At 44.6% G+C, this 142,005-nt stretch overlaps 4 protein-coding genes and 1 long non-coding RNA gene across 8 annotated transcripts; 4 read left to right on the forward strand and 1 right to left on the reverse strand.

The window, feature by feature from the left end:
- Nucleotides 1-15,730: 15,730 nt before the first annotated feature.
- LOC118891019 lies at nt 15,731-19,043 on the forward strand. Its single transcript, XR_005018878.1, has 3 exons — nt 15,731-15,800; nt 18,591-18,708; nt 18,954-19,043. It is a non-coding gene; the product is annotated as an uncharacterized LOC118891019 (long non-coding RNA).
- Nucleotides 19,044-19,409: 366 nt separating this feature from the next.
- On the forward strand, nt 19,410-23,638 carry GPR61 (G protein-coupled receptor 61). 2 transcript variants are annotated; one of them, XM_036844511.1, is made up of 2 exons: nt 19,410-21,303; nt 21,799-23,638. In XM_036844511.1, exon 1 carries the CDS (start codon nt 19,521-19,523, stop codon nt 20,874-20,876), a length of 1,356 nt encoding a protein of 451 aa, XP_036700406.1. In that variant the 5' UTR covers nt 19,410-19,520; the 3' UTR covers nt 20,877-21,303; nt 21,799-23,638. The 2 variants fall into 2 exon arrangements, with proteins under 2 accessions (XP_036700406.1, XP_036700412.1); XM_036844517.1 differs by having other exon boundaries at nt 19,410-21,127.
- A 1,438-nt stretch (nt 23,639-25,076) lies between these two features.
- GNAI3 (G protein subunit alpha i3) lies at nt 25,077-62,232 on the forward strand. The gene is made up of 9 exons (XM_036844530.1): nt 25,077-25,329; nt 46,132-46,174; nt 46,290-46,431; nt 50,716-50,873; nt 52,688-52,816; nt 55,973-56,102; nt 56,666-56,819; nt 60,710-60,923; nt 61,014-62,232. Exons 1-8 carry the CDS (start codon nt 25,212-25,214, stop codon nt 60,898-60,900), a joined length of 1,065 nt encoding a protein of 354 aa, XP_036700425.1. The 5' UTR covers nt 25,077-25,211; the 3' UTR covers nt 60,901-60,923; nt 61,014-62,232.
- An 8,555-nt stretch (nt 62,233-70,787) lies between these two features.
- On the reverse strand, nt 70,788-79,820 carry GNAT2 (G protein subunit alpha transducin 2). The gene is made up of 8 exons (XM_036844544.1): nt 79,302-79,820; nt 77,533-77,575; nt 77,089-77,230; nt 76,195-76,352; nt 74,139-74,267; nt 73,781-73,910; nt 71,936-72,089; nt 70,788-71,396 (listed from the first exon to the last, which is right to left on the reverse strand). The coding sequence occupies exons 1-8, from the start codon at nt 79,417-79,419 to the stop codon at nt 71,206-71,208; spliced, it is 1,065 nt and encodes a 354-aa protein (XP_036700439.1). The 5' UTR covers nt 79,420-79,820; the 3' UTR covers nt 70,788-71,205.
- Nucleotides 79,821-85,866: 6,046 nt separating this feature from the next.
- Nucleotides 85,867-98,114, forward strand: AMPD2 (adenosine monophosphate deaminase 2). 3 transcript variants are annotated; one of them, XM_036870440.1, is made up of 18 exons: nt 85,867-86,328; nt 91,325-91,455; nt 91,673-91,803; nt 92,552-92,620; nt 92,710-92,821; nt 93,065-93,251; nt 93,484-93,625; nt 93,737-93,826; nt 94,081-94,210; nt 94,377-94,571; nt 94,660-94,791; nt 95,001-95,164; nt 95,401-95,527; nt 95,617-95,780; nt 96,080-96,200; nt 96,471-96,644; nt 96,828-96,938; nt 97,054-98,114. In XM_036870440.1, the coding sequence occupies exons 1-18, from the start codon at nt 86,319-86,321 to the stop codon at nt 97,261-97,263; spliced, it is 2,400 nt and encodes a 799-aa protein (XP_036726335.1). In that variant the 5' UTR covers nt 85,867-86,318; the 3' UTR covers nt 97,264-98,114. The 3 variants fall into 3 exon arrangements, with proteins under 3 accessions (XP_036726335.1, XP_036726317.1, XP_036726327.1); XM_036870432.1 differs by lacking the exon at nt 85,867-86,328 and adding an exon at nt 87,023-87,348; XM_036870422.1 differs by lacking the exons at nt 85,867-86,328; nt 91,325-91,455 and adding an exon at nt 87,021-87,348.
- The last annotated feature ends 43,891 nt before the right edge of the window (nt 98,115-142,005 follow it).

Consider the following 142,005-nt stretch of genomic DNA (forward strand, 5'->3'; position numbering starts at 1 on the left):
GGGGCAAGAGGCAGTGCAGTTGAGCATGGCCTCAAACCCAGAGCCGTCTCCCCATGGCTTAAAAGCATTTCCAACAACTTTGAGGTTTGAAAGCGTTTCCTTCCCTCCAAGGTTTTCCTCATTTTCTTTGCCTGCTTCCATAGACAGTACACCCGCCCTCTCTCCCTTCCCACCAAGGTCACCACTCAGCAGGCTTTGATAAATGTCATCTTTTTTTGAAAGTCGCCTTGGAAAAAGGCAATTTGACTGCAGTGAGGCAGAACAGGGAGGTGAACGCCAGCCGCCCTTTATTGACCAGAGCCCAACCCCAAGAACAAAACGAAGTGGAGCGTGGTGCTGCCGGGGCTCCTGGTGATCCTCAGCCGCCTCTCCCCAGGGATCTGTGCACTGTGCACCCAGCAGCGCCTGGGTCCTGTAGTCGGGGCTCTTCCTCCCTCTTTTCATCTCCACAGCCCTTTGTCTTCTGCTGCTTGTTTCCTGGCTGGTAACTAAAGGTCCCTGAGGACCCCTCCGCCCACTGCTCTGGGGGCGGGAGCCCTCTCCACTGTGCAAACAGTGGACTGCTGATTAGCGCAGGGAATAAATAACAGCAAGCTAATTATCTCCTGATTGCAGTTTGCCTCACTAACAAGGCCAGGCTGGAGCGGTGATGCAGAGGTTGCTACTATTCCAGGCGTGCTTCTGGGTTCAGGGAAATTTCCATGCCTTTCCAGTCTGGAGACACTTTCCCTTCCCAGATGCTCTGGAGTTCTAAGTGGAGATGTTTCCACTCCTGCTTCACCTTGGAATTGAGCGACTCACCCCAGACCGATTGTGACAGACCCTGGTGGGTGATGGGAGCTGGCTTCTCAAAGAAGCAGGGAAAGGCTTTCAGGGAGGCTTGGGGGTTGGCCAAGGTCATGGAGAGATGTGTCCTCAGAGACCACACTCTCCAGCACTTAGTATCCTAATTACATCTGCTTCTCCTACTGCTTGAACTGAGTGGTTCCCATCAGACCTGCAAACATAGTAGAAAAGTGCTAAGAGCACTGTTCTGGGGTCCAGTCCTAGCCCTGACTACCTCTGTGACCTTGGATATGCTCCTTAATTACTCAGGTCCTCAATTTCCTCTCTATGAAATGACAGTTAGTCATTTCTCTATGAAATGAAGGCTAGGCAAACCTTGGGGCTTTGCCCAACTCTAGAAATATGACTTTGTGACTTTACTCGGAAATTTAGACTGAGATATTGAGAAAGCTCCCAAGGCTTCTCATGTCCACACCTCCAGCCTGAGTTTTCCTTTCGCCCATATTATTGCATTGTTCCCCACTTTCCCCACCTTCTTGATCTGATTTCTCTAACTCTCTTGGTCTTGAAAAATTGTCTTGCCTGGAGGCAGGAAGGTGAGGAACATCCTCTTCAGGAAGATGTAAGTTTCTGAAAGTCTGGACTGCGCTGACATGCTGAACAGCTATTCATAGCTGTCAGCCTATGAATAGCCAGGATGTAGAGGTGACCAGGAACTGCTGCTGGCCTCCTGTGTCAGAGGAAGAAATCAACTTGTCCCCAAGCCTTTTGGACCATCCCCAGACTTCGGGCCCTGTCACCACTGCCACACCAACCAGAGTCCACTTGTGGGAAATTGAAGGGCTGTCCCCTTTCACCGGGGAGACTCACCTCTACAGGGTGGGCAAGTCCCCTGCCAGAGGTCAGGTGTTAGGCAAACCAGGTGTTTTCATCTGATGAAGATGAATCCATGAAACAGCAAATGTGGGCCACGGTCCCCTTGGGAAAGGGGAAGGGATAAAATGTTGGTCTAGTGTCATGCTTGCGCTAAAGAGGAAAATGTTATTTAACTTGCTCTGATCTGATGGGAAGAACCCCCAGGTAGGGATCAGAAGGTCGTATTCAACATGATGCTTCATCACTTCTAAAGGGTAAACTTTGGCAATTAATTTACTTTCTGTATTAGTTAGGGTGAGCTAATCGACGTGACTAATAACCTCCAAGTCTCAGTTTCTTATCACAATACAAGTCAACCGCACATTCACACAAGAGTTTAATGCAGATGTTCAGCTGATGGCCTTCCACAGGGTGATACAGGGACCTAGAACTGTCCATCTTGTGGCTCAGCCAACTGCTACAGGCTTTGGAATCCTCTACTGGATTCTCTGCATTCAGTCAGCAGATGGGGAAGAGACTTGGAGCCTGCAGAATTGTGTGGAAGGTGTTATGGGTCTAGAAGTGGCATTCATCACTTCTGCCCACATTCCACTGGCCAGAACTCAGTCATATGACCACACCTGATTGCAGGGGAGGCTGGGAAATGTAGTCAGGCTTGAACCCAGGAGGTAAAAGGAAATGGTTTGGTAAACAACTAGTCTCTGACATACCTTCTTTGAAATTTTTTTCCTGAATTTATCAGTAGGGCAAAGGATCTCTACTTCGTCATCTTTACAAAGTTAGAATGAATATAAAATAAGAAAACAGATTATGAGAGAGCTTTAAAAATGCAGAATGGGGACTTCCCTGGTGCCTCTGTGGTTAAGAATCCGCCTGCCAATGCAGGGGACATGGGTTTGATCCCTGGTCTGGGAAGATCCCACATGCCATGGAGCAACTAAGCCCATGTGCCACAACTACTGAGCCTGCGCTCTAGAGCCCGCGTGCCACAACTACTGAGCCTGCACGCCTAGAGCCCGTGCTCCACAGCAAGAGAAGCCCGTGCACCACAATGAAGAGCAGTCCCCACTCAGTGCAACTAGAGAAAGCCTGCACGCAGCAACAAAGACCCCATGCAGGCAATAAATAAATAAACAAATAAATAGAGAGTAACTTTAAAAAAAATGCAGAATGAAGAACACACATGTTATAATCTGTTTTTCAGATTAATCTAGAAATAACTTCATAAATACTGGCTCTATTACTCTATTAGAAACATTAAAGGTGCTCTGTTATTGGAACAGATATCTTTAGGTTATATGATGTGTCTGAATGACTGTGTAATTGATTTCAATATGTGATGAAGACAAACTTAAATAAATCCAATACTTCAAAAAATTATAGAATGTGCCCTTCCTCTCCTCTTTCCCTTTGATATAGATGGAGGATTCAGTCAGCATAGCTAGTGTGGTCAGTGAGACTGGGGTCAAAATTTGGCCAGTGCAACCAGTATATTTGGTGAGCCTGGGGCAGAGAAGATGGCTCATATGATTAGGAGATTGATTGCAAGTAGAAGACTTGAGAAAACAGGTAACATATTGAGGATAATGGGAGCTATATTTCTCACGGTTAGTGAAAGGAGTTACATTTATGGAAAGGAAGTAAACCATCAGAATTGGGGCAATTAGTTTGAACCCATGTTTTAAACATAGATAAATAGATGTAAGGGGGTGTGTGTGTGTGTGTGTGTGTGTGTACATATATATTTCTAGTTCCGTCTATTTAGAGGTCCTATAAGCAATGATACCCGAATAGCAGTGAACACACCAATCACTCTGATCTTTGTTTCTAAATTTTCCACTAAAAAGAGCCAGGACTGACCAGCCTAGAAATTACTAGATGAACCTAGAGCATCTTGTTGTGCTAGAAAGTAAGGAATTGCTCAAAGAATGATGGGAACAAAAGGATACATAATCCAGATTGAAGGGATACCCACAGGCCAAGTCTGGAACAATTTAGGCATCAAAATAAATAATTTTGGTATTAGTATTCAGTGTAGTAACCCATTGAATAAAATAGGAATGGACGAGTGAATACAGATATGAATAAATACGTGGTGAGAAGGGAAGGCACTACCTTACGTTAGAATGCCAATTGATAAATACAGAAAAGAGATAAAATTAGAAAATTACCATTTGGCAACCATCATAGTAATAAATGACTTAGGTAAGAAGCATCAGTGAGTGCTAAATCCTGTGGGTGAAAATTTGATGAGGAACCCAGTGTTTACACGGTTTCAGTGTATCTCCCCACAAATGCTTATTAATTGATAAGTACACAATACTTATAATTGAATTTACAGTGGAAAAACTTGTCTGACATGATCCTAACCAACTGATAAAAGTTAACATCCTTGAAACAGGATGAATCAACGTTGTTTGTCTCTTAGGATATGAACCGAGAACACAGCATCATTTCTGTAGCATTCCTGACAAAAATGCATAACCTGAATCCACTCATAAGGCAACATCAGCCAAACCCAAATTGAGGAACAAAACAACTGGACTATATTCTTCAAAAACATCAAGATCACGAAATATGAAGACAAGGAAAGGCCCTTCACCTCTCTGAGCCTGAGATAATAAATAGTATGTGTCTCCTAAGAGTGCCACGTGGCTTAAATAGTAATGTATGTGACAGTCTTTTGTAAGTCATAAAATATGATACCAAATATAAATCATTAGTAGTATCTTTCTCCCAGAAAACTACAACTAATGAATGCAAAATTGTCCCTTCAGTCCAGACATTTCTCTTAGTTCTTCAACCAGTTATCATCGCAACGTTGTTATTCTCAGAGAGATTACTCTCTTAATGGACTGAGAACTGAGGAGGCCCAGCACCTAGGAAGGGGGACAGTTGATGGCAAAGCCACGGATTGCCGTGGTGCGTCTGCCTGTGTCCTTGTGTGCTCATGCTTGTGCATGCACTCGTATCCTGGATGCTTCGATGTTAGGCGCCTTCTCTGTGAGCAAAGGGACCCTGTGGGGACTAATGGATGCTGTTATAGATTCATAAACATCTGCTGGTGGGGTCTGGGTAATCCCTTCTAGAAGACAAGGCCCTTTGCTTCTGTCATTCCCGACAAAACCTATGTACACAACGTTGTGATACAATCCACTCTCTGGCAACTTAGGAATCAGGGTCCTAATGCCACCCACTGTAGAGGTGCCGACAGACAGCAGTGCGGGGTAATGAAAATTATCATTCCTGTTTTGTACATTTTCCGAAGCCTCTCACAGACATTCCCCCCGTGAGCCTTAAAGCTGCAGCAACCTGTGAAGCAAATATTGCTCTCTGCGTCTTGTCACAGATCAGGAAAGTCTAATGATCAGAGAGACCAGGCCTTGCCCCAGTCTACAAGGCTAGTAAAGGGCACCCATGTGACACCCAGCCAGGACTCTCCTCATCATGGACACTCTGACAGGAGATGGTTCAGCGTTGGTGCCTCTCTACCTCCCTTTCCAGCCTCGGGGGGCTGATTCCTGTGCCCTTGGCTTCTCAGAGCTCTTCTGCCACAAGATCCCCACCTGAAGCACCCTATGCTAGGGTTCTCTCTCCAGGCTGTCTTGCCACCACATCCTGGCTAGAACCACAGGGGTTCAGCATCTTAGCCCCTGCTGCTTAAGGCTGTCACTCCCTGTTCCGGAGTCAAAGGAGAAGACAATGAGCCTGAGGCCACCCTGACAATGGCCCCGGGGAAGCTGGCCCCAGGAGCTCATCTGTGTGCCCTTTCGATTCTGGGGCCAGGTGCTGTGTCATCTTCAAGTGCATGTAGACATTTCTTTCCTCACAATGCCAGCAGAAGGAGCAATACTTAATTTCTTCCAGTTCGCTCTATCCCTGTGAGTCAGGCTGGAGGAAGTTCAGCAAGGCCAGGTTACCACCAGACGCCCTCTGCCCTCAGCACCTCTTGGACCCAGACAGACAGATGGATCAACATCAGACACAGCAGAGCCCAGCCGGTCTGCGCTTGATCAGATCCCTTGGTAGCAGCTGCTCCCGACCTGATGGAGGCTCACGGGAGAAGGGGCTGCTTCTGGCAGCAGTGGTGACCAACCTGCATTCTGATTGGTTCTGAGAGGCCTGAGAAAGAGGGTGCCCTCTGGGTTTGCTAGGGATCGATTTGTTGGATTTGTTGGGACGTGCTGGATGGGTCAAGGGTGATCCGCTAGACACTGATCATTGGCTTTTGGAACTTACAGCCAAGGCCCCGTGGTGGAATAGAACCAACACTGATCACCTGGGAGTTGGCAAACCCAGTCTCAGATCTGCTCTCACCAGCTGGGCGTCCTTGAGCAAATCGCTTCTGCTCATTGAGACACAGTTTCCTCATCCATGATGCGAGGAGTACATTTTAGGGGCCCTCTGTCCTTTGTGCCCTTCTAGTTAAACCAGTCTGCCGGCTCTTCAGGGCTGGAGGCAAGCCTAGCAGGAACTCAAGTCTGGAGTTCAGGCCTTCTGACTCCCCCGCTCAATTCACTGCTGACTCTGGAAGCAGAGGCTACGGCAGGATGTTTGGGGAGCAGAGGGCATGGCACATCCTGGCCTCTGTTCAGCGGAGTAGGGGAACTGCCCAGGAAACCAGCAGCTGGACCCATCGTGGCGCTGGAGGCGGGGTGGCGTACAGGCAGGATGGAGGGGAGCCTGGCGGTTCCCACAACTCTACTGGTGGCCTGAGGACGTATGACTGAGAGTCCCCGGGGCTGCATTAGAACTCATACAGAACAAACAGGAAAGGAGCAGAGAGAACCAAAGTGAAGCCCTGATAGTAGTCGGCCAGGCAGAGAGCGCTTAAGGCATGTTAGAGTTTGCTTTCTCTCTCTGTAAACTGAGAAGTGTGGCTTGGGGTATTCTGGAGGTCTTGACACTTCCTAACTCCATAAGTAAAAAGCCAGTTCATGAAATAAAGCTGAACTCCCTTCTGACAGTGGGCCTCCAGGGGTCAGGCCGTGTGGGCAGTTTTCCTCCTGTCTTAGGTCCCGCCCAGCTGACCTGCTTCCCTCCCTCCTTTTACCATCTGCTGTTCCCCAAGTTTTGGAGCATCCCCTCCCATCTCCCCACCCCGCAGGAAACCAAACCCGGCCAAGCGCAGGGGCACAGACAGGTGGGCCCGGGGGCCAGCAGAAACAGCTGCTTTAGGTGTCATCTTGCTGCGGGGGTGGGAGGAGCTGGACTTTTAAGGTCTCCTCGGAGACCAGCGGGGGTAACCTGAACCTCTCTCTTGCCCTTCTAATCCCCTGAGAGAGAAGACTCAGAGGGTCCCTGCAGGCCAGATCAAAGTCAGGTCAGAGTCTGTCTCTCCAGCCTCCAGGCTGGAAGGAGCTGAGCTTTGTGTATGAATTCCAAGGAGCTCGGCTCACAGGCAGGCAGCCCTGGAGAGAAGCACAGCCTGCAGCACGGAAGGAGGCAGCCACTAGGCGCTTCCCCCCACAGACAGACGGGGTATTGATCCTGCTCGCACGCCCCCTCCCTCTCTCCGCTTCATGGTGCAGCTAATGGCCTGGAAAAAACTGGCCAGCTGTTCCCCAGCTGTGACATAATGAGCTCAGGGACGATCAATGCCCATTCCAGTCTCTAATTAGGCCAGGGAGCTGGCTGGGGTGAGAGTGTGGCCTGTTTCCTGAGGGCACCACTTCCACTCCAGTCCGCAGCTGCTGTCTGCTGGCAGACACCTGTGCCCACGCATCTGTGCCCTGGAGGAGGGGGCAGGGCCATCGAGTGGCCCTGGGGAGTCGTCTGACCCAGAGCTCCTTCTCTAGCAGCAGAAGTAGGGACTCCATAACCAGTAGGGGTGGATAGGCTGGTGGGGAGGACCTGGCCTACACGTGAAGCTCCAGACCCCCAGCTTCCTGTCACATCCTCTCTGTCTGGGTCTGCCACTCTGTACAGTGGCCTTCAATCCCAACTCTCTAACTCCCTTCCCCGGGGATCCTACCCAGGACCCTCCCCACTACTGGTCCTGGTTGCCTAAGCCTGTGGCTGCAAAGAAGAGGCTGGTAGCAAGTTTGGCTCCTAGCCCGGCCTCCCTCTGCTATTTATACCCTCCGTCCAGAGAGGGATGGATCAGATTCTCAATGTACTCACTGCAGAGGAGGAAGTGAGGGTGGAGAGAGAGATGGGAAAGGAAAGGTGTACACTGAGGCAAAGAAACAGAGAGGCGGGGGAGCAGAGGCCCAGGGCAAAGAGGCTCTGAGACTTGGAGAGTTCTGAGAACAGGCTAGGGAGAGCAGATGAGAGAGATAAAACGAGGGAAGCCAAATAAGAGACAGAAAAGTTAGAAATGGGGCCATCAGGGAAGAAAGAGAAGCTGGGATACAAGAAGCAGGACACACCCTGTGCTGAGTAGGGTCAGGCCCCAGGTGCCCGATCAGATGCCCCATCAGGAAGCTGAGATGCTTGGGCAGAGTGTGTCCAGGGGCCTGGTGTGAAATGACAGGAGTCAGGAGACACTGCCTGGGGACAAAGAGGCACAGGGAACAGAGCTGGTCTGGAGGGATAGGGGGTGGGCCGGGAGTCCAGAGACAGGAAGGTCAGGCAGGGACCCTCTCTTAGATTCAAGCCTTGAGCTCTGCTTTTTGGGGATGAGGGTATGGGCTGGAAGCAGGAGTCCGAGCAATGTGGGGAGAAGGGCAGAAGGTGACTGTTGGGGGGTTTGAAGTGAAAAGGCCAAGGGCAGGGGTCTAGGCTTTCTGCAGCCTCCACGTTGGGGCTGTCCAATCTGGCCCCGTGGTTTTTGGGTAGCCTGGGTCTGGGAGGGGACCCTGTTCAGCCAGCCTCCAGCCCTCCTACCATTCACACAGTCACACACAAACCATTCAGATGGAGCCCTTTAGAGAGGTCTTTCTGGGGCCCAGCTGATGCTGGTTATCCCTTCTTGGGTCCCTTCCCAGTCCTAGGACTGAATCTCTTTCTGACTGTAATTCCCATAGGAATGACTTGGTTTGTGGAGAGCAGAAGTGCCCACTGCTATTTCCTGCACCCAGCCCCTTACCCCCAGGCCCTGAATGTCTCAAGCTGCCAGGGCCCTGGAGAGAGAAGCCACTTGAGGACAGCAGCTGTGAGACTCAAAATCGAGAGCTGCAAAGGACCTTAGAGAGCATCTACACGTCTAGTCCAATCCTCATTTGGAGCTTGGGCTCAGAGAAGTGAGGAGAGTAGCCCCAAGTGCACTGCTCACTTATGCAGGTGCAGCCTCTGTACTCTGAGTTCAGTGCTCCTTCCAGGATGCCAGCCTGCTCATCTCTTCCTACCCAATTCCTAGGAGTAGGAGGGATTTTCTCTCGGGAGTCTTGGCCCTCTTGCCTGGTCCTCCAAGCTGAGATTGTGGGAGGTCAAAAAGGTGAAAATTCGGGGCCCGCAGGACAGCAAGTGCCCCAGGAGGGATAAAGTCGGTGAGGTTTGGAGGTGAGAAGCCTCTACCTGGAAACTGCAATCGACTCTTTGCAGCTCTGTGGCCAACACTGCCCCCTTGTGGTTTCTGACTGTCAGGGCGGCCTAGAGGCCCTGAAATGTAGCAGTTGGTGTCTTCTCTCCAGCCCAGGTCCTCACCATCCAGGGTCCCCTGACCCCAGGGCTGATTTAGATCCTCCAGGCCTACCCTTCCAGGCTAGGCCATCTGAGAGACCAAGCTTTCACACACCATTCTGCAGCAGAGTCCTCAGGTAGGTGGTCGAGGGCTGACCATCGGCCCCACCCCCACCCCAAGGGGCCACTCAGAGTCCATCTCTCCATCCCTAAGGAGCCCTGGGTCTGGGAATCTGGCCCTTCCTTGGCCGTGGGGGCATGAGAGTTGAATGGAGGCGGGTGGCGGGGGGGAATCCTGTGGGTCATGAATGCAGGGAGAGGACTTTGGAGGAAAGAACACTGTCTGGGAAAGAGGCCATAGGGCCCGTATCCCTGTGCCCAGCTGTGCCCAGCCTGGAGAAGGAAGGGTCAGGTTACCCTAGGGCTCAGTTAGGCTGGCGGGGCGGAGTACATGTTGCTTAGGGGGACTGTCCCAGAGATGTAGAGCAGGGGCGCCCCCTAGAGTCAGAGACCGGGCACTGCTGGGAGTGCTCTGTGGACCCCAGGTTGGGAAACCCAGCTCAACTCTTTGTTCTTAGGTCAGAGCCCAGGACCTGACAGTGAGCTGGGCAGCTGGGCAGCCCGCTCTGGAATGAGCAGCTGGGTGGTCCAGGGTGCCCTGTCCCTGCAGATCAGGCTGGGAAGCTTCTTATGACACCATGAATCTAGAAGGGAGAATTTCCAGGCACTCAAGTTACCACTCCACCCTTCACCTCCCCCACAGAATGGACATGCAGGTCATGAGTGAGAGCCCCACCAGGGACTCATGGGTATCATTTGGTTTCTACATCACTTCATCTCTGATGGCCCTGAGTTCACTCTGTCGTATGTTCACAGGCACTATCTCCTTGATGACCTATGTGTTTTTTCTCCTCTCTCTAGGCCTGAATGATAAGGAAAATTCCCACCCTTGAGTTCATCCCCTCACTCTGGAACTTGTGGATTCAGTACTTATCAACTGACTCACTAAAAGACCAGAGATGGGCACATCTGTGGCCCTATGTTTCCCCTGATTATTTTTCAGTCAAACTGGACAACTTATCGTGCCCTGTCTTCATAAACCTGCCTGTCTCCATGTTTTTGCTAGACCTGCTCCTTCCACCTGAACTACTCTCCTCCTCTCCTCTTTCAACTACTCACAGTTTAAATCCTACCCCTCCTTTAAGACCCATGCCACTTCCTTCAGGAAGCCTTCCCAGATTTCCTGAGGGAGTGGGTTCACTTTTTCCTTTGAATCTGCATGGCACTTTGACTCTCCTTTGAAGGTTATAACCTACTTCATCTCCATTCTAGATTGTAAGCACCAAGAGGGCAATGTTTATATTTGTTTCACCTTCGTACCTTTTCTCTTACCCCCTAAACAGAGCTTTGCATATAGTAGGTGCTCAGTAAACATTCTTGAATAGAGTGACATGAAGCCTGCAGTTTGGGCCTCTGGGAGCTGCAGGAGGTGGGACCGGGATGCTCTGAGGCTTCAGGCGATGATGGGATTGTGCTCAGAACAGGGAGGCAAGGACTGTACAGGGAGGTGAGTGGGGAGTCCTTAGACCCTTGCCTGGGGAGGAGGAGCACTTTACTGAAGAGAACAGGCAGGTGGGAGGGCCTTGGAGATGTGGTAGGTTGAGGAAGGGAGCCTGGTATTGGGGAAAGTTCAGGTTTGCCCCAGCGCCAGGTATGACGGACCCCCAGCTATCCTGAGTGACAAGCAAAGAAAAGGGGGGATAAAAATCTGGAGGCTTAGATTCTGGTCATTTCTCCTTCACTTTCTAGCTGTGCAGCCTTGGGCAAGTTACTTCCTGTCTCTGGGCCTAATCATCTGTAAAATAGTTACCTGACCTCCTATGACCCTTGCAGCTCTGCTCTTCTGACTCCAGCTGGGGGTTCTGAAGTAGAGGGGGTAATGATTAGTGGGAATTTGTACATGACCCTCCTCAGGCCTAAACACCATCTAGGTCCTGGACCAGAGAAGGTGACAGAGTGCAAAGCCATGAAGAAGGAGGCATGTGGGCTGAGTCAGCTGTGGCCTGACTCAGAGGATGTGGAGGAGGGCAGCAGGGAGAGACAACACTCCCAACTCAGGGTAAGTAAAGTGTCTGGTTATCAGGCTCCAGGGGAGGGTTTTCAGGGACCCCCATTTTCCATTGCTGTGCTTCCCTGTCCTCTTCCTTGTCCCAACCCCGGACTCAGTAAATAGAGATCTGGGATTTAAATCCTAGCTGCTCAGCTGTGTGGCTCTGAGAAAGTCACTTAACCTCTCTGAGCCTCAGTTTCCACATGTATAAATGGAGTTATTAAAACTAACTCAGAAAATTGTTGTGAAATTTCTCCTGTGAAAGTGCCTAGTTCTAGGGCTACTGCTAGATCTCCCTCCCTCCCCAAGTCTGGAAAAGGGCAACTGGTACAGATCGGCCCTCAAGCCACAGGGCAAACCGTTAATGGTGCTTTTTAGGTACACCGGGGGCGGGGTGGGGCATGTGGAGGAGCAGGCTGATGCTGAGGAGGTTGGATGGTAAGAACAGGCAGAGGGGTATTGCCCAAGCAGCCCCTGATGCTAGTGAGGAAGGGCCACTCTCCCTGGAGACCTATTTATTGTGCAATTATCAAAGGCCCAGCAGCTCTCTGGGAATTTTTCTTTGGGGATCCAGCATTGAGCCCCAGCTGATGGATGGGGGGGTGGGCAGCATGGGGAAGGCTCCCCGGTCTCATAGCAGGCCTGGCCTGCACATGCACTGTGGGTGTTCCTGTCACTCTTTTGAGCCTGGTTCATCCAAGGCCCCCAGTTTCTAATCTGGTTGGGAAAGATTTATTTTTGGGTCCCTGTAACCTAGCAATGGGCTCACATGACCAGTGGCAGCTGCAGGCTGAATATACTGTTGGATCTTGGCTCCTGGCAGGGGGTGTAGGCCAGACTGTGGGGGAATAAAGGGAATGGAAAGGCTTTCACCTCTGCTTTCCTCCGACTCCCTCCTCAGCCCCTCAGCTTGGCCACAGATGGTGGGCAGGGGGGTGGCTGCCTGGGGAGCAGGCGTGGCTGGAGCTGGCACAGGGGGCTCTGGACGGCCGGGTGCTGAGCTGCGGTGGGGAGGTCCCAGATGTGAGCCTGCTCTCCGCGTGGGGAGGGTTGGGTGTCCATGGGGATGGCGGTGGGTGCAGGGAGGGCGCCATGTTGGCGTCCTGGGGGGCGAGGCCAGTCTTCGTTGTGGGATCTCAGGGACACCCCTGGTCGATGCTGGAATCCCAACATCCGGCTTCTTTCCTTTGTTCCCTGTTAAATTGTTAATATTCCTGGGAGAGAGAACACATTAAGCTGCTATCAGTGTGAATGGATTTGTCAGCCTCTTTCCTGAGAGCAGGCTTTGACAGATGCAGAGAGAGCAGAGGAGGAGGGCAGTGGGTGCCACTGAGCAGGCGAGGGGCTACCGGGAGAAGGCTGTGGGCACATAAAGAGCATTCGAGAGACTATTGAATACATGGATGGACGAATGAAAGATAAACTTGGTCCCCTTCAAGGTCTCATCTTGAGGGGGCAGGAAAGAGTGGGAGGGGGTGGACATAGCCTGTCAAGAGGTGGGCAAGGGTGGGGCAGGGCTGCACCAAGGAGAAAGTTTGGGATGGAGAAATCAGACCTCAACACCAAGGGCTCCACCATGATCCTGAGGAGAGGGGTACCCCTGCCCCCAACCTGTAACAGGAGCCCACTCCTGGGTATGCATGCAGTATGGTGGGCCATGGATTTCTGACGTGGCTTGTGGGACCACCCCCAGTTTCTCCGCCTTGGCCTTCCCACCTCCTCCACTGTGCTAAGCTCTAAAGGGAGGGATTGGCAGGGTGGGGTGGGACGATGTAATGTCAATAGCTACTCCAAACCCTGAGTTCATTTAATGAGATATTGCATAAAAAGGCCTCCCCAGATTGGGCCCTCAAGAACTAGTATCATCATCATCTTTGTTGTTCTTGTTATTATTGTTATCAGCTGCCTCCAAGCCAGGATAGGCAGTTTTTCCTCTCCTTCTGCCTCTCCTGAGCCAAGATGACCTCCAGCAACTGAGAAGATGCTCTAGGATCCACTGCCTCCTTGCAACCACCTTTCCCAAAGGCTCTCTGGGAGGGGCCTCAGGACCTGGAGACTGCCTGCTGGCCACCACACACACCAGCTGTTTGACCAGCCAGGGTACTAGCTCCCCCGAGCCTGAGAAGCAGGCTATGTATTATAGGCTTCCTATCCCTGTTAGATAAGCTAGGAAGTGAAGAATGTTTGTCCATTTTATAGATAGAAAGATTAAGGCACAGATGGCCAACTCACAGGCTAAGGTCTTACTATCAACCAATAGAGTAGAGCCCAATTAGAACCAAGGATTCCTGACCAATCCAGTGCTTTTTCCCCCCTGTTTTTCCTTTGGCCACGCTGCGCAGCTTGCGGGATCTTATTTCCCCGACCAGGGATCAAACCCAGGCCCCAGCCATGAGAGTGCCGAGTCCTAACCACTGGACTGCCTGGGAATTCCCTCCAGTGCTCTTTCTATAATCCTGTTCTGATGAGCCCGAATTCTCTCTGGTTCTTTGTGGATCTTTGGAAGGGGGCCATGTCAGTCTGAGCTAGGCTTCTGCAGGAATGATGTGGGTGCTGATCAGGGACAGGCTTTACCTGATCCCAGAGGGTTTGACTGATGCCAAGATGATCTTGCTGACATGATAACACAAGGTTTGATAAAAATCACTTTGCTGTCTTCAGGTTCTAATTTGACATTTTAATTAGATTTCCCTGTATTCAGGTATATCTAATTTTGTTTTAGGCTGTTTCCTAGAAGGTAGTGGCCGTTTCTATGGAATTGGCTTTAGGGCCTCAGCCCAGAGTCTCATGTCAGGCCTCCAGGGAAGCCATGGGGGCAGGGGGAAAGGAGTAAATGCTTTGGCTTCAAACAAACGTGGTTTCAAATATTGGCTCTGGTATTTACTAGCTATGTGACCTGGGCAAAGTCACTTCACCTGGGGTACCCATTTCCTCATCTGTAAAATAAGGTGAGTAATGGCTGCCTCATAGAACTGGTGTGAGGATTGAAGGTGTCGTATGTAAAGGGGCTGGCACTTGTAAGAGCTCAAGAAAGGGTGGCTGGGATATTGGAGATCGCAGGGTTGGGTCTGGGCTGGTCAGTGGCCTCTTTGTTGTTGACCTGGGGCAGCCACCTTGCCCCCTCTAAGTTTCCTGGGTGATTCATTGTTCTTATGGCTCTTTGGGTTGGGTCTGGTAAACAATTCCAGAATTCCCTTTCTTCCCTTTTAGAGACAGAGGGAGTTCCCGTATAGGTGAGTCTCAGGGAAGAGGGCTCTGGAGTAGATATCGTGCCTGAATTCCTTGTCTAGGCTCATGGCTCTGCCATGCGTGGCTTTGGGCAATCTCTTCACCTCTCTGGGCCTCACAAATATGGATGCCTTGGCCTGTAGGATGTCTTACAGCTCTACAATGTTAGGATCCTATCCTTGGGTGTCAGTCCTAATCCTGGGGGAGCTGTTTTCTTCATAGTTGGTGGGAAGCCATGCCCCTTCATCTCACCTCCAAAGGCTCATCACCTGGCCTTGGACCTTCTGCCGATAATGTTCCCCAGCTCTTCTCAGTCCCGCAGATCCCACAGATACAGACCAATCAGAGCCTTCCTGAGTACCTGCCTCCCATTCTGCCTTCAGGGAGCAGTGCTGTGCTGGTACCACAAGGTGGCTTATGAGTATGTTGGATTCCCCCATCTCTACCAGCTCTCTCAGCCCCACACCACATAAACATACACTCTAAGAAGACAATAGGAAGGCACTTTTTGAGGGGCAAGTGCAGCGTTAGGACAAGGCCCTTAGCTCCTCTTCAAACCCGAGAGCCACTCCTGAACCTGTCCTCTCTATACATGCGGCAGCTTCCAAAGGAGCCAAACCTTGGGCCACGCCCTGGAGCCACGGCCCCTGCCAGACCTGACCCTAGTGTCCTGTGTCTGCACTGACCGGCCTGCTACAAAAGCACCTTGGTTCTGATGTCACAGAACCATGCAATGGCAGGGCTGTCAGGAACCTTCCGGGATCATCTGTCCTATATTCTTTTTGAACAGATAAGAAACTAAGGCCAGAAATGGCAAATGACTTGCCCAAGGTCACACAGTTAGTAACAGCCAGAGCCAGGCCTTAAACCTGGATTTTCTGACTCTGAGTGCTCTTTTTATGTCATCAGGCTGGCCAGGAGGGTCTCTCCCGCCTGCCATCACCTGACCCCAACAGGCTTTTGAGTTACCACTCCAGAAGCCTGAGAGGAGGGGGAGGGTCTGGGCCCACTCCTGGGCGCCTTGCCTGGGGGCACTGGTGCCTGGCTCCTGGCTCCAGAAGTGGCTCCAAGGGGCTGGGTGGGAAGCAGGAGGCCGTTAGGACCCAGAAGCTCTCAGCGCATCCTGCTCTGCCGGCTGCCTCTCACTGATCACTGCAGTGGTTCAGGCTTCAGCAGCCTTGGAGAAGCATCAGCTGAGAGGAGCTATCACATGGGAGCCGGGAGCTGCTCAGCAAAGGTAGGAGTTGCCGACTAGGCCAGGAACGGGGGCAAGACCCAGGCCTGGTTGTGAATGCTGAGGTCCTGTACAGAAAGGTACAGCCCATCCTACCTTACAGTGGGCAGTTTTGTCAGGGGATGGGCCCCCAGGTATCCCGAAGGCAATATTGGGGTGTGGGCATCTCTGAAGCCTAGAGATGGGGGTTGATCTGCTGCCAGCAGGAGTACCCACATCCTGCAGGCAGACAGGGTTCCCCATCTATCTTGCTCTATGTCATAGAAATGGGTCCCCTTCATCCTAGGAATGAATCCTTTGGCATCCAGGCCGACGGGCAACTCTGTGTCCTGGGCGTGGGCAACTCTCCTGGGGAGAGGTGCTGTAGCCCCCTGAAAATCTTTCCTGGCTTAGGAGGGGCACGCTCTTGTCTGAAGGAAGGCCAGTCTCGGGTCCTTGGGATGGAGGCTCTGTATCTAAGAAACAGGTGTATGTGAATCCCAGCACCTCTGTGGCCTTGGGCTGGGTACTTATGTACATCTTGCATCCTGAGACATGGCTGTTTGTAACTTGACCATAACCCTGCTAGAGGCCCAGACCTCAGCTCCTAGGGTGGCAAAGCCTTCCAGGTACTGAGAAGTCCTAGAGGTGAGGGAAGGGTTGCTGGAAGGGAGCAGAGGGAGGACAAGAGTGTCCGAGAAGGCATGATGATATGAGTTAGGAATGGAGTGAGGCTCCCTGGGCTTCCCCTGTGAAACCGTTACCCACAGCCCTCCCAGGCTTTACCCTGGTCCATCAGTGAGGAAGTGCTGGGGAGCAGGTATATTGGCTCTTCTGTTAGGAGGTAAATGGGAATACTGGAATTTAGGGGTCAGTGCAGAGATACTGGCAAGGCTGAGGGGGTGAAAAAGAGAAATGTCCAATGCCTTCTTGCCTAGGGCTCCATCATGGCTGCACAGCACCCCTCCATCTCCACGTGGAAACCATGTCTGCTTCCCGCAGTCTGGGACCCTGGGTGAGCCCTGCTGGCAGACACTTGATGTCCATGCAGACATGGTGGGCCTTGACTCCTTTAGCTTCCAGGGCCTCAGGGTCACGTCTTCTGGGCCCCACTCCCAGGTAGAAGGAATGCAGGAGTCATGGCACAGAGAGTAGGGGGCAACGTTGCCTCCCCTGGTGTTCCGTTCTACATTTTTTTCTGGCAGATTGTCTTATGAGAAGGGTCTGCACTTTTGGGCCCTCTCTTCACCTTCTCTGCAGATCCAGTGGCTATGTGACATGTGCTGTCTCTCATCCCCGGGGAGAGGCACGTCTCTAGGTAGTTGTTCAAAGTTAGGGCTGCCTCAAGTCCAGAAGCCCGAGTTACTCGTTCCAGAAGACAGGCCCCTGGCTGACACACAAGTGATGGACTGAGTGTTCTTGGAGTATGTCCTAGGGGGCAGAGATTCAACTGATCAATTTGAGTTTGATTCAGGTCACAAAATTGTACTGAGCACCTATCGCATGCATGGCATGCTAGAAGTTAAATTAGTGCAAGGTTGGTGGTAACGCCAAAAACCAAGGGTGATTGTAAGGCTGTAGCAATTGAGGGGCAAGAGGACCCATCTACCCCAAGTGGGCCCCTTTACTGCAGTCAGAGAAATGATGGGTTTTTAACTGAGCAGCCACCAGGCTCTCCATAGCCCAGGAACTCACTGAGCCATCAAATATTGTCATATAGGGGAACCTTAGAGGTTGTCCAGTTCAAACCTCCCATTTTACAGATGAGGAAACTGACCCAGGAAACTTCTGGCTTGTCTGCAGAAAGCCCATCAGACTTGGCATGTCCACAGTTTGCCTCTAATTTTGAAACCTTAGTACACTATGCTGAGGGAATCTGGACTTCAAGAATGGCATATGGAAATCAAAAAAAAAATTAAAATTATAGCTGACCCTTGAACAATGTGAGGGTTAGTGGAGCTGACCCATTGAGCAGTGGAAAATCCAGTTCTAATCTATAGTTGGTCTTCCGTCTTGCAATTCTTCTGAATCTGCAGTTCCACATCTGCAGATTCAACCTACCGCTGATGGGATCCTGTAGTACTGTAGTATTTACTATTGAAAAAAATCTGCACGTAAGTGGACTCCTACAATTCAAACTCATGTTGTTCAAGGGTCAACTGTACATTGGGCAACTTATTTCAATTCTGTGCAAACTCAGCATGGATAATGAGACACGTAAAACAGCTTTGAGCAGGAGAAATGAGAGACACTGAACACTCAGACTCCGCCCCTTGCCAGTTTCTTCCAGTTTTCCCCTCTGCTTTATGCTCACCCACCTCCGCCCCTCCATACCTCTTACACAGATGCCTACTCCTCCCTCCTTGTTCTGGGACTGTGGCAACAGTCCAGGAACAGGAGGATTTTGGCCAGGGGTCCGGTGATGATCCGCTCCAATGACCCAAGATCCAGGGCCCTGGGAAGTGGGAGGTTAGGAGGAGCTCCTCTCCCACCTGTGGGGGAACAGTGACCTTGGGAAGTTAATGAGTGGGTGGAGAAGGGCAGCTTTCATATGACTTACGCCCTTCTGGCTTTGGGAGCAGTGGAGGCCAGATGAGCTGAGCTCCCAGTTTCCCTCCACCTGGGAGGTTTTGTTTTCACTGGTCCTTCTCAACGCTCCCAAAGTGGCAGCTCTTTGTCTTGGGGATGGTGATGTCCAAGCACACTAATGCACCATCCTTCCCCTTTTCAGGTAATCTCTGTCTAGTGGTGAGAGACATTTTTAGAGATGGTTCAAATTCAACAACTATTTACTGAATGTCTATTATGTTGCAGCCACTGTGGAGGGCACCATCAAACACAGTATGGCACGGTGGGCTGGAGTACTGGGCCTGGAGCAAGGCCTCCCGGGAGCGTACCTGGACCTTGCTACTTACTGGCTGTGTGACCTTTGGTAAGTTACTTTATCTCTGCAAGCCCCAGTTTTATCGATTGCAAAATGGGGATAAGAATAACATCTACCTCATAGGGTTGCATAAGGATTAAAATGAATTAATATACGTAGAGTGCTCAGAACAGGGCCTGGTATGTGGAAAGCATCATAGACATATTACTGCTTATTATTAGCATTTTTATTAATAAATCCTGCAGCATCTTCCGAACAGTTGTGAAGTAGGTACTATTCCCTTCATTTTACAGATGCCTTTATGAGGAAACTGAAGTTCAGAAGAGTTAGTAGTTCCCAGACCTAGGACTGGAAACCAGATCTCGTGCTCCTTCTTCTCCCCAGCAGCTCCTGCCATTCTGAGGAGACAAGAAATCAGGAAATTTACATAAGCAACCTTAAAACTGGGGCACTATCCCAGACCTCAGCAGGACCCTGGGAAAGGGAGACAGAGGATTTAGAGTCCCTGGATAACAGTCCTTGAAAGGGGAGAAGGGTGTGGAGAAGAGAGGAAAGGAGCTGGAGACCACTCAGAAGACGGAGTGTTGAGTGGGCGAGGCTCCCGCATCTCTCACGCTCCTGCTTCCTTGCAGTCACCAAGGTGGACCCGGAGCTGCCTCCTGAGCCCTCAGTCCCCGGCCTTGAGGGCTGGCAACAAGAGCCTGCCCGAGAGGCTCCAGCAGGAGGCGCTCTCTCCCCACCCCAACCCGCACACACAAAATTGGGAAGCCTGGGCCTGGGCTTGCCATCCCAGGGTCACTGGACTAGGATGGGGGATGGGCCTGTGACAGGAGGTGCCCTGGGTGTCCTCTTTCGGCCCCATGGAGTCCTCCCCCATCCCCCCGTCATCAGGGAACTCTTCCATTCTGGGGAGGGTCCCTCAAACCCCAGGTCCCTCTACTGCCAGTGGGGTCCCGGAGGTAGGGCTGCGGGACGTGGCCTCAGAATCTGTGGCCCTCTTCTTCATGCTCCTGCTGGACTTGACCGCTGTGGCTGGCAATGCTGCTGTGATGGCTGTTATCGCCAAGACACCCGCCCTTCGAAAATTTGTCTTTGTCTTCCACCTCTGCCTGGTGGACCTGCTGGCTGCCCTGACCCTCATGCCCCTGGCCATGCTCTCCAGCTCCGCCCTCTTTGACCATGACCTCTTTGGGGAGGTTGCCTGCCGCCTCTACTTGTTCCTGAGCGTATGCTTTGTTAGCCTGGCCATTCTCTCGGTGTCGGCCATCAACGTGGAGCGCTACTATTATGTGGTCCACCCCATGCGCTACGAGGTGCGCATGACGCTGCGGCTGGTGGCCTCTGTTCTGGTGGGTGTGTGGGTAAAGGCCTTGGCCATGGCTTCTGTGCCAGTGTTGGGAAGGGTCTCCCTGGAGGAGGGAGCTCCCAGTGTTCCCCCAGGCTGCTCACTCCAATGGAGCCACGGTGCCTACTGCCAGCTTTTTGTGGTGGTCTTTGCTGTCCTTTACTTCTTGTTGCCCCTGCTCCTCATCCTAGTGGTCTACTGCAGCATGTTCCGAGTAGCCCGAGTGGCTGCCATGCAGCACGGACCGCTGCCCACGTGGATGGAGACCCCCCGGCAACGCTCCGAGTCTCTCAGCAGCCGCTCCACCATGGTCACCAGCTCGGGGGCCCCCCAGACCACCCCGCACCGGACGTTTGGGGGAGGGAAGGCAGCAGTGGTCCTCCTGGCTGTAGGGGGGCAGTTCCTGCTCTGTTGGTTGCCCTACTTTTCTTTTCACCTCTACGTCGCCCTGAGTGCTCAGCCCATTTTGACTGGGCAGGTGGAGAATGTGGTGACCTGGATTGGCTACTTCTGCTTCACTTCCAACCCTTTCTTCTATGGATGTCTCAATCGGCAGATCCGGGGGGAGCTCAGCAAGCAGTTTGTCTGCTTCTTCAAGCAGGCGCCGGAGGAGGAGCTGAGGCTGCCTAGCCGGGAGGGCTCCATTGAGGAGAACTTCCTGCAGTTTCTTCAGGGCACTGGCTGTCCCACGGAGTCCTGGGTTTCCCGACCTGTACCCAGCCCCAAGCAGGAGCCACCTGCTGTTGACTTTCGAATCCCAGGCCAGATAGCTGAGGAGACCTCTGAGTTCCTGGAGCAACAACTCACCAGCGACATCATCATGTCGGACAGCTACCTCCGTCCTGCCCCCTCACCACGACTGGAGTCCTGATGGGCTGCTGGACACTTGGAGGGAGATGGGGCTGGGGGCCGGTTATGACCGCAAGGAACTCCTTGTGGGATCACCTTTTCCCAGCTAGCTGGGGCTGGGGTCTCTGCACACAGCTTTCGCTTAGTGTTTTCTGGGTTAGGAACAGAGCCAACTGGATGGATATGTGGCAAAAGCCTTGGACGTGGCTGTGAGCCTTGACTACTGGGGGAGGGAACCTGGTGAGATGGTGATGAGATTAAAGGGTCAAAAAGGTGAGATGATGCCTCTCAACCAAAGAACTTTCCATGACTCAGGAAGCAGGGAAACCCTAAGGGTAGGAGTTGGAAGATATAGGGCAGCAGACCAGGCTTGGAGTTATTCTGGGGACTCTTTAGGATCTTTCATTTTTCAGTGTAATTGTCCAGGGCAGAAATTGCACTCAAGCAAGGTAAGAAAATGACCCATGTCTTCTCATTTCCTTGCTAGGTTTAAAAACAACTAAATTACAGCCAAGTGTTTCCTTTGAGTTAATAGATTTTTTTTTCTAGTTTTAAACCTGAGATTTCCTTAAAGTGAGAGGACCAGCTGGGTATATTCCTTTCTTGAGTTTGGCCAAGCAAGGGGAAGTAGCAATCAGGGCACACAGAGTAGAAGAGAGGAAAGCTGACTGCAGCTCTCTCTCTCCCACCCTCCAGGAACAGCTGTTCTGTTGTATTTTTCAGTTTCTCTTTTGGACATGGGAGATCAAGTTTGGGGCTTGATCTTAGCAGAGGCAAGAATAAAGCAGGATGGTTTTTCTCTTTGTCTTTTAGGATGAAGAAGTGGAAAGATTGGGGGTTGGATGGCTGAAGGTGGGGGTTAGCATTTGAATCGCTAAGGTGGTTGGATACAGAGAGGCCTGTAATAACCCAGACCAATAATACTGTAAATCTTTTTTTTCCAGAGCTGGCCTCCCTGATCTCTCTCCTCATGGCAGTGACCCATCGCCAGCCCTCTGGACAATCGGGTACAAGAGACTAAGGTTGGGAATGGGAAAGGTGGGGTTTCCATGGTTCATTAAATGCCTCCCTACTCCCATTCATCGCTCTCAAAATTAGCTTCAGTGACAAAGACTTAAATCTCTCTCCTATCTGCAGCCCTGGGTTGGAGAGAGGGCACGGGAGTTGGGCTCAGCTGTTCACTGATTGAGACTGTAGGAACTGTGTTGGGTGGTCTTGGTGGTGGTATATTCAAGGGAGGGGGAATAATCACAAACTGGACAGGACACCCATCTGGGACTACCTGTCCGTCCACTTCCCTCAATTCAATCAGGTCACATTAGAGAGCTGAGGCAGGACCACATGGTGGTGTGATCTGTATTTGAACAAATTCCTGGCTTAAATGAGCATCAAAGAGGAAGATGGCTTGGTGGGAGTGGGATAGTTTCCCCTCTGAACAGTTAATAAATAATTTTTATTATAAAAAGTTATGCTGATATCAACATTGACTCCTTCAGTTCAACTCAGTGCATGATAGTTGAATACCCTATTCTCTGGGACTCACACAGAGGATTTGGAGTCACTGCCTTCGAGGAGTTCACAGTCTAATTTGATCAGGTACCTTGTATTTTGACAGAGCATTTACATATGGTAAAGCACTATGGAATGTGTTAAGAGAAATATATTGAGGAATATGTTCCTGGTTCTAACTTCTGAGAGTTCAGCCTATTGCAGCAAGATGCCTATATGGAGGCTTCCTGCAGATTGAAAAGTATGGGGGCTGTAGAGGAAACTCTAGTTGAAGAAAATAATTTATTACACGAAACTGGGCAGCTTCTCCTCCTCAGATCTAGGAAATTTTCCAGGTTTCTGTCTTCCTACCACTAGACTTACTCTAGTCCAGTGCTTATTACATTGAGGAAATCCCTTAGATAATATATACACCGAGGAGAGTCTTTTGCGATTGAAATGCATGTTCTTCTCCTCTCTCTCCTCCTTTTAAAGATAAATTCGTGAGGGAGGAATCTCATTCCTAGATAGGGGGAAAACTTCTTCCAAACACCACTGATGAGCTAGCAGACCCTAAACATTGCCAGCAGGTGGCAGTGTGAGCCCAGTGGCGCTAGGAAAGATGAGTGCAGGTGGGGAGGGGGAGGGGGGGACATTAAACACTGCCTGGCAGCCATTTTGTTAACTTATTTTGCCTTTTTGTTTGACTTTGCCCTCCAACTTTTCCTTCACATGTATCAAAGGAGAAAATCTTAAGTACAAGAATATGGCTAATTCAGGCTGAAGTTTCCTGACACTGTGATCTCACTGGTGTTTATTACAGAATTTGACATATGCTGGTTCATTTGCCATTTATATTTCCCGGAGTGGATCATGAAGGAAATAAAAATTTTCTCTTCTATTATGCTGAGAACTTTCCCAACAATTTGTCATGACCACCTTCCAGGGGTTTTCTAATCACCAGGATCACTTGGTAAAGTTCCATATGTAATTCTTAGCTGTGAAAGCCATTCCTGGACAAAATTTGACCTCTAAATCCACTGAAGAAATCAACAGGTTGAGAAAACTGTGCTCTCAAGTTATTTTTTTCCCCGCACCCTGGTGGTGTTGGGGTAACTCTCAATCCTAGATGAAAACCTTCTGTTGTCAGGTCTCCCAGGTAACACCTTATAGTAGCATGGTAGAAAAGGAGTGAATTTGGAGTCAGATCTACTTACTCACTGTGTGAACTTGGGAAAGATGCTTAATTTCTCTGAGCCTATTTCCTCATCTGTAAAAATGGGGATAATATTAACCTACCTCACAGGGTTGTTGTGAGGAATAAAAGAGATGACACATGGAAGCACCTAGCCATACCTGGCAAATAGGTACTCAATAAATATTGGTTTTTCTTCCCTTTCCTCTTGCCCTTTTTCCCCATAAGTATTGATTATGGGAAAGCAGTCCCTTTTATTCTAATGGTCACTTGGAAAAGAGTAGGAGACTTCGAACTTTGAAGAACTGGCAATAATAAATTATGGTGGATGAGGCTGTTTAAGGTGGCTCTCAAGAAATTCCTCTAATGATCATCAATCACCATATAGGCCTTTCTGTTTGGACCGTATATTCTAAGGTTTAGGTTCTATTGGGGAGATAATATTTAATCGTAGGGAAAGGCTTTGGGGGCTACAAGAGTTCCCCTCCCTAGAATATATGGTGAGAGTATTTGTGGGGCCATTTGGAAGTAAAGGTAATTTAGGGCTACTTTCACTGTAGTATCCAGGATTATGAGTAAAAAGGCTATCAGTCTGGGGCTTTTATAGGGGATTTATCAACTTTCAGGTGATGTTATGGCTGAGAGGCAAATTTTACCGGAACTTCCCTTTTCATGTGGTACCACAATAGGTAATTTTAATAGGAGATTCACAGGATGCACTGGTTTGTTTTAGGGTGTGGAACTTTGGTTGACTAATCCTGGTAGAAGTCCTAAGCCCTTAACGCAGGACGGTATGTGAGCGCTAAAACTGGCTTATGTTGGGGAAAGACAGCATGGAAATTTTATGGAGAAACTACATTCTTACCTTTCAAGTAAAGTAAGATCTGTTAGCGATTTCAAGTGACCCTTTACCAACGTAGTAGCTGGGCAACTCTCAAGTTCACTGGGTACATTTTGAGAGCAGGAGGCGGTGGGCCAGAGGAGAGGGCAGAAAGGGATCGATAAAGTCCCAGGCATGGTCGGTCTTACTTATTTCAGATGTGGAGCGTGGCCAGAGCCCAGACTCAGTAATTCTCATCCTATAGATCTGGCTGAGACAACTCCGGCCGAGAAAGTGTCCTACACTTGGGCAGAGGCCCCGGACCTCCACAGCCAGGGTCCAACTGGGTTTTCTGGCCAGTGAGAAATTCCCAGCAGAGATTCCCGTGTGGGCTGCGGCCTTTTATTTGGGAATTCCCATCCCCCACGCCAATCTGAAGCCGCCTGTGTGACCTCGGGAGGGTGTCTTGAGCCGGAGAAGCCAGTCCCTGCTTTTTCCACACTTATCCAAATAAGGCAGCCGAAAAGGTGAAAGGGGACTAAGGTCGAGCGGCGCCCGGCGAGCTCGACAGGGCAGCCCTACACCACAGAACGACCGCTTGACCTCCTCGTTCCTCTCTTCGTTCTCCCGCTCCCGGTTGTTCCTCCTTTACCCTAGCTAGACTGGGCCGAGAAGTAACGGCCGCGGGCGTTGCCGGAAGTGTCGTAAAACGCCGGATATCCGGTTCCTCTGGGCGCTCAGGGAGCTGACGGAGAGGGCCGCCGCCCAACAGTAGACGCTGTCCCCGCCGGCCCAGCCGCCGTCTCCGCGGTGTGTGAGTGAGCCCGGGCCTGGTCCCCTCTCCCTCCGCCGCCATGGGCTGCACTTTGAGCGCCGAAGACAAGGCGGCGGTGGAGCGAAGCAAGATGATCGACCGCAACTTGCGGGAGGACGGGGAGAAAGCGGCCAAAGAAGTGAAGCTGCTGCTACTCGGTGAGGGGCTAGGGGCGGGGCTGGCGGGGTGTTCCCGAGGGCCCAGGCACTTGGGAGTCCTGGGCGGGGGCATCAGGCCGGGCCGGAGGAGAGGACCCCAAAGAATCTGGAGGGCGTGACGGACGTGGGGCGGGGTGTGGGGGGTTGGTGGCTGAGGCCGGAGGGCGTGATGAGGGGGGTGGGGTTTTGGGGTGGTAGGAATTAGGCTGGAGAGAGGGTGTGCCTCCATGCTGGAACTGGGTTCAGCGAAGAGAGCTTGGAAGTGTGGTCCAGTAGGACATTGAGACTGTATTAGGAATATGGGAAAAGCTCATAAAGGAAGAGCTGATGTTAGGGAAGGTTTTGCAAGGGAGGGGTTGGAGTGAGTTGGTAGCGAGGACGGGAGAGTGTGTTGGGCTTGTATAATGGCTTGTGAGTTTGGAGCGTGGTGGTACTTTATGACAGGTTAGAGTTAGGAGGCTTGAATAATTAATATAAATAGAGAGGGGGCAGGGACAGAGTGGTCACATAGGACCTTGTCATTTATTAGAGAGTGGGCATTTTGAACTATCGGTAAGGTGGAGGAACTCTGGGTTATCCAGGAAGGTGTGTGGTTGAGATAAATGACAAGTTATCAGGTATAAAGGAAAAGAGTTTGGGTGCAGAAGCTCTGTGTACTTATCCCCCTTTTTCTATTATTTTTATTCTCTTAAGGTTTTATAACTCCTTTCCTTGTTTTTATAAAGTGGGAGGTTGTATGAGCTGAGGAGATTTAAGGACTTGCTGGTTTGGGGTTTGTGGCATAAGATGTGATGATAATAGATTACACAGTGGGAGTTGCTGAATAGTTGCTAGGGATGTTGTGCAGTGGGACTGCAGTTATTTTAGGATAAGATAAATATTGGACATATTTACTGTAAAAGGTGTGACAGGGACAGATTTCTGGTGAGCTGTTCTTTTTTTTTTTTTTAAATATTGGCTTCAGGAATTACTTTTATTTTACCTGACATTTGTTTTAAGTAGCTTTTATGTACAGTCAGATGCATTTTACTCAGCATGGTTAGTTTTAGAATTTTTGAGAGACTGGTTTCTACAGGCTCAGTAAATCACATAAAGTACCCTGGCATCAGCTTACCAAAAGATCAAGCCACATTTCTTCACCTTTAGTATTTTCTAGGGATCTGTTAGGGAAGACTAAATAGGAGTAATGGTTTCTGTAAGCAATATAACTTTACTTTTTAAAACAAGTGATTTTTGGGAAAAAGAAGTTGCTTTAGGAGAAGTGCCAAATTTTTATGGTGTAAAGCTCCAAAGGACACAATGCACCACCATAACCCAGGGTTTATTTTGTACTCCAGGGTGTTCTGGGTGGCCATGCTAGTCTTTTCATGTTAACATGTTTGATGGTTTGTAGATTGCAGAAGCCCTGGTAACAGCTTTTTGGATAAAGAGGGAAAGTTATGCATTGGAGCATGAGCTTTCAGTTTGAATACCCGATCTTACAGAACGTATGAAATAAAATTGAAATTCTAGACTGCCACTCTCCATATAACAGTATCATTTGTGAATGAGCGTGGTCCCTGGTACATAGTAGGTGCTTCTTAAATATATACTGTTAACCAGCATGTGCCAGCTAATGTTGGACATTGCTCCTTGGGGCCTTTCAGATGTTTGATATAAACCATAATACTCAAGGCATTAGCATTGTCTCTATTGATCGATTAGTTATGAAAGTAAAGGTGTATTTTCATCTTCTGTGGTTATTTTGATTTACATTCATCATTAGAGATCCCCTCAGGACATTAGCCTATTGTGATACAGGACTTTATAAATAGTGCATTTAATTAAAAACAAAATTAAACACATGATCACTTAGGGAACTTCAAAAGCAGTAAGTAAAAACATTTGCTTTTACTTTCCATCAATTTCATTATTTTAAGTAAGATTTTTTAATATTCTTGAGCAAGTTAAATCAACAAATTCAAATAGGTGGCAGAGAGAGATGTTCTTGCTTGAACCATAACATAAGACACTTATGAAATTAAAGTTATCTTCCTTGCTATTTCTGTAAGCAAAATGCACCCATCACTGTATACAAATAATTTTCTTTTTGCTGTAGAATACCTCCTTTGATGTACATGCAAGTCATTTTTACTTCATCACTGTAAAACTATCAAACTTGGTCTAAGTTGAGATCTATTTACTTACTTTTGGGTTTCCTGGCACATAATAGGTGTTCTTTAAATATTACTGTATTTCCTTCCTTGCGGGGATGTAATTTAGCATAGTGATTAACAACATGGGCTCTGAAGTCAGACTGTTTCAAATTCTAATTTCCAATTACCAACTGTAACCTTGGAAAGTTGTTTACTCAATTTCTCTCTGCCTCAGTTTCCTCATCTTTAAAATGGAGAAAACAGAGGTACTTAATAGGATTGCTCTGAGGATTAAATATGATAATAATGTGAAGTAGAACACAGTCTGGCACAAAATATTAGTATAATGAATATTAGCCATCATTGTTATTATTATATCAAAATGAATGTTACAGATTAAAGGTACTATAGAAATTCAGATTAGTTAAGGAAGAATGCAGTATTATAATTCTTTGGTTACCTTTGGTTTAAATTTCTTTTAGATGTGTTATTGAGAAGCTCTTGATATACCAAATTAGTGTTTAATCATAATATTCTACAGAAAAATAAAATTATGTTATGCAGGGCTTCCTAACCAGAGTGTAGTGCATAGGAAGGCATACAGTGTGCTGTTTGCAAATGTTTTGAAATTTTAAATCATTTTTATGATTTTATGATTTTTAAATCATTTTATGATTAACTTTCCAAAATTTTACTGCAGTTGGAATGATATTTGAACATTTTTGGTATGATTCCATCAGTAAACTCTGAATTTGGCAATTGAAAATATTTGATTTGGAAGGTTTATACCAATTAGCATTTAATATCATCTGTAATATTTTGTATTTTATTTTTCATGTCATAATTTTATAATATAAAGAAAATATGTATTATTTTCACCAAGTCCCCCCAGCTTACCTCAGTAAGCTTTACAAGTATTACCATTTTCAGCATGCGACGTGATGTGACCAAAGTTGGGTATCACTGGGATACTGCATGAGAGTACTGCTTTTGGAGTCTCATAAAACTGAATTCAATTCCCACTTCCATTTACTAGCTGTGAGACCCAGAGCATGTAACTTAAACATATGAGTCTTAATTTTCACATATATAAAGTGGGGATGTGATGCTTATTTCAGAAGATCAAATGAGATAATGTATGTAAAATACTTAGCAGATAAATATTCACTAAATGGTGACTTCTATCATTACAGTGATGTTTGGAAAACTTATCATTTTAGCTACTTTTTTCAAGGGTGTTTCAGACAGATATTTGATTATTTTTCAAATATTAATGTACCCTTTTCAAAGATCTTCAAGGAATTTTAATATAACTGTTTGTGGTAAAAGGAATTAAATATTATCGTTTAGTTTTGTAAGTTATTGAATGATCTACTCCTGTGCTATCTCTATCTATCCATTTCTTGATAGTTTCCCTTAGCAGATCTTGAGAAAACATTGTTATACAAAATGAGGTTAATGCTTTGTTCTTTAGGATTTTGCTGGTAGTGGTATGGCAAAAATTAAGTTACATGCAGAGAATTGGAATCATCTAATTCACTTAAGCCCTATATTTTATATTTGATTATTTACATTTAAATATCTGCATGTTACTGGCCGAATATGCTTGTTATTGAAAATCAGACTGTCCTTTGATAAATAGGCTATTATATTGTCATAAGATGATATTCTTTATAATGTTTGCTATTTATTTGGCTTGAGATTCCTGGACAATTATTAGATTTCTTGTGGGGATGCATCTCGTGCCTGGGCAAAAGAAACTGGCATAAAAAATAGAAATTCACAGTGCAAAAATAGGTTTGTTTCTTATAAGCACTTATTAGTCTTTGTGTCTTTTATTTGCATTCATCACTTCTGCAGTCTGAAAGTGTGGTATCCTTTTCAGGAATTATAGTATTGTAATTTTGCCTGAGTATGCTAATTATGTAGTAAGTACAGGGATGACCATAGAGTTGGGTGCTTAGTACGTAGTAGATTTGACAGGACGTGTAACTTTTTAATCAGGGCTGCAACTGTGTTTCTTTAAAAATTTTAGCCTATTGAATGTATTTGCACTATTACAAAAAGTCTTTTAGTTTTGGAGCAGTGGTCTCTGATAAAAGTAGTTCGTTCTTAGAGAAGTTAGGTAGAACCTCAAGCACTGTGCTCTTTATCCCTCCCCCGTGGTGCTGAGCTGCTTCATCCTCTAGTTGCTTGGAAAGGAAAAGGGAGTGGATGAGTCTCTACAGATATGTCCTCTTTTTTCTGAACCCTGTCTCTTCTTTCACAGTTTCTTCCACATCATGCCTTTTTTTTTAAAAAAAAACAACCTGGGGTGTGTGTACCCTTAGGGCTTCAGAAGATCCATGAACTTACTAAAATTTTTAGCAAAATTTGTGGTTACAGTGTGTTTTTCTGGAGAGAAGAGCCATATTTTTCATCAAGTTCTTCTTCCATGGTACTGCAAACCTCCTTAAACGTCCCTCATCTTTGGACCAGGAAAATCAGTAGCTGGGCAAAAATGGAACATTCAGATGAAAAAGAAAAAACCTAGACGTTGTGAAAAGTCTTTTACGTCTTTTCTCTAAAAGTTTTTTCCTTGGAATTTTTGAGAAAACTGTGTTCTGTGCTTGAGATGGCTCCCCTTTCTCCAGTTCCCCCAGTGACACTTGCCTCAAGTCAATATATCCAGTACAGAACTTGCCTCCCCTCCTCACTTCTCTCCCCCAAATCCACCTGTTGTGAACTTTTCTGTTCCGGCATTGTCATTCTCAAAATCATCTACACTGAAAACTGAACTCGTTTTTTTAACTCCTGGCTTGCTCTCATCCATATAACCAGTCAGTTGCCAAGTTCTATGACTCAGTTGTCACCAGATTTTTGTATTTCATGGGCCAGTAAAATTAATTTTTTTGTTGTTGACTGACTTAGGATTCTGACATTTTATTTTTCTTAGTAAATACATTTAAAAAATATCCCAAGGTCCATCTATTATTATTTCTATTTTAGTTCCCTTTCCTCCATGAAGCCTTTTTGATGTTCTGAATTGGATATGATCTGTTCCTCTTTTTGAAATCTCATAGTACTTTTATGCTTACTGTTTACCATATATTATGGTTATTGTATACTTAGTAGCTCCTAACTATATATGGTCCTTGAGGGCCAAGAGAACTAGGTATTTCTTATCTTTATATCTGCTGCAGCACCTAAGATAATGCTAAGGTGTTTTGCCTGAAAGGATAGAAATTCATACTTCTTCCAGTCAAGGAAGGCTTTGTTGAAAGGACACGGTAGGCGCCTTCATAGGAATCAGACAAGGATAGATAAGAAACGCAATACAACCAGGTTGCATGCACATGGAATGTAATACATGTCCCCTCCCCCCATTTCTCCTAGAGTAGACTGGTCACTTGCTCTGCTTTGTTGGTAAGTCACCTTTTCAGAACAGCTTTCTCTGCTCACAGGACTTCTTTGCCCCTACTCCCCTTCCCCCAGTCTTCAACTTTGACTTACTCTCATACCTCTGGCTCTCACACTGCCTAACCTGGTAGTTCAGGCACTTCATGTCATCTGACTCAGGTTCCCAGGATTCGCATTCCAGGTTCCTGGGAAAGAATATCAGATTGGCCCATCCTTGTCAGGTGCCTACTGCAGTCTAGTCATCTCTGGTGGAATATGGCAGGGCTGTGGGGTATCATGAGTTTCATAAGGCTGACCCTTTCAGGGACTAGGTGGGTCAAGTTCTCAATTAAAAAGGCATGGCTAGAAAGTTAATGTTTAATAGATGACAGTGCCTACCACCTAGTAGACACTCACTGAATATAAGTTGAAAATAATGGAATGAGATGGAAATATTGAAGAACTAAACATATCATTGCTTTAGTTTTTCTTTAATTCACAAGAGCATGCCTGCTAATTCTCAATATTAAGTTGTCATTTTGTATGGTTGGGAGATGTAATTAAATTCAACTTGAGGTAGGTGCAGGATTTTAAACTCCCATTATCAATGCATCCAACTCAGAATAGTTAATGTCACCTGATTTTAATTACCTTCGATTTTAATTCAGGAATTAATTTTCTTAAATGCATATAATCAGTTCAGGGTCTATGCTTCATTGTCCCTGCTTTTTTCTGGTTAATTTTCCGCCCTATTATTTTTATGAGCACCAGAAAATTGTCCAGAGCTAAGGGAAGAGGTAAAATGGACCATTTTGCTCCTTGTTAATAACCTTGCTTAGAGGTTTTTGTTAGGGAGTAGGTAAAAACATTTGGCAAAGAGATTGCTCATAGCTTTTAGTTATCCATGCTGTGTCTTCTCCTGTTTAGTTTTGTTTTATTGCGGGGTGGGGCTTGTCGGGGGAAATGGGGAGGAAAAGATGCTTTAAGTATTCAAGAGCTAGAATATTAGCAGTAAAGACCAAAAAATTTAAACGTGGGTCTCATAAGAATTGTCTAGAGCAGTGGACACTAAATTTGTTCAGATTACTGAAATTTGTTTTAAAATTTGTTTTGTAGTCAACAGAATACAGTAGACTAGCACTAATAAAATCCATCTATTTGAACTAGTAACTCAATTCAGAAATAGGAGATACCATGTAATGTAGGGCAAAGAGCAGAGACTGAAAACTGGGAGAGCAGTCCTAATTTCTGAGCTTCATTTTCCTTTTTCTGTACAATGAGGTCTGACCTCAGGGGTCCCTTGTCTGTGAAGTTAATGTTATCAACTAGATGGAATATTTTAGCAAGTTATAAAGAGGGCTCTTTTTGTGTTATTATTTCTCTTGTTCTTGAGTTTGATTGAAAGTAGTTTAACTTAATAAACCTGTTTAGGAAGATAGTTAAAAACTGAAGTTAAAAACCTGAAAGACATAAATTCACGAAGTACCCATATGTAAATGTTCAAGAGAATATAAAGAAGTTCTTCTAGTATTTGATTTCTCCACCAATTTTAATTATCTTCATTTTGGTACAATCCTTTATCAGTGCTGAGCAAGTTAGAGTTATCTTTAGGCCTTTATCTATCCAGGCTATCCTTTTACCTCCTTGGCAATCACGTATATCGTTTCTGTAATTCAGGCTGCTTGAACTGAATAACATTGTGTTAGGATCACTGTTTAATTGTTCTAGTTTTGGTGCAATGCTGTATGTAAATGAAATATACTATTTTCGATGTTTTGCTATTAAGTGGTAACAGAAATGAACATATCTGTTAAGAACCAAGCAAACAAAAGATACCAAAAAGACCAAATTTGTTTGACTTGTACCTGAATAATGGCCTAGGTGATCTTAGAAACAATTTTCAGGAGGTTATAGTCTTTTTTTTTTTTTTCTTCCTTTTCCTTTTTGGCTGCACCGCATGACTTGCAGGATCTTAGTTCCCCAACCAGGGCTTGAACCCAGGCCCTCGGCAGTGAAAGCACGGAGTCCTAACCACTGGACCGCCAGGGAATTCCCGGATATAGTCTTTAGACATGAATTTCCTTTGATTTCTAAGTTAGACTTGGAAGATACTTAAAATTTAAGACTGTTAAGGATTAGCTGAGATGTTATTGTATCCATTGTTCCATTACTATTTTGCTGCTATAGTCACCAGTCTAATTCTCGAATGGGTAAATGTTTTAACATTCATACAAAAGTCTTAGTTTTTTGGATGATGTTAGTATTTTACATCTCAAAAAGTTTTTGTTGCTTAACTTAAAAGTAGATAGTATTCTAAATTTTTTCTAGCTGCTCATGTAAATCTACAGCTGGCATGTCAGGCATCTCTCACCAGGGTTTTACACTATTTGTATATTTAAATTGTTCTTGTATCTCCTGCTTTTATTCATGTGGCCTGCTGTTAACACTTATTACACTGGTGATTTAGGGACCATTTAAATCAGACCTCTTTAAAATTAGCAAGGTAGCTGGATTCTTGTCATATTGTAATTAATCTTCCTGTAGTGGTTGATTGTGCAACCTATTTACACTGGGTCAAATACTCAAAATTTCGTTTATCCTTTCAAGTTGGATTTGAAAACTAAAATAGTATTCCAGTGAATTCTAAGAACTAACGAAAATGTTACGTTGTATTTGGATTTCTGTTTTAGCCATGTATTGATATCCCTAGTTTTTATGTTTTCATTTAATGGATAGTGTTGTATATTATGATATGATCTTGGAACTTACCAGTATGATTTTAGAATTATTAAGTTTAAAATATTTTAAAATCAGTTGAGAAACAGCAAAACTCCTCTTTAGTCACTGCTCTTGAGCTAATGTGGAAATGAATTTTGCCCAGGACCTTGGAAGTTATATTTTACAAATTACTATAAATTATAGGAGGATTGTTTTAGAATGAGATACCTTTAATAGAACATTTCCCCCTCTATCTCCTGCAGTTAGAACATGGGAATCATTACTTCAAAACAGGGCTCTGTTTGAAGTAATGATATAAATACTATAATGATTTATGTAGATAATGTAGTTCTGATGTATGGGATATGATAGCACAGTCTTAACTTTTCTACGCAGGTTATTTCAATATTGAGTTATGTATTTCTGAAAATAAAAATTGAACTACTTCAGTTTAATGATGTAAATCTTTTCACCATTTTGCAACATTAATAAATCCTGACATATTTTGGTTCATTTCAGATTATTAAAAATAATTTCCTTCCTTTCTCTACTTCTAAGAAGAGAAGTGTATTTCTTATTCTTTTATTTTTGTTATTATGGTTGCAATTAAAATCCACATTCATGTTCTCATTGGTATTTGTAGTTCTTTCAACTTTTTCTAGACTACTTAAAAGTTTTTTAGTAAGCTTTTTGTTTTGGAATAATTTTAGATTTGTAGGAAAGCCGCAAAAATAATGCATGGAGTTCCTGTATACTGTTCACCTGATTTCCCTTAGTGTTGATGTGTTACATAGCTGTGGTGTATTTGTCAGTACTAAGAGATTAATATTGGTGCATTAATGTTAACTAAATTTCACACTTTATTTGAATTTCAGCAGTTTTTCCATTAATGTTCTTTTTCTGCTCCGGGATCTAATCCAGGACACTGCATTGCATTTAGTCAAAGCCACTTTTTATTAAGCTTTTTGGTTTTCAGTGTTCAGAAGGAGGCTCATTCATTGACTTATTTATGATTAGGTATCTCTGGTTTTCTTATATGTACACAGGTACTTTCCTAGCCTGGAGGTATAAATGAGAAATAGACAAAACTTTTAAGCAGTTCAATTTGTGGAGCTGTACAAGTAAACAATGGTAATGGAATGTGGTTACAGAAAGAGTAGCCAGTTTTGGAAGGAGGAAGAGGAGGAAGAGACATATCAGGGAAGTCCTCCCAGAGGAGGTGATATTTGAGATGGACCTCGAGCGATAAATAGGAACTCTTAAGGCAGAGACTGGAGAGAAGCACATCCAGACAGAGGGAATCGTATGTACAAAGACTCAGAAATATGAGTGAGCAAATAGATTTGCCCTGGAATAAAGGGTTGGCGTGGGAGGAGTGTAGGAGGTAAGGCCGGAAAGGTATGCAATGGATTTGGAAAGTATTGATATGAATTTTTAGTAGCTGTATTTTTAAAAAGCCACATTTTATTATAGATAGATAAAGATAAATATAGATATAATTTGGGGAAGCCATCTAGAGACTTTGCGTTCTCCTCCCTCTTATTACCTGCCTTTTTTGCCATTCCACTACCATTTGCCATTCCAAATTCCATTTGGGTTTTGACTTACAACATTGGTGAGCATTTATATGGTAAAGGAAATTGAAATTGTAGGCATCCTTAGGGATGTGGAACTGAATTTGAATTGAAACTGAGTTGAAATTGTAGGCAACTGAATTTATAATATTTTGTTATTGGTGAATTTTTAAAGTTGGTATTAATTTACATTCAATTAAATAGGCATGTAGAAAAGTGCTGTATGCTGCTGTCAATGTTTGAGACTTAGGGATATGATTTTAATATTTTTAAATGTAAAAATTGATGAATGGATTAACATTGCAGTTAACTTTGTAGGACATCTCCACTACATATGAATTATTTGTGTGGGTTAAATGTATATTTTATATTTTTATCTCACAGAATTTTGAGGCAGAGCTAGTAAGAAATGTACCTATTCAAAAATAGTTTTCAATCAGGTCATATGTACATACCATATAATTTAGCATTAGCACCATAGTGACATTTTGTTGCTCTGCTTTCAAAGAAGTAAAGGGAAAGTTACTCACCAGAAGCCAAAATTAGAACATTGCGGGAACCAGAGGATGATCCCCCTTCTTGCTCACAAGTGATTGATCCCTTAAGCATTCTTTCTATATTCCACAGAAGTGAGGAAGAAACCTCTCTTCTCCCTTTAAATTGGCCAGTTGCCGAAAGAGAACACATGATCCTTAGCAACACTCGAGTTACCTTGTTCATATTCTCAAGTGAAAAGATTTTGAGGAGAGCTGCTTGGCTGAGTGAGCTGCCTCTTTTTTTTTTCCCGTTTAATCAAACCAACATTTTCCTTAGGTGATTTATGAATGTTAAAATGGCTATTAGCTTTCTACTTTATGGTTTATAAGGCTTGTAAAATGATAGGATCATGTCCATGAAAGATGTGAAACTGAATAAATGACACACTACTGTGTAAGCCGGACATATTTTGGTTGTTACGGAGTTAAAAAAATTTCTCCCCCTCCCTTATTGCATATTCACCCTCTGGAAATATTTAATGAAAAAGTAATTGATATTGGGGAGGAACACATAGGTGACTTCAGAGATAACTGGTAATGTTTAATTTTTTATATTGGGTGATAGGTACACAGATGTTTGTTTTGTCACACACATGTCATAAATATCCCTTTTTGTATTCAGTATTTAATTGAAACAACTTAAAAAGTTTGAAAGGCTGAAAAAGGGGTAATTGATTCTAATTAACTTAAAGCCAGTTCCATTCAAGGTGGTTTTTGTTTTTGTTTTGTTTTGTTTGGTCACAAGGAATAGAAAACTCATTCAAACTAGCTCAAAGACTTGGAGAGGGGAATTATTGTTAGAATAGAGATAGTTTTTATGAGAATGAAGGAAGACCTGAAGAATCAGGCCACAGAAACTGAGGCAGCTCTGGCATTGGCCAGGCTATTTTCTCTGCCTTTCTTCTGTTTCTTTCTCATTGTCTTCATTATTCACTATTTCTGCCTCTTTTTACTTTCTTGTCTTTACTTGTTCTCCTTGGTCTCTTTCCTCACTCATTTTCTATCTCTTCTTTTGTATGGACTCTCTTCTCTCATGACATCTCTAAGTCTCTCTGTGCATTTGTCTATTCTGTTTTCTCTCCAGATCAACTTCCTCTGAATTCTTTCCTTTATAGTATTGATATGCATGAAGCTCTATAATGGTAACCTAGGTTTTCACACATTGTGACTTTGCAGTTTAGGATGACTTTTTCTGTATCTTCCAGTGCAGATTCCTCAGAAAATCTGGCTGGTCCTACTCATCTTTTGGAGCTAGATCACACAGGGTGTAAGCCCTCTGTCCGCCTGTACTGGGTGACTCCTGTGTCAGGTACTTACTCATTATCCAGCCACAGAGAGGGGCATGGCCCAGATCCTGTAGGCCACCTGCCCTGCAAATGAAATAGGAATTTCTCCAGAAGGGGTTATGGGCAGGCAGATACTCTAATATATCAATTAAGTTTTATCAAAACTTTCTTAATGCATTTTAAGCCTCTTTGGTGATTGGTATGTGATTGCTTCCTAGAAAAATCTTTTTCAGAGAAGAGACCCATTATCTTTGTCCCAGTCACAACTCACTGCTATCTTTTATTAAGATATTCATTCATTCACTGAACAAATATTTAATGAGCACTCACAGTGTTTCTTGCACTCCTTCAGGTATTAGGATACAGAGTGGGCAGGACAGATTCATAGCAGTTAATTTCACTGAAGCAGATGGTGGGCACAAGGGAGCTGGGACTGGGTTTTGAGAGTAAGGTTTAGAGGGGAATAGGGAGAACAGGAGGCTTGTGAGTGAGTCCAAATTTATTGTCAAGTATAGTTGTGAGGTGAGAGTTGAAGGCATAACCAGGAATGGGTGTGGGGCTGACTAAAGATAGCAGAGGAATGGAAATCTTCTGTTTCTGTTAACTGCCTATATTGAAAATTCTATCTATTGCAACTGGCATTTGCGAAATGTAATTAGGCAACCACTGGATCTCATAGAAACTCAAGCCATTCATCCCACAGTTATTAATGTGTCTTCTCTGTCCTAGACTGTGCTCTAGATTGGGGGTAGAGGCACAAAAAGAAGACACTGTTTTGTGCTTTCGAGGAGTGTGCTTTTGAGCTTAGGACTAGTGGAATACTAAGCAGGCACCAACCCAAATAATTAAAATAATTTGACCAAGTATTAGTGTTGTGGTGTTTGACATTAGCCTGTAGGATCAGGTTGAATCTGGTCAGAGTCACCTTGAGGAAGAATTACATAGATATGGAAGGGTTTTCAGGTTGTACCAAAAAGAGTTTTGTTACCATTTTAATCAAAATCAAGAAAACCCATTAGCAGTTTATGAGATTAGGAGCTGGAAAGAGAGTCAAAAAATTTTTTTTATTTTTGAGTAGCCAGAGCTGGCTAGAGATAAAATGAGGTAAGGTGACCGGGAAGGACAGTTTGGGACTTGATTTTGGAAATTAACCTATGGGACTGATGCTGAAAGGGAATAATCTGTGCCAGCCAACAGAGCGGGAGTATTAATTGTGTTCAGAGGGAATGGGGGAGGCTTCAGCAAAGATTGAAGTTTGAGTTGAATAGGGTTTTCAAAAATGTTTAAATGCAGAGGCTTGGATGCTTAGAGGGACAGTGGGCTGGGTGAAAAAATTATTCTGTTATTTTAGGTTAAGGAAACTTGCTAATTTCACAAGAAAAATATATCTAACTTCTCCCACGAGACCATAAATTCCTAAACTTATTTGTATTTGAAGTCTCATTGTCTAGCAATGCCAGGCAATGCAAGATGTGTGTGTGTGTGTGTGTGTGTGTGTGTGTGTGTGTGTGTGTGTGTGTGTGTTTTAAAGGCTGAATAACAATTTTTGTTTGCTCTGTGACATTTTTCCCATCTGTAATTTTGCTAACCATTTCTTTTACTTAATTAGGAAGCTGGAAACTGGTTTTTGTGTTAAGTATGGTACCTTGAAAAGCATTTTGGATGAAATGTCATTTTTTACCTTAATCTGAGTTTTTATTATTTTAGCTACTTATACCTCAATAGAAAGGAATCAGTGGGAACAAACGGTAATCTTATTTTTGGAAATAGCAGGAACTGTGCTCCTGTGATCTTTAGTTATAGATATTCACATTTTTTTTTTTTTAAGAATAGCAATCTAACTTGAATGTTCTGCTAGTTTAAGACTGTATATAGAATATCCTTGAGCATGAATATAGGAGCTTGGCTGCCGGACAACTCTTACTTCCTTACTGTTGCTACACTCTTTAATTCTTTCTGCTCTTTGTCCCTTCTTGATCAGTAGTGCATAATTGAAGAACATGCTGATCACTGTACTATGGTAGTATTGTGGATTGTTGGGTTAATAGGAAGATGTGGATCCATGGTTTGATTTGAAGCCTCTGTGTGCCAGAATTAGAGATTTAGTCTGCCTTTAGCATTATAATAATTATAATCATCGAATATTTGAATGCGGCCATAAAGCACATCTAAGCCAAAGTCCTTCACATTTTATGTGTAAGGAGACTGGCATTAAATTAGGTGACTTGCCCAGGGTCACAAGCTAGTCATGGCAGCGCTAGGACCAAAGTCTCCTCTTCCATAGAGTTTGTTCCTACATGGTATCCGTAACTAAAAAAATCTTTTTAAGTCCCGGAGTTGTAAATGAAAGGTGAAAATAAGTTAGAAAGAAAAATCAAAGTTACTGACTAAGCTTTCAATCTGCTGTAGGAGAGAGGCTGGTCTATGCTTATTGCAGTCATATGTTCCCATATATCTGATTATGCAGGCCTGTAGAGAGACCATGAGCATGTGTTTGTCTAGCACTGGCTAGAGGGTTATCCAAAAATAGTGGCATATTGGGGGCTGTGAGACTTCTAGAAAAGGGGGTGTGCTGTAGTTATAATCCTGGTCTTTCAGAAGTTTCATGACTTCTCTACAGAAACAAGTATTTAAAAGGAAAAGGAGGTGTTTCAGGTGCCACTGGAATAACTACTAGTACGTGAGGTAGTGGTGCAGAGACCTGTGGGCAAACTTAAAGGAAAAGCTGCAGAGGTACAGATGGGTGAGAAATATGGGAGAAGAGGTAGCAGACAGGAGTATCTAGGGCTGAAAATAGATTTAAGGAAGAAAGTGTTTTTGTTCTTCAGGGTGGGGCAGAGAAAATGACTAATGCTTTGATGTAGTTTACTGTAGCTTTTAGGTTATAAGTTGCTGACTAAGTGTGTGAATCCAGGTTCTATCCACGGTATTGTTATTGTGAGAGAGCAGCTAAGTAGTTATACCATTTCTACTGAGGTTTTGAACCAACATCAGTATCCAAGGAGTTTTTATTAAATTAAACACTTTGGGCCTTAACATTACTTGGTGGTACTTGGAACAGAGAAAACAGCATTCACAAATAATGGCTGGTTAACATTTACTGAATACCTAGTATGTGCTAGGTACTGTTCTAAGAATCTTCTATTGACCCCTGTTTTACAGATGAGGAAATTCATTATGCCTGATGGCACAGAAATATGAAAGAGCGTAATATACTCAGGTACCTTCTTTGGGCTGGCTTTAACTTTTCTTTTAGTCAAAATGAGAGAAAAAAGAGGAGGCATCAGGTGACACTGTGTTTTTGAGTGTCAGCCATCTTTCAGGGTAAATTTTAAAAATCAGTGTGTATGTGAGCTGAATGTGTTTACTCATATATAATAATTTATACTAGCAATTCACTGGCCTTAAAAAAATCTTGCAAAGAAATCATCACCATTTCTTATTTTTCACATTCATAATGTAGTATATGTTATGGAAAGAAATAGGTGGGCCTGTGATATGGTACCTGCTCTCAAGGAGCTCCTTAAAAATAAAATTTAGAGTATATTTAGGTAAATACAGTGATTCTACAGTAGAATATATACTGGTAAATTGTTTTTTGTCTAACAGTGTTGGTGATTCTGTGTGCTAACCTGTACACACATTTCTTTCTTGTTCTGTTTGACTGTTTATAACATGATTTTCTAAATTAATTCCATTCCTTTATTCTCTGCAGATTGCCTTGTTTCTTTTGTTGAGAACAAGACCATCTAACTTAGCTACTTGTCTTCCTTTTCTCTCAAAAATCTCTGTAGCTTTAGCTCTCATCCTTTTTTCCTATTTATATTGAATGTCCTTTAGATACATATCGTTTTAAGGATAAATCTTTTAAGTCGAACTGATCCCATTCCCTCCTGTCTCTGGAGCCTTTCAGACTTTTCTTCCCTATATGTCCTATCGCCTGCCCAGTTCCACCCCTTCTGCCTACAAAATCATCTTCAGTTCCTTCCTCTTCAAGCCATAGAGTCTGTCTTTGCAATTCCTTTATGTCTATCCCATTCTTTATATCCTTATTATTGAAGATTGAAGATGGGCAAATGAATCTCTCCTTAAACTTGTGTTGAATTTTGAAGGAAGATACGTAAAAAGATGTACATAAAATTAGGAAGTTTCAAACACCACATGTGTATTGGGGAAGGAAGGTGAGACAAGGGACGCAGTTTGGGGAAAGCCTAAGAGTGAGAAGTTATTAGAGAGAGAACATACTACTGAAGCAGTGGAGCACAGAGGACTGAGGTAAAAATAAAGAGTTCAGACCTAATAAGAAAGGGTTATAGAAAATGTTGGAAGAATTTGGAGAATTATTAGATAAACTGATGTTTTTTTTTAAAAAATTTATCTATTTTTGGCTGCATTGGGTCTTCGTTGCGTGGGGGCTTTCTCTAGTTGTGGCAAGTGGGGGTTACTCTTCATTGGGATGCGTGGGCTTCTCACGGTGGTGGCTTCTCTTGTTGCGGAGCACGGGCTCTAGGCATGCTGGCTTCAGTAGTTGTGGCACATGGGCTCAGTAGTTGTGGCTCGTGGGCTCTAGAGCACAGCTCAGTAGTTGTGGCCCATGGGCTCAGTTGCTCCGTGGCATGTGGGATCTTCCCGGACCAGGGCTCGAACCTGTGTCCCCTGCATTGACAGGCAGACTCCCAACCACTGCGCCACCAGGGAAGCCCTGATGTTTTCTAATAGTGCCATTTGGAGATGATGAGAGGGAAGAGGGGCTTTGAGCTAGAAGTTTGAGAAGATTGCAGCAGTAACATCCAGTAGGTATACGTCAGGCTCAGATGTGTGAGGAGTAGAAAGGATTAATTTGAGAAATGCACAAGAAGAAGATTTTGTTACAGCTTGATGTAAGGAGAGAAGAGTGAGTGGGTTCCAGATGACTCTTAGATTTCGTACCTGGAAGGAAGGTAAGATGGTGGCACTTTTCATGGTGATCTAGAAGCTGAATGGGTCAAAGGCTTGGTATAAAGCAACTCATTCTTTATTTATATGAAATGCTATGGAACACCCACTGAAACAAATCCTGTGTTTAGTTCTGTGGTCAGTAAGAGGTGCTTTCTTTTTTTTTTTTTTTTTTTTAATTTTTTTTTATAGCTACTTTTATTTTTATTTATGTATTTATTTTTGGCTGTGCTGGGTCTTCGGTTCGTGCGAGGGCTTTCTCCAGCTGCGGCAAGCGGGGGCCACTCCTCATCGCGGTGCGGGGACCGCTCTTCATCGCGGTGCGCGGGCCCTTCACCATCGCGGCCACCCCCCGCTGCGGGGCACAGGCTCCAGACGCGCAGGCTCAGTAATTGTGGCTCACGGGCCTAGTTGCTCCGCGGCATGTGGGATCTTCCCAGACCAGGGCTCGAACCCGTGTCCCCTGCATCAGCAGGCAGACTCTCAACCACTGCGCCACCAGGGAAGCCCCGGTGCTTTCTTTTAAGAGATAGAATTGGATGCCTAATAAAAACTTGGGTGAATATATGTTGTGTGATAATAAAGAGAAGGACAAACTGACATTTTATCAGGGAGCCTTGGAAAAACATGAGAGAGATAGAGTAACTTTTTTTTTTTTTTTTTTAAATCAGCACCTTCCTAGGGTAGAACTTAATGAGATGGGTAGAAATTGATTCTGAGATTAATAAACTTATTATTTTACTCAAAATAATCCAACATCAATGGTAGAAATGCTGTTTTCAATATATTAAAGAATGGTGCACATTACTTCATTAATCTCTACTTTTTGTAGTTAATTTTGTAGTTACTGCTTACATGGGATAATCTGGGAATTGTGTGTTATAGACTATTTTAAATGTAAGTGGTATGCTTTTGTATTCTCTTCTTCAAAATTGAATCATTAGGGTTTTTTTTTAGATATGCATGGGAGAAATCACTTCTTTCTCACACTATCATTAGGAAGTTCTTTGTGTGCTTCTTGAATATTAACTGTTTTAGTGCTACCCCGATTATCAATTAAGTGATAAGAACAGAGATAAAATCATATATAAACGTCCCTTTTGATTCTCTAAAAATGTAGATGTTTGAAATTATAAAATTATTTGAACTTTATTTGAACTAACATTTTTGGTTGATAGAGTTGAGAAATATTAATAAGGGATCATGCTTATTGAACAATAGTCATTCATCTGTTCATCAATATTTATCTACGTAGCCAATTTATGTCAGGCACAGTTCTAGGCCCTGGGAATACGAGGATAAATAAAGTTCATGGAGCTTATATTTTGTGGAGAAGACAGGAGATGAAATCTGTAATGTGAAGAAGTGATATGTGCTTTTAAAAATATAACAGAGTAAGGGGAGAGAATGTGATTGGGTGGGGGCTGTTTAGATAGATTAGTCAGGGAAGGCTGTTCTGAGGGAAGCAGAAACCTGGGTGAAGAAGATCTTGTAAAAACTTATTCCAGGCAGAGAGAATGGTAAATGTGAAGATCATGAGACAGGATCTAGCTCATTGAGAACCAGTTTGGTATGTTGGAGGAAAAACAAGAAAGCTGGTCTGACAAGTGCAAGACAACAAAGTGGAGAATAATAGGAGTTGAGGGTAAAGGGGTAGACAGGGGCCAGAGCATATTGGGCCTTATTGCCCATGAATTTTATTTTGAGTGTAATTGGACACCATAGGAGAGTTTTGGGACAGAGTTGTGACATGATCTGATTTACATTTTACAAAATTCATTCCAGCTACTGAGTGGAAAACTGACCATAGGAAAGGTGAGGTCTAAAGCATTGGATCATTTAGGAAGCTTTTGCAATGATCTAGGCCTATGGTTTCCAGTATGCTCATGATCATTGTGGTACAAGAAGAAACTGTTAGAGCTATATTTATTTTTATTTTTAAAAATTAAGCTCTACTAATTCAGTATACATATAGGTCCTGGCACCCACATTCCATCTGTATGTTAGCTACATGTCACTTACCAGTTTTGGCCTGAGCAACTGGGTGAATGTTGAAGTCATTTACTGAGATGAGATACATGGTGGAGCAGGGTTTGTTTGAGGGTAAGGGTGGGGAAGCAGTAACTCAGTTTGGGCATTTTAAGTTTGAGATGTCTACTAGAAATATAAGATTTATCAGGTAAGTAATTTAGATATATGTGTCTGGAGCCAAGGTTAGAAGCCAGGGTATAGATTAGAGATCTAAATTTGGGAATCATTAGCACAGAGGTGCAGTGTACAAGAACTTTGGAGCCAACCTGTGTGAATTCAAATTTCAGCTTTGCCACTTACTGACTATGTAGTGGTGGACAAGTGAATTTGTCATCTGTCTATAAAATGGGGATAGTAATAATATCTACCTCACTGGGTTATTGTGAGGATTAAATGAGTTAACACAAGTAAAGTGTTTAGAATAGTGTCTGGCATGAAGTACTCACTAGCTGTTAACTCTTATCAGTTTATGAGTGGTGTTTAAAACCATAAGGTTAGATGAGATGACCTAGAGAATGAATTTAGATAGAGAAAAGGTCCAATGAAGGAGCTCTGAAGCAATACAACCTTTAGAATTCAGAGACAGGAGGGAGGACACTGAGAAGGAGTGGGGTAGGAGTCAAACCAGTAGGATGCTGGGTCTAGAAGCTTGCCTAGTGAAGAAAATATTTCAAGAGAAGTCATCAACTTGGACCAATTCTGCTTGAGAGTTTGAGTAAGATGAGGACTGAGAATTGACCATTGGATTTGTTAAGATGGAAGTTGTTGGAGACTTTGAGAAATGGGTAGAGTAGTGTGTACGAACACCTGATTGGAGGGGGTTAAGGAGAGAATTGGGGGAAAGAATTGAAGAACATGTATATAGACAACTCAGAGGGGTTTTGCTATGAAGAGGAAGAGAGAAAATGGAGTGGTAGCTAGAGGAAGATTTGTGGAGTCAAGGAAAGGTAGGAAGTGGGGTGTGTTTGTGTTGATTTTAAGATGGATAGTATAACAAGTTTGTATAACGAAGAGAGTGACCCAGTGGGTAGAGAAAACTTGATGATATTTGAGTGACATGGGACAATTGTAGCAGCCAGACTTGAATAGGTAAAATGAGGTGGGTAAGTGCACAGCCTCCAATTGTGAACTCTCTCCAGGGTTAGTCTTAGACAGTGGCAGAGATAGTTTATCCACTGATAAAGGTAGAGATTAATGGAGGTGCAGATAGATTGGTGGGTTTGGTTATGGGAAAATGAGATAATTTTTTCAGAGTGCTTACTTTTCCAGTAAGAGGGTAGGCAGGATCATTAGCTGAGAGTCAGAGTGGGTAGGGGTTTGTAAGGTTTGAGAGAGAGGAGGTGGTGTCAGATAGGCATCTTGGATGGTGGGAGAATGAGTTGACTAAGGAAGTGCAGGTGGAATGTCAAGGAGTTCAGGGGACCCATCTGACATTTGTAGTTGTTAAAGTGATTCCAGCTGGCTGAGGAGGGAAATGTGATCTTGAGGGGGTATACAGTGGAAAAGGGACAATGCTTCCTCTGTTTTGAACTCTTTAGTCTCATGGCTGAGAGGATTGCTGCTTCTTAGGTCCATGGATATCGACAGAGGAATTAATAAAAGTGAATAAGCCAAAAAAAATCATTTCATTTTTGCCTGTGTTCAGTGTCTATGTCATTCATGACGTTTCATGTAGAGCAGCGGTCCCCAACCTTTTTGGCACCAGAGACCTGTTTCATGGAAGACAGTTTTTCCACGGGAGGCAGAGGGGAGGCAGGGGGATGGTTCAGGTGGTAATGCGAGCAATGGGGAGCGGCAGATGAAGCTTCGCTTGCTCGCCGCTCACCTCCTGCCGTGCGGCCTGGTTTCTTAACAGGCTGAGGACTGCTGTCAGTCCACCGCCCAGGGCTTGGGGACCCTGGATGTAGAGGATGAGTTCCTAGAGGTGTTTATGTTGCCATATCTCCTTTAGAGTGCCTATGTTACACAGGTGATAATCAAGATGGCCCTGGAACACTTTCAGTGAATTATATTTGGTTGCTGTGTTATATAAAGAAAGTAAAATCTCTCCTGGAGAAGCTTTGTAGTTTTTCCTGATAGATAGAAAACCTCACCAAAGTTTTCCCTAGGACCTGTGGTTTCTGTTAGTCTAGAATTATCACTTATGTTGATTTCATACTTTTGAGCTGGATTACAGATGAATTCAAAGTCTGGTTTTCTTTTGTTTCAGGTGCTGGAGAATCTGGTAAAAGCACCATTGTGAAACAGATGAAGTAAGTTGGAACATGGTCTTTTGTAAAACTACATTTACTCATAACGCATAAAAGTCCATAGTGTCTTTTCATTTTAGGTCCATGGTAATGATTTGTGGTTTTCTTCTTTTTAAAGAATCATTCATGAGGATGGCTATTCAGAGGAAGAATGTAAACAATATAAAGTAGTTGTCTACAGCAATACTATACAGTCCATCATTGCAATCATAAGAGCCATGGGACGGCTAAAGATTGACTTTGGGGAAGCTGCCAGAGCAGTAAGTGTTTCTCAGTTCCTCTTTACTTGCTCTTTTTCAGTAGATGCAGTTAAGCACGATTTGCTTCATGTTTTAGGGAAATAAATTTAAGCAACAAGCTAAGATGTAGCAAAGTACTGTCTGCTCATTTGAGACATGTTAGCAATCTACTTTAAGAGATATTAGATTACTACCACAAAGGTAAGTCTAGGAAATGGGATTCTGTGGATATACTGTAGGTTTTTGTGGTAACTGTTTTATTCACTTGCTTCTTTTACAGCACTGTTGACTTTTATAGTAGTAAATGATAGTAAATTGAAATAATCTAAGAGAGGTTGTCATGATATAGAGTTCTGCTTTCTGAGGTGTAGAGATTAAAGGCAAATATCAGTGTCACAGAATAAACTTGATAAGGACATGAACGCTAAGTCTCAATTTTAGAGGCAAATTTCCAGTATTCAAGAATAACTATATCCCTATACTGCATTGTACTATAGGCTATAGAATTGGATTATACCACATCCTAGTATAATTCTTGCACATGTCAGATATTCAAAAGTTGTGTTGATTGATTATAATACTTAGTGGGCCCTGAAGGTCTAGTTTATAAATTAGGATGTTTGATGCAGTGGGGAGAGAGCCAAAATGAAAGTGGGGGATTTTTTATATCATCATCAGCTAAATTCCAGGAGAAGGCTGGGAATGTATAGAACGCTTTCCTAGAACTAAGGGAGTCATCAGCTGTGTTCAGCGTCATACTTAGGTGCTATGGGCAATAAAAGGAAGTGACTTGGGGAGACTGCCTGGAAAGGCAAAGCCTATATGTCTGTGAAGTAGCTTAGGAACTCTTCTAAGCAACTCTCAATTTCTCAGATGTAAATTAATATTCAGTAAATAAGTGAGGAAATTCTTGGAGGGAAAAATAATAGAAGGATGGTTCTAATTGGGTAGTATTAGATTAGGAAGACTAGAGGTGCCATAAAGGAAGGGCAGCTAGAGTAAGGGTTGTAAAATGATTGGCAAGAAGAGGAGCAAAAGAAGAAATGAAGAGGAATGTGTGGGGCATGACTTCTACGTTTTTGTAAAAGGGTTCCATATCACAAAAAATCAGAGACTATTTTTCTAAGCCTCTGAGCAGGAGAAATGTGATAGCTAAGGCAAGAATAAACAAACTCTTATTTTAGTCTTATTCCTTCTATCCCCTCTTGCCGCTGCCTTTCTTCTTCCTTTTTCCTCCCTCTTTCTACCAGCTCTTTCTTGTGTTCTTACTTTTTTCCTCCGTTTTCTCATTCCTTCCTATCTCCCAACTCTGTTTCTCTGTTGTATTTGCTGTATCCAATAATTGGTTAGTAATACTGTATTTATTCTCTTCCCTCTCTTTGTTGGCTTTTTCTCCATCTCAGTTATTTACTTATTTTCTTAGTTTCCTCCTTTTTTACTTCTCACCCTCTGTCTGACCTCCTTTCTGTCTCTTGGCCATCCCTCCTCCTTTCCTTTCTTTCCACTATCAAATTAGTTGTTATTAATCGTTGGGTCCTATCATTCCTTTGTCACCAGATGTAGTTGTCATATTCTGTCTTAGTCTGTTCAGGCTGCTGTAATAAAGTACCACAGATTTGGTAGCTTATAAACAACAGAAATTTATTCCTCACACTTCTGAAGGCTGGAAGCTGAGGTCTGGGTGCCAGCATGGTTTGGTTAGGGCCCTTTTCCAGGTTGCAGACTTATCGCTGGGTCCTCACTTGGCAGGAGGGGAAGGGATCTCTCTGGGATCTCTTTTATAAGGGCACTAATCCCACTCATGAGAGCACCACCCTAATGACCTAAGTATCTCCCAGAGGCCCTATTTCCTAAAACCGTCACTTGGACATTAGGATTTCAACATAAGAATTTGGGGGGGACACAAACATTCACACCATAGTATCCCTCCTCCTTTCATTTCTCTTTTATCAAATCAGTATCATTAATCTCTGGGTCCTAACACTCCCATGTCACCAGATGCAGTTGACATTATTAATTCCTCTCAGGCCTCCTGAATCACCTAGCCCTCCAGCATTCACTCATCCTAATCTACAAACCTTTTTTTGAAGTTTCTCTTTTCCTCTTTCATATGTAAGGATTTATATTTATAGCTCCTCTCTTATCCTTCTCTAGTTTTTTACAGTTGTCTGGAGAGTGAATAGAAAAGCATAAAGCTGGGTGTGGGATAGGTTGCTTTTTCATATCTGCTTAAGGGTAGAGGTACGAAGTTCACTGTAAAGAGGGTCCTCTTTAACGACCTATAAAAGAGGGTTTATTATGGGCAAGCAGGAGTAGGTCTGTAGAAGGGGTTAAGTGGTAAGGGAAAATGTTTTGTCCTAAAACTTTACAAAGTCAGGACAGCAAAAATACGTAGCAGTAGCTCTCTTTCTATTTTAAAGTTTCTAAAATTAGAATCATGGTATTTAAAAAAAAAAAAGCAATACTTATTGAGGTTTTGAATACCTGCATGAGTATAGGTCAAATTTCAGAACCAAGGGACTATAAAGTCATTAAATGTTAAATAACGTACTATTCCATAGGCATAGAAGGACATGCCCACTGTTGAGTACATTGCCAGTTTGTGTAATTTTTCAGCTTTTCTCATTCGTTCCTTTATCGAAAATTTTTATCTCTAAAAAGAGACGAGGGTACTATAGATATTAGATGAAGTTTCTTAGAGATGATTGGGTCTAAAGTATTACTAGGAAGAGCACTGGAAAGGATCTCAAAGGAAGAGAATATTACTCAGCAAAATCCATTAAGGCTGAAGATCCTGGGTTCGGCAAAATTAATTGGAGTGCACTATGGTTAGTTTTGGTTTGTTTTGCTTAGGTGGATGCATGAGTTTTGGGAATACACAAGTCTTAGGAATTTTTGTTTGCAATTTCACCTGTGGTCTGAAATGCTTTTTGCTTGCTAGTTTATTGTCCTAATGACTATTTATAATACAATTGATTGCTCCCCTTCCCCCTTTACTTCTTCTTTACCCAGTATATGTTTTTCTTTAGTAGTTGCATTTTTATGGTTATTTGGAAATATCCTGAGGCAGATAAATATTAGATTTGAGGTGGGAAAATCATCCCATGAGAACTATGTTTATTTTTATAAAGTATCTGACAAGCAGTGCTGGGTAGAATAAGGCAAAGCAATCACAATTCTCAGCCCTTTCTGTCCTCTTTACCTCTCACATATCTTAGTTTTAAAAACTGTAACCACTTATAAAGCTATGTCTGTGACTCATGACGTTTTGATCAGATCTCTGTGATACTTTCTTTTTCTCCTTCTGCCTTTCTTTCTCTCTCCTTTAGAGGATTATTATACCTTTGGGGAACGTAGAGACTGAATTATTCCCTTAGGGGTTTATTTCCCCTACTAGATTTCCAGACTTCTTAAATGCTTCAGTCTCTTCTTCTTCCTGTTCCTCTGTCTGAGATTAAGAAGGAAAAAGAGAACAGTTTCCTTAAATTTGATTAATGTTTTACTCCCTTTGATGTGTTTAGACTTTACCTCTTATGTGCTAGTCTTTTCATTTCTATTTTTATTGTAGGCTTCCTTTAACAGAATGGGGATGTGTTACATGTGCCCATCTCACAGACAGATCAGTCTTTTTTCTGTCAAAAAAAAAAGTCATGGGCTTCCCTGGTGGTGCAGTGGTTGAGAATCCACCTGCCAATACAGGGGACATGGGTTCGAGCCCTGGTCCGGGAATATCCCACATGCCGCGGAGCAGCTGGGCCCGTGCGCCACAACTACTGAGCCTGCGCTCTAGAGCCCGCAAGCCACAACTACTGAAGCCCATGCGCCTAGAGCCCGTGCTCCACAATAAGAGAAGCCACCACAATGAGAAGCCTGCGCATCGCAGCGAAGAGTAGCCCCTGCTCGCCACAGCTAGAGAAAAGCCCGTGCGCAGCAACGAAGACCCAGTGCAGCCAAAAATAAATAAATAAATTTATTTTTTAAAAAAAATCTTGAGTAACCAGGGTGGGGATTTGTAGGACAGTTAGAAGAGATCTTTTCAGGGGATGGTGGTGTGTGAAGAAGTGGTAGTGGGAGTGAAATCATTCCTCAATTCTGCTCTGCACTTCTAACTGTAGTGGAGAGAGAAGGGGGACAGACTTCATTGTAAATTCTCTCAGACTGCACTGCCAGGAAAGGCCTCTTTCATACCTCTTTTAAGTAATATAGCATATAATGTATATCTGTGTGTGTGTGTTAAAGAGACTCTTGTCAATTCTTTAAGAAATGGAGAATCATCTGTCTCTCTCCTTTGACTGCTTTCTTCAGGACGATGCACGGCAATTATTTGTTTTAGCTGGCAGTGCGGAAGAAGGAGTCATGACTCCAGAATTAGCAGGAGTGATTAAACGGTTATGGCGAGACGGTGGGGTGCAGGCTTGCTTCAGCAGATCCAGGGAATATCAGCTCAATGATTCTGCTTCATAGTAAGTAATTTTTCTCTGTGAAATGAAAACAGAAAGTAACTTGGTGACCCTAGTGAAAGTTCAGTGCCCATTCTTAAGGAAATATTTAAGAAACAGACACTCTTAGAATTCTGTAGGATCCCTTTATAAAGATTGTTACAGTTTAGGGTTATAGAGCCCTTGGTCATTTTACATGATTTGGAGAAAAATATTTCCTCTTGGAGTGTAAATGGGGGACTTGCATCATGAAAATAGCTCCATGGTCATTTATAGTAAACAAGTGAAAGAGGAGAGAAATCTATTGCAGCTGAGTCCTGGATCTCTTCCAACTCAGTAGTTTCCCTCTGCATAAGGGCTTTCATTGATTGCCAGCTAGCAAGGGAAATTAAAATTGTGATATCCATTTTATGCATACAACTCTCTGTGGCTGGGCTGCACTATGGATTTCTCTGGTACTAGTCACCACTTATAAATCTTTTGCCAGATCACAATAGTAGACTTTGTATAGAAAGAGAATGTTGAGTCTTGGGACGAAATTGAAGCATCTGTTTGTTAAGGAAATTCTCTAGTGTTACATGGTTTTAGAGAATTTGTATTGATAATTAATACTTCTGTTAAGCTATTACATGTTGTCCTATATTGCTTCTTTTACAATGTGTTTATTTATAAGACCTATATTCAGAATGTGTGGATTTTTTTCTTAACGTGCTTTTGGGGGGCTTGGTAAGTTCTTGTTACTTGTATCCATCTCCGTACTAAATGAAGGCAGTTCTAAGCGTTAAGGTATTTTCTCCAATATTATATTTTCCTGCTTTTCCTATTATTCTAGCTCAAATTATTATAAAAAGAAATTAAATGATATTTGAAAAACTTAGCTTACTTTTTAAATGAAAACTTGACTTTAGAAACATTTCAGGATTCTTGCCCATCTCAATAATATTTTTCAGTTACAGATATTGGTAGTTTAAATAATTCTCCCGGTAGTCATCAAGCTAGATTGTAATTTTTTTTAACATACATTCAATAAGCTCTGAATCCTCTAACTACACCTGAAGACACATGATTTATAGAGGTTTTTTTTTTTCATAATTGTTGATCTGAGGTTGACTGATTCCTTAACATTAATGATGGTACTTAGTTTTATAGAAGATCATTAAAAATTCACTTATTATGGTATCACCGATTCTTAAAAAAAAAATCTTTGGGAACCCTGAAATTGTGAAGAATTTAGTTTAGCTTTAAAGCAGTTTTTAAATTATTCCACTGAACAAATGAAGTTTCTTTGGAGGTATTTGTTTTTGGCTTAGATTAAAAAAAAAAAAAAACCTGTAACTTTTCTGTTTCATGAATGAAAACAGGAAATACTCATTCTTATTGAGCTAAGTAGTTCTTTTTAATTTTAGTAATTCAAACAGCATTTTCTAATGTCCTAGCAAATGTTTAAACATACACATGACCCATTAAATGTCTGAGAGCTTTTGTTTTGGTTAGGTTTTTGTACTGCGCAGTGCACAGTTGATTTAGTATTAAATTTTAGGAATCTTTATTAAGAATAGCATTTCCATGTTTGTTTGTTTTTAATTGGCTTTCACAGTTTAATTTTGGTAGAATTAAAACCACTTTTGTGTGGTGTATATAAAACCTACTTTAATTGTCCTATGCTAGGTTCATTTTTTTCTCATTATTTTCTGTGATACTGAAGATCTGATTTGTTCTGCTACTTTAGTGACAGGTTCAGAATCTGCTTTTGGCAAGGAACTAGTTTAGTCTGTTGACTTGCTGTGCACATGGTTGACTTCACTAAGTAAAAATAAATGTGTATTTTACTTACTTAGTTACCTAAATGATTTGGATAGAATATCCCAAACCAACTACATTCCAACTCAGCAAGATGTTTTGCGGACAAGAGTGAAGACCACAGGCATTGTGGAAACACATTTCACTTTCAAAGACCTGTACTTCAAGTAAGTCATTAGCCTTTTTCTAGATATGCCAAACACAAATATCTTTCCTTTATTTAGTATCTCTTAATCAGGGTAAAATTTCTATAGGCAATATTCTTTGATTTAGAAACTTATAATTATATTCATCAGCCAGTATTTGACTGTTTAAACTGAATGGGGGCCCAAACATTTCTTCTTTCTCCAAATATCATCAAGTATATTTTCCATTTGGAGGAACTTAAATTCAAAATTAAATTGTAACTTACATATCAATATAAGTAATAATATGGTTACCAATTTATTTTATTTTTAATTGTATTCTTTTCAGCTGCTTTTTTATTGGAATCGCCAAAACATGTATTGAATGTTTCTTGTTTAGAAGGGTAACAACAATACTAAAAGGATAGAAAGCTAGTGTTTTGGTTTAGTTTATGTGGCTTTGTTCTGGCATTTTGATATTAAAATAGAAATGCTTTTCTCACCAGTGTCAATCCTTTCTTACTGGATTGCACTTCTCTCTCAGTTTACTGCAATGAAGCTAATATTGTCATGGCCTTTGACCGATTTGTGCACAGTATCATGCACAACTTAGTTCTTAATACAGTACAGAATGGAATATTGATCTAGGGATAGAGGTATTTTGTGGAAGTATGATATAATATAAACAATTATTGTTTTAGAGAGAGAAGATTCTAGTATTCTAATACAGAGGATTTTCTCATCAGCACCAGTAATTCTAGAATACGCTTCAGCTTGTCTCTGTGTTAATGGTCTTTTGTAAATAATAGAACTGTCTTTTTGGTTCTTGTTTTCTGCTTTTATGACCTTTGAGATTAGGAGTAAACTTTCCCCCTTCAGTATATGATGTCCTTTTTAGCTACTTCATTATGCTTGTATGTAGAATGTGATATTCAGCATTGTTGCATGCAAATGTAACTTCTAGTTCAGATTCTCTCAATTTTCTTTTCTCTGAAAAAAATTGCTTCATAGGTTTCGCAAAACCCACACAGAGTTTAGGTATTACTACATACTAGTTGAGGTCTTGAAATCTTAATACACTGAAACAGATTTGAAACCTGGTGCAGGAAAATAGCAGTTCAGCTGAATATTTTTAGAATAGGAGAGCTGCTTATCGTAGTACTGATGAATTTATTTAACAAGAATAGCAGAGTCTCCATGCATTATCACCCATGAAACCGTAGGAGTGAGATATCTCTTGGTGTGCTATAAGATTAGTAATCCATTCATAATTATATGTCATGACCTTTATTTATTTAGTATGGGAAACTTTTTTGTTGATGTCATAGATTGATCTTTAGTTAGGTGATTCATATTGGTCATTTTATGTCAGGATCAATAGCCAGATATAATTAAGGTGCTGCACCCACTTTATTGTTGGCATGTAGATATCTTGTTATGAAGTACTATCACTTCTTCCTTTTCCTCTTCTCTCTAGGCAAAACCACTATCCATTTATTCAAACATTTATTGAGCATCTACTATATGCAAGGCATTGTGTAATTGCTTACTTGCCTCTCAGTTATGAGGTAATGTCTATAAAATGTTGATCTGTTAGTGAATGATACTGTAAATGTTAATATGTGCGAAAAGCCCACTTTGGGAACTTCACAGTGTTCTGCCAGTTTTACGGACTTTATAGAAAGAAATGGTGGAGCAAATTCAAATTATTGGTGTACCAGTGTGTGTCTGCTCTTGAAAGGTCCATGGTGAAATATGTGATGTTAGCTTTCTTAAAACCTATCATATGACCTTGTATTAGAGCCAACTTGTGATTGCCTCATTCCAGGTGTCAGGACTAAAGGTTGAAAAGAACTGGGGAAGATCAAAAGACCAAAAGAAAAAGTTGGGTCATGAAGAGATGAGATGACTGTTCTCTTTCAAACATACATTGAGAAATTACTCAACTGTGTCTTATCTCTCTCAATCTCTAGGGGGAAAATTCTCTGGAAATAGATCCCTAGTCACTGTAGATCTGACACACTGAACCAGCTTGGCAGAGTTTAACCCTAAAACATTTTATCATTGTCATCAAACATATATCTTAAGAGTAGCTAACCATTTGTATGCATACCTCCTCAGACCCTAGTACCAGTTAAAAAACAAAGCCGTGCAGGTCCTCCTTTTACTATAGGTGGTAGATGAGGACACTGCTGACAGTAGTTCAGCAGTTGACTCAGGATATCAAGTAAGCACCCCAGAAGGGAGTAGTGGTCTAAAACTAATCTGAAGTGGAACATAAAATGTGTGAACCGTTGAGGCTTTGTTATTTTTAATTAGGTTAAATAAGACTTGGAGTTGGGAAATATTGGTTAAATTTTGTGTTTAGATGTTAGGTTCTTAGAGTCCTACCATAAAATATAATTTACTTTTTTCTGTAATTAATCTCTAAAATGTTTTCCTTAAAGAAAAATGTATCTCAATTATACCTCAATTTAAAAAAAAAAGAAACAAACAAACAAAAAGTAAGGAAAACAAAGTTTTGAATCAGTAGAGTTATGGAAGCAGAATGCAAGTTGGGGATTTATTGTTCTTTTTTTTAGCTAGAGAGATAAACCATTTTGAGAGGTAGAGTAGTGTTGTGGGTACCAGGTTGGGTGCTGGAGTTAGAGTTCCAGTCCCCATTTGTTAGTAGTGTTCCCTTGGGCAAATTATTTAACATATCTGTGCCTCAACTTCTTCATCTGTAAAATGGGGATAACAATAGTACTGACAGGAGTGTTATGAGGGTTAAATTAGTTAATGTACTTTAAGATGTTTAGTGTCTGGTAAATGTTAGTTATTATTGTTACTATCTTAAGTTGTATTGTTCAGCTCTTCATTTTTCCTGTCTTTTTTCCCTCCTTCCTTTAATCCATTTCAGTGCTTACTCTGCTGACTTTTGGCACATCTGACACAAGCTTTGATAGTGAAGAGGCTCAACTGTTTATCTAAAATGAGAATTTTAATTGTTCCTAAATTTTATTTTCTCATATTGTTCTCTTTTACATTTAACCACAGAATTATTTTGACTACATTTTATCTGCTCCTTGTTTGTCTTTTCTATTATAAATGGGGTTTTGAATATGCAATAGTGGGAAGTTCCCTAACCAGTTCAGTTTAGGGAGATGTGTGTGTGCGTGACCTTGCTGAAATTGTGCTTTCTTTCCCCTTACTCAGGATGTTTGATGTAGGTGGCCAAAGATCAGAACGAAAAAAGTGGATTCACTGTTTTGAGGGAGTGACAGCAATTATCTTCTGCGTGGCCCTCAGTGATTATGACCTCGTTCTGGCTGAGGATGAGGAGATGGTATGTTGGAGGTTCTGGTAAATAAAAGGCCTGTCTAATGCAGGCAGGAAACGGAAAATAACTCTTAGGAAGACTTTGTGCATCCATTTACTCATTGAACCAAAACTTAAAATCCTTAATTTTTCTCCTTGTCAGTGTGATTAGAGTTTTCAGAATATTGATCCATGCCCTCTTAAACTTAGGAGATATGACAGCACATTGAGTATGTGGGCAGGATTAAGTCCTCTTGTTAGCCAGTCCTTATTCCCACCTCTCAACCTCTAAGAATTATAAAAATGAGGACTGACTCAGCTTTTGTGTTATCAGTGTCTGACTTCTTTTCATGATTGCCCGTCAGCGCTTTTAAAACTTCTTGGTCTGGGACTTCCCTGGCGGTCCAGTGGTTAGGACTCTGTGCTTCCACTGCTGGTGGCATAGGTTCGATCCCTGGTCGGGGAACCAAGATCCTGCATGCCTTGTAGCACGCCCAAAAAAAAAAAAACCTTTTTGGTCTGTTGTTCATTAACAGTTAATCTACTTTTACTTTTTTGCTACTGACCTATCATCCTTTGTTTCTTTTTTAGAACCGAATGCATGAAAGCATGAAACTGTTTGACAGCATTTGTAACAACAAATGGTTTACAGACACTTCGATCATTCTGTTCCTCAACAAGAAAGATCTTTTTGAGGAAAAAATAAAGAGGAGTCCATTAACTATCTGTTATCCAGAATACACAGGTGAGGGATCATGAAAGATTTTGTTGGAGGTATACATCCTGAATCAAAACTTTAGTGACCTTCCTACAGCTGTCTTTTGTTTTGAACGTTGTGTGTATCTCCTTATGGAGAGTGTTCACTGGTAGTGGTATCAACATTAAGCATGTGATTAAGACCCCTTAAGTCTAAAGTGCTATTCCAGACATAATCGAGTTTACTGTGTTTATTTTATATTTCTGTCGTCCTCATTTTCTGAGGCAAATAAAGAATGATGAAAATCAAAATTTGGTATAAATATATTCACAAAATACAAGAATAAGGTACAGTTATTACACTCAGGAAACTGACATTAGTTGTAGAAAGAGAGAGACACACTTGAAGAATTTCATTTTAGTGTAAAATGTTCATTAATAGAAGAGCAGAAGAAGGGGTTACCTCAATGGGATCAGTGTAGTCTTTTTCTAGAGGAAATGACACTTGGAGTGAGATAGTAAGAGGAGGAACTATAAATCATCAGGCAGACGGGGGAATAAAAACATTTTAGGAAGAGGAAACAGCATATATGAAAATATGGAGTTAAAAATGACATGATCTGTTCTGAAACCTAGGAGGAATTTGGTATTGCTGGAGCTTAAAGTGGTGGGGAAAAGTGGTTGGAGAAGTGGGCAAGGATGCTCGTGGAGGGCATTGTATCCCATGCTGAGACAGTGGGGAGCTATTGAAGGATATTCATTGGGGTACATGATGTAGTAGAAACTGATTTAGAAAGATTATGTGATAGATGGCAATAAAGAGAGATAGTAGGGGAGTTGAATTAGTGAGGACTCTCTTAGGATGCAAATAGAAACTTTTGATGAAGATACAGGGGTATGTCATAGAAGTCAAGGGCAAGAATGCAGACAGTTCTCAAGAATGCAATTAGAACTAGGAACCCTGCAAGCACTGTCAAGAACCCTGGGGGCACTTCTTTACCCATGTCTTTTCTCTCCTCTCTGTGTCTCTCTATTCTTCTCTTTCCTTACCAACTTTCTCTGCTGCTCAGTTTATGTGATAAAAGATGGCCCTGCCACAGTTTCTATACCTCCTCCATTTAAAAGACCAGGCTAGACTGGGATTGTTTGGCCCAAGATTCAAATTCCTAAAAGAGAGAGATTCTGGCCAGGGTTAAGTCAGGCAGAAACCCTTAGTTCAATCAGATGAGGTTAGGGACACAAACATGAGTGCCAGGGCTGTATCACTATGACCTTTAGATCAGAATTGAGTATTTCTAGGAAAGGGGACCTCTTGTTAGCTGAGCAGACACTGTAAATGCTTTATATAGTAAGGTGAAAGGGTGTAGCTAGGGTAAGGAAGTGGGACGAGTCAAAGGTACTCTCAGAGTTCTGTCTTAATTGGGTGCCGGTACTGTGATCTGAATTCATATTTAGGAATGTTGGTTTTGAAGTATCTACGGAACATCCTGATGGAGATATCTAACAGATAGTTATATATGTGGCCTTGGAGCTTGGGGAGAGGTTACAGGTTAGTAACAGATATTGATTTGGGATCATGTGTAAATACAACATGGAAATGGATGAGATGACCTAGAGTGATGATATAGAATGAGGAGAGAAAAGAATAGAATGAGAGCGAATACCAGCCTCTATTGGCAGGAGAAAAAGAAACGTTTGTATAGGATACAAAGAGAAGAATCTGGAAAGCCAAAGTATTAAAAACTAAGAGGAGAGTTTAAATAGTGAGGAGTGGTCAACAATGTCATATGCAGGTAAGTAAATACATTTTGAAAAAATGGCCTCTGGAGTTAGCAGTCAGGAGATCATTGACTGTTATGGAGAGCATTATCAGTGGAATGATGAGAGTAGAGCCAGGACCAGTGAATTACTGAGTGGGAAGTGAAGAAATGAAGACAAGTGTAGCCTCCTCTTGAGCAGCTTAGATTACAGGGGAAGGAGAGATCTTTAAATGTTTATGGGCTTAGAGGTAAGATCCTACAGCAAAAGAGAAGTTACAAAAAGTGGATGTAATTGATGGAGCAAGATTTGTAAGCAGGTGAGAAAAGAAGGAATCAAAAGTCTAGGTAGGATGAATGGATAAACAAATTGGTATATCTGTACAATGGAGTATTATTTAGCTATAAAAAGGAACAAAGTACTGATAATGCCACAACTTTGATGAACCCTATAAACTTTATACTAAATGGAAGAAGTCAAACGGAATGGGTCACATTTGTGTGTTTCCTTTTATATGATATATCCCAAATAGGCAAATCCATAGAGACAGAAAGCAGATTGGTTGTTGGTTATTAGGAAATTGGCACAAGGGGAATGAGGAATGATTACTTAATGGGAACAGGGTGTTTTTCTGGGGTGGTGGAAAAGTTTGAAACTAGAGAGAGGTGGTGATTGTATAACATGTGACTGCACTAAATGCCACTGTATTGTAAACTTATTGCATGTTATGTGAATTTCACTTCAACTTAAAAAAAAAAAAAGTATAGATAGAGCGGTTGAATTTTGAATCAAAAGGAAGACATCTCTAAGACCAAAGGTACAAATAAGTGCAGATATAGATAACTTTTTAAGTGAGGTGGTGGGCTAAGCAGTTGAGATGTAGTTTAAAGCCCCGTGGCCTCTGTTTTCTTAGGGAATTTGGAAATGTCGTCATCTGTTCAGAGGGAGGAGGGAGGTGAGAGTTGGGTAAGTTGATGGAAAGTATCCAAGTTTTAGAATGGGAGAACAATATTACTTAAGACAAGTGAAGGATTGACATTAATGTTTCAGCTGGGAATATTCACACATAGCAAAGAGTCCTCAATATCATGTCCATTTTTGGGTGGTGGCGGGTAGGGTGAACTTCCAAGCCTATCTTCCATTGACTTCATTCTTCTTAAGGATTCTCACAGTCCTGATTTCCCAAGTATCAATATCTGTTCCTACCAGACAAAAATCTGGTGTTACGTGTTTCAAACATCTGTCTCCTTTAATTTACAGAGGTTCTGCACATCTCAGTAAATCTATTTCAAGCACCTACCAAGCTGTCTTCCTTCCGTTCTTTAAATAGTCTGTTTAAATAATAGTCATTTCTTTCTTAAGCTTTTCTTTTTTAGTCGTCTTTATATACTTATTTGTTGATATATTTTTGTCATGCTTAATGTCACTGAAAATAGCTCCTAGTTCACAGGAATAACTGTGTATGCTGTCTTTGTTGAGTTTCCCTGGCTCTGCAGGCAGTTTCTAAGGCTATTCTAAAGATTCACAAGTAGACAAGATTGTGTAGGAAGCAGACGATTAAGAGTGTTAATTACCAATGTTGTTGAAATAGGGTTTAACTTTCAGGTCCCCCTCTTTGAAGAAATAACAGATTTATTGAGGTATAATTCATATACCATAAAATTCACCATTTAAACGTATATAGTTCAGGCCCCTTTCCCTTTTGCATCTACTGGTTTACCTTTGGTTATTTAAACTATTGCCCTAAGGCTCTGAGGCTAAGCTCCGTTAAAACTGGAATGATTTTGAAAAGAAGCATGACTTCCCCTTTTGAATTGTTTATTTCAGCATCACTCCAAGGAGCACAAACTCTGTGACCTTTTAAACAGTTATGTTCTTCTAGAAATGCATCTTCCTACTTCCCTAGTTTCCTTTTATGCTTTCTAGATTTTTTAGCTAAAAAGTCTAAATAAAAGGAAAAGAAACTTAAGGTTTTGTTTTCTTGGATCTTTCTGATAATTTTATTTTTCTTATAATGAGATTCTGCACTCAAGAAACATGTAATGATTATAGAAAATAGAGATCTGTTTATTTCAATTGTGTTATATTTCCTCTCTCCATAAGTAAATTGTGATGGCCTGACTTAGTTGAGTCCAAGCAGCTGTTTTAATTTGAACTGAGAATATTGGGTGTCTGCCTCAGGTTCCAATACATATGAAGAAGCAGCTGCTTACATTCAGTGCCAGTTTGAAGATCTGAACAGAAGAAAAGATACCAAGGAGATCTATACCCACTTCACCTGTGCCACGGACACCAAGAATGTGCAGTTTGTTTTTGATGCTGTTACAGATGTCATCATTAAAAACAACTTAAAGGAATGTGGACTTTATTGAAGAGTGTGGATGTTAAATAAAAGGTAAAACTTTGAACAGTTTAATTATAGTGCTGTAGTGATGTCTCTTGACTTTGTAAACTTTTTCTAATTACAAATGTTCTTCTTTCGTAGTTATTACAGTGTGGAGTGTTGAGACCAGACTTCTTTTGCTGTCTCATTGGGCAGCTGCAAGCATGAACGGGACCAGGGAATGGCAGCGGCATGCAGAATCTTAGTACTCTTTAGCACAATCTTCTGTATTAGGGAACTCTTAATTGACATGAGATGCTAAAGTCAGACATTGGAATTGGAACAACTGTAAAGTATGATTTGATCATCAAGACATCACTTGGATTTCACAATCTCAAATGTTTAGGGCAGATGTGAAGTTGAGGTGCTGCATTCCAGAACTTCAATATGTAGCTTACTCTTTTTTTTTTCCTTCTTGACAAACCACCAGTAGTTCATTTTTTAAGTTGTTTTTTGTTGTTGTTGTTTTTTTTTATCAAGGGAAGAATAACGTCACTAAATTTTATTTCTTTGTGAAAGAATCTTTATTAAAACACAAACAGTCTTAACTATGCACATGATGTGACCAGATCATCTTGAAAATTTTCCTCTTAGTAGGAACTCTTTGTTTTTAACTCTTGGTATGGTCAGAATATAATATTTCCATAATTACTTAATTCTTTACAATTATTGGGGCTCTAATTATAGCTTTTTTGGATGAAATTTATGTTACTATCCTGTTCAAAATACCATTATGGTTTCTAAATGGTAATTACATTGAAGAATTCTGTAGTAAGATTCCAGCTCTTCTTTTAAGCTCGTGGTTGAAGGTTAACCTGGTTTATGCTGATCACCAAATTACTAGATAAATGCTGATGTAGTATGATGAAGTCAGCCTCTTGGATACAGACGCACCCAGGGCAGCTGCCATGTAGAAATGCAAATTGCTAAATTCGAAACAGAACCAGTGACTTTGCTGCTACACATCTGCTAAATTGACCACTTTAATTCTTACTTGTCCGTCTCAGTCATAGGGAGTTCTGTAAAAGATGCCCCTTGTTTTCCATCTTCCATTGGCTTTTTCTGTTGGGAAACATCTAAAGTGTATTAACAGTGCATGCCTTTACTTTGTAAACGTGGTGCCAAATCCCTGTTTGCCATTGTTTTTATTGTAGCAATGTTCATTGTAGTAATCCTTAGTCAGTACCTTCTTTTGCTGAAACTATTGATTTGGGGACTTTTTTTCCACTTTGTTGTGTGTACAGATTTTAATCTGTTATAGTTGGCAGCAGTATTAAAATGGTGAGTAAAGAGTCCAGGTTTGTTCCTGTTTGTAACTAGTCCTTTCTGGAAGTATTTTCTTCTGTTGTTTTTTGCCCCTGCTGTGTGCTTAGGCCTTTGTCTGAGAATGGGTTTAGGTAGAAGGGTTCCTTGAAGGTGTTCGTCTTTTGGTGTAATAGTATTGTTGAATCTTGGCCTGACTGAGCGTGTTATGTCATATCTGTGTTAGTGATATGCAGTCAAAACTCATTTTCCAGATTTACATTTTGGTTGTGTGGAGAGCTCTATTCACCTCAGCCTGCAGGTCCTTTTGTACAATGTACAGCAAATGTCATTAAATATTGAATGGTCCATTAGGGGAAGGCAAATGAAGAGAATGCATTTTGAGCATTCCAAATCAGTAGTTTGAGCAGTGCCTTTTGGGGTCCGATCTTTTTGGATTGGATTCTATTTCATCTTTTGATGTGACCTTTCACTAGTTTAAAAAAAAATGGTTGGTGGTCATCAAAGCTGGTTCAGAAAGCAAGCCACAGCACTTCAGTGCCTTTATTGGTAGTTTTTTTTTTTTCTTTCTTGGGAAAAATATAACTATACAGATGGTATAACCATATTATCTAACAGTTTTTTTTTTTTAGGATTGGCAAAACTGGATCTAAAAGAAAGAAAATTATCAGCTTCAATTGGTGATTGACTTATGCCCACAATGTAAATAGGGATAGTTCTTGTTCATTTTGAATATATCTTTTCCTTATTGTATTCTGTGATATAGGATCATCTGGAAATGAGAACTGGTAGAATGTTGGTTTAACTGTAGTCTTTCTATACTCTGGGCTAATGGGATGGTGTTGATAACACAAAATGAGGGATAATCCAAAAAAATTAACACTTTGAAATGCATTTTGTATTTTCATTTGAATACGTCTGTCTGATATGTTAATTTTTTAGCCCTTCTGTTAATGAAAAACAGTAGTTGTCCACATTTTTGCCTCTACACCATTTACATTTGTCCTGTGTTTACATGAGGATCACCTCCAACCCCCCTATGCCAAATAATTTATCAAAATGCACATTCCTTAAGGACACAGGGACACAGTTTCAGTCAGTGGTTTTCAAATATGCCTTAAGTCAAAATCACCTGGATCCATCTCAGAGATTGACTCTTGGCTGGTGGGCTGGCATTCTGTAATTTTAAAAAGGTGATTCTGATCATCAGCCTTACAAATCACTATTGTATCAATATTCTGAATTAAAAGGTCTTTTCTTACAGCAGAGCCAGAATGTGGGAATGAAACCTCATATCTATGAGCCTGGAGAAAAAGGATTGATGTTTGTCATCAAAGAAGTGAAAAATTGCCTGTGTCTTTTTGGTGGAGAATAATGGAGATTTGTGATGGATCATGTTTCAGAATTTAGGTGCCCAGTCTTTAGACCATGTAAGAAATCAGCACATCTAAGAAAATTAAATTTTAACAAATAAAGAACAGTAAACAGACACTAGCAGGAAGGACTGTAACAGTACCTTTATTTTGTTGACAGTCACATCTTCTCCACCTGATTAAAACCCTGGGCTGTAGAATTGCCATCCATTAGGCTCTATGTAAAGAGGAAGTATTCTGCTCCTTAATGGCCAGTCTTCCCTAACCTTATAATTTCAGCCTTGCAGCAGATTTCACCTCCTGGCATGAAAATTCCAAGAATTTTTACAGTTATTCATAAGTGGATCTTGAAATGTCATTTTCACCTTGGACAGTTTGAATTCTAAACCTCTAGTTCAGTGTATCATACTGATGGGTTGTTATTTTTCACAAGGTGCTGCATTCTAAGAATAGATGGACCAAATTTTTAAAAGCTGTTTTCTTCCCTTGTTTATTTTTTATTCTCTTATGTATTATATTTGTGTTTTATTATATGCACATTATAGAGTGTTTAGGAATAACTGCTGGTTCTTCTAATTTATTTGCCCACCTGTTATTCTTATATCCTGGCCACTGTTCTCTGATTTGTAGCTGTGACTTTCTTTGGACATTGCTTGCCTGACCTGACTAGTTACTTTTTATATTTATCCATTTGCTTAGCATAGTTCTGGAGTTTCCTGTTGCAGAGCTCCTTGCTGTATTGGCAGTTACATATAAGGGAAAGTTAGTCTCTCATCCAATTAAAAACCTGTTTTTGATTTTTTTCCCTTCTAGATGTTCAAAAAACAACAGCCCTCTACTCACTGATATTACCTGTGAAATCTTTCATATGTGATACTGACTTTTAAGAACAAAATTATCTCAGTTTCCAAGTACTGCCAGGTAATTTTTGTGTTCCAGTTTAGACTTCAAAGTACTAATCAGAGATCTGACCTGGACCAGCCACAGCTCTCCGTATAACTTTATGGCCACCGAACACAAGAGAAAACCAGGCTGCTCAGAGGCCTGGAACTGAAAGTTGCTCTTACTATGAACTATCAGAAAGTAAAAGATTTAAGTGAGGCGTACTGGAGAACTAACTTCCAGGATGGTCAAGATCCTTGTTCCTTTACCTTTGTTTAGGTTTTAAATCCCCATTCCCACCCCCCAGTTTTCTCATAACCTTTTATGAGTTACTTCTGCTGAGGAAAGCATATTTCAGAACAAATCAGGGCAGGATGGTTATTTTCTGATACTATGTCAGGCCTATACCTGGCTTTACTCAGGTCTCTCAGGAATAAGAGATAATATGGAATATTATGCAGCAGTAGATACCTGAGGTGCAAGATTAACATACAGATTCTCTGGCTAAGCTCTACTCAATTAAAATGTCTGAGCCAGGTCCTGGGAATATGTATTTTTAAAATAAATTCCTCAGGTGGTTCTGATGCAGCTAACCTGGGCCAGTATTTGGGGACAACTGAATAGACCTTATATTAAAGATCAACCCAAATAGTAGACAACCTCAAAATCACTAGTGAATGACTAAGTTATTTTTTATTTGCCATTAAGTATAAAGCACCTACATGACTTAAAGTGCCTTTCACCCAAAAAATTAGTATGAGGACTGTTTGGTCAAAGAACATTCCTACATTTTAGATAGAGTATTTAGTTTTTATATAAAATTAAGGCAAAACAAGAAACTTGGGGTTTCCAAACTTTTCTTTTGTTTATTTCACTCCATTTATTTATTCAGTGAAAATTGAAAGATATACCAAAGTAAAGATAAAATCCTATGACAAAGATAACTATGTGTAATAACATGAATATTCATTTACAGTTGGTAGATAAAAGAGCAAAGCTAGCTATAGAATGAAAGTCTTCTTGAGAGGGTTTGGGAAGGGGGTAGGTAAGGGGAATGATTGAGGAGTCAAATATAATATAAAATCTTTGTATGCCCAGTGGTATATGTTCTCCCTTCCTGAAATCTAGTGGGAATCAACATGATAGTAGAAATAATCAAATATTAGTAAACATACTTCTGGGATACACCATCTCAGTGTGTTAGCGTTCACTAAGCTGTGAGATCTTTGACAGCTGGCATATTAAGTTCTGTACAACCTGGTTTATCCTGTCTTCTTACCCTCCACCTCCACCCGCCGGCCATATTCCTTTGAGTTATCCAAACATTTTTACCGAGAGGCTTGTTTATATGTAAGAGAAAATCTCAGTAGACATAACAAATCATAAGAAATTACCTGTTTTTTCTTGCTTATGTAAGATGAAGGTCCTCAGACTCTTATGAAGTTGGAGAGTTGCTTGATGTGCTGGGTTCTGGTCTTTTCCCTGCTTCCAGCTAGCTATGAAATCTTTCAGTCTTATATCCCTCATCTAAAGACAGACTAAATTATTTCTTCTAGTTGTGATATTCTATGGTTCTGATCAAATAGAAATAACACATTTAAAAGTGTTTTGTAAATATTCTTTATGATACTCAAGATTGTACTCCACTGCAAAAAAGGTAACCTAAGACAATACCAACAAATGTATTCATTGTAGCTGGTTGTCTTTTCTCAGCATCACTTTTCCCATATTCATTTCGAAAACCTGAAATGAAGTTCAGCTACAAATTACCCTATATTTTGCGAAGCAGGGTGAAAAGGTCTTTGTCTTGCATTTAAATCCAGTTCTTTATTTTCTATTCAAACTGGTGCTTACTTTTCCATGACCAAAGGAAAGAAAAGTTCCTGCAGTCTGCAGTTTATCTGTTTGACCTCACAGAGATGTCTTCACGTGTTTACCTAGCAGGATCACCAGAGGCTCTGGCACACTTTCAGTCCCTGGCCCAACATTGAAGTCCTGCTGGAATCTGTGCTCCGGGGGCTGTGCCGGGTAGAGAGGGAAGTGGGAGGTAAGAGCTCTTCACCCTTCACCACCTTCTCCACCCAGCATGGCCGGCACACTTTGGTCTACGGCACATCTCCAAGTATAGAGTGGTTTTTGAATGCTGTTATTTTTCACCTTGGGGATGGGGCCACCCAGATTTGGACTATTTGGGGTACGTGATTTTTTGTATCAGAGTAAGAACTGTTACAAGTAAATGTGTCTTTTATAGTTATACTGAATTTTTGTGCTGCTTTTATTCCTCCTTTAATTGACAGAAACATAAAAGCACATTTCCAATTATATTTTTTCCATTTTTTTTATTGTGTTAAAATATACATAACATAAAATTTGCCATTTTAATTATTTTTAAGTGTATAGTTCAGTAGTACTAAGTACATTCACATCATTATACAACATCACCACCATTCATCTCCAGAACTTTTCTCATCTTCCCAAACTGAAACCATACCTATTAAATAATAATTCCCCATTTGCATTCTACTTTCTGTCTTTATAAATTTGACTACTTTAGGTATTTCATATAAGTGGAATCATACTGTATTTGTCCTTTTGAGTCAATCATATTTTTATAAGAAAAAAAAAGCAACTGTCATCAGATTTATATGAAATGGAACTTAATTTACATTTGGCTTACTTTCATCAATGTCTAATCATGCAATGCAAGGGAAGTGTGTTACAGTCTCTGCCCTATAAGTATAAGAACAGAAAATTATACCTTCAACAAACAAAGCTATTTATACTTTTACTGTTTTATGCTAATTTCACATTCCATTTTGAGACCAATTTGTATTTAGTGTGGAGATGATTTTGTTAAATATCTATGATTTAGAGATGGCATAATTTAAAAATAACCAAGGATTTGTTTGGGAATAGAAGGAGCTTAGGAGAATGAGAAAATTGACTTTGACGTTATAGTGTATGGTGGGCTGTTGGTATCATGGTGCATATAGAAAGACCACTGGCTTTGGATTCAGAACACCTGTTTTGGAGTTCTAGTTCTGCTACTTCCTAGCAGTGTGATCTTGATGAAGACTCTCCACCTCACTTGGCCTCAGTTTCTTATCAATAAATTGCTAGTGGACCTAGAATATTTTAAGTTTCTTCTAGCTTTATCGTTTTAAGAATTAAGATTGCAGTACGTGAAAATAGGGTTGAGTATTAGTTTCTGACCTATCTTGTTACAAAAAACAATTTCTGATGATATAAAATTCAACAGTATAGTTTAAATTTAAAATGAAGCAAAAGAAGACAGATATAGACAGCAGAGTGAGTATGTGGCATAATTTTGGTTTTAAGCTTTCTAACAGCTGTTTTATGCAAAGAGAACTTTTCATGCACACAATCAAAATGTCCATGAGATAAAAATAAGCCAGTTGGGAGGAGAAGTACCAGTGGAGTTGTCTCTAATAGTATGAGGTTTGGGAACCATCTCTGGGCCTGACAAACAGTGAAGCTGCAGTAAGGATTAATGCCTTTTTTGGAAGCTTATCCAGAACATTTGAAGTCCTCTTACCTTTACTCAGAGAACATCCCGGTGTTGGCTAAGAGCTTTGGGAAGTTGTTTTGACTTTGTTCTAAGGAACAAGAGAATGGATGACCAAGGCCCCCTGTTTTTATTCTGTGTAGGCTCACCAGAAGAGTTTTAGCTTGAAAATATAATAAGATGAATAACCAGATCCTAACTTCAGTAAAGCAGCTATAGAAGTGTTGCTTTTAAGTACTGCTACTTCCCCATCCAGCCTCCAAGGTAATCTTTTTGCAAAGTGCATATAGGGTGGCTTGTGTGAATTTGTTTATAAACCAGTTGAAAGTTGGAATGTCTACCAGAGCAAAAGAAAACTAAAATACAACCGTGTTTTATTCTGCTAGAGATTGTTCTACCAGAAGACCTGTCCCACTGGCTTTGTTTTTATGCTAGTACTGTAGGGCAGGTTCTATATGAACATTAATAACCGAGGAGCCTGGGTTGGGCGTTTACAGTTTGGCCCATAACCAATTCCTGCCTAGAGTCAAAGATCAAGGAAAAGTTAATAAAAGAAGCAAATAATCTGGCATGATTTGGGGGTAGGTGGGGCTACCCTACTTGAAGGTAGAATAAATGGGAAAAGTTACATCTGGGCCCTGAATAGATAAGATCATAGCTATAGCAAAGATTCTTTTTTTTTTTTTTTTTTTGTTAAAAAAAAGAACATCATATTTCTTTTAAGGTGGTCTGCTACTAACAAATTCTCTCAATGTTTGTTGATCTGCCAATGTCTTTATTTCACCTTCATATTTGAAAGATATAAGATGCTCTGTTGATAGTCTTTTTTCTTTTGACAATTTCAGTATGTTGTCCCACTGCCTTCTGTTTTTATTATTATTATTTTTTTTTCCACACACACACACTGTATTTTATTTTTACAAGAGATAAATAGACTGACACCAAGCATTGTACATGGATGACCACAACAAAAGCAACAATGATTGCAATTACCAAACATGAAACACACTCATACTATGTCATAATATTGACATTCAGTCCAGTAATCCTCCACTGTAACAGCTCCTTTACTTTGCAGTGAAAATTGATTTGTATATTCTATGCCTCTGAGTATAGCAAAGATTCTTAACCTGGGGCTTCAGAACTCCAAAGATCAAACTGGGTTCAGTATGTTGGTTTCCTTCGTAATTCTCTGAATTTTATTTTATGCATTTTTAAATACTCTGAGAAGAGGTCCATAGGTTTCATCAGACTGCCAGAGGGATCTATGATACCAAAAAAAAAAAAAAAGACTCAGAGCCCCTATATGTTGAGTTAAAGCAAAGAGGTTAGTGATTGTTGGAGCGTGCCCTTTAGTATAGTCCCTGAACAGTGCTTGGGTGCAAGAAGTCTTACCCAGATTTTTTTCTTCGGTTTAAGTTTTTTAATCGGCAGTAGGCAGAGTAGTTTTCCTTATTTTTCTGGTAATTTTCCCAAGTTGGTTTCTCTTCGAGGAATCAGAAAGACTATTAAATGAATCCAATTTTAACAGCTGCAAATGTATTCTTCAGTGTATTTCAAGCTCATATGGCTCTCTAGTATCAATATTGCTAGTAGTAGCCTAAGTGTGAATGTGTGTTTTTGGCAAGGAGCAGATATTCATTTTAATTGACACTTTCTTTTATATACTAAATCTTGGATGCCCAGAGCTTTCCTCACTAGTAGTTGTAAATGCTAAATCTGTACTTGACTTCACCACCTCCTGTCAAGATAAATACAAGCTTTGTTTCCCCCCAAAGGAGTTCAGGGAATAATTTAATTGTTGGCCTGTTTGGGGAGATGTTGTTTTCAGCCAGGCATCCCATGGACCCAACTGCAAAGATTTTCAGTGCCTAAAGCAAAATCAGCTGCCTTTTTTGTTCTCCTGAAACTAGTGGTTGAAACAAGGATTTTAGGATTGCTCACTTATTCTAAATTCTCTGATACAGAAGTGGCAGCAATAAAATCATTAATACTCCAAGTAGGAGTGTGTTCTGTCCTCCAGGTTTATTCAGAAAGTGTCTTGTGTAGCTGATAAAGTTACTTACAGGGTAAGTATCCCTGTACTTGCAGAGATATAGGGAACACAGTCTTTTTGGCAGTTTGGGAGCAGAGGGATAATCTGTGCTTAATAAAAATCATTTTTGGGAATTCCCTGGAGGTCCAGTGGTTAGGACTCTGCGCTTTCACTGCCGAGGGCCCAGGTTCAATCCCTGGTTGGGGAACTAAGATCCTGCAAACAGTGTGAGCGGCCAAAAAAAAAAAAAAAACCCTTTCTGGATGTGTACCTTAGAAACTAAGAAACTCACATCTTCTATCTGGTGATTCAGGTCTCTGAGCTAAGGCACATACATAAAGGTCTGTTAGTAAAAAGGGGTGGTAGGTTTAGTGAGGTTCTGTTTTTAATTAGTTTTTTTGCAGACTGCAGGGAAGGTTTGCTCTTTTGTTTGGGATAATTCATCTAAAAACCTGGTGTTGAATTTCATATATGGGAGCTTTTTTTTTTTTTTTTTTTTTTAATTTTATTTATTTATTTATTTATTTTTATGGCTGTGTTGGGTCTTCGTTTCTGTGAGAGGGCTTTCTCCAGTTGCGGCAAGCGGGGGCCACTCTTCATCGCGGTGCGCGGGCCTTTCACTATTGGCCTCTCTTGTTGCGGAGCACAGGCTCCAGACGCGCAGGCTCAGCAACTGTGGCTCACGGGCCTAGTCGCTCCGCGGCATGTGGGATCTTCCCAGACCAGGGCTCGAACCCGTGTCCCCTGCATTGGCAGGCAGATTCTCAACCACTGCGCCACCAGGGAAGCCCATATGGGAGCTTTTATATAGGATTTCTTTCTGTCACTAACCACACAGCTTTTATGTGCCTTCCCTTCCTTCAGTTATATTTGTGATCATTAGAATAACCCTGTGAAGTAGTATAGAGAAGTTATCTTCATTTTATAGATGAGGAACTCAAGGCTCAGAGAAATGAAATATTTACATTTTTGTAGTAAGTTGCAGAACCAGTACTGGAACCTGGGTCTTCTGACTCCTGGCCTTGCATTCTTTAAATTGTACTAGCTATCCCACTTTTAAAAGAACGTATGAGACACAATTGCAGTCATACATACTCCATCTCCAAGGGAGAATGGATGTATTCTTGTCATGGTATATTGACCTAAAATTTTCTGCTTGAAATTACCCAGATTCTGAACCTGTTTATAGAATGTATACTTGAGGAATGGTGAGAATTAGAAGAGTCCACAGTCCTTGAGGTTTTCTTTGATGATAATATCTGTAACTGCATCAAATACAAATTTGACATTCTGGGTGTCTGTGGCACAGGTCATGTGACTGTAGATTTCTTTGACATCTTTTCTCATGTTGAGGTCAAGGAATTGACTCTTGATATAATTCCCTGCATCCTCGTAAGAGTTGTTCCCTGGTTTTCCAGAAAAATAGTGAAGAAGTGGGATAAATTAACCCTTCTTAGTTGCTCACTTTTTAAGTGACTCACTTGATCCTCGAAATGTTCTATTAGACAGCTGCAGTTGGGGGGCCTATTTTTAGAGGGAGGGCCCTCTCCTTTATTGCACTCCAGTGTTTCCCACTTGAGTTGAGCAAAGAAATTGAGGAGAGAGGTGTCTCTGTGTCTCCACCCTTGGTTTCTGGCAGTTATCATCTGAACAGTTGATGGGTCTCCTGAATCTAATGTCTGCTCTATTCCAGAGACATCTGAATTTAAACCTCTAACTGAATGCTCAAGTTTCTCGGGTTAGACATCCAAATATCACTTGGACATTATAAAGCTCATAAGAGGAACTGAATATTAAAGGGATAAGGGACCATCAACTTGGCAAAGCAGAGGAGTTACACTTATTACTCCTTAAAGACAAGTTCCTTTATGTCTCCTTGGTATAGGAAATGAGGCAGCCCCCCGTCATTACTATGAAAGAATTGTCTCCAGCCCCTGGCACTTACCATCATACTCCGGAAAACAAATGCTGAGATGGACTTTCTTGAGTTTTTCCTCAAAGAGGTCCTTCTTGTTGAGAAAGAGGACAATGGAAATAGCCGCAAAGAACTTGTGGTTGCATATACTGTTGAACAGGTGCAGTGACTCATGCATACGATTCTAGTAAGAGGAAACACCATCAGAGATATCAGGTTGGGCTTACGGGATATCTGTCTACTTCCTGTTCTTGCTCCCCTTGAAGAAACCAGTGTTCCAAATGTAAAAGGAAAGGTAGGGAACACCTTATCTCTTTCTTAGTGTGGTAGAGTAGAGCCAAAGAGATCTGACTTCCTTCTAATCCTCTTTATATCACAACTGTATGATTTGGGGGAAAGTACTGAGCTTTTCTGAATCTCAGTTTCCCTATCTCAGGATGATTATGAAAGTTAGATGAGATCATGTATGTATAGTGTCCATGATAGTAGGTGGTGTATAGGTGTACAGTAAATGTTATGCAGATCTTTGGCAACCAGGGCACAGCTTAGGACTTTGATATCCTTAAGGGCTGCTGATTCAGGGTTGAAACTGGGCCCAAGTTAATATATGTCCACGTACATCTCCAGGATGATTTTGATAGCCTTCTGTTAAAAAGTCCCAGATCTCAGTTCAGGCAGGAACATAATAGGGATATTTGGCCCTTGTGCCAAATGGTAAGGGCTAAAGAATTTCCCAATGCCACAGCACAAGCACTTCTACCTTATTTCCTTCTCTGATTGTCACTTTCAATGAGTGAGAAGTAGTGCTATAATCTGCAGAGTCCAGAGGTTACCCAGTGCTCCAAACCAGCCTATTGTTAGGGAGAAGACCTTTAGGGTCTTGAAGTGTGCTGTTAGCTGACTTGGGCTCAATCTTTTCACCTAATAAAGAAAACTAATTAGTAGCCTTTTTTCATTGCTAATACTCCTATAAAAACCCTTCAAGACCTTCTAGACTTCAAGGTTAAAGATGGAAGAGATCTTGGAAAATGAATGGCTCTCTAAGACATTTTGGCTAGAAGATATTCAGAGTGCTCTAATGTCAACCTGAACTACTAAGGAGAAGGGAGAAGAACTGGAGCGGGGGATAGAAGGATAGAAGCTTTGTCTTCTATCAGTAAACTGTGGGCCTCCGTTTACAGAGCAGATGCATATGTAAAATTGTCATTTTCCATGCCTTTGACATGCCCTGTCTTAAACTTGGAAGGTACCTGGATGGGCTGACACTGTTCCTGCAGAGCTCCTGTCTTGTAAAACTCCACAGGCTCAAGAGAACCACCCTCAGGTAGTTCTCCAGCTGCCAATTTAAGTGGCATGTGAGAAAACTGGTTTGCCAGTCTCTCTGTAGTCCTGTTGACACTGAGTATATATTTAGGCTTCCAAGTGAGGTTAGTATGCAACCCCTCTATCATGTTGCATAAAGATACACATCGTACGTTGTTCTTTCTGCTCTATCATTTTCATCTATCCTTTACTTCCATAGGCAGCCTGAGAGACTACTAAGTGTAACTCCTTTGCATTGCCAAGTTAATGATCACTTATCCCTTTAATACTCAGTATCTCTTATGAGATTTTTGATGTCCCAAGTAATACTTGGATGTCTAATCGGAGACCAAGCTCTCAGTAAATCTGGAGCTCTAAAGTGCTAACCTAGAACCTGCAGAAGAAGAGGTTTTTCTAGAATTATTTGCCTGAGACATTGGTCTGCTAGAAGACTGCTAGACTATTAGTGTTAGCTGAAATCACCCAAGTTGGGGTAATGGAGTGACACAAAGTTTAGAGGAAGGGTCATGGGGGAATTACCTATCAAAGCTGCTTGGTGCAAAGGTCACTCACCACTTCGTCATCTTCCACCAGCACCATATCATAGGCACTGAGGGCTGCACAGAAAATGACGCAGGTGACTCCCTCAAAGCAGTGGATCCACTTCTTTCTCTCTGATCTCTGCCCTCCCACATCAAACATCCTGAGAGAAGAAACACCTGTTTTCCAACGTATACCCAATGTGTGACCCACATGCGCTTGGTGTTTACCCCACAGAGGTGGCAACTTTGGGGCCAGTTAGTAAGATGGGAAGTGGAAAGGAAAGGGGGAGAGGTAGGAGTAAGTCAGACTGGGCTTTTGTGAAAGCCAAGAAGCATACCTACGTCCCTTTTTGGGTATCTGACGTGCTCCCAGGGAACCATGTACTCACCTGAAGTTCAAGTCTTTGACAGAAAACTTGGTCTCAATAATGCCTGTGGTTTTGACTCTGGATCGTAGCACATCTTGCTCATTAGGGAGGTAGTCAGGGGCTGTAATTTGGTCTGATTGATTCAGGTAGCTGGAAAAAAGTGATTGGCATTGATAATAAATTTTCCACAGCCAAAGTCAAGAAAGGTGAAGGGTTTTACCCAAAGGCATATAGCTAACTTAGTGATAGAACCAGCCTAGAATTCATATTGTTAAATCTAGGAGTCTCTCCTTCAAACCCTCTTGTGTCCTTACAAAAGGAAGTGTGGGATGGGCTGAGGGACAAGCCCATTTGAGGCAGAGGTTCTGTTCCATTTAAGTCAAGTCAGATAACTTTTCCTTGTGTTTCACCTGACTACAAGATTTTCTAGACCCTTGAATGAGACTTGTTGGTTTAAATGGGTGCCAAAATTCCATCAAGAAGCAGAAGTAGATTAAAAGAGATTTTAGAAATATATGAGATGTGAATCAGTCCAATGCATGGACCTTGTTTATATCCTGAATCAAGTTGAAGGGGAAACATTTGAGATAATTGGGGAAACTTGAATGAACACTGACTTGGATATTTGATGACATTAAGGAATTATTAAATATTTAGATGAGATGATTATGTTGTGATTCTTTTTTTTTTAAAGAACCTTTATTTTTTAGAGATAACATAGTGAAATTTTTAGGATGAAATGATATATCTGGAGTTTACTTCAAAATATTCCAGTGGGGAATGGAGATAAAATGAAACAAGAGTGGCCATCAGTTGGTAACAGTTGAAGCCAGGTGATTGATTGTATTATTCTGCTTTTGTATTTGTTTGATAGTTACCATTAAAAAGTAAGTAAATAAAATAAAAAAAAAAAAAAGGAAGGCAGATGTGAAGTGAGAGGACTGAGAGAAAGAGGGAGGGCAAATTAACTATATGCCAGACATTTTCACATTTAAATTCTCATTTAACCTCATAAACCTTCAAGTTTCATATCTCATTTTACAGATGAAGGAAAAATCCAGAAGAGTTAAATAACTTGTCCAGGACAAGAGGCATTGTGGTATATTGTAAAAAACATTCAACTTTGTGGACAAATAGACCTGGATTTAAATCCAGCCTCTGCCATTTATCTATATGACTTTGGGCAAGTTAATTTACTTATCTGAACCTCAGTTTTTCCATCTATAAATAGGACTAATAAAAAATATTATCTACCATAAAGGCATATTGTGCAGATTAAATGAAAATGTGTACCTAATGCACTGAGCAGTGCCTAGGCCTGAGTGAGTAAGTGAGTGAGTGCTCCAGGGATAGTAAATGATAACTTTATTATAAGATTAGGTGATAAAACAGGGGCTAAACCCAGGTCTGTTTGACTCTGAAGCTCATGCCCATGTATGATACGCTGTTTGAGGTAGGATTGATAAACTCTGTGTACCTTATCTTTTGGGGACCAACTTTGCAAAGTTGGTGCTCTCTAATCCCTGACCAACTTTCTTTGGTTTGCTCTGGCAGTTTGTGTCCTGTGCCCTGGCACCTTGACATAAGATGCTATGGGTGAAGGAGATTTTCATTTTAGGCTAGTGGCTTAAGTAGAGCCTGTGTTGCCAGCTAGAAATTTCAGCCCTGAGAGGGCCATGATGAATCATGCCTCCTAGGAGAATGCATGGCAGAACTGCAGGGCTGTATTAGTGTTCATGATTCTGAAAGGAGAGGCTACGTGTTTGATTTAAGAAGACAGGGGCTGAGGGCTGTTAAACAGAGCACCTCTGTTGAATTTTGAGTCTTCAGCTTTGTAGGCTGCAGTGAACCAGTGTAAAGCAATACAGAGTGGTGGGAACTGTGGCAAATGTCCCAATGTAAAGGCATTAAATTCAAAGCATAGTAAAACACTGCTCAAGCCTAACAAGACAGGCATGCAGCCTGAATTCTGTCCTTGGGTCTCCGACTGTCAGTGCCTAAAATTTTTGGCTGGCTGTGATTTCTCCTAGAAGGTTGCTGACGTCTCATCCCACCCCCTCCCCAATCAGAGTCTTACTAAAATGCCGAGTCATTGAGCTGGTACTCTGCAGCTCTGTCAAAGCAGGCTTGCACCCCACTATCCTTCCACAACTTCTTGATGACCTCCACCAGCTCGGGAGGCATAGTGCCCTCCTCAATGGAGTCAGCCAGGTTGTTGAGCTGTCGCCCATCATCCTGTAAGGCAGAAACCAGGATGAGAATTACACAAGAGTAATGGCTTTCCAGGAGGCTTTTGGGAATTCTGCTGAAAGGAAAGCATTTTGCATTGCAACCAAAGCCTAAGGTGGAGATAGTATCCAGCAAAGATTCTAAATAAACACTGATTAATTTTTGAGGGTGCTTCTGAGATGTAGAAGGTGGCAAAATATCCAGTCCTGGGATGCCTAGTGGATAACAGAGGTCCCAGGGGCTTCCTCCGTGGTGTGTCCATCTTCCATCCTTAGTCCAAAAGTGAGTGTCCTGCCACAAAATGTGGGTCCTCTGCTGCAGGGAGATTGGAAATTTAAAGACCAGATTGACCATGAAATGGACAAGATGATAGACAGGAACCTATCGCCTTTGTTTTTTCAATGATTCAAATCTAGGAAAGGGACAATACTGGAACTAGGAATTTGGCTTATAAAACTTAAACAGCCAGGGCAAAGAACCCGAGGGGAACAATTTAAATGGTAAAATAAGACAAAAAGGCAGAGGAAGCTGAGAGCAGATTTTTTTTTTAATAAACATTTATTATAAAGGTAGGAATTGCGTGCTTTGCTAGGACTGAAGTAAAAAGATTTAAAGCTCAGCACGTGGGATTTTAGTTACATAAACTTTTTTCTGACCCATGTTTCCTCATAGCTCGTTGGCCACTGGCCTGTTCTCATTAGCCTTTCCTCCCACCCTTAACCACATAGCGTTAACCACGTACCGCACAGCTTGCCTCAGCAAAGTCAATGCCCAGTGTGGGCATGGCCCGGATGATAGCCAGGATGGACTGTAGCACATTTCCATAGATGATGGCCTTGTAATCCAGGCATTCTTCTGGTGAATAGCCATCCTGATGAATGATCCTGCAAGGAGGAGACACCCAGCCCTTCGTTGGACCTGAGTAACCAGACCTAAGGGATTGGGACTCTGGGAGGATTTAAAGGGTCATAAGAATCCAATCTCTGTATTCTTACTGCTGTCCCAAAGTGGAGAGTGAGGGACATGGGGCATGCAGATGAGGGACATAGGGAATAAGATCCTTTATATCCTTTACATCTGGGTTCCTTAAGAACCGAGATAAAGAGCCCTTTATCCTCCATGCTTCCGCTGGCTCTACTGACTTCTTCACCCTACCTCAGTCCTTTGGGGCTTTGTTCCTACTCACTTCATCTGTTTGACGACAGTGCTCTTTCCTGACTCCCCAGCACCTGCAGGGAGAAATGCTTATGCTTCATATTTCCACCGGCTCTCCCCAACCCTCCAGTAGATGGCCCGTGAGAAGTCTAAGCCACTGCTCACTTGGGAGCCTTGTTAGGGGAGAACACATAGGGATGATTGCTGCCCCAATTTCTGTCAGCTTTGAGCTCAGGCCATTTGATCTGGAATTAGAGGAGAGTTTCTCAACCTCTGCATTATTGACACTTTGGGCTGGATGGTTTTTTCTGTGGAGGGCTGTCCTGTGCATAGTAGGGTGTTTAGCAGCACTCCTGGCAGAGGCCAGTAGCACTCCACTCTTCCAGCTGTGACGACTAAAAATGTTCCTGACATTTCCAAGTGTCTTGGGGTGGGGGTGGGGATGGGGATGTACAAAATCTCATTGAGAACCACTGATAGATTCAGGGGAACTCTTTTAACACATTTCTGCTCTGCCTATTTTTACTCAGGAGAGTGATCTTGGGGCGGGATTGGAGAAAGCTGGATCACCTCACTGAAATACTATGTTTTCGTTATCTTACTGTTTCCATTATTGACTAAAATGTTCTTATATCCTCATTCACACTCCACTCTCCCTCTATCAAGGACCCGCATACCCTTCAGCTCTCTCCCCCACTCTATACTATCCCTGATGCCTTAACCCTCCCCACTTATCCTGTGCTTGGTCCCTCTAAGCTTCTTATCCTGAATGTAGAAGAAAGCTGCTTAGGCTTAAAAGATCTCTCAGTGGCCTTGCCATCTCTTTCCCCTCTGTAGCCTCCTGGGCTCCTTGGAGTCTGCTTACAGAGATGTACTCTTCAGTGTGTCCTTAGGACCATGCCACAGATCAGCTGAGGGAAAGGAGGTGCCTTAGTTTGGGGCTCTAGTTCCCAGGCTCCTCATGGGTTTGGAAACCCAGCCCAGCCAGCCAGTCTTCTGCTATAAAGATCCTACCTGCTCCAGCTTGCCTACCTCTGTACTACCATTGGGGTTTTTTCCTAAGCCAGGTGTCCCAAACTCTATTGTTTTGCCTCTGTTTACAGCCATGATCAATTTCTGACCGACTGAGGTGCTTTTCTTTTTTCAGCACAAACCCGTGATCTGCTTAGGAGCTCATCAAGCTGATGAGCCTCCCATCTGGCAGGGGCTTTAGAGGCAGCTGCTGAATAGAAAGCCAGGAAAGGACTTTTCTAAAGACTCCTTTCCTCCCCACTCAGGGCTCCCCACTTCTAATAGTTCTACAAATTTTTTTACTGAAAGCAAGGAGAAGGAACCAGTATACTTGGTAAGAACCATTAGGCCTATCCTTGGGACTACATGACACTGATTATATGGTAGGACTTCTGAGTCCACTGTCCTCTGAGTCCTTGACTCAGAGTTCTGTGTTTGCAGATTCAGTAAGTGTCTGCAAGCCCAGAGTTCATGATAATTGCTTAAGTTGCTAGGTGTTAGGTTTGGTTAAATTTGGAGATGGGTAGGTGCATTCTGGCCCTCACACTATTCCTGGTTCAAGGAAGAGCAGAACAGTTCCAGAGTAACTTTGGCATTCTGCATCTCATTGGGGTGGCTGTGCTCAGCCCTAGAACTCCTGATCCCCTAGCCTGAAACTGGATGGGGAGAGGAAAAATGACCTGCCATCCTTCCTCCCCACACAGTGGGCTAGAACCCACCTACCATCCAGGATAAGCAGGAAGGAGCAGTACCTTCTCCTTCTCTGGCTCATCTTCCCATCTTGCTCACCCAGCAATAGCAGCTTGACGGTCTTGGCTTCCTTGTCAGCATCCTCCTGAAGCTTCTTTTCTAGCTCTTTGGACCTCTTGGCCTGTTCTTTGTCCTCAGCACTGGCTCCACTCCCCATCTTTCTGCCGTCTCCTCCTTGGTGGCTTCCTCTGGGCCTTAAGCTTCCCCTCTAGGGTTTCCTATCTGAGAGATGGAAGATAAGGAAAAAGTAAATTGGGAGCATGTATCAGTTTCTTAGTCCTCCTAAAAAGCCAGTCTATAGGGAGCTGGGTGAGGGAGCGGGCTCTATATTCTCGTACGCTGCCTGTCTTGCCTGAGACTACGTACCCCAGCCAGAGACCTACTTAGTCTAGGGATTGTAGCCTTTATATCTAGCAATGTGATGGGTTGAGCCAATTAAGAGCTCAGTATGACAAAGGGCAAAGACTCAAGTGTTTCTGTAACTAGGGAAGTGATGTGCTGGATTCTGACATGGGAGGATAGGATGCAGATGCTGGAACTCTCTGGCAGAAGATAATGGTTGCCCCATCCTTTTGAGGGACTGATCCCCTAAAAGTCTCTTCCTTCTTAGATTCACTTGCATCTTAGAGCTAGAGATTAGAGACACAAACAGAGGAAGCTCTCCCCATGTTGAGACTCCAGATTACACAGCTTCAAAGCACCAACGCACACTCTTCCATCATAGCAGGCCGGTCCTGGCAAGGAATTTTTGTTTGGGGTTTACCCCTTTTTGGAAAGATTAGAAATGTTTCCTCCAGCTCCTCCAGTGGCTGCTGCACCAGGAAGCTATTAGCATTGTTCCTTTATGTTGGCTCATCTCTTTATACATACTCCTGTTATTAGCACTTAATCACTTCATTATTGTCTGTTTTACAGATGGGTTTCCTCCAGACTGAATTCCTCCCCCCAAAGGTCAGGTACCAAATCTGATTCATCTTTGAATCCTTCAGACCTTGTGGTTTATTAGTGGATCCTCAATGAAGTTTTGATGAATGAGGGAAAGAAGGAAAAAGGGTATGTGGTAGAGAGAACGGGGCTGCTTACCCACTAAAGCCACCTGGGGCCTAACTTCACTTGGCAAGTGAACTTCGCTGATATTTAGTGTGGAGGGTTTGTGCTGCCTCACATGACAGTGCTTCCTTGGGAAATTAGACTCTAGCCTCTGGCTCCTCAAAGGTCAGGGCAGCCCTTCCTCTGGCTCTCGTCGCAGCTGCCCCTTCCCAGGGAGAAATGAGCGTGCAGCCTACAAACTGCTTCACAGACATATCAAACTCTCTCCATTGGTCATACTTCTCTATGCCAATTATTTCAGTTTACTTAAATGAGTTGCTGTGGAAGCTCCTCAGAGGGACGTACTTTAGAATGTTGCTACAGAAAATGTGGTGAAAGGCCCAGCACAGATCACCTGGGATCTTCTTATAAGTGCAGAATCTTAGGCCTTAACACAGACCTTCTGATTCAGAACTTGCATTTTAACAGGATCACAGGTGACTCTAAGGGTGCAAAAGATTGGAAAGCTCTGCCCTAGGGAGTACTAGAGAACTGTTTTTTCCTCAAACTGGCCAAATCATAAGAATTACCTGGGATGCTTGTTTATGTATTTCATCAAATCTTAGATGGCACTGAATGGAAGATCATTCTGATTTCAAAGAGGTTAATATATGTGTGTTTTTAAAAGAGTGTGTTTTTAGAATCAATAAGTTTCAGTAGTAGTGCCAATTCTAGAGCCTGAGAAACTGTATTCTAAACTAATACAGTTTGAAAAACCCTGATCTAGAACAGTGGTTCTCAGCTTTTGGTATATATTGGAATTTACCCAGAGAACTTAAAAAAAGAAAAAAGTACTGATTTTAAAAAAGTACTGGAGCGCAGTCCGGGCATGAAGAGTTTAAAATTTCCCAGGTGATTCTAATGCGTAGCCAATGAAGAGAAACACTGAGCTCCAAGTATTTAACTTGCTCTTTCCTTTTAGAGTGGAATTGCGCAGCAGTGGTCAGGTAGACTGAGAAAGTGGGAGGTTAGAACCTAGGTCTCCCATCTACTGGGTACCCTGAGCCATCCCTGATCACCTTCCTCCTTCCCACCGCCTCTCGCCTGCATATCTGGGTATCTGGCTGAGAAGCCCTGGGCCTGGAGCCTAGACTCTCAGGGCTGATGGAGAAGTAGGCAGCCGCCAAGGTGCCTTCCATGGTGATCATCTTTTCCCGATCAAAAATTGGCAGGTGCTTATTGACTTAAGGGAAAACAAGAGAGTCTTTGAAATTGTGACTGTCTTGGAATCTTGGCTATAAAGTTTCAGTAATGATACCTCACCAGCCCTGCCTAACCTACCCACAATATTGGTAACTTATACCTAGGCCAGAGCTGCGCAGCAGCCTGCACTGTTCAGAGCAAGGAACTGCCAGGAACTGTGCTAGACAGTTTACGGGGCTTATCTCAGTTAATTCTCACACTGACTTCAAGGTAAGTGCTCTTGTCCCCAAATTACAGACCAGATAACTGAGACTTGAGGGTTAAGTAACTTTCATTCAAGGTCATATAGCTTAGTAAACAAACCAGGCAATCTTTCTTTCCACTACCCCACAAAAGCAGCCAGAGAAAGAACGTTGGGCAAAAAAAGACAGGCAAATGCATGAGCTCAGTAACAGCAGCACTTGCATTGTTAAAGGAACCACTGACTTGTTTCACAAGTGGGGAAAATGTTTGAGCTTGTTCCTTTTTTAGCTACCACCTCAGCAAACTTCTGTGCTGCTTCTCCTTGTTTCCTAGCTTGCTGGGCTCCCAATTCCCACTACTAAGCTATGGGAACTCCTGGCCCTCACCTGCCCTCTAATTGCACAGACCTGCCCGCTACTATGCATGGACCATCCTGATACCTCCTGCCTCCTGTCTTAAGCTCCTGTGCCTTTCCTGTGGCTGTTCTCCTTTATTATCCCATTTGGGTTCAGTGTCCTGGTAGAGTAGGTGCTGTTCCCATTTTAGAGGTGAGTGAATTGAAGGACAGAAAGGTGATCCACATGTTACTAAACAAGTTAGTATCAGAATCAGCTAGAGCTCATGTGTCCTAGTCCACAGCCCTTATAACCCCCCAAAATTTTTTAGCTTCTTTAGCAACAGACTTTATTGTTTGAATAGTTACAATATTTTGAATGAAAGAAAAAAAATCACTGTTTTCCAACTAATTTAATCCTGCTTCCTGAGTTAAGGGGAAGTCTCAGGATCTGTCTTATACCCAGTGGTAGGGATTGTGTGTAAAGCCTTGTCCCAGCTGGAGTTGGGGGGCGGGCATGAAGAAAGAGGAACTCCCTTCAGGGCCTTCCAGTCCAAAGGAAGATTTGGTGTAAATGCACAGAGAAACAATTTAGTTACAGGAGCACTGTGCTAGTGCTGGAGAATTCAGAGCTGTTTAAAACCTAACCTCTACCCCTGGTAGAAAAGACAATTGCACATCTCACTGTCAAACTGATAAATTCTCTAGTAGAAGAAGGGAGGGAAAAATTGTAAAATGAACAGACTTTCAACAGAGAAGCAGAACAACAATAGAAATGGGGGATAGACATTTGGAGGAGAGGAAAGAGCATGAGAAAAAGCATGGAGGCATGAGGTACAAAGTGTGCTCAGAGAAGACTGGGAAGTTTGATATGACTGGACTGGAGTAAAAGAGTGGAAAGTGCATGGAGGGGAGGGCTGGGAGACGAGAATAGGAAAGGAAAATTGGGGCTAGCCAGTGAAGGGCCTTGAATGACAAAGGGTTTGGCTAAAACCCATTTAAGACTTACAAACAAGTATGGTTGGATACAGCTGCATGGTGCTATAAATAATGTGGGGTGACTGGGGTGGGGGACTGGCTCCTGGGAGAAGCTGAGAAAAAGCTGAACAGCTTGATTCTAGAAGGATCTAGGCATAATGTTTGGTTTAGGAAACTCATGGCCAATGATCTTTTTGAGGCTGCAGGTATTCTCTCCCAAGTCTAATATCTGCTGAAAGTGGTTTGACCTTGGTAGGAGGCTGACGTCACAGGTGAGCATCAGATGAGAAGCTAAGAGAAGCAGTTCTTCAGAGAATTAAGGAGTGCATTGTCAGTGGGGGCCTAAGATTCAGGGAGGGCCATTCCAGGAACCATCTGGGGTACAGGCTAGGCAGTGAGGAAGCTGGTTTCAAGCTAGGGAAGATCCCAGAGGCTCAAAGACAACCTTAAGTCCCCAATATGAAAACAGCTGGAGGTCAGAGAGGATGACTCACTCCTTCATTTCCCAGACTGTTCTACATAGACAATGAAACCCCACTAAGATTCTTGCTGATGTTGTGTAGGTGGGGAGATTGAGGCTTAGCTGTAACCAGGGCAGACTTCCTAGCAGGGACAGCATACTGAAAGTCTAGAAATAGGGGAGGGTTATAGGGTGAAGGGTGTGTTGTAGATGGGACTAGGGAGGAGCATGAAGGGACTAGTGAACTGGTTTTCCTAGGTAGGGTGGAGGGCAGGAATTGCCACCTATGGGCTGGTTAGGTAGGTAGGTCTGGATTAAGGGGGAATCCTAAAAAGACCTGGCCCAATGCAAGATACCACCCTTTAAAGTTATGTCAAAATTTGCATTGTATCAGAATATAGATGACCTTCTACATGGTTACCTGGGACTTGATTTTTAATTTTGAGATTTATTTTATTATTCAATGTTGAGAGCCCAACAGCCTCAAAATTCCTAAAGGCCCCAAGACTAATTTAGTCCGGGGTTAAGACATAGGAGAGTCTTAACTAGGTGGGATGTGGAGGCTATTACAGATTTTTATAGACTTTTGTTGCTTTCCATTTCTTTGATTATAAAAATCATGGATATGCATTGTAGACAGTTTTTAAAATGCAAGTAAGTATAAAGAGGAACATAAATATAAGCCATAATTCCACCACTCACCGATAATCATTTGTTACACTTTTTGATGTGTTTGTTTTCTATGCGTATATGTCACATAATTAGGGTCATACTGTATGTACAGATTTGTGCATCCATTTTTTTCACCTAACTTTACATTGTAAACATTTTCACCTTATTAAGAGATTCTTCAAGAACAATTTTTAATGGTTGTATTTCATTGTATGCATATGACCTAATTTAAACATTTTCCTATTGTTGGACCTTTAAGTTTCCAACCTTTCTATGTGATAAACATTGCAGTTATGAACAATTTTGTGCACATTTTTCTTGCAGAGCTTTTTAGAAGAACAATTTCCTGGAAGTGGAATTACTGGATCAGATAATATGAACCTTTTTAAGACTCTTGAGTAGACGTTGCCAAATGGCTTTCAGAAAGATTATATCAGTGTTTTTTACCACCACCAGTAGGATATGTGTGTGTCCCATCTCACTAACTACCCCCTTGCCTGCTTTAGGATTTTTTTTTTCCTCTAATCTTTGCTAATTTGATGGGTAAACATGGTATCTCCTTGTTCTCTTTTTAGTTTTATTGATTCTTTGTGAGGTGAACTTTTCCCCCCCATGTTTACAGAGGCCATGGTTTTTTGAGTTTGTCCAGGGTGAAGAGCAGTAAGTAGGCAGGGATCAATGGAGGCAACACCAGGTGCAGGTAGAGAATAGGGTTCAGGGTCCACAATCCAGTCTGGGTAGGAGGGGAGGAGGCAGAGTTCGGGAAGGAATTTGGTTGGGGTGGTGAGAACTGGGAGGAGCTGGACAAACAGCATTAGTACAACTGGGTGTGGGGGCAAAGGGCTCCCACAAGGTGGAGACACAGGAATAGACTAAGCTGCTAATACGTTTAATTATGTGCAGTGACGTTATAGGGCCTTTCTCCCACGGGTTTCCTTTAAGTAGGATTCTCTGCCACTTGGGAGTAGGGGTTCTGGTTGTGTGGGGTATCTGCAGTCCCCAAAATAGCCCAGCACCCCTTCTTTATAGACTGCAAGGTGAATCAACCTCTGAGAGTGTCAACAGAGGGCCAAGGCCAAAGCACAGCAATGATATTATGGAACATTAACTGAGTAGTAACTACAAGCCAGGCACTTAACTTATATTAGTTCATTTATCCTAACAACTACCATATAAAGTGGGGTCTCTTACACTCATTTTATAGAAGAAATAGAAGCACAGAGAAGTTAACATTCCCAGTGGCAGTCAGGAAGTAGGTGGAGTCTGGAATTGAACCACACTGGCTACAGAGCCTAAGCTGTTGACCAACAAATACAGAAATAAACGTGGGAAGGAGAGTCAGAATTGCAGGACACACCCTGCCTAGCTACGCCTGCCGGGAAGGACTTCTGCTAAAAGAGAACCCTGGCACAATAATAATAGCTATCTTTTATTGGGCACTGGCTTTGTGCCAGGTATCACGCAAAGGTGCTTAACGTTTCATCGTCACAATAACCCCTTTGAGTGAGGTACCGCGATTACCCCATCTCACTTTATTGGTGAGGAAGCTGACGCACAGAACTTCCCCAAGACGCTGCCGGGCGGATGCTGACTGGCGGCTGTCCACGTGGCGCCGGGAAGAGGAAAAATGGCGGGGGCGGGGCCGGGCCGGCTTGGCGAGGGAGGGCCCGAGTAGGGGCGGGGCCACGGACCTGGCGGGGCCTGGGGCTGCGGAGAAGCGCGCCGGCGCTGGCGAGGTTTCGGTGGGGTTGCACCTGTTGCGTGACTCCCCCACAGTCCAGCTACCCGAGTCCGACCCGAATACCCAGAAAGTGTGGAGAGAAGCCCAGACGAGTTGCGGGTCCCGCTCTCTGGGGAGCACGTGGCCTGCCCGCCTCTGGAGTGCGGGGCTGGGGGTCGGGACGCCGGGGTCTACAAGGCCAGTGCAGCGGCCCAGGTCGGCAGGGGTCCGCCTCCCTACAGCCAGCAATTTTGAAAGACTGCCTTACTTCTCCCATCTCAGTGCCAGGGCAGGGGCCCTTGGAGTGACTTGCCGGGGTCTGGATCCCAGCCCTTCTCCCGTCCCTCGCGACCGGGCTTCCCGGCTTTGCAGACCCTGGAGAGCAGACTTCCCGGTACCCCTCAGGGCTCGGGCAGCATGGCCTCAGGTGAGTGTGTGCGCGTGCGAAGGAGGGCAGGGTCTCTGGGACAGAGAAGTGCAGTGTCCAGGGTGACAAGAGGGTGGGCACAGCCTGCAGACCTACGGAAGGCGGACAGCTCCTCCCGGGGAGCGCCCGGAGAGCAGAGCCTGAGTGTGGAAAGACAGAAGGAAAAGTCAGAAGCCGCTGGGGTTTCTTTCCCAGACCCCAGAGAAGCCCCTGCCTCCTGGCCTCCCTGCCTTCCTAGAGGGTAGCTTCTTTGGACAGTGGAATTTTCCCAAGACAGGCTCCTCCCTACTGGGCTGGGTGGGATTCTCAGTTCTACCCCATCCTCCCCGAGCTGGGCTACCCCTGGGGCTGGGGGTCAGACGAGGACAAAAGGGGACTCTGCCCCAGAGGGGCTGGATTTTCATGGAATCCGCTGGCCCTGAGAGGAAAGTGTTCTGAGCTTGGGGGAGCTTGCGCTGGATCCCTCTCTATTACTGTTTTTTTTCTCCTTGGCTGGCTGGACCAGTTAGCCTGGACTTTGACTCTTTTGCTCCAGAGCCCTGGCAAGGGGCAAGAGGCAAGGGGCAAGGGGCTCGGGGCTCCAGGCTCCTGAGGGCTTTGTGGAGTGCTGGGTCTGGCCCTTCTCCATCTTGTTTCCTCACTTCCACCCCCCAGGGGAAGTGAGGAAACAAGTGACACGACCATCCGTGTCACTCCAGGGACTGAGGAGAGGAAGGGAGGGGTAAAGGGGCAGGGATGGAGGCCCCCCCTCCTGAGGTTGCCTAGACAACATCAGAAATCATGGCTAGGGCCTCTTCCGCCTGCGGGGCCTCTGCTTCCTGCATCAGTCACTCCCGCTGGGGGCGGGGCGGAGGAAGGGGTTGGATGTGGCAGAGCCAGGCCCAGCTGGTGCGGCTCACACTCCCCCCGCCGTCTCTGCGGCCGGAGCCATGGCATCCTATTCATCTGGCCCCGGTAAATCCAAGGCCAAATATCCCTTTAAGAAGCGGGCCAGCCTGCAGGCTTCCTCTGCAGTACCAGGTGAGTGTGTGCTTCCTGGCCTCAGGCTTGGTCTGCCCCTACCTCTCGCCCAGGCCACTGGTACCCTCAGGAGGGGGGCTTCTCCTGCACCTTCTTTGCAGTGGTGCCCCTTGTCCCCTTCCCAGGGACAGCTGGCTTGGGAGGTGGTGTGGGGAGGGAGGAGGGGTGGAGGGTGACAGGGTTCTGTGTCGGGGATGCTGTCCTCTGTAACGAGGAGTGGGCGTGGGTGTGGGTGCAGCAAGAGTGTATTTGCACACGTGTCAGCGTGTGGATGTGCTAAGACTGTTTGCATGTGGAGTGTGTGTGAATGGAGTGGGGGATGTGTGGGACTGACTAGTTTGCAGACTGGCCACACTGCTGGTGGCTGTGCCTTTACCAGGCAGGCTCAGGCTGTCCTCTTGCAGTTAGTTACTCTTTCTAGGATCCTAGATCTTGAACCCCCTTACTGGGGGTCTGATGTTAGGGCACACTTATTGCCGCCCGGCATCCAGGGTCTAGGGGCTCAACTGTATCTATTGTTTGCAATTTGTTCATTCCTGATCTGTCTTGTGAGCTTCCTCAGAAGTATGGGGTGTCCTTGGGCTGGGCCCATGCGAGGGCTCAGGCTGGGGCCACTGCTGGCCTGCGTGTGCTCCTGCACCCTGTGGTTCGGCTCCCACTCCTGTAGGCATCTCTGCACCGTTTGGATCTGGCAGTGTGGTGCAGCTGTGCCCATCGCCCTGAGGGCTCAGCTGCCTGGGTCCGTGCTTGCTGAGGGATAGCTACCTGCCGTCTGCTGCTCCCAGGCCTGTGGCTAAGGGAAGACCACCCCCACTTTGGTGACCAGGTCAAGCCAGTGCCCCCACCCCCGGAGCACCTGTCTGTACTTGTAGACTGATTTTGCTTATGCCTACCTCCTGGTTTTCTTATGCTACTGAAGATGCTGGCCTGAGTTCTGTATTGGCCTGAGGGTCTGTGTTCTCTGTGCCCAGGTCTGTGCCTCCAGAGGGTGTCCCCTGAGGCTAGATCTGTATACCTTGGGATGGTCACATGGTGGGAGCATCTGATTCTTGAGGGTCAAAGCCTTGGGTACCTCTCTGCCTGCCGGGGCAGCCTTGGCAGTGAGTGAGGGGCTCTGGTCAAGTGGGTAGACAGGTTGGCAAGAATCTTGGAGTTGGTGGGAATGGCTGGGGAGTAGCCCCCTCTGGCTTTTGACCACCCCTCCCCACACCTTTGTGTGTGTGTGTGTGTGCCTTGTGTGTGTGTGTGTGCCTTGTGGGTGTGGGTGTGGGTGTGGTGCTGTGGCACAGACCCTGGGAGAAGGGACCAGCAGGCAGCTGGGTCTTCTAGACCTGGACTCAGGAAGAGTGGAGGTTATTGCCTGTCTGTCACCTCCAGTGAACCCTGGCAGCCCTGTGTGGTGGCTTGGCAGGCTGGGGGGATGGCTCTGCGTGCCAGAACCTGTCCTGGTCACCCCAGCATTTCTGTGGAGACCCTGGGTCACCCTGCTAGGAGAGGTGGTTGAGATTAGGGCCTTTGACTCAGTTCTGCTGACCCGATACACACCAGCCCTGGAGGTCTGTGGTCAGCCTCTCTGGAGGGGGTTAGAACTGGGGAGGAGCCATGTAGGGTCAGGGTTCCTGGGGGAAGCAAGGGCCTTAGGCTTTGTCTTAACGCTCTGAGGGCAGAGCTGGTGTCCATCTTCTTTCCTCTTTCTGCTCTGCCCTCTTCCGAGTAAGAGACAGTGTTCCCACCCTGCCACTTCTGTTCTCTTCACACCGTCACTGCTCATTGCCTTGGCCTGCGCTGGGCCCAGAAGCTCCCCCCGCCCCCAGTGGGTGGGACTGCATGTGGGGAGTGTTTGGAGGGTCCCAGGAGTTCATAATCACAGATGATGGTACTTTCCAGAACACTTGCAGAGCCGTATCTCTGTGTACCTTATAGCAGCTGTGGCTAGGCAGGGCAGGACCCCTTATCACCCCATTATAGGCAGACTTGAAGCCTCCGGAAGGTAGAGACTTGCCAGTAATTGGGAACAGAGTCAGACTCAAGTCCTCTAAATTCTAGTCCCACTTCTGAACCTCTCCTCCTGGGCAGTCTGTCCCCGACGATAGGCTTGGACAGGGGCTGGAGGTCTAGGGGGCCATGAACCAGTCCCCTGGGCAACAGGGAAGCTCCGTAACTGGTCCCTTCCTGGACCGAGCCTCTACCCCAGCTGCCAGCCAGTTCCTCTCCCCAGCAGGGGCCCTGTCTCTCCCAAGAGACCCCGTAGTCAGGGGCCCAGAGGGCAGTGGTGAGCAAAACAAGGCCATTGGGCAGAGGAAGCTGGCCTGGGGCTGTTGGGTGTGGAGGTGAGGAGGGCTGCTCGTCCCCTCCTACTCTTTGGCTAGCCAGGCCCTACACACTGTCCCCTAGGGCACTGCATTTTAAGGAGGCTTGTCCCTTCCCTGCCAGCCTGCCCTGCCCATATCGGCCTGCCCTGCTCCTCCCCCTTGGGGGCCCCACTTTGGGCTGGGCCCTGGCACTGTAGAGGTTAAGGGCCTGTTCAGTTTGGGGGTTTCTCTTATCTCCCAACTCTGATACTCCTTCCCTTGATTTCTTTACTCCCCTGAGCTTCCCCAGCCCCCCGCTTGCCGCCATCCCAGGGTCTCCCCTGCATGCAGCTGCACTTGGTACAGCCCGTGCCGGCCCCTGAGCTGTCCTGGGGGACTGGCTGCAGCTCCACTCAGCAAACAGGCGGGCAAGGGGCACAGGGCTGCTGGCCGGCGCTGCCTGACTGCAGGTAGGGCCCAGGCAGGCACCAGGGCGAGGGGGGGGCTAGGTCCTGGATCTGGGGCAGGCACCCCCTCTTCTTTTTGTCCAGCCTTAGGACAGGACTCTGGGGTATTGGGAAGTGGGCCCAGAGACTTCAAGGCATGCTGCCTGATAGAGCCTCGAGTCCATCCTGAGCCACAGTGGAGAGGGAGAAGGAGGGTGCTGGAGGGGAGTACCCCCCACAGCTGACTGGGAGAGCTTCCTGCTGGGAGGGTGGGGCTGGGGAGCCCAGGGAGGGTCCTCTGGGGCGGGCTGGGAGCTCAGGCAGCCTCTCTAGACTATCAGCTTCAAGGCCTTTAGTGCCAGCCTCTTGGTGGAAGCTGAGGAATTCTTCCTTCCGTGGTGAGAGGCTCTGGCTTCTGCTACTCCCTTCCCCAGGGCCTCCGGCCCAGATCCTGGGGCCTCTGAGTGGCGCAGACTGTTTGTGGCAGCTCCCTTTGGAGGGGCAGCCAGCAGTGGGAGGGGCAGGCTGGGGCCAGGCCACATCTTGGCAGCCCTGGGGTCCTGGGGGAGAGGGCAGGCCTCCAGGGAGGAGGTAGGGTTCCTGCTGCCAACCAGGTCCTCCACTTCCTCTCTTCCTCTTCCCTTGACGGCTGGTCCCCAGGTCAGAGCTGAGTGGCAGCTGTGGCTTCCCCAGGCTCTGTAGGTCTAGGGTATCAGCCGCAGACCCTGGCCCTTGAGAGGGGGATCTCCTGGTCCAGAGGCAGGTCTGATCCTGGACTGTCTGCCCTGGAAGCTGTGCACTTGGCATCGCTGGTGTGGCCTTAATGAGCGCCTGGAGAGAGAGAGAGAGAGAGAGAGAGAGAGAGAGTGTGTGTGTGTGTGTGTGTGTGTGTGTGTGTGTACATGGACACGTGGGTGCCTGCCTGTAGCAGGTACTCATATGGAGGTTCTCTCATGGCCTGATGGGGTGGCCCCTAGTCCAGGATTCAGATTTTTCTTCCTGGGGTGAATGAATCCACTTATTCTAGGGGCAGACTCGTGGCCCCACCCATGAGCCTGGAATGGGTGAGGGGTCCCCGTGCCAGAATGCAGGTGAGGTCCACATGCGGGCTCACTCCTCAGCCTCTGAGGGGGGACTGGCCTCTCTCCGGGGCTGGCCTGGGGCAGGCAGGGGCCCAGGGCTTCCAGTGCACCCAGGCCCTGCCCTTCACCCTTTGACCCTGCATCACTGTCTCCACAGAGGCTCGGGGTGGGCTGGGGGCCCCTCCGCTGCAGTCTGCCCGATCCCTGCCAGGCCCTGCCCCCTGCCTCAAGCACTTCCCGCTCGACCTGCGCACGTCTATGGATGGCAAATGCAAGGAGATCGCCGAGGTATCGCCTGGCACCGCACCCTGTGTCCCCCCATCACTGCCGCCACGCCTAGTCTTTGCTCCCCTCACCCCTCCTCCACCTCACCTGTCCCTTTACTTCACGCTTGGCTGTGCCCTGATCCCCTAGCCTGTCCCAGGTACCCCCAGCTCCTGTGCCCTCACCCCATCCCCAGACCCTGATGGCTAGGCCACACTGACCCTTCCTTTCCTCCCACCAGGAGCTGTTCAGCCGCTCCCTGGCTGAGAGTGAGCTCCGTAGCGCCCCGTACGAGTTCCCGGAGGAGAGCCCCATTGAGCAGCTGGAGGAGCGGCGGCAGCGCCTGGAGCGGCAGATCAGCCAGGATGTCAAGTAAGCCCCCAGGTTCAGAGCCAGACAGGTCGCCTCAAGGGGCAAGCCATGGGGTGGGGGGCACAGCCAGGCGGCCATGGGGTGGGGGGCACAGCCAGGCGGCCATGGGGTGGGGGGCACAGCCAGGCGGCCCTGGGGTGGGGGGCACAGCCAGGCGGCCATGGGGTGAGGGGCACAGCCAGGCGGCCATGGGGTGGGGGGCACAGCCAGGCGGCCATGGGGTGGGGGGCACAGCCAGGCGGCCATGGGGTGGGGGGCACAGCCAGGCGGCCATGGGGTGGGGGGCACAGCCAGGCGGCCATGGGGTGGGGGGCACAGCCAGGCGGCCATGGGGTGGGGGGCACAGGAAGCGTGGGGTTGGGGGGAGGGACACAGGATAGTTTGCCCAGCATCCCTCTGTCTCCATCCGGACGCTTGCAGAGCCCCATCTCTCTTCTCTTCCAACCAGTCCTCCCTCTGGGGCCCCCTGGGGAGGCGGCACAGAGCAGTGGTGTGAAGTGGCTTTGGAGTCAGGCTGCTGGGTTCTGGTTCCGTCTTCTACCCACCAGCGTGGCCTGGAGCATGTTGCTTAACTTCTGGGTGTGCTTCCTCATCTCTGATGTGGGGCAAGAGCAGCACCCACGGCATAGTGTTCTACATCCCTGTGAGGACCACAGGTGACACCACATGCACGGCACCTAGTACAGTGCAGGGACCTGGGAGCAAGGGCCTCATCAGCTGCCTGACCTCTCACTCCTCCCACCTCTAGGCTGGAGCCGGACATCCTGCTTCGGGCCAAGCAAGATTTCCTGAAGACAGACAGTGACTTGGACCTCCAGTGAGGAGGGCAGAGGGGTGCGGGGGATGCAGGCCTGGGGCCTATCCCACTGCTGTCTCCAGCCCCTCCCTCGTACCCTCCACTTGTAGGCTCTACAAGGAGCAGCGTGAGGGGCAGGGCGACCGGGGCCTGTGGGAGCGAGATGTGGTGCTGGAGCGGGAATTTCAGCGGGTCACCATCTCCGGGGAGGAGAAGTGTGGGGTGAGTGTCCCCGTCCCCTGGATCCTGGTGGGCTTCCCGAGCCTGGGCAGGTGGGGGTAGAGGCCAGAGAGGGTGTTTCTCTTTCTTGAAGCTGGAGGGGCAGAGGGTCTGGCTGGAAGCTAGTTGCTGTGCTGAGAGCAGAATGGTTTGAGAGTTTCTGGGGTCAAGGCCCAGGGAAGACGTGAGAGTGAGCCGGGTCTGGGACTGGGACCAAGGAGAGTGATTCCGTGTCCCCGTCTCCAGGTGCCATTCACAGACCTGCTGGACGCAGCCAAGAGCGTGGTGCGGGCACTCTTCATCCGGGAGAAGTACATGGCCCTGTCTCTGCAGAGCTTCTGCCCCACCACCCGCCGGTACCTGCAGCAGCTGGCCGAGAAGCCCCTGGAGACACGGACCTATGAGCAGGGCCCGGACACCCCTGTGTCCGCTGGTGGGACCCCCCATCCCTGTCCTACTCCAAGTGCCCTGGTATCCCAGGCTCCCTGAGCTTGGTGCCTAGGAACCCCAACCTGCCTGCTTCTTCCCACACCCGAGTTCATTCCAGCCTCTTGGCATGCAGGGGTGGAGGCAGGGGCAGGAGCTGTCCTGCTGGGGCTTCTGGGCCAGGCAGTGGGTGGCCTGGAAGAGGCCTGACCGTGACTCCACCCTTCTCACCCCTGCAGATGCCCCAGTGCACCCCCCTGCGCTGGAGCAGCACCCGTATGAGCACTGTGAGCCAAGCACCATGCCTGGGGACCTGGGCTTGGGTCTGCGCGTGGTGCAGGGTGTGGTTCACGTCTACACCCGCAGGGAACCCGATGAGCAGTAAGAGGGGCGTGGGGCATGCTGGGGGGAAGCTGTGGCGGGCTGCATTGGCTCGGGAGGGCCCACAGGGCCTGGCTTGCTCTCCTCACTCAAGCTCTCCCTACACACCAGCTGCTCAGAGGTGGAGCTGCCATACCCTGACCTGCAGGAATTTGTGGCAGATGTCAATGTGCTGATGGCTCTGATTATCAATGGCCCCATGTGAGTCTGTGCCCGTCCCAGACACTCGGCTCCCCTCCCAGCCCAGATTCTTCCAGCCCCAGCCCTGCCCCAGACACTTGTCACCCAGTCTCCCACCCCTTCAGTCACTGAGTCCTAGATTTTCCCGTCATCTGCTGCCCCCTTGGCAGCCTCAGGCCTGCACCTTCCTGCTTCCTCCCTCTGCTCTGCCACCCAGGCCCTCCCAGGTGCTTCCTTGCGGGTCTGAGCCCCTGCCTGCTTCTCCTTCTGCCCAGAAAGTCATTCTGTTACCGTCGGCTGCAGTACCTGAGCTCCAAGTTCCAGATGCACGTGCTGCTCAACGAGATGAAGGAGCTGGCCGCCCAGAAGAAGGTGCCACACCGAGATTTCTACAACATCCGCAAGGTGGGCCCTCACCCCCAAGCCGGACCCTGCACCTCTGCCCAGCCTCCCCCTCCAGGGCCTGGGTCCCCACCCAGCATCCAGTTTGAAGAGTCCTCTGCCATCCTACCGCCCAGGCTCCGGACTGTCCTGGCCTCCCATGGACTCAGCAGTCCCCGTTCCCCCCCAGGTGGACACACACATCCATGCCTCGTCCTGCATGAACCAGAAGCATCTGCTGCGCTTCATCAAACGGGCGATGAAGCGGCACCTGGAGGAGATCGTGCACGTGGAGCAGGGTCGCGAGCAGACGCTGCGGGAGGTCTTCGAGAGCATGAATCTCACTGCCTACGACCTGAGTGTGGACACGCTCGATGTGCACGCGGTCCGTCCCAGTGGTACAGGGGCTGAGGGGCTGGACCAGTGTGCGGGCCAGGGGTCAGGGGTGACTTGGGCCTGCCCTCCTCCCCCAGGACAGGAACACCTTCCATCGCTTTGACAAGTTCAATGCCAAATATAACCCTATTGGGGAGTCTGTCCTCCGAGAGATCTTTATCAAGACCGACAACAGGGTTTCTGGGAAGTACTTTGCTCACATCATCAAGGTAGGGAGGAGGGGCTGCCAGGGCCCACGTACAGGGAGGGGCAGCGTCGGCCTGGGGCAGCCCTCCCTGACTGGGTAGCTGGGGGCTTGCATGGGTGGGTGGGGAGGGTGAGTGAGAGGCATGAAGGGGTCTGACTGAGCACACCTGGTGGGCGGGAAGACAGGGACGGGTGAGAAGCCTGAGGGTGACAGTTGCCTCGCACGTCCCAGGAGGTGATGTCGGACCTGGAGGAGAGCAAATACCAGAACGCGGAGCTGCGGCTCTCCATTTACGGGCGCTCAAGGGACGAGTGGGACAAGCTGGCGCGCTGGGCCGTCATGCACCGCGTACACTCTCCCAACGTGCGCTGGCTCGTGCAGGTGCCCCGCCTCTTGTGAGTGTGCCTTGGAGTGGGAGGGAATGTGGGGGGCAGAGGTCAAGAGGCCAGGGCCTCCTCCTGCCCTCCTGGGATGGCTGACCCTCCCCTATCCCAGCCGAGCCCTCGGAACAGGAGGGACTCCCTGGTCCACTCACGGTCTGTCCCGCCCGGCCCACCCAACATGGCTCAAAAGTGCTTCTGTGATTCTGCCCTGACCTACACATACCTGTGTGCATTCGTCTCGCCTGCAGTGACGTGTACCGTACCAAGGGCCAGCTGGCCAACTTCCAGGAGATGCTGGAGAACATCTTCCTGCCATTGTTCGAGGCCACCATCCACCCTGCCAGCCACCCGGAGCTGCACCTCTTCTTGGAGCATGTGAGGGCGTGGCCCAGGGCTGGGTATGGGGGGGACACTGCCTCAGGCCCGGCTGCGGCTCTGGACCTGACCCCAGTGTCCTGTGCCAGGTGGACGGCTTTGACAGCGTGGATGATGAGTCCAAGCCTGAGAACCACATCTTCAACCTGGAGAGCCCCCTCCCCGAGGCTTGGGTGGAGGAGGACAACCCACCGTATGCCTACTACTTGTACTACACCTTCGTCAACATGGCCATGCTGAACCACCTGCGCAGGTGCCTGCCCCTGGGCTCCGCTGGTGCCGTGTCTCTGCCTGCCCTGCCGGCTCTCAGCCAGCAGGCCTTACTCTGGGCCTGCCGTGGGCTGGGGCCACCAGATCTCTGACCCACCTCTTGGCCCCAGTCTTAGATCGGATGGGTTCTCTGCCCTCGGGACTCTGTGGCTCAGCCCTCACAGCCAAGAATCTACCCCTGCCCCCTGGTCCTAGGCCCACAAAGTCACTGGGTGGGGTGGGGGGGCTCAGGAGCCCAGGCGAGCCAGACTTGGGACCCGACGCTGTCTTCACGCCCCCCAGGCAGAGGGGCTTCCACACGTTTGTGCTGAGGCCGCACTGTGGGGAGGCCGGGCCCATCCACCATCTGGTGTCGGCCTTCATGCTGGCTGAGAACATCTCGCATGGGCTGCTTCTGCGCAAGGTCAGGCTCTGCACCCCAGCCTCCCCTCCCAGTGGTTCCCCTCCTCCCAGCCCTTCAAGCCTCTTCAGCAACTGGTCCTCCTCCCCAGCTTGGACCCCAGCCTCCACAATGAGACCCCAACTTGGATTCTGGCTGTAACCGACCCTCGGCAACTCAGGCCCAGCCTGGACTGCCCCCTGTCCCCCACTGTGACCTGTAACCCCCAGAACCAGGTGTCCTCCCCAGCCTGGAGGCCACCTGACAGGCCTGCCCTCCCTGTTGCCTGCCCAGGCCCCGGTCCTGCAGTACCTGTATTACTTGGCCCAGATTGGCATCGCCATGTCCCCGCTCAGCAACAACAGCCTCTTCCTCAGCTACCACCGGAACCCACTACCTGAGTACCTGTCCCGCGGCCTCATGGTCTCACTGTCCACCGACGATCCCCTGCAGTTCCACTTCACCAAGGTCAGCACACGGCGGGCAGCCCGGTTGGCGGGTGTCCTGGGACACGAAGGCCACCAGGACAGGGCAGGTCTCGGGGCTGGTGCTGCCCTCTGCTGGTGGAGTGCAGCATGCCTCGTGGCAAGTCCGTGGGAGGGGCGGGTGGCAGGCCCCGTCCACCTGCCTGAGGGAACCTGGCTTGTGCAGGAACCACTGATGGAGGAGTACAGCATCGCCACCCAGGTGTGGAAGCTCAGCTCCTGCGACATGTGCGAGCTGGCACGCAACAGTGTGCTCATGAGTGGCTTCTCCCACAAGGTACTGCGCCCCCTTGGCATCCCCTCTCCTCCCCTGCTCTGCATTTTGGGAAGGTCCTGGCGGTCCTGGCCCCTCAGAGCTGGCTGCAGCCCTGCCCATTATCCTGCCCCTTCAGGTGAAGAGCCACTGGCTGGGACCCAACTATACCAAGGAGGGCCCCGAGGGCAATGACATCCGCCGCACCAATGTGCCGGACATCCGTGTGGGCTACCGCCATGAGACCCTGTGCCAGGAGCTGGCGCTCATCACGCAGGCCGTGCAGAGCGAGATGCTGGAGACCATCCCGGAGGAGGCGGGCATCACCATGAGCCCAGGGCCTCAGTGAGCCTGGCCCACACAGTGCCCCCGCGTCTCGGCACCTTGACCACGTTCTGTCCTCAGACCCCTCCCACCCTGTTGTGGTCTCTGCATGTGTCTGTTCTTCTTTGTTCTGTCCTGCATGTCTCTACCTGTATCTGTGCCACCCAGGGAAAATGGTGCCCAGGAGCCGCTTTACCCTTGTCTTGGCTTAGGTGGCACCCGATGGCCCAGGTTTGAGGTCTGCCCTACTGGTGGACCTGTCCCAGGATCCTCTGAAGGCTGGCTGTCCTGCGGGCATCTGAGTGTCCACAGAGCCAGGGATGGTTGTGGCGGTCTGGCCCCTCTGGCCCTTGGGGTCCTGGCTTGGGCAAATTTGAGCTTTGGCTGGGGCTGGAGTTGGGGCCTCCGTCTTGCTTATGTGGCTGGGGGGCAGTCAGGTGTGGCCTGTACACGTATGTTGTGGGCACGGGCTGCCAGGGATCTGCAGCAGGTAGAATTGGCTGAGTCACAGCCCTGGCTGCCTGGGCTCAGGCCCCGGAGGTGCTGGACCACCACCTCCACCAAGTCACTGCCCAACAGCTTTCACCGTCCTTCCTCTGGTCCATGTGCTCCCCTGGTGTCAGCTTCCTGTGCCTCTGTGGGAGGGGGCAGCTGCCCTGTGCTGTGTCTGGGGCCATTGCAGCAGGAGGGTCCTGGATCTGCCACCAGCCCTGAGGGTAGTATCCCTACTATGGTCCCCAGAGTTTTGACCAGACCTGGATCCCACCTGGTCTCCTGTGTTGTGTTCTGGACCGAGGCCTTTGCTATGAAGTGCAGTGTTTCATACAATCCCATCTTTCCTAGTGCATGACAAATAAAGATTATTTAAGTAATGAGGCAGGTGGGGTCTCTGTTGGGAGAGGGAGAGCCGTGGTGGACGGTGGCTGAGGTCGGGTCCAGGAGCACTGTGGTTGGAGATACAGCAAATTCTGAGGGGAGTGACTGGGCTTGACTGAATGTGTTTATGCATGTGGAAACTGACAAAGGAAGCGGGGTGGGAGGAGAGGCCCACCGGGGACCTGTCTGCTGCCCCTAGGCCCTTGTCCAGCCCGCCCCCTCTGAAACAGACACTTGACCCCAGGTCTCGGGCACATCTCTGTCACATCAGTTTGGGGAGTAGCATCCCCTTTCCACCTTCTACTTCCTCCTCCACTTCCAGCCTCTTAGGACACCCTAGTAGATGTGGGAATGTGAGATTACAAGCAAGCCTGAGGCCAGTGGTTCTGAAACTCTGGGGACATCAGGCCCTTCTGGGGAGCTTGTTTAAAATGCTGTTTCCAGGTCCTACCCTCCGAGATTCTGATTCAGTAGGTGGGAGGCGTAGCGCAGAAATCTGCAAGCTCCCGGCAGATTCTCTTGCAAAGGGTTGGAGCAAGCGTGTTCCTTCTGAATCCAGACCTAACCAGCTTGGCTTCAGTCCCATGTTTAACGCATGATTTTTGGAGCACCTCCTTGGGCACAGAGGTTGCTGGACTCTGTTGCCCGTGTAAGGAGGAGAGTGGAATGTGCCCTGTGCTGTGCAGGGTCTTGGGTTGGCGACGGAGAAGCTGTTTGCTGCTGCTGCTGCTGCTGCTGAGTGGGGAGAAAGACGGCTGGTCGCTTCAGACACGATTAGCCCTAGAACAGTGTGAGCCTGCCTAACTGAGGGCCTGGAGAGGGAGCAGGAGGCTGGCTTCCTCCCCACTCCTGGTCAGCTCACTCTGCTCCAGCCCCGCCTCTCTTCCTGCATCTGCATCTTGCCTAGCGCCTCTGGGCAGAAGCTCCCCTGATGCCGCTGCCTCCTGAGGGCTACTAGCCAGGCTCACTCCTGGCCAAGACCCAGGGTCCTTCTGTCTTCAGAAGGCATCTCTAGCCAATTTGTTCTAGCCTTTTACACAACGTAGAGCAGAACGTTAGAGCTGGATGCTGAGCAAGAGATTGTACAAGTCTGGCTGGTTTCTGGTTGGGGAAACAGGCCCAGGAGATGCAACTGGCTGGTGGCAGAATCTGGGCTGGAGCCAGGGGAGCTCGAGGTCCAGGGCTCCCCACCTCAGGCTGGGCCTGCATCTGCCCAAGGGAGGATGCTTTAACAGGCTGAAGGGAACTTACTTTTCAAGGAGGTGAATGTATTTCATAGTAAAAACATGTTGTGTCTTCATCTGTAAGACAAGGAAGGAGGATTAGAAGATCTTTCTAGAAGGCAAGAATTACCTGTCTCATTTGCTAGCACTTAGGACAGCCAAGACTCTGTATTTTCTCATTGAACTTGTCATATAATAGAATCCTTTATTCCATTTTCTCGTCCCTTGTACATTCTTCTCAGTGTTCTGAGGCCTAGCTGTAAGAGTATTACCAATTTAAAAAGTTTCTTAACAACCTCCCACTATTTTTTTTTTAAACAACTTGCTTCTAGATATTTTGTCTCTCAGAAATTTCTCTTTTAAACATTTATTGAGAGCAAATAATTTTAAAACAGACCTTAGTACTTTTTCCTAACTGAAAAGAGTAATTTTCATTTAAAAAGTTTGGAAAATATAGAAAAAATGGGAAGAGGAAAAAAGCCCATTCATAATCTACCAGTTTCAACAAATATTTGATCAACTTCTGTCTGAGATACATTTATATGTTTAAAATATATTTTATATATTTACATATTCCTTTCAGTTCTTTTTAAAAAGGCATTTTAAGTTGAGATCATACATGTATAATTTTGTATTTTAAAAATGTATTTTTAATGTCCTTCCACATTTCATTAATATTTTTACATTCTTTATAAATTTTAATCACTGTACACTGCCCCATGATGAGCCTCACCATAATGGCTCTTCTTTGTTAAGAATAACCATGGCCTAATGTCGTGGCTACCAGTGTTTGCTTTGGCTCCAGACCACTGGGGTTTGAATTTTGGCTTCACTGCTTACTGGCTGTGTGACCTTGGGCAAGTTACTTCCCCTCTCTGTGCCTCCAGGTCCTCACCAATTTCACAGGGATAATAATAGCACTTTTCTCATGGGTTGATTTTGGATTCACTGAGTCTCGATATAAAGCACTAAGTGCTCAATAACTATTAAATATTATTATCTTTGCATATAGGGCTTTACAGATTATTCCTAATCTAGATGACCGTGAATAAAATGACCAGGTCCAAGATATCTATCTTATTGCTTCTTGATAGAATGAATCAAAGTGTGTCAACTGAAGTTAAAGTCCTTTCCCCGCCTTCTGTCTCACCCACTCCAGTGCAGTCCTTCTACCTCCTTCCCTTTCTTGGAATTATGTCATGCCCCTCCTCGTGGCCTGCTTGGGAGGTGTGTGTGGAAGTCTTTGTGAAGAGGCTGCATCTTCCCTCCTCTACCTCCTTCCTCTATGGTCGGGATTCAGGGCTTCTGCCTCTTGCATGGAGAAGGGAGTGGAGTGGATGGCAGAGGGAATTCAAAAAACTGGTCTACTCTGAAGGGCCCCAGACAGAGTGCAATAAAACAGGCAAATCAACTTGTCTCAGCCAGTCTGCTTTGAATGGGCCCGGCCCTGAGTGACGTCTATACTGGGGGACTGTCCCTTGTCAGTCACAAAACACTGTGGCTGGGCGGGCTGTGCCAGGTCACATCACACCCTGCCCTGCTCTGCTTCACCTCCTGGTGCCCCATCCTGGGGGACTTGAGGGGAGCAGGGGGGCAGTTGGCTGTGCCCCCAGATGGAAGGGGCTGGTAAGGCTTGATTAGGATGACAGTGATCCTAATTTCCAAACCTTACATGAGAACATTCTCCCCATCAAAGCATTGCCTCATTCGTAAATGTATGTATATGGAACTCCAATAAAGATTTAAGCATTAAATCGTATTTAATCCAACATTTGGCAAATCATTTTGTTTTCAAAATGAGAATAAAATTACCCAAATAAGGATGCCCTGGACCATCCGGGGTCAGGTGCTCTTGCAGCTGGACCTGCAGGGGCAGGCTGCGTGTCTGGAGATGGAGAGGAGCCAAGTGTCCTGGCTTCGTGAGCAATCCCGTCCTATCTAGGGGCCAGGGCGGACTTCTAAAGGCCCAGGAAATGCTGGAGACTTGAAAGAAAAACTTTGGGGGCTGAAAAATCTGAAAAAGTGTGAAAATTACTAAATGTTTAACTAAATGCCTTCAGAAAGTAACATGTCAACTTTAATATTTGTTAAGTTTGGTATCCATACAAATGTCACTATATTTGAAAACAATTTGTAGGTTGGATTTTTGTCATGAGTTCCAGAATATGCAGGAATGATTGAAGAGAAATCATAGCCAGTAGTAAATTGAAAGAGTTACTCAGAGTCTAGTAATTTCAAAAGCAAATTCATAAAAACCCTTTTACATTTCAAGCAGAGTTATATTTAATGAGGAATGTGGGTGCAGTTTTAATGTTTGTGGTGATGAGGGTGAGGCGTCCGAGGATCAGATGCAGGGTCTGGAAAGGGCTGAAAGCGCCCTGCCCTGCAGTCCTGCTCTGGACGGGGATCAGCTCAGCTCTGGTCTAGCCTGGCCACTTTGCCCTCCTGCCTCCCTAATGAGTCTGGGCAGATGCAGGGCACCTATTACTGCCACAGGCATCTTCTCTAGGTCTGTGCAGGACCATGTGTGCCTGAAGTTTGTCTCCATTTTGCAGATGAGAAACTGACTTGGATTTGAAACCTGAGTGTTCCACTTATTAGCTGGGCAAGTCCCCCCTCCTCCCTGACTTTCTGGGTTTGGGGGTGACAACCCATTCTCAGCCTGTGTTTTCCATGTGGGGTAAATACCTCCCGGGCACCCGGCACTGGGCTGAGCGCTTAACAAGTGTGAGTGCATTTCGTGTGCCTAAGGACTCTGCATGCTAGCTCTCATCATGATGCTCTGCCTTAGAGAGAAAATTGAGGGTCAGGGAGGTTAAGTAACTTATCCAAGATGACCCCACTGGCAAATGGAAGAGCTGGGATTTGAAGCTAGAACTGTCTAGCTGCAAAGTGCTTGTTCCTCCTACTCTGTGGCGGTCCCTGGTGGGGGGGGGGGCTGCATGTCTGGTGGGGTGGGTCTCTGTAGAATTGGGTGCTCAGGGAAGGGACAGTGCCTGGCTCTGGTGAGCAGATGGACCAGCATAGGTAAGGCTGGAGGCACAAAGGCTGTGGAGGAGGCTCCTGGAGCATCCCAGGTGCGAGTGGGAGTGGAGAGGAGCTTTTGTGGGGAGGCAGTTAAGACCAGTGGTGAAGAAAGGGGTGGCAAATAAAAGAGAAAGGGGTGGCGGAACTGGCCTCAGTGGCTGGCACAGCTTGATAAAAGACTGAGTATGTGAATGCCCTGAGGCAGGTGTGTACTCCAGTTAGCCACAAGCCCCATCCCTCCCTGATGCCTTTCACCTGGCCCAATCCACACACTGCCATGGAGGTATCTGACTTTGTGATCCCTGGGTTAAAATCACTGTTTTGCGGTACAGCTCTTTCACTTTATTAGCTGTGATCTTGGGCAAATTGTATGAACTCTGAGCTTCAGTTCTCTTATCTATAAGATGGAGACACCAAGGTCTCCTGCCCTGGCTGTTGTGGACATTAAGTACCGTATATAAAGCTCTTAGCAGAGTGATCAGCACACAGAAAACCCTTGGTGCTCATGTGAAACTTATGAAACCTTAATGCCCCTTTTGCTTCCTGTCTCTATCTCTCCATCCACCCCTCCTTCTCCCCAGCAGACCATGGAGTCCGATTCCTGCTGCTGCTTTTTGCTCACATCCCAGAGTCAGCAAAGACATTTACTGGGCGAGAGGCACGTGCTGGGGCAGAGGTGGGGGGAGGAGAGCAGCAGAGAGGAGACCCCTTGGCTGTACTCACTGAGGGCCTCGGTGGGTGAGCATCTTAGCAGAGGTCGAGATGGAGATGGTATTCAAAAGCTGCGGAGGGAGGCAACCCTGCAGGCCTGATCCTCTGTCTGTCACGGTGTCCGGAGATCACCAGTGCACAGGACCCGACTCCCTCTGACCGAGGTCACAGGAGACATGCAAGTCTCACAGCAGAACAGGCAAGTTACTCACCAACTTACGAGAGGGAATCAAAACACCAAGCAGAGGATTTTCTCAAAAGTCAATCAGCAGTGGCTTGGTGAGTGGTGAGATGCAGCCAGGGTTTTGAACAGCCTCTGTTGGCCCTGCGGCTCCTTCTCCTCTGCATCCATGTGTCCCTGAGCAGAGCCATTCTAACTCATAGAGTGCCTTTGTGTATTTAGAAAAAGGTGCTCCTTCTCTGAGGAGACGGGCCTCACCTGGGGAGCACAGCTTGGTGAGCAGAGAATAGGCTGGCTTTTGGTCCCTGATCACCCAGGGGCTCTTGTCAGTGGATACACTGTTGGATGTAGGTAGCAGACTGGCCCTGGGGCCCCTGGGCACCTGCAGCCTGAGGGTGTGTGTGCAGCCACGTTGTCACTGATGCCACTGGCTCTCGCATCTGCCCTTGGAGGATGTCACCCAGCCAGGTCTGGGAGGTCCTGGCAGCATCCTACATGAGCTTATGAGTCAGATGAAGCTGCAGTCACCTCTGGTCCATCCCTGTCCTGTAGCTGAATAAGGCTCAGTGCCCACAGAGCTGCCCGGGGGGCCTCAGTGCTGCTGTCAGGGTGCACATGTTCATGCCATGGTGTCCCCAGGACAGTCTGCCTCGGGCGCTGGAGACCCCACTGTGAAGAATCGGGCGCATGGCTCTCTCCCGCCCCCTCTGCCACATCCCGTCCCTGTGCATCAGGGGCCTTGCACGGCTGCTTGAACACCTGGGTCACGCGCAAACCCAGGGCTGGTGTTCACCCGTGTATCACCCTTGTGGGAGGATAGGAAAAGGTGGCCCCTTTGGGCAGACGTGGCTGTGACAGCTCACAGAACTGATGGCATTTTTGGGTAGAGAAAAGGGTGCCCCCCCCCCCCCACCCCAGGTAATCACAGGCAACCATGCCAGGGCGAGTTCCTTGGTGAGCAGAGGGTAGACTGGATTTCAGCTTCCACTCGCCCAGCTGCAACCCGGGACTGGCAGCCCTATGCAGTTTCCAACATGTCCACACGGTGGCGGTACTGAGATCCTGGTGAGAACCCCGCGGGCTTCTGCCCGCAGCTCCTGGCTCTGAGGCTGGGCTGGGGCGCCCTCTCCAGGCATCCATGCCACTGACTCATGCAGTGGGCACCTGTGGGGCCCCGCCCGACTAGCCCAGTAGGCAGACTGGCTCACGTACGAATCCTCCCCCTGAGACGTGGCTCAGGCTAAGCCAGGAGTTCCCCAGGAGGAGAGCTGCCCAGGGGCCAGCTGACGTGGACACCCTTGTCCTGGACAAGGATTCTAATCCTTTTTTTCTTTTTTAAAGGTTTTTTTTTTTTTTTTTTTTGATGTGGACCGTTTTTAAAGTCTTTATTGAATTTGTTACAATATTGCTTCTGTTTAATGTTTTGGTTTTTCGGCCGCAAGTCATGTGGGACCTTAGCTCCCCAATCAGGGATCAAACCCGCACCCCCTGCATTGGAAGGTGAAGTCCCAACCACTGGACAGCCAGGGAAGTCCCAGGATTCTAATCCTTTTGCTGTGCTGTTCTAGACCCCGCTCTACCCCTTTCTCTCGTTACCACATTCCTCTTTCAGCTCTGTGGGCCACATGTGGTTAGGCCCCCTCTCCTTTTACATTCAGCAGATCCTGACTGGGTTTCCTGGCTGCCCCGGCTCCTCATCTGGAACGCCTCTTAGTTTTAAGACGATTTCTGCAGGAGTTCATGTTACCTCCTCTGAGTGGATTCTCCCGTAACCTTCAGAGCTTGAGGAAGGCCTATTTGTCCCTGCCATGTACAAGCTTCACCCCAGTCCTAGTTGAGGAGACAAGGTTCCTTGCTAAGAGTGCTGGCAGAGGTCCATTTGGGCTGCGGTGGTCAGCGGGGAGGAAGCTCTGGGCTCCAAGGAGGAGGTGGGGTTTGATCAGGCTCGGCAAGGATGGAGAGAACCTTCATGGAGGAGGGGGAGGGAGGAAGACATCCTGGGGCTGGTTGGGGGCATCTCCCCCTCATCCTCTGGTGTGGGGTCAGTGTCCTGAAGGCCACAGGGGCAGTGCCTCGCTGGGGTGGGACCTGGAGGAGTCTCCTTGCCTCTTGGAGATGGACTGAGTCAGCTGGCGTGGGAGGCTTGTTCAGTACTTTGCTCCCCATGGGTGCCCAGCATATAGCTCTGGCAGGGAGTTTGGGGGCCTGAATTCATCCATCAAGGATAATGATAACAATCGCTAACATTTATTAAGCACTTTCCATGTGCCACGCACTGTTTTAGGAACTTTACATGTATGACCTAATTTATCTTCAAATCGGCCGTATGAAATAGGCACTATTATTATTGCCATTTACAGAGGAAAAAGGCACAGAGCAGTTAAGTGACATTCCCAGGGTCACACAGATAGGAAGTGGTGGACCCAGGATGCCAACCCAGGAGGTCTGGCTCCAGAGGCAGTGCTCTACCTGTTGTGCCCCACTGCCTTCTTCCTTTGGGTTCTGTGAATGAGGTGGCCAAGGAGCCCATTATGGCTAGGCAGGGTGGAGGCTGGTCCCACAGACTGTAAGGGAAGGCTGGCCTCACCAGCCCGTCTCAATGAATTTCCACATGTAGGATGTGGTTACAGCCCTACCCTCTGGGATGGCAGCCTGGGCCTTGCCCTGTCTCTGTGACCCAAAGTTAGAATCAACTCTTTGTCCCCATTTTCTGTCTCATACCTGCCAAGCCAAAGCGCCACCCCCTGGACTCCCTGTGAATGTCCCACCTACACCTATATACCTCTTCCGGCCCTTAGGGTCTTCCTTTGATCTCCTTACTGCCTTCTGGCTCCTGAGCAGAATTATTTTTCTCCTTGGAACTACTTACCACTTATATGGCTATGACATATATAGTCCTAAGCGCAACCCTTATCCAAGACCTGGAGAAAACAGAATGCCTTCTACCTGCTCCTACCCTGAGTCAAAGAGAAGTTACTATCATCACTTACCTCAAAACTGGGGTCAGGAAAGGATGGCCTTTTCAATAACTGGATGTGCATATGGAAACAATGCCAACAACTCCAGCCTCACACTAAATACAGAAGTCAAGTTCACAGGTCTTGAAGATCTGCTTTATGTGAAAATATAGAGGAACATCTTGACGACCCTGGAGTGCAAAGATTTCTTAAACAGGAGACAAAAGCACTAATCATGAAGGAAAAAAATGATAAATGAGATTTATATTAAGATAAAGAAATTCTGTTTATCAAAAGCCATAGGATGAGAGCAGAAAATAAAGGGCTTGCATCCAGAATAAAGTGTTCCTACAAAGCAATAAGAAAAAGACAACAATAGAAAATAAACAGAGGTCTTGGTCAGGCATTTCACAGAAGAGGACATCTAAATGATCAATAAACACACAAAGAGGTGTTCATCTTCATTTGCCATCAGGGAAATCTAAACTGAGGCCTCAAACTGCTACTACCAGACACCTGCCAAACTGACCAAAAGGAAAAAGCTTGATGACACCAAGTGCTGATGAGGATGTGGAGCCACTGGAACTCTCATGTGCTATTGGTGGGAGTGTCAATGGGTGCAACTACAGAAAACTGTTTGGTAGTACCTGGCAAAGCAGAACACAGGCACGCCCTGTGGCCAGGAACCCCACTCCGAGGTAGAATGTCATAGCAGCACCATCCAGGTAGCTCAGCCAGGAGTCTTCTCAATGCTGGTCAGCTGCAGAATCAATAAATGTATATGGCAGAGTCACACAAAGGAATGCTAGACAGTGAGGAAAATGAACAAAACACAGTCACACACAAACATGGAGGAACGTCACACAAGCAGTGCTGCTGGAAGAAGTCAGACACGAGAGCACAGTATATGCTACGTGATTCCATTTACGTCAACCTCAAACCAAGCCAAGCTACTCTATGGCATTAAAAGTCAGACTAGTGGTAACCCTTGGGGGGAGTACAGACTTTCAGGGCTGTTTGGGGGTGTTAATAATGCCCTATTTTTATCTGGGTGCCGGTTATCCAGAGTGCAGATTTTGTGAAAATACATCAAACTGTACACTTGTAACCTGTGTACTTTTCCTATACGTATTTAATATGCCAGTAAGAAGTTGAAAACCAAAATCATGGGTAAGGGTGGGGCTGACCCACAGACCTGCCCTGGGAACCCTGGCGATCCGAGTCAGGGCATTCTCATGCACAGGACCGGGTAGAGACTGCAAAGGAGACTTGGGCTCTGTGGTCAGGTCCCTGGTATTAAGGTGGGAGACGCAATGATGGCCCTTCACCGGAGGAGATTTGCCTCCACCTGGGGCTCACCGTGATGCAGGGGATAAAGGAGATTTGGAGCCCTCTTACAGAGTCGGGGTTGGGTTTGGCATGGGTGGCTAGAGGGGAGGCAGTGTGGGCCAGTAGAGAGTGACAAACTGGCATAAATCTGTTTTCCTGCTTCCAAGCTTCAGGCTTAGTGTTTGCCAGCCTTTCCTACCGTATCCATATAGAGCCATGTTATTATTTTCTTAAAACTGATTTAAAATTAATTCACTTAAAAAATCAGTCTCAGTGCACCTTCACAACCACTAGGATGGCTATAATTAGAAGGAAGGAAGGAGGAAGGAGGGAAGGAAGGAAGGAGGAAGGAAGGAGGAAGGAGGGAAGGAAGGAAGGCAGGAAGGAAGGAAGGAAGGAAGGAAACAAGGAGAGATTGAAACACTCATATATTGCTGGTGGGAATGTAAAATGGTGCAACCGCTGTGGGAAACAGTTTGGTGGTTACTCAAAAAGTGAATCATAGAATTGCCATCAGACCCAGCAACTCCACTCCTAGGTATATACCCAAAAGAATTGAAACCTGGTATTTAAATAAGTACATGAACATATATATTCATAGCAGCACTATTCACAATAGTGAATATTCACAACCTAAAGGTAAAAATAGCCCAAAGGTCCATCAACAGATGGAGGGATAAATGACACTGGTATATCCATGCAATGGAATATTATCCAGTCATAAAAAGGAATGGAGTACTGATCCATGCAACAACAGGGATGAACCTTGAAAACATTACGCTAAGTGAAAGCAGGCAGATACAATAGGTCATATACTGTATGACTCCATCTATATGAAATATCCAGGATAGGCGGATCCATAGAGACAAGAAAGCAGATTGGTTGTTGCCTGGGGCTGAGGAAGAAGGATAATGGGAAGCAGTTGCTTAAGAGGTATGGGACTTCCTTTTGGGGTGATAAAAACCTTTGGAACTAGATAGACGTGGCGGTTACACAACATTGTAAATGTACTTATTGCCACTGAATTGCTCACCTTAAAACGTTTAATTTTATGTTAGGTGAATTTCACCTCAATACAAAACAAATGCGAGAAGAAACAACTGGCCATGGTTTCCTTACTGGTAAAAAGAGGCTAATAATATTACTTACTTCATGGGAGGTGGTAAGGAATAAAACAGTGTGTGCTAAGTGGCTCGACTTCAGCTCGTCAATAAAAGGTGGCCATTGTTCTCTGAATGCCACTTCCTAGGGTTGCAACAGGGAAGCCCCAGTCTCCCTGCTGGCCCCTGGGGGCTGTGGCTTACATCCCCGGGCAAAACCCCCGAAGAGCTCTAGCTGCGAGGTGGCACGTAATGGGCTGTCGCTCTCATGTGGACAAAAGTGTGCCCCTTGCAGGAGTAGTGGCACTGCTGGGGAGCAGGCAGGGTTCTGTGGGAGGCCTGGAGAGGCTGAAGCTGGACATTCCCTGGGCAAGAGGGAAGGTGTGGCCCGTCTCCCTCCTGGGACCTGCACATATGGCCACCAGGGTCGCTGCTGGAGCTGTCCTCCCTGGGAATCGGGCTGGGACTCAGGCCTTACAGAATACCAATCACTTAAACTTGCAAACCTCCTGGTAACCATGCAGTCTACTAAGTGTGAGTTATGTCGGGGTTCACCAGTCTTCTCATGTCGCCGATGATGGGGTTCAGGGCAGGCTACGCCAAGATGTGCCCCTCTGGCATGTAGATTATTTTGAGCTGAAAACAAGCAAGGCTCAAAAGACTCAGGAAGAACCTTTGAAATTCCCTCTTACTGCCTAAAAAAATTTAGGATAGGAAGCCTGTCCCAGGAAGGAGCTAACTGTAGTAAAGTATGAATTAGGTGTGCTAGACAGAGAGGAACTTAGCAAGGCCCTTTTCATCAGTCCTCTCTGTGTCCCATTGTTTTTGGCTGGCCCAGCAAACATTTGTTTACCAAACATTAATCTTTTTATCTTCCTGTGAATTACCTTACTTACTTTTTTAATTTAATTTTTCTTTAACGTCTTTATTGGAGTATAATTGCTTTACAATCGTGTGTTAGTTTCTGTTGTATAACAAAGTGAATCAGCTATACATATACATATATCCCCATATCTCCTCCCTCTTGCATCTCCCTCCCATCCTCCCTATCCCACCTCTCTAGGTGGGCACAAAGCACCGAGCTGATCTCCCTGTGCTATGCGGCTGCTTCCCACTAGCTATCTATTTTACATTTGGTAGTGTATATATGTCCATGCCACTCTCTCACTTTGTCCCAGCTTACCCTTCCCCTTCCCTGTGTCCTCAAGTCCATTCTCTACGTCTGCATCTTTATTCCTGTCCTGCCCCTATGTTCTTCAGAACCTTTTTTTTTTTTTAGATTCCATGTGTATGTGTTAGCATACGGTATTTGTTTTTCTCTTTCTGACTTACTTCACTCTGTATGACAGACTCTAGGTCCATCCACCTCACTACAAATAACTCAATTTCGTTTCTTTTTATGGCTGAGTAATATTCCATTGTATATATGTGCCACATCTTCTTTATCCATTCATCTGTCAATGGACACTTAGGTTGCTTCCATGTCCTGGCTACTGTAAATAGAGCTGCAGTGAACATTGTGGTACATGACTCTTTTTGAATTATGGTTTTCTCAGGGTATATGCCAAGTAGTGGATTCCTGGGTCATATGGTAGTTCTATTTTTAGATTTTTAAGGAACCTCCATACTGTTCTCCATAGTGGCTGTATCACTTTACATCCCCACCAACAGTGCAAGAGGGTTCCCTTTTCTCCACACCCTCTCCAGCATTTACTGTTTGTAGATTTTTTGATGATGGCCATTCTGACTGGTGTGAGGTGATACCTCATTGTAGTTTTGATTTGCATTTCTCTAATGATTAGTGATGTTGAGCATCCTTTCATGTGTTTGTTGGCAATCTGTATATCTTCTGTGGAGAAATGTCTATTTAGGTCTTCTGCCCATTTTTGGATTGGGTTGTTTGTTTTTTTGATATTGAGCTGCATGAGCTGCTTGTATATTTTGGAGATTGATGCTTTTTCAGTTGCTTCATTTGCAAATATTTTCTCCCATTCTGAGGGTTGTCTTTTCGTCTTATTTATGGTTTCCTTTGCTGTGCAAAAGCTTTTAAGTTTCATTAGGTCTAGTTATTTTTTTTTTTTTTTATTTCCATTTCTCTAGGAGGTGGGTCCAAAAAGATCTTGCTGTGATTTATGTCATAGAGTGTTCTGCCTATGTTTTCCTCTAAGAGTTTGATGGTGTCTGGCCTTACATTTAGGTCTTTCATCCATTTTGAGTTTATTTTTGTGTATGGTGTTAGGGAGTGTTCTAATTTCATTCTTTTACATGTAGCTGTCCAGTTTTCCCAGCACCACTTATTGAAGAGGCTGTCTTTTCTCCATTGTATATCTTTGCCTCCTTTGTCATAGATTAGTTGACCCTAAGTGCGTGGGTTTATCTCTGGGCTTTCTATCCTGTTTCGTTGATCTATATTTCTGTTTTTGTGCCAGTACCATACTGTCTTGATTACTGTAGCTTTGTAGTATAGTCTGAAGTCAGGGAGCCTGATTCCCCCAGCTCCATTTTTCTTTATCAAGATTGCTTTGGCTATTCGGGGTCTTTTGTGTTTCCATACAAATTGTGAAATTTTTTGTTCTAGTTCTGTGAAAAATGCCAGTGGTAGTTTGATAGGGATTGCATTGAATCTGTAGATTGCTTTGGGTAGTAGAGTCATTTTCACAATGTTGATTCTTCCAATCCAAGAACATGGTATATCTCTCCATCTGTTTGTATCATCTTTAATTTCTTTCATCAGTGTCTTATAGTTTTCTGCATACAGGTCTTTTGTCTCCTTAGGTAGTTTTATTCCTAGGTATTTTATTCTTTTTGTTGCAATGGTAAATGAGAGAGTTTCCTTAATTTCTCTTTCAGATTTTTCATCATTAGTGTATAGGAATGCAAGAGATTTCTGTGCATAATTTTGTATCCTGCTACTTTACCAAATTCATTGATTAGCTCTAGAAATTTTTTGGTAGCATCTTTGGGATTCTCTATGTATAGTATCATGTCATCTGCAAACAGTGACAGCTTTACTTCTTCTTTTCTGATTTGGATTCCTTTTATTTCTTTTTCTTCTCTGATTGCTGTGGCTAAAACTTCCAAAACTATGTTGAATAATAGTGGTGAGAGTGGACAACCTTGTCTTGTTCCTGATCTTAGAGGAAATGGTTTCAGATTTTCACCATTGAGAACAATGTTGGCTGTGGGTTTGTCATATATGGCCTTTATTATGTTGAGGTAAGTTCCCTCTATGCCTACTTTCTGGAGGGTTTTTTATCATAAATGGGTGTTGAATTTTGTCAAAAGCTTTTTCTACATCTATCGAGATGATCATATGGTTTTTCTCCTTCAATTTGTTAATATGGTTTATCACATTGATTGATTTGCATATATTGAAGAATTCTTGCATTCCTGGGATAAACCCCACTTGATCATGGTGTATGATCCTTTTAATGTGCTGTTGGATTCTGTTTGCTAGTATTTTGTTGAGGATTTTTGCATCTATGTTCATCAGTGATATTGGCCTGTAGTTTTCTTTCTCTGTGACATCTTTGTCTGGTTTTGGTATCAGGGTGATGGTGGCCTCGTAGAGTGAGTTTGGGAGTATTCCTCCCTCTGCTATATTTTGGAAGAGTTTGAGAAGGATAGGTGTTAGCTCTTCTCTAAATGTTTAATAGAATTCGCCTGTGAAGCCATCTGGTCCTGGGCTTTTGTTTGTTGGAAGATTTTTAATCACAGTTTCAATTTCAGTGCTTGTGATTGGTCTGTTCATATTTTCTATTTCTTCCCGGTTCAGTCTCGGAAGGTTGTGCATTTTTAAGAATTTATCCATTTCTTCCAGGTTGTCCCTTTTATTGGCATAGAGTTGCTTGTAGTAATCCCTCATGATCCTTTGTATTTCTGCAGTGTCAGTTGTTCCTTCTCCTTTTTCATTTCTAATTCTATTGATTTGAGTCTTCTCCTGTTTTTTCTTGATGAGTCTGGCTAATGGTTTATCAATTTTGTTTATCTTCTCCAAGAACCAGCTTTTAGTTTTACTGATCTTTGCTATTGTTTCCTTCATTTCTTTTTCATTTACTTCTGATCTGATCTTTATGATTTCTTTCCTTCTGCTTACTTTGGGGTTTTTTTGTTCTTTCTCTTTTGTTCTTCTTTCGTCAGATTGCTTTAGGTGTAAGGTTAGGTTGTTTATCTGAGATGTTTCTTGTTTCTTGAGGTAGGATTGTATTGCTATAAACTTCCCTCAGAACTGCTTTTGCTGCATCCCATAGGTTTTGGGTCATTGTGTTTTCATTGTCATTTGTTATTAGGTATTTTTTGATTTCCTCTTTGATTTCTTCAGTGATCTCTTGGTTATTAAGTAGTGTATTGTTTAGCCTCCACGTGTTTGTATTTTTACATTTTTTTCCCTGTAATTGATATCTAGTCTCATAGCGTTGTGGTCAGAAAAGATACCTGATACGATTTCAATTTTCTTAAATTTACCAAGGCTTGATTTGTGACCCAAGATATGATCTATCCTGGAGAATGTTCCATGAGCACTTGAGAAGAAAGTGTATTCTGTTGTTTTTGGATGGAATGTCCTATAAATATCAATTAAGTCCATCTTGTTTAATGTATCATTTAAAGCTTGTGTTTCCTTATTTATTTTCATTTTGGATGATCTGTCCATTGGTGAAAGTGGGGTGTTAAAGTCCCCTTTATGATTGTGTTACTGTCGATTTCCCCTTTTATGTCTGTTAGCATTTGCCTTATGTATTGAGGTGCTCCTACGTTGGGTGCATAAATATTTACAATTGTTCTATCTTCTTCTTGGATTGATCCCTTGATCACTATGTAGTGTCCTTCTTTGTCTCTTGTAATAGTCTTTATTTTAAAGTCTATTTTGTCTGATATGAGAATTGCTACTCCAGCTTTCTTTTGATTTCCATTTGCATGGAATATCTTTTTCCATCCCCTCACTTTCCGTCTGTATGTGTCCCTAGGTCTGAAGTGGGTCTCTTGTAGACAGCATATATATGGGTCTTGTTTTTGTATCCATTCAGCCAGTCTACGTCTTTTGGTTGGAGCATTCAATCCATTTACATTTAAGGTAATTATCAATATGTATGTTCCTATTACCATTTTCTGAATTGCTTTGGGTTTGTTACTGTAGGTCTTTTCCTTCTCTTGTGTTTCCTGCCTAGAGAAGCTCCTGTAGCATTTGTTGTAAAGCTGGTTCGGTGGTGCTAAATTCTCTTAGCATTTGCTTGTCTGTAAAGCTTTTAATTTCTCCATCGAATCTGAATGAGATCCTTGCTGGGTAAAGTAATCTTTGTTGTAGGTTTTTCCCTTTCATCACTTTAAGTATGTCCTGCCACTCCCTTCTGGCTTGTAGAGTTTCTGCTGAAAGATCAGCTGTTAACCTTATGGGGATTCCCTTGTATGTTATTTTTCCCTTGCTGCTTTTAATATTTTTTCTCTGTATTTAATTTTTGATAGTTTGATTAATATGTGTCTTGGCGTGTTTCTCCTTGGATTTATCCTGTATGAGACTCTGCACTTCCTGGACTTGATTAAGTATTTCCTTTCTCATATTAGGGAAGTTTTCAACTATAATCTCTTCAAATATTTTCTCAGTCCCTTTCTTTTTCTCTTCTTCTTCTGGGACCCCTATAATTCAAGTGTTGTTGCATTTAATGTTGTCCCAGAGGTCTCTGACACTGTCCTCAAGTCTTTTCATTCTTTTTTCTTTATTCTGTTCTGCAGTAGTTATTTCCACTATTTTATCTTCCAGGTCACTTATTCGTTCTTCTGCCTCAGTTATTCTGCTATTGATTCCTTCTAGAGAATTTTTTATTTCATTTATTGTGTTGTTCATCATTGTTTGTTTGCTCTTTAGTTCTTCTAGGTCCTTGTTAAACGTTTCTTGTATCTTCTCTGTTCTATTTCCAAGATTTTTGATCATCTTTACTATCATTACTCTGAATTCTTTTTCAGGTAGACTGCCTATTTCGTCTTCATTTGTTTGGTCTTGTGGGTTTTTTACCTTGCTCCTTCATCTGCTGTGTGTTTGTCTGTCTTCTCACTTTGCTTAACTTACTGTGTTTGAGGTCTCCTTTTCACAGCCTGCAGGTTCATAGTTCCCGTTGTTTTTGGTGTCTGCCCCCAGTAGCTAAGGTTGGTTCAGTGGGTTGTGTAGGCTTCCTGGTGGAGGGGACTGGTGCCTGTGTTCTGGTGGATGAGGCTGGATCTTGTCTTTCTGGTGGGCAGGACTGCATCTGGTGGTGTGTTTTGGGGTGTCTGTGAAGTTATTATGATTTTAGGCAGCCTCTCTGCTAATGGGTGGGGTTGTGTTCCTGTCTTGCTAGTTGTTTGGCATAGGGTGTCCAGCACTGGAGCTTGCTGGTCGTTGAGTTGAGCTGGGTCTTAGTGTTGAGATGGAAATCTCTGGGAGAGCTTTTGCTTTTGATATTACTTGGAGCCGGGAGGTCTCTGGTGGACCAATGTCCTGAACTTTGATATCCCACCTCAGAGGCACAGGCCTGACACCTGGCTGGAGCACCAAGACCCTGTCAGCCACACTGCTCAGAAGAAAAGGGAAAAAGAAAGAGAGAAAGAAAGAAAGAAAGAAAGAAAGAAAGAAAGGAAGAGAGAGAGAGAGAGAAAGAAAGAAAGAAAAAATAAAATAAAGTTATTAAAATAAAAAATATTATGAAAAATAAAAAAATTAAAAAGTAATAAAAAAAAGAAAGAAAGAAAGAAGAGAGCAACCTAACCAAAAAACAAATCCACCAATGATAACAAGTGCTAAAAACTATACTAAAAAACGAAACAAAACAAAACCGGACAGACAGAACCCTAGGACAAATGGTAAAAGCAAAGCTATACATATAAAATCACACAAAGAATCATACACATACACACTCACAAAAAGAGAAAAAGGAAAAAACAAAATCTTATATATATATAAAAAAAGAGAGCAACCAAATCAATAAACAAATCTACCAATGATAATAAACTCTAAATACTAAACTAAGATAAACATAAAACCAGAAACAAATTAGATGCAGAAAGCAAACCCCAAGTCTACAGTTGCTCCCAAAGTCCACCACCTCAATTTTGCGATGATTTGTTGTCTGTTCAGGTATTCCACAGACGCAGGGTACATCAAGTTGTTTGTGGAGATTTTATCCGCTGCTCCTGAGGCTGCTGGAAGAAATTTCCCTTTCTCTTCTTTGTTCGCACAGCTCCTGGGATTCAGCTTTGGATTTGGCCCTGCCTCTGCGTGTAGGTCGCCTGAGGGCTTCTGCTCTTCGGTCAGACAGGACGGGGTTAAAGTAGTGGCTGATTAGGGGGCTCTGGCTCACTCAGGCCGGGGTGAGGGAGGGGTACGGATGCGGGGTGCGCCTGTGGTGGCAGAGGCCTGCATGACGCTGCACCAGCCTGAGGTGTGCCATGTGTTCTCCTGGGGAAGTTGTCCCTGGATCACGGGACCCTGGTAGTTGCGGGCTGCACAGGCTCCCAGGAGGGGAGGTGTGGATACTGACCTGTGCTCGCACACAGGCTTCTTGGTGGCGGCAGCAGCCTTAGCATCTCATGCCCATCTCTGGGGTCTGCGCTGATAGCCATGGCTCACGCCTGTCTCTGGAGCTCATTTAGGCGGTGCTCTGAATCCCCTCTCCTCGCACACTCTGAAACAATGGTCTCTTGCCTCTTAGGCAGTTCTAGACTTTTTCCCAGGCTCCCTCCTGGCTAGCTGTGGAGCACTAGCCCCCTTCAGGCTGTGTTCACGCCGCCAACCCCAGCCCTCTCCCTGCGATCTGACCTCCGAAGCCCGAGCCTCAGGTCCCAGCCCCCGTCCGCCCCGGCGGCTGAGCAGACAAGCCTCTCGGGCTGGTGAGTGCTGCTCGGCACCGATCCTCTGTGCGGGAATCTCTCCGCTTTGCCCTCCGCACCCCTGTTGCTGCGCTCTCCTCTGTGGCTCCGAAGCTTCCCCCCTCCGCCACCTGCAGTCTCCGCCCACGAAGGGGCTTCCTAGTGTGTGGAAACCTTTCCTCCTTCACAGCTCCCTCCCACTGGTGCAGGTCCCATCGCTAGTATTTTGTCTCTGTTTTTCCTTTTTTCTTTTGCCCTACCCAGGTACGTGGGGAGTTTCTTGCCTTTGGGGAAGTCTGAGGTCTTCTGCCAGCATTCAGTAGGTGTTCTGTAGGGGTTGTTCCACATGTAGAGGTATTTCTGATGTATTTGTGTGGAGGAAGGTGATCTCTGCATCTTACTCCTCCGCTATCTTGAAGGTCTCACCTTACTTAATTTTGAAGCCTCAAACTCCTACCATATCCTCCTCTTTGGTCCAGTGTGTGTGTGTGTGTGTGTGTGTGTGTGTGTGTATTTCATCTTGCCTTGCTGTCTTTGAAATTCTTCATACTTATGTGGATTGCCTGTGTGCACATAATAAATTTGTTTTCTCCTGTTAATCTGCCTTATGCCAGCCAGAACTAAGAGGGGGAGGGGAAAATCCCCCTGCCCCATACTGACCCATGGCCAGATGATCCCTCTAGGCTCCTCTCCTCTCCTTCTCTTGCCTACACCCTGAATAGAGTCAAGGGGTTGCTGTGTCTTCTACAGGGAGGGGGGTGAGCTTGGAGTGGAGGTCCAAGGCCCAGCCACCCCCAGCTACTGCACTAATGGCCTTGCCTCTGCCTTCAGGGCCGGGCTGATGCTGAGAGGCAGGCCGAGTGTGGGAGGGCTCAGACCCAGGAGCTGGTGGGTTGGAGTTGGTCTCCTTGCTGGTGGTTCAGGGATCTGGGGATCTGAGGTGTGTCTGATCCCTCCGTGTCACAAAGTCACAGCCTTTCCTTCTCTCCCAGCCACTTCTGCATGAGCCTGTGTCAACCTCTGCTTCATGTTTAATTTGGGCAGTTCTCAGCCAGGCTGGAGTCGACCTGGCATCCCAGATTGCCCGCTGAGACCACAGCTCTCATTGCCCCTCCTCTAGGGGTGTCCCCAACTCCTGATGCTCTACCAAGGGCAGAACTCCCTGAACCAGACCATCATCACCACCATCGCTACTTAGAGGTTCCTGCTTCTCCCATCCCAGGTCAGACCTCCTGAATGCATACAAGGCCCAGTTCCAGTCTTCTGGAGCCAAGCCTACAACCTGCTTTGTGCTCCTGCCAGACCAACTTGTTGCCACCATCGATTGAGAGAAAAACGCACAATGCAAGAGTTGTGAGTGTAAGTTTTATTCATAGTCTTACAACCTATACCTCAGGAGACAGTCACTCAATAGCTCTGAGTAAAATGCTCTGAAGAAGTAGGGAGAGAAGCCAGTTTATATGTGATTTTTAGCTAGGGAATACGTGCAGTCAAACATACATCTTGGTGAAAGATTACTGCCAGTCACAAAGGACAGATATCTCAAGTTAAGGATTTTAGTGCTTTTCTGTGCATGGGAAGGTGCAAGAATCTGGGGTCATTAAAATTCTTCCTGTGGCATGCACCTAACTGTCTACGGGCTACTTGTCCAAAGCACAGAGCATCCTGTTATTGTCTTCGTTTCCTCCCTCTGAAGAACAGAGTGCCCTGTTGGTCAGCGACTGCAGTGGGTTAATGTTTGTAGAACTGGGTGATGAGCAATGCTCTCTGTTCTTTACTTACAGTTTCTCCCCTTTTGGTGATAAATTCAACCAAGATTTGGGAGGCATTTCATGACCAATATGTCCCGCTGTGCTAGGAAGGCTCATTCCTAGGTCAAATGAGGATTTTGTTGACAGGGCACTCAGAGTGTTATGACTGGAATGGGCCCTTCTAATGGTAGCCGTAAAAGTCTCTGGACCACTTGTCTTACTGTTATGGTCCAGGACATGATTCTGCCTTGTTGTTTCTTCCTATACCAAGAGTTACACTATTACAATCATTTTAATCTTACATGGCACTATATATTTGGTCAATCATTTCAAGTCACTTAGTCATCATTATCTTTGTCGGAGGCTCACTTACTCATTGGGAAATACAAGAAACAACAATCTTGTAAATAAGCTGAATACAATATAGCTAATAACAAGTAAAAATTTAAGTCAAGAGCTCCCATTAGGTGCAGCCCAGTTTATCCCCGGTTACCTGACTCAGTCCATTCTGTACCAACTGCTATCTTTAAGGGTAATGATATATTGTATTGTTCATAAGGCACCCAGCCCATTTTCCTACTGTTATTAGGCTGATTATCCTTAGTATGATTTGACAGTTTCCAACATAAGGAAACCTTCAGCCCTATGTAACTAATTCTTGTTGATCTTGATCTTCTGTTAACAGTTTTAGGAAGCCATCAGTTTCTCCACTGTAGTTCTATAATTTCTAACCTAGTTCAGTGGTATGATCTAAAAGTTATCAGAAACCTCTACTTGTCAAAAAGTTCTTTCTATGAATTGTCTTGAAGATAAGGCCTTTTGTAAAAGCATCAGAGTAAAACAATAACTGTCTGTAAATGACAAGACTTAAAATGGCATGGTTAAAGATCTGATTATGATGCAATTGACAAAGAAATTTGGTTATTTCTGTGACATACAACATTTCAAGATAATAACTAGAATTGTGACTGATAACATTATACCAGGGCATATGCAAATTTAGTATAATTTCTAGAGCATTTATATTAATAACACTTATCCATACAATATAACCTAAGAAGGTTTATTATCACTCATTTGACAATGCTTCTCATGTAATTTAATACACCAAATAAGCCTAATTAGTTTAATATCTTTCTTTGAGGTTTTCAGAGCCCCTCTGAAATGTTCCAAAGTTAGCTAGGAGTCAAAAGGACTTCATTTAGAATTTGATTTTGGAAAGTTTGTCAAAGATATCAAAAGATTTTAAAACACTTGGCCAAATAGAGTCATAGGTCACTGTGAAACAATGCTTATTCACTTAACCAAAGTGACAATAGAGATTTCAAAGGCAAATACACAAAGTTTCAACAGATTACTTAAAAGGTGAAGAAATTTTACAATCTGTTCTCAAAAGCAGATTGATATTCCAAGAAAACTTTGTCCTCTTAATAGAGAGAAAACCAATTTCTAGTTTTGTACCATCTTACTTTTAATATTAAAATTCATTCATTCAATTAAATTCATTCTAACCTTAGCCAGTCCTGACCATGCACAAAACTCTTTTCTCAGGGTTTCTTCCACAAACCTTTTACAACTTTCTTTGTTATCTTCAGATTTTGTTCTATGTTTTCCCTTTCTCTCTTAACCTTTTTTTAGGACAAAATTACTTTTTTCCCCTTAACAAAACGCATTTCCATTCCTTATACCTTTCTTTCCTTGCGTACCAAGATGTTTCTCCTTATTAATTTTAGTAGTTTTAATCACACATATTAATTAGAATTCTTAACCTTTAAAAAACTTAAGTTCTAGTGAAAACTAAGAAGCAATTATAAACTGTCTTTCACATTAGCAGTCTGTAGATTGGCAAACTTATGAACACATTCCACAGCCTCTAGCAACACACATTTCCTCACAGCATAATTTATTTCCTCAATGTGGTACAAGATGTATGTCCGATAAACCCAAACATCTTTCTTTTTTTCTTTTTTTTCTCTAGTAAGACAAAAGTAGGTAAACTTAGATTTGCTTAGCAATTAATGCATAAGTATTTTATCTTATTTTGGAAATAATCTAGACATTCAATGAATTCCCATAATTTAATGTAGCAAAACTCTAAAGTTTCAAGTTACTAAAAAGATCTGGAGAAACTCTTTTAAAGTAGACATACCATAAACATAATTATTCTTGAAAGTTTGCCTAAAAGCGCTTATCTCATTTACATTTAATTTACTTATGAAAAAATTCTCATACCAACTTAGTTTTCTTGCTGACAAATTTTGTTAAAGAGATAACATGAACTTATTTCACTTTTGGTAAACCTAGGTAGAATAAAAGTTTTACATTTAATGTTGATAACTCGACAGATAGGCCTATTTAACTAAACCAACCAACAAACTTGTTTTTATTTACTAAGGATTAATCCTAGGTCATGTGATCTTAAAAGAATTTGGGTTAGTTTCTATTACATTTAGAAATATTTAATTCTGACTTCCCTGGTAGTCCAGTGGTTAAGACTCCACACTTCCACGGCAGGGGACGTGGGTTTGATTCTTGGTCAGGGAAGTTCCACAAGCCACACGGTGTGGCCAAAAAAAAAAAAAAAAATTAATTCATAAGCATTTACTTTTAAGCCAGTTAAATAGAGCTGATATACAAATTAATTTTGGCAATACTCTCCGGAGTTAGAAACATATCATATCTATAGTATATACACAGACATAATAGATAGACACAGAGATCGCATAGCTTTCATTTTAAGGTTTTAGTTATGAAACAGATATAATACAAAACTCACTAGTTTATAAATAACAGTTGGAATAAATTAAGCCTACTTGCCTGAGTTTAAAAAGGCCTATTTTCCCTTTTTTTCCCTCTCAGTCTCAGGAATTGGAGATGGTCTAGATAAGAGCGTCCTGAGAAAACCTGGAGACACATCTCAAAGGCACAGGGAGATAAATGTAATTTCCCCCCAGAGGGACTTTTGTTCCCTTAGGGTCAGAACTTTGAAAAGACGTTTTTTCAAGCTGGCTTTCTCTAGCTGCATACACACACAAACAGTTTGGAGCCCCATCTTGACCATTTCAGGGCGAGATCTCCTTTAGTTCCCATTTAAGTAAGTACTTCTAAGTATTATAAGCTCTGTACATACATAAACCCGGCTGGGGTGTTAGTCGGGGTTTGACAATCTGGCGCCCCTTCTTCTTTTTAGGTGAAGCCTTTGTTTCCCATTTCAGTGTTGGTTTGTCAGGATAAAATTACTGTTGAAAATTGTGTGGCAGGCTGGTGTGCTGTTTGTGAGCTGAACTCCTCTAGGTGTCACCCGAGAGTCGTTTCAGCTCTTCTACGTGTCTGGCTTGTCACTGCAGCTGTCTAAAACCACCGTGGCTCTCAGAGCACTGGATGACCAATCTTTATGTGTGTGTCTCTCAGACAAGCAGTTTTTATTTATTTATTTATTTATTTATTTATTTATTTTTCAACATCTTTATTGGAGTATAATTGCTTTACAATGGTGTGTTAGTTTCTGCTTTATAACAAAGTGAATCAGTTATACGTATACATATGTTCCCATATCTCTTCCCTCTTGCGTCTCCCTCCCTCCCACCCTCCCTATCACACCCCTCTAGGTGGTCACAGAGCACCGAGCTGATCTCCCTGTGCTATGCGGCTGCTTCCCACTAGCTATCTATTTTACGTTTGGTAGTGTATATATGTCCATGCCACTCTCTCACTTTAGACAAGCAGTTTTTATATTACTGAGTGGTTTTCTTTATGGGACCACTGCACGGTATGTGGACGCACCTCCACCACTCCTGTAAATTTCTCAGTTGCCTTAGAAGGCCGTACCCGGCCAGTAGGAGCTCTGTCCCTTATCTTCGGAGCTGAAAGCTCTTATATGATATCTTCACTTTTATTCCAACAAACTCTGTTAAAGTAGCTAATTAAAGAAAAACACCAGGCCAGGCCCCTACCTAGTCACCCAGTCCAAACCCTCTCAGTGTCTTTCAACTGAGCAACTTTCCGACTGTCTTTCAACTGAGAATCCAGGTACCTCTTCCTGAACTGCCTTAAGTTCAGAGAAACCTCCTCATAGCAAGGAGTTTACCAACCATCAAATAAAACTCAGGATCATCAACCAAGATGTGAGATCTGAAGCCAGGAGAGACTTACCCAGTTGACTGGACTTGCTGATGAGGTGGATGGGCACAAGGAGACTTTGCTGGTACCAAGGCTCTGGATCCTTGTAGAGTTCAGGTGAAGGAGAGAAGTTTGCTCTGGGTCCCTTTGTGGTCACCAAAACTGTTAACCAAAAGAAAGATGCACAGTGTAAGAGCTGTGAGTTTAAGTTTTATTCAGCGTCTTGCTGAGGACTATAGCCCAGAAGACAGTCGCTCAGTAGCTTGGAGTAAACTAATCCAAAGTGGTAGAGGGAGAGAAGCCAGTTTATATGTGATTTTTAGCTAGGGAATATGTGCAGTCAAGCATACATCTTGGCAAAAGATTACTGCTAGTCACAAAGGACAGATATCTCAAGTTAACGATTTAAGTGTTTTCCCATGTATGGGAAGGTGCAAGAATATGGGGTCATTAAAATTCTTCTTGAGATATACATCTAAGAGGTCTGCTTGTCCAAAGCACAGGGCATCCTGTTATTATAGTCATTTCCTCTGTCTGGAGCACAGAATGCACCATCAGTCAGCAACTGCAGAGGGTCAATCCTTGCAGAACTGGGTGATGAGCAATGCTCTCTATTCTTTGTTTACACCTCCCTCCATCTGGTCCCAGCCTTTCTCTGACACTTTCTTTGTACTTAGAAGTTTACTTCACTAATCTTATCATGGTATGCAAAAGCCCAAAGGTTTGATACAACGGGTCTTCTGCAGCCCAATGAGGTTTTTGCGCCCCAATCCACTGCTTTGGATCTTTCCAGCACATTCTTTCTGGCTTATGGTCTCTCTCGGGTGTATCAGTTACCTTGTTGAGACCACTTCAAGTGTTTATAAGATCTACTTACACTGAAATATTCTGGCCTTGTGAAGTTGCATTTCTTGCCGATAAGGAATACAAGGGACACAAAGCGTTCTAAGAAACACCCACTGTGCTTGGTGAGTGAGGGTCCTTTGCTTACTGCCAAGTTTGTCTAGTATCAGCTCCCACAGTGTTTGGAAACAGTCTTGGATTGTTGTCAGATCTTCCGGTCCTGTGGTTTCACTCTGCAGGCTTTTCAGGCAGTGCGGTGTCCTGGGTAGCAATGGGCCTTGGGGTTGGCTGGACTGAATCAAAAACATTTCAGTGACTTACTAGCTGTGTGTCCTTGGGCAAGTTACTAATCTCTCTGAGCCTTAGTTTCCCCATCTATAAAAAGGGGAGAGAAATATGTAATTTAAAAAGATGTTTTGAGACTTCAGTGAGAAAGTATATGTGGTAGATGTGATTGGCACTCAGAAATATTGGCTGGGATTATTAGTCAATGCAAACAGACCTCTCCTTTACAGAGGAAGACAGCTTTTTTCTAAACATCTTTGGCTGCCAAGAAGTTATTGTTCCCCAAGACATCCAGGAGCAGAGGTCAGGGAGAGGGGTGTTTCAGGGTGCAGGGGAGAGGCGTTGCCACATGGTGCTAGGGACCTGCACCCTCAGACAAAAGTAGGAGAAAGGCCATTTCCAACTTCTGCTGGTTTGAGGAGCTGGGCCCTCCACCTGGGCTGGGTGAGGCAGAGGCAGCGTTGTTCTGAGGAATTAGGTAAAAGGCCCGCAGCTAAACGTGGGATCAAACCTCAGAGAATAACAGAGCTTTGAGGGACCTTAGATGCGAACTCAGGCCCCAGTCTCAGGAGAGTGGCTGCAGACCCCACAGGCAGCGAGCCAGGCCCGGCCTCAGGATGACACACACACACGGAACATTCGCCACGTGCAAGGCACTGATCAAAGTGCTTTTCACATGTTAGGAGATTCAGTTTCCCAAGCCACGCCCCATGAATGGCTTTTGTGAAATCTGAACTTTGTCTATTTTGTTCACTGTTGAATTTCACAAGAGTTCCTGCCACATAGTTGATACCTGCTACAAATTCAGTGAATGAACAAACCCTGTGAGGTTTGCCAGAGGAAATTCGAGTATGCAGAGAGATTAAGTAACTTGCCCAAGATTCCCCAGCTGGTAAAGGGGCAAGTCAGGACTGGAACCCAGGCCACAGTGAGAAGCTGTCTGCAAGCCTCTGGATTCCCAGTCTCCCCACTGCCTGTTTTCACAGAATGTCTGACCAGTTTCTTTTCCTTCTTGTGACCTGCTTACTTGGAGTTTTTCCTACCCTGGCTATCTGTAGATATTTGTAACCTCAGGAGAGTTACCTCTGGGGCACTTAGCTTCACCTTCATTTCCCATTTTCACAGAATACAACTTTCCTATATTTCAATAGACGGTCTGGTTTACAAGTTTGCAAACTCTAGTTTTTCCTGACGACAAGGGTGTTGCAGGGAATTAGATCTCCAGGGTTGAAGGCTGGTGGATTTGCACCCAGTTGGAAATCCTTCTGGACTGTCCAAGTGTGTTCTGCATGTTCAGTGAGGATGTGAGAAATGGGTGTGATGGTGTCTGAATCTGCCCTTCCTTCTGGGCAGCCTGTGAGGGTGTTATCGAGTCCAAGCTTGTACTGCTCACCGCACGACAGGCCAATGAATCGAGAGACGAGTTGTAGGGCAAGGAATAGCGACTTTATTTGGAAAGCTGGCAGACCAAGAAGATAGTCTCGAAGAACCATCTTGCCTGAGTTAGAATTCAGCCTTCTTTTATGCTAAAAGGTTGGGGAGTAAAGTCCTGGTTCTGGTCAGCTGGAGGGGATGTGTTAGTTTCTTCCTCCCTGCAGTCATTCACAGGTGGGCCTGGTCAGGATGTTTCCTGAGAGCTAAACGAAGGTATTTTAGCTTAATGCTCATTACCTGGGAGGCAGGGTTCCCAGAGATGGGCCATTATGTATAATTTAAGCTTACAGGTGACATCCCTTTAGTGATTAACTTGTAATAGCAAAGTTTCTTCCCTATTACAAGGGGTCATCTGTTAGAGAAGAAACTAACTTGGAAAGAAATCAAGGATAAGCTAGCAAGAGAGTAGCCACCGGTGTGGCTGGGTCTCCACCTCACTTTGGGGGCTCTTCTGCTCCCCACCTCTCCACATCGTCCCTCCTCTCCCTCTACCCACTTCTCACCATTTCCCCTCCCGCCTCAGCCCCAGAACCGCTCATTCTCTGGTTCTGGAGCCTGGAGGGCTTTGAGCATTGCCCTGCCCAGCCTGGGGATGTTCTCTCCAGTCTGGGGCTCTCAACCCTCGCTGCCCATCAGCAGCACTGTGGGTCTGGAATAAATATATGCAAGTGCCCTGTACCACCACCCTCCCCAGATTCGAATTCAGCAGGTCTGGGGGAGAGTTGAGGGATGTGCATTCACAGACTCTGTCCACCGGTGATTCTGATGTGGGCCTTGATTAACAAACTGCTCTTCTATCTTCCCAGGTTTCCTCAACTTGGGATTATATGACAAAGAGATGAAAGGAAGTTATTTAGAGTTACTGTGCTGATTCTGTGAAAAGAACTAATGTGCTCAGGGGGCTTACTTGGGATTTTTTTCCCCCAGCTTTATTGAAGTAGATATAACTGACACATACCATTGCATAAGTTTAAGGCATACAATGTGATGATCTGATGTATGTATATGTTGTGAAATGATTACCAAAGCAAGGTTAGTTAACAAATCCATACCCTCACATAGTTACCATTTCCGTGCCGTGTGTGGTGAGAACATCTAAGATCTACTCACTTCGCAACTTTCGAGCACACGATGCAATATTGTTTACTATGGTTCCCATGCTGTACATTAGATCCTGGGAATTTGTTCCTTGTACAGCAATAAGTTTGTACCCTTCGACCAACATCTCCTCACTTCCTCCACCTCCAAGCTCCTGGCAACCACCAATCTATTCTGTTTCTCTGAATTTGGTGTTTTTAGATTCCACATATAAGTGAGATCATACAGTATTTGTTTTTCTTTATCTGACTTATTTCAATTAGCATAATGGTGAAGGTCCGTCCATGTTGTCACAAATGGCAGGATTTCCTTTTCCTTAATTTTTCAAGGCTGAATATTATTCCCGTGTGTGTGTGTTTGTGTGTGTGTGTGTGTGTATATATATATATATATATATATATATTTACACCATATTTTCTTTATCTATTCATCTGTCGACACTTAGGTTGTTTCCATGTCTTGATTGTTGTGAATAATGCTGCAATCAACATGGGAGCACAGGTATCTCTTTGAGGTAGTGATCTCATTTCCTTCAGATAAATACCCAGAAGTGGGATTGCTGGATCATATGCTAGTTCTATTTTTAACTTTTTGAGGAGCCTCCATATTGTTTTCCATAGCAGCTATACCAATTTACATTCCCACCAACAGTGCACAAGGGTTGCCTTTTCTCTATATCCTCACCAGCATTTGCTATATCTTATCTTTTTGATAGCCATTTTAACAGGTGTGAGGTGATATTTCATTGTGGTGTTAATTTGCATGTCCCTGATGATTAGTGATGTTGAGCACCTTCTCATGCACCTGTTAGTCATTTGTATACCGTCTTTGGAAAAAATGTCTATTTGGGTCCATTACCCATTTTTTAATCAGGCTTTTGGGGGTTTTGCTATTGAGTTGTATGAGTTCCCTATATGTTTTGGATGTTACCCTCTTATCAGATATATGGCTTAGAAATGTTTTCTCCCATTCTGTGGGTTGCATTTTCATTTTATTGATTGTTTCTTTTGCTGTGCAGAACTACTTGGGATATTGTAACCTGTATGTTCCCAATCTACGTTGAGATAACGTTTCATTTTTACACTGATTTGTGAATGGCAGGAGCCTCTTTGACCCAAGTGCCAGCTCATATATATTCTCTTTCTGCTAGTTGCCCAGAGCACTGCTTTATGTGTGTCCCCTGTTCCCCTGCTCTGACTCCAGTGTGATGGCCTCGAGCCGGGCACAGCTGTCTCCTGTGGTGACATCCTTCATACCCTTGTGTTTCCACTTCAGAGCCTGGAACTGAAAGCAGGTGGAAAGCAGTTAACAAGACCTTCCTTCAGGTGTGAGAATAATGGAAGGGATTACCATCATTGCCATCATCACCATCATCTTCACAGCTAACACTGTGTGCCAGGCAGCTCCAACTGCTTCGTTTCATCCTCACGGCGACCCAGTGAGGTTGGTACTGTTATTATCCCCATTGAACAGATGAGGAAACTAATCTCTCAACCGCAGGCAGCTAAGCCAAAGAAGCTAGTGTGTCTCTAGGAGGGTTTACGGGTAGCAGCCACAGGCACAAACCTTACTGAGAGTCCCATGTTAACTCTCAGAAGACTTTAAACAGGAGATGCAAATTCAGCCTCTATCAGCATGGCTCCCCGCACCTGGGATTCCAGGTCAAATTGCCTCACTCTCCACTCCATCCCTCCCCCATCCTTCTCTTCCAGTCCTCTGACCATTAGTGGAGCAAATGGGGAACAAATATCCCCTTGGGGGAAATCCTCTCCCTCCCCCACTTCAAGGTGTCGTCTGACTCCAAAAACTCATATTTGACAGGTGTCACCGTTCACCATTACTTTTCTTAAGGTTTGGGTTGGGGCTTAAGTAAGCACTAAAGAGGGACATCCCAGCCCAGCTCTGAGGCCCTCACCTTGTCTGGGACACAAAAAGTAGCCATAAGTTTAAAGCATAAGCACCTACTAACCCCCAAAGTATGCAAATGAAGGAGGGCATGCATCCCACGTTAAACAAAGTGATCTCTTTAGACAAGTAGGACAAACAATTTCTTATGGCAGTTCTTTTGTTTTTGGTCTTCAAAATCTCTTTAAAATGCTTAACCAAAAGCTGAAGTTCATGCAATGGAGTGATTTTCCAATTTTGGTTTACATTTTGATGTTAAACCATCAACAAAAAAGTGGGAAGGGAATTAGAATAACATCAGGAGCTAATTCTGATTAATGTCTAAGGGGGATGATTAGGGAGACAGTTTCTTACGTTTTGTAATTGTGCTAGCTAAAGAATATTTCAGGGAGGAAATTTTTGAGTCTGAATTACGTTTAGAAGCTAGCTTCCTAACACCAATTAAAGAAAGCTGACTTGTGGACAGTTGGGGCTTTTGTTTGTTTTATTTTAAGGTGCCTCTCAAATGAACAATTTGTCCATCGTAAAGTTCCCCAAAAGTGGCCAGTGTAATTTCACATTGTCTGGTGAAACTGTGCCAGTTAGAAAGATACACAGGAATGAGCATTATAGTGGGAAAGAATGAATGGGGCTGGTGTTTGGCTTGGAGGGGGGCGCAGTTTCAGATGGAAAAGCCAACATGAGAACTGTAGTGTGACCATCCATAAAAACATTTAGTGTGACCTGCATCTCTGGGACTTGGTCAAAGACCAAGCATCACCCAACTGGAGTCGGACAAGAGCTCCTGATTCCAGGCTAACAGAACGAAGGTGGTTTCTAAGAGGAGGGGAAAGATACAAAAACATGGGTTACTAAACATAATTTTAATTTGTCCTTATTTCTTAAAATGCCAGTAAAGTAACAAAATATGGATGCTAATGCATGTATATTTGTTTTGGCCATCTCAAACTGTTTACATGCTGTGAAATAAATGCTCATAAAAAACAGCTGGATGGCTTCTAAACTTTCTTTCCTCTGAGTTTCTCTTGTGTCTAAAAACAAGAGAAAATATTGGTTACTCTAATTAAAGATAATAATTAGTGTAGATAGTTAATTGTCCTAGATATAGTAATTGCAGAGAGATATAGGTATATATACAGAATAAGAGGTGATTTTCTGTTTATTTAGAAAAATTATTATAATTTATTCAAATGATAAATTTAATATGACACATATTGTTTTATTTAACATACTGGGAAGTTAATTATATTTTAAAACTATATTTAAAAGCTTTAAATTATCTATTTTATATTTATATATCTACATATGCCTAAATACACACAAATAAAGGAATATTAATAGATCCTTTACTATAATCTGTTACAAAAATAATGTACCAAAGGAGTAAAATTAGAATTAGATCTTTCATGTAAACTGACTAAATTATTTTATGCCCAGATTAGCAGACGTTCCTTTTATTTTATTTTATTTTATTTTATTTATTTATTTATTTTATTTATTTATTTATTTATTTATGGCTGTGTTGGGTCTTCGTTTCTGTGCGAGGGCTTTCTCCAGTTGTGGCAAGCGGGGGCCACTCTTCATCGCGGTGCGCAGGCCTCTCACCATCGTGGCCTCTCTTGTTGCGGAGCACAGGCTCCAGACGCGCAGGCTCAGCAATTGTGGCTCACGGGCCTAGCCGCTCCGCGGCATGTGGGATCTTCCCAGACCAGGGCTCGAACCCATGTCCCCTGCATTGGCAGGCAGATTCCCAACCACTGCGCCACCGGGGAAGCCCTCGTTTTATTTTTTTAACCAAATGATTCTCATAACTTTCAGTGCTTTTCTCATACTCTTAAATCATTTTGTTGGAAATTCTCTTGGTTAGCCCTTACCTAATTTTGTTTGTATTTTAAAATGCTATCACAGACCTAAATACACCCTTAAAATATAGACCAGTCCAGAAATTGAATCAGCTCCAAAGGCTAAAATAATTGCCCTCACCTTGGCCTGCCAGCTGGTTAAAAAGTAAAAGAACAAGCATGTATACTAATAGTAGATGTGCTTTTGGGGTAGTCTGCAAATTTGGAATTCTTTAGACATGAAGAGTTTTCTAATTTTGACAAAACATATAAAAATTGGACAAGTTAAAAAAAACCTTTTAGCTGATTTGCTGTTACCTAAAGAAATAGCTATAATAAAAGTAGAACTTCATTCAAAGCACCAAGACCCACAACCTCCTGGTAATGCTTTAGCTGACCATTCTGCTACATAAGCAGTGGTAACCAAGACAATTGCTCCTGTAATTGTAAAGAAAAGAGAGGCCTTGGAGGCCTTCAAAGAGGCTATTCTTAACTGTCAGAGACAAATCCCTAATTTGGAAAAATGGAAAGTGGAAAAATTCAGAAGTGGGGAAAGTTGCACAAGGATAACTTTTGGTGCTCTCAGAATGGCTGACTCATGACATCAGATAATTTAAAATGGAGCTTAGCAAAAATGCTTCATGGTATCACTTATAGTAGCAGGTACACTGACAACATTAAACAAACAGTGGTGGGGTAACTTTAAAGGTATTGACAAAGATGTTTTTAAAACACGTCCTACTGCCAGCGATGTGATCCTGGTAGATTGTAAAGGTAGGATACGGACAAGGACCAAATTCCAGTCCTCCAAATGGACTTTGTACAAATGTCTCTTGCAATGGATTATAAATACTATGTTCTGGTTATTTTCTGGTTTCTTCTCAGAATAGATGAAAGCTTTCCCTTGCCAGAGAGCTGCGGCTCTAATTGTAAAAAAAAAAAATTTTTTTGCTTGATTTTGTTTTCTGGCCTGGGGAATTCCCACTTATCTCTCTAATAATGACAGACACTCATTTTACTGGTACCATTATTAAGGAAATCTATAATGTTTGCCTTTTAACTCCAAATCTTACTGTTTTTATCATCCACAGTCCTTAAGAAAAATAGAACTAATGGAATTCTAAATACTGAAATTAATAAGCTCCCTTAAACTTCCATGGCCTAAAATATTGCCATTGGCTTTAAGGTGTATAAGATCAACCCACTCTGGGACTCACAGTTTATCTCCTTATGAATTAATAAATTTCTGGTCCATGCCTTTGAAAATTTCACCCTCAATCTAAATTCTATACTACTGCAATGAAATATGGTCAAGTACTACAAGGAACACATACAGTACCTCCAGCTTTATCATCAATGGTTACCAGCTACATTTCCAAACCACTCGCTTATCATTTGCAACAGGAGATTAAGTGTTCTGGAAAAGATACCTGAAATAAACTGCCCTTGAACTTTGATAAAAATGACCTATTAAGGTACAGTTAAAAACAGACCAACAAAACTCCAAAGTATTGATCCTTAGGTTAATATTTCCCAGCTCAAAAGATAAACACTTCCTCTGACTACTGATGTCCATTCCACTGGAAATCTTAAACTGAGATTCTTAGGAATCTTCCAGAAGTTGCTGACTTCAGAAGTGGACAACTTCTGCTCAAGACTTCAGATCAAGATTAATATTCTGATATTGGGACTTCCCTGGTGGTCCAGTGGTTAAGACTGCACGCTTCCACTGCAGGGGGTGTGGGTTTGATACCTGGTCAGGGAACTAAGATCCTGCATGCCGCCCAGCCAAAAAAAAAAAAAAAAAAAAGATTAACATTCTGATATCAATTTATCAACTTATGTCAATTAAACAACTAATAGCATTGATTCTATTTACGAGGATAATTTAATTACTTTGTTTTCCTGAAAAGGAAAGTAGCACTTTACCTTTTGGTTTGGAGATGTATTACAAGGATTGAAAGTCATTTTGTTTCTGATAATTGCCTATTTTACAGTTGGCTAATGTATCATGTCCTGAGTCTTTTATTTATTTATTTTTATTTATGGCTGTGTTGGGTCTTCGTTTCTGTGCGAGGGCTTTCTCTAGTTGTGGCAAGCGGGGGCCACTCTTCATCGTGGTGCGCAGGCCTCTCACCATCGTGACCTCTCTTGTTGCGGAGCACAGGCTCCAGACGCACAGGCTCAGTAATTGTGGCTCACGGGCCCAGCCGCTCAGCGGCATGTGGGAACCTCCCAGACCAGGGCTCGAACCCGTGTCCCCTGCATTGGCAGGCAGATTCTCAACCACTGCACCACCAGGGAAGCCCCTGAGTCTTTTAAAAAAATATTTAGATGTGTTATTTATTTATTTTATTATTATTATTAATTATATTTATTTTTGGCTCCATCTGGTCTTAGTTGAGGCACGCAGACTCTTCGTTGAGGCCCACAGGCTTTTCGTTGTGGCACGCGGGCTTCTCTCTAGATGTGGCGTGTGGTTTCCAGAGCGCGTAGGCTCTGTAGTTTGCGGCACATGGGCTCTAGTAGAGGCGTGCAAGCTCAGTAGTTGTGGCACACGGGCTTAGTTGCCCCGCGGCATGTGGGATCTTAGTTCCCTGACCAGGGATCGAACCCGTGTCCCCTGCATTGCAAGGCAGATTCTTTACCGCTGTACCCCTAGGGAAGTCCCCACATCCTGAGTCTTAAATATGACTGCACAACCATTGTCACATCAGATAGTTCAACCATTCATCCTGCAACAGAAGGAGAGGAAAAGATTAACTTCATTTTAACTGCAGACTACACTCAATGCACACTCTTCTGCTCTTAGCAAAATCTCTGGAGGAAATCTGGATTTCCTGAATTAACGTCCTGTGGTCTGACTTTGTCTGTCCTTGGCCCAAAGATTGGGGTTGGGGGTGGCGCTGAGAAAGAAAGAAAGCAGTCCCTGGTGTCCGGAACTGATCTGACATTCAGAGCAAGACCTCAAAGTTACCGCAAGCTGCTCTGATGCTGACAGCAGGACCCTGTTCTCTTCTTCGACAAATAATCCCACAGAGTAAAAACCTCACAGTTACTCTGAGATCATGATAAAATGAAACAAAACAAGATCACTCCATAATTTTACCTAATCACAGAGAAAAACAAGGTCACTGTGTTACCCACAAAATACCCAATCACAGAATCGCCGCCCCCGTTCCCTACCCCCTGCAAATTTCTGACAGCATTAAATCTAGATGTAGGCCCTGCTTCCTTGGACTTCTCCCAGATTAGCCAACCAGCACCCAAATTCCCTGATAGAGTCTTTCTAACACTGTTCCTGAGACACTCTGTGGGTCCCTGAGTGTTCTTCCTGGCTGCAAAGGTCAATAAACCCGCCTGGCCACCGCAGCTGTGTTCCTGGTGGCCTCCGGCTGGAGGGCAGAGACAGTGCCCCCCATTTAAAATTCTTGGCCCATATAGCAAAACAGTTCTGTGGCTGGTGATGTATGTTGTTCAGTGTTGCGTTCTTTTATGACAGTTGTACTTCTCAGGTGCCCATGCCTCTCTCTCGCCCACTCTGGTCTCTCCTTTTTTGCAAGAGGCATTTCAAGAGACATAAAAAGACATACAAAGTTTTAAAAAGCGAGGTAATTGGGAAAAAAGTACCATAAAAGGAAGAGAAATAGTGCTGAGTCAGAGGCCAGATTAACACAGAATGAACATTGTGAGACCTTGTGTTCTTTCCAAATGACAAAATTTGGCGGTAAATTTTCTAGAAGTAAAGGCAAGGAGTGAAGTACAATTTGTTATGCAATTCTGTACCTATAACATTTTGAAAATGAAAAAGTGGCTTGGGGAAATTGCCCCTGTTCTGGTAATGATCCCTTAGAGGAATGTTTCCTGCAGGATCCTGTTACAGTGAATACTATCCACATTATTCACAAGGGAAAATCCAATGACAGGTTTCAGGAGGCTATTTCTTGCAACATCCTTCTAAAGAACTGGTTTAAGATCCACCGAGCTGAGGACGGTCTTCCCCTCCTGGCCAGGCTGTACGTGGCCTCTCGTGATCACACCGTGTGGGGCATCACGGGGCTCCCTGCCACGAGGGCCAGTGCCACATTGCCCTCTCCCGGAGGTGCAGTTCTTCCACCATCTGGATGATCCAGGCTGGTACCATCCACTGGGCTTTGAGGAGTGGCTGGGACCCGTCATGTCCAGGCCGCAGGACACCCTGGGCAGCTCAACGGAGACGGAGGACTGTTGCTTCCCTTAGCAGGTACTGTGGGCTGCAGGCGACAGCCAGACCCACATCCCTCACTTCTTCCTGGGCTCCGAGCTACAGTGTTCGCCCTCTTCTCTGATGGAAACACACAAAAATAGAGGGACTTAAAACACTTCAGGTTGTTTCTTTGTCAAGTATCTATAGTAAGCAATCTGGGAAGGGACACATAAGACTTTGACTACCTTTCGTAAGAACAGTAACCCATAGCTGCAGGTCACAGCAGGAGCACCTGTTTCATGGTGATGTCAGAGGGTCTCCAGTCCCATAAAGGGGACTTTCACCAGGCTCTCCCAAAACAGCAGGCAGAAGTCGAAATGCCAAAGCTCTATTCTGTTAAAGATGCTTTATGAGTGGCCCCAGAAGTGTGGTCAAGGTTAAGCTGGTGAATTTTATGTTAGGTGTACTTTACCTCAATTAAAAAAAAAAAGGTGGTCTAAAGACTCACTTTCTGAAAGTCTGTTTTAATCCAGTGTTACAACCTAAAGTATCTAAAGGAATGAATGAACTGCAGAAATAATATAAAGAATATTATTTCTTGCGGCGGAGCATTTGATAATTATCAAGTGGCAGAGAGTTCAGACTGATGTCTTCTGACCAAATCCTGGAGTGCGGATATTCCGTGTTTCTGATAAGAAGATAGCATATTCTGTGAAGCAACTATTCAACCCTGGTCCACGAGAGAATCACCCAGGGAGCTTTTAAAACTACAGATGTTACCACATTCGGGGATTCGTACTTCATTGGTCTGTGACGGGGACCAGTATTGTTTTAAAAGTTCTTCAGGTGATTCTTGTGCAGACAAGGTTGAGAATTATTGCTTTTAAGTCAGCAGAGCTTGAGGAAAGGCTGATTTTTTTTTTTTTTTTTTTTTTTAATAAAAGTTAAGCAACACGACCAGGGCATGTGCCCGGATTAGAGGACAAGGGATTGCCTGTGTCTCTCTGATATAGTTTCCATCTTCTTGTTCTTAGTTGAATCCTCTTAAATGACAACTTTCTTTGCTTACACTGTAATTGGGTATAACACTTTAGAGTTTGCAGATCACTGTCACTTGATTTGCATAGCCACTTTGTGAGATAGGATGGGTATAATAATCCTTATTTTCTAGGTGAAGAAAATCTCCTTCATTCAGCCTGAAGGCACCAATTAACCAACTAGCGGCCTAGTATGGGTGAGGAACGAGATAAACATGCCTCACTGATGGCCCATATCCTAAAATCCTGTGACACAGCCCACTGTCACTAGCTTGGGTGGGTGTTCCCCACATCACAGTGGCCCTTGGCCATTTGGTCCACTAAAGGAACCAGTGTTGTTCCATGGCTGCGCTGGAGTATTCTTTTAGGCCCTGCACACACTTTGCATAACAAAATATTCATGGTATATACAAGTCTGCTCTGAGAAACAGACTGTAACCCAAAAAAAGTCAGAGTGGAGGAAAAAAGCATACAGACTCTATTTCGTCAATTGTGAGGTGCACTTTTATTTTATGGACAAATAAGAAGTTTTAGAAACCCTACCATGTAAACAACAAAGCGCTGTTGACTGTAAGACATCCTGCTTTTATCTTCTTATTTTTTTTAACTTTTTATTTTATACTGGGGTATAGCCAATTAACAATGTTGTGATAGTTTCAGGTGCACAGCAAAGTGACTAAGACATACATATACATGTGTCCGTTCTCTCCCAGACTCCCCTCCCATCCAGGCTGCCACATAACATTGAGCAGAGTTCCCTATGCTATACAGTAGGTCCTTGTTGGTTATCCTTTTTAAATATAGTGTGTACAAGGACATCCTGATTTTAGAGATGTTAGAATGTGGAAAAAATAAGCGCATCTTAGAATCAATAAAATGGGTACTTCTCCCCATCTCCTCTTTTTATGCTCCATAAAGAATGTGATTCATATTTTCCCAGGACCCAATAGCCCAGAGTTAAAACGGGGTTGCTGCGACTCCAAGTACCTGCATTTTAGGAGGCCTGCTCCCTCCCCATCTCCGTCATTCCTGGGAGTCTCCACAACACCTCGGCCTTCCCACTTGGCTTTGTTGCAGTCCCTCCTGTGAGGCTGCTGCGGTTCTGAGGGATGCCCTCCCCAGGCAGCCTCTGAGAGCGCTTTAGCTCAGCTTGCTGGCAGTGTCTGGAAGGCTCACACCAGAGGACTTTTCAGTGCTCATTTCAAACGCCACATCTGAGAAGTCGAATTCACCATCACGCCCTCTCCCCCTGTCATCAACAGTAAGAAAGGACATCGCCATGCTGACTAAGGCAAGGTTTTGGATTTTCTTTAACTCAAGCTGGGATCCCTGCACTACCTTTAGGTATACGGTATAGCTCACATCGTTAAGTGCATGTTGAAATGTATAGATGGACTTCAGGACCCAGTAGTCTCTCGATTCTGCAGCCCAAAGAAAGCAGCAGAAACATACCCTCAAATCGAGGGAGGCCTAAGTGTGGGGGAAGAGGGGCAGCTCTCCCCTCCCCCAGCCCAGCACCTGCCGTTGCCTTTGCTGTCCTCAGCTGTCTCCTTGACCATGGGCTGTGGCCGCTAGGGCGGGGTGAGCTGAAGAGACGTGCCTCCTCTCGACCATCACTCCCACCCCCCTGCAGTTCCTGAAACGTGCCCATTGCATCTTATTTCTGTGTCCCCCCTCTGCTCAGAATGGTGACACCCACATCTGAGTGCACCTTCCAAGGTGCCGCTCATACTTGGCTCCCTCAGACTTTCCTGACCATTCTCTACCACGTTCAGACTGTCCTCCGGACGCTGCCATGCCAGGTGGCCCTTCTTTGTGGATTTCCTCATACTCTCCACCAGCACCATGGAGTGGAAATACAGACGGTCCCTAACTTAACGATGGTTCGACTTTACGATGGTGCGGAAACCCCTACTCATCCAGTGGAAACCTGCTTTGAATATTGAATTTTGCTCTCTTCTCCGGCTAGTGATACGCGGTATGACACCCTCTCCTGATGCTGGGCTGGGCAGCCAGTCAGCAGTTCTCAGCAGTTCTCAGCCAGACATGCGGTCTCCGGGGGTAAACAACCGATGCACTACCACCATTCAGTGTCAGACAACCATTCTGTGTTTCACTTTCAGTACAGTATTCAGTACATTACATGAGGTAGTCAACACTTAATTATAAATTAATTATAAAATGGGTTTTGTGTTAGATGATTTTGCCCAACTGTAGGCTAATGTAATTGTTCTGAGCATATTTAAGGTAGGCTAGGTGAATTAAATGCATTTTCAACTTACAGTGAGTTTATGGGGACATAATCTCTCCAAAGTCGAGGAAGACTAGTATAATGCTAGCCACCTGTTTAATTTTTTTTTTTTAATGATGCTATCTTTTATTTATTTATTTATTTATTTATTTGTTTATTTATTTATTTATGGCTGTGTTGGGTCTTCGCTTCTGTGCGAGGGCTTTCTCTAGTTGCGGCAAGTGGGGGCCACCCTTCATCGCGGTGCGCGGGCCTCTCACTATCGCGGCCTCTGTTGTTGCAGAGCACAGGCTCCAGACGCGCAGGCTCAGTAATTGTGGCTCACGGGCCTAGTTGCTCCGCGGCATGTGGGATCTTCCCAGACCAGGGCTCGAACCCGTGTCCCCTGCATTAGCAGGCAGATTCTCAACCACTGCGCCACCAGGGAAGCCCCACCTGTTTAATTTTAATTGTTCTAATAGCCGCATTAAAAAGTAACAAGTAACTTTAGTAATATGTTTTATTTAACCCAATATATCCAAAATATTATAATTTCAACATGTAAATCAACTTAAAATGATTAATGAGATATCTTACAAGCTTTTCTGTCCCTACTAAGTCTTTGAAATCTGATGTATACTTTATACTTAGAGCATGTCTCAATTCAGATCCTAAGTTTTCACTAGAAATACTTAACCTGTATCTAGATTTCAAAACATTTACAGTTGAAAAAATTGATTCACATACCCAAATCATCCCAAATATACCTAAAAGATTTCAGTGACTGAATTGAGTATCAATTTAAAAAATTAAGCTCATTAAAATGACATAAAATGAAGATTTGAGTTTCTCAGCTGCACTGGCCGCACTTCAGGTTCTCCGTGGCCACATGTGGCTGGTGGATCCCATATGGCACAGCGCAATTCTAAACCATAGGCTTCCTGAGGGTAGGGATTGTTTCTTTGCATTCTCGGAGTCGTGCATGGAGCGCAGCACATAGAGGTAACGAAATGTTTGTTGAATGAGTGACTAACAGAGTTGGGACTTCTAAGAAAGGGAAAAGCAAGAGGATAACAACGTATTTATAGATCAAAGGCTGCCTAGATCAGTTCAGTTCACCAGGGCATTTCTCTGGAATACAGCTCCTTCACCTAAATCCTTTTAGATTTTAGAGAACCTTCTCCCCAGCACCAACCCAGCTCTTGTTTCCACCCTCTCATTTGGCTTCTAAGAGCTTCCAGAGCTTGGTTTTTCAGATCCCTGGGGCTGAGAGGTAGAAACAGATTTCACTTCTTCCCCAGATGTTTCCAGCTAGAGGCTCTGCATTTCCCAGGTCTCAGAGCACCTGGCAGCCAGGTGGGCAGGAGTGGGTGGAGCCACCCTGGCAGCCCCTTGAAGGGCCGTCCAGGAGGAGTTCTGGGCTCCAGCTGCAGCTAAGGCCAGTGGAAGCATCCATCCTGTCAACGATGGTCCTCAGGGACAAGGGAGCAGAGAAGACCAGGGGGACATGTCCTCCGGGTCAGTCTCTGTAGATGGGAGCCCAGTGGATGTTTCGGTCCTTTCTTCCAAGCCAGAAGGTTCTTCTTGGAAGGTGGGTGGAGGACAGCCAAAGACACGAAGACGGGAGGATCGTTAACTCCATCAAGGTCAGTGTGGGAGGAAGTAGCGTGAAGGTTTTCGTGTTTGTTAGAAGATGAGGTCACATTAATCTCTCCAGGTTCTGAGGGAATTATTAATCCTTGAATCCCCTGCTTCTGTTACGCACCTGAGGGCCATCCTGTCTCAGAGACCAGGAGACAAAGTTACAGGAGCAAGTTAGGAAATTCGAGAGGGTCCCAAAACCAGGCTTAGGAATTTTAAATACTCTCTCCTCTAAGAGGAATAATTAGAGCCTGGCCCGCACCTCCCTCATCCAGCTTTATCCAGTTTTGCTGAGTCATTCAGCATCTCCTGCAAGTTGCACAGGTACCTTCTGAGTTCCTTTGTTCTTCTAGGGTCCCTCCTGAGTTTGCAGCCCTTAGGGAGCTGTGGGCCTCCTTCTGACACAGAAGAATATTGTAGAGACAGAGTGAACGATGGGGCCTCCTGAGGGACAGGGGTGGTTGGGTGGCAGTGAGGGGAGTGCAGCGGAAAGAGCATAGACCTTGGGGAGAGCCAGGGCCAGGCTGCATTCCAGTCTTTCCTAGCTATGTGAGCATGAGAAAGTTGCTTAACCTCAGTGTGCCTCAGTTTCCCCTTTTTGTTGCAAAGAAGTTGGAAGAAAAGCTGAGATTTAGTTCACAGATGCTGTCTTCTTTGTCACTAATAACCCCACAGAGCACAGCTGTCACTGGCCTCCCTGGGCAGTCTGTGTCTTCAGCGCCTGTGCTCTGATGGATTCCAGACCTTGAGTCAGGCTCTTCTGCTTCCCCACACTCAGGGCCTAAAGGAGAATCTCTGCCTGCAGAAAGCCAGCTGCTCCTTCCAGCCCAGGGCAGAAGTGACCCCGGAGCCCTGGAGAGTTCCAGGTGTCCTTTAAGGCCTCAGCTGCCCACTTCTCTTTGGTAAGTTTCCTTGCACTTGCCCCAATTGGATGTTCTCTTCTGCTGTCAGGGTCACTGAAGGGTAGTACCCTTGTCCAGTAAATAGGTCCCCAACTTAGAAGGGGAGTTGGGGCAGATGCTGTGATTACCTCTGCTTTGAAGAGCTCAACTAGACCTCTCACCTGCTATACCTAACCCTGAGGTTGCTCTCCACTGCCCTGCCAGGAAAGTACCAGCCTGGTATGGAGGCCTCATGGCCAGCTGGGCCCCTTACTGCTCTCAGCTGCAGCAGCTGGCCTGGTCCCAGCCCCAGATATGTCTGCTTGCCAGGTAAAGGCTGGCCAACACCTGCTGTGTCTTGTCTTTTTCCCTCCTGGCTACCTGGACTCACCAACTGGCCCTGCTGCTGCCAGGAGATTTAAAGGGCCAGTGCCATGGTTTTTCCCTTCTCCATGTTTCACTTTTTCTCCTTTTGGAAGCCATATATTTGAGGTCTAGGACATTCAAAAGCAACCATATATATGGGGGAATTTAGAAAGGCACCACACAGACCTTACATGTACATCTCAGACTGATCCCTGACACAAAGACACCATATAACAATTGAAACACACACACACACACACACACTACAGCAATGTCTGGAGAAGGGCGAGAATCTGATCTCCAGAGTTCCCACATTATAAGATTCAAATATCCATTTTTTTAAAAAGTCACAAGACATACAAGAAACAGGAAAGTATGGCCCATTCCAAGGGGAGGGGGGTGGTAAATCAGTGGAAACTATTTCTGAGAAAGACCAGATGGTGGACTTACTAGACTTTAAGTCAACTGTCTTAAAGATGCTCGAAGAGCTAAAAGACGTGGACAAAGTTAGGAAAACAATGAGTGGAACTACCATATGACCCAGCAATCCCACTACTGGGCATATACCCTAAGAAAACCATAATTCAAAATGAGACATGTACCACAATGTTCATTGCAGCACAAGGCCAGGACATGGAGGCAACCTAAGTGTCCATATCGACAGATGAATGGTTAAAGAAGATGTGGCACATATATACAATGGAATATTACTCAGCCATAAAAAGAAATGAAATTGAGTTATTTGTAGTGAGGTGGATGGACCTAGAGTCTGTCATACAGAGTGAAATAAGTCAGAAACAGGAAAACAAATACCATATGCCAACACATATATGTGAAATCTAAAAAAAATGGTTCTGAAGAACCTAGGGGCAGGACAGGAATAAAGACGCAGACGTAGAGAATGGACTTGAGGACACGGAGGGGGAAGGGTAAGCTGGGACAAAGTGAGAGAGTGGCATGGACATATATACACTACCAAATGTAAAATAGATAGCTAGTGGGAAGCAGCTGCATAGCACAGGGAGATCAGCTTGGTGCTTTGTGCCCACCTAGAGGGGTGTGATAGGGAGGGTGGGAGGGAGACGCAAGAGGGAGGGGATATGGGGATATATGTATACATATAGCTGATTCACTTTGTTATACAGCAAAAACTAACACAACATTGTAAAGCAATTGTACTCCAATAAAGATGTAAAAAAAAAAAAGAGTGCACAAAATGGAAATATAAAAAAAGATATAGAAAACATAAAAAAGGAACCAAAAATAAATTTTAGAACTGAAAATTACAATAACTGAAATGAAAAATTCACTGGAAGGATTCAAAGGAAGTTTCAAGAAGGAAGAAGAAAGAGTCAGGGAATTCCAAGTAGGATAAATTCAAAGAGATGCACACCAAGACACATTATAATCAGACTATTGAAAGACAAAGACAAAGAGAAGATCTTAAAAGCAACAAGAAGGAAGTAACTCATCACATACCAGAGCTCTCCAAAAAGATTATTATCAGGTTTCTCTTAGAAACCTTGGAAGCCAGAAGCAGTGGGTTGACATATTCAAAGTGATAAAGGAAAGAAAAACCTGTCAACCAAGAATTCTATATCTGACAAAACTGTCCTTCAGCTATTAAGTAGAAATTAAGACATTCCCAGATAAGTGAAAGCTGAGAGAGTTTATTATCACTAGACCTCCCCTAAAAGAAGTGCTAAAAGGAGTCCTTCAGGTTGCAATGAAGAGAGACTAGAGAGTTATGTGAAGCCATGTGAAGAAATAAAGACTCCTGGAAAAGGTAAATACATGGATAATGATAAAAGCTAGTACTATTATAACTTTGTTTTATAACTCTCTTTTTGTTTTCTACATAATTTAAGAGATTAGTCCATTAGAAAATAATTATTAGTCTATGTTTTTTG

This window comes from Balaenoptera musculus, chromosome 1 (genome assembly GCF_009873245.2).
Source record: "Balaenoptera musculus isolate JJ_BM4_2016_0621 chromosome 1, mBalMus1.pri.v3, whole genome shotgun sequence".
In the NCBI taxonomy this organism is placed as follows: Eukaryota; Metazoa; Chordata; class Mammalia; order Artiodactyla; family Balaenopteridae; genus Balaenoptera; species Balaenoptera musculus.

Excerpts from the sequence above, each read along its gene's own strand:
- AMPD2 (XM_036870422.1), top strand. The coding sequence starts at position 87,109 with ATGGCTAGGGCCTCTTCCGCCTGCGGGGCCTCTGCTTCCTGCATCAGT. Across the intron at positions 92,621-92,709 it reads GACAGTGACTTGGACCTCCA|GCTCTACAAGGAGCAGCGTG; the intron begins GTGAGGAGGGCA and ends CTCCACTTGTAG. Across the intron at positions 96,939-97,053 it reads TGAGTGGCTTCTCCCACAAG|GTGAAGAGCCACTGGCTGGG; the intron begins GTACTGCGCCCC and ends CTGCCCCTTCAG.
- GPR61 (XM_036844511.1), top strand. The coding sequence starts at position 19,521 with ATGGAGTCCTCCCCCATCCCCCCGTCATCAGGGAACTCTTCCATTCTG.
- GNAI3 (XM_036844530.1), top strand. The coding sequence starts at position 25,212 with ATGGGCTGCACTTTGAGCGCCGAAGACAAGGCGGCGGTGGAGCGAAGC. Across the intron at positions 25,330-46,131 it reads AGTGAAGCTGCTGCTACTCG|GTGCTGGAGAATCTGGTAAA; the intron begins GTGAGGGGCTAG and ends CTTTTGTTTCAG. Across the intron at positions 50,874-52,687 it reads CTCAATGATTCTGCTTCATA|TTACCTAAATGATTTGGATA; the intron begins GTAAGTAATTTT and ends TTACTTACTTAG.
- GNAT2 (XM_036844544.1), bottom strand. The coding sequence starts at position 79,419 with ATGGGGAGTGGAGCCAGTGCTGAGGACAAAGAACAGGCCAAGAGGTCC. Across the intron at positions 74,268-76,194 it reads CTCAATGACTCGGCATTTTA|CTACCTGAATCAATCAGACC; the intron begins GTAAGACTCTGA and ends ACTTTTTTCCAG. Across the intron at positions 72,090-73,780 it reads TGGTGGAAGATGACGAAGTG|AATCGTATGCATGAGTCACT; the intron begins GTGAGTGACCTT and ends TCCTCTTACTAG.